Source organism: Macaca nemestrina, chromosome 4 (genome assembly GCF_043159975.1).
Source record: "Macaca nemestrina isolate mMacNem1 chromosome 4, mMacNem.hap1, whole genome shotgun sequence".
Taxonomy (NCBI): domain Eukaryota; kingdom Metazoa; phylum Chordata; class Mammalia; order Primates; family Cercopithecidae; genus Macaca; species Macaca nemestrina.
Window position 1 is genome coordinate 673,773 of NC_092128.1, and position 143,257 is coordinate 817,029.

At 45.2% G+C, this 143,257-nt stretch overlaps 2 protein-coding genes and 2 long non-coding RNA genes across 9 annotated transcripts in view; 2 read left to right on the forward strand and 2 right to left on the reverse strand.

Moving 5' to 3' along the window:
• Positions 1 to 557: 557 nt before the first annotated feature.
• LOC105474984 (non-SMC condensin II complex subunit G2) lies at positions 558 to 74,158 on the forward strand. 2 transcript variants are annotated; one of them, XM_011729934.3, is made up of 29 exons: positions 558 to 681; positions 3,082 to 3,181; positions 3,491 to 3,607; positions 12,557 to 12,745; positions 13,099 to 13,213; positions 15,351 to 15,505; positions 16,100 to 16,234; positions 18,636 to 18,730; positions 20,139 to 20,208; positions 23,338 to 23,424; positions 25,930 to 26,025; positions 26,646 to 26,771; positions 31,062 to 31,241; positions 34,930 to 35,082; positions 41,474 to 41,696; positions 41,928 to 42,040; positions 43,879 to 44,052; positions 47,832 to 47,902; positions 48,875 to 49,028; positions 49,143 to 49,316; positions 50,119 to 50,235; positions 50,316 to 50,456; positions 50,885 to 50,984; positions 53,103 to 53,290; positions 54,594 to 54,734; positions 58,622 to 58,725; positions 59,560 to 59,660; positions 60,787 to 60,886; positions 73,746 to 74,158. In XM_011729934.3, the coding sequence occupies exons 3-29, from the start codon at positions 3,530 to 3,532 to the stop codon at positions 73,795 to 73,797; spliced, it is 3,432 nt and encodes a 1,143-aa protein (XP_011728236.3). In that variant the 5' UTR covers positions 558 to 681; positions 3,082 to 3,181; positions 3,491 to 3,529; the 3' UTR covers positions 73,798 to 74,158. The 2 variants fall into 2 exon arrangements, with proteins under 2 accessions (XP_011728236.3, XP_070950273.1); XM_071094172.1 differs by lacking the exon at positions 3,082 to 3,181 and having other exon boundaries at positions 598 to 681.
• Positions 74,159 to 90,860: 16,702 nt separating this feature from the next.
• On the reverse strand, positions 90,861 to 92,317 carry LOC139362665 (uncharacterized). Its single transcript, XR_011621804.1, has 3 exons — positions 92,179 to 92,317; positions 91,108 to 91,250; positions 90,861 to 90,981 (listed from the first exon to the last, which is right to left on the reverse strand). It is a non-coding gene; the product is annotated as an uncharacterized lncRNA (long non-coding RNA).
• A 13,969-nt stretch (positions 92,318 to 106,286) lies between these two features.
• LOC139362663 (uncharacterized) lies at positions 106,287 to 112,750 on the reverse strand. Of its 5 annotated transcripts, none has more exons than XR_011621798.1 (4): positions 111,949 to 112,750; positions 110,494 to 111,183; positions 108,814 to 109,850; positions 106,287 to 106,412 (listed from the first exon to the last, which is right to left on the reverse strand). It is a non-coding gene; the product is annotated as an uncharacterized lncRNA (long non-coding RNA). The 5 variants fall into 5 exon arrangements; XR_011621800.1 differs by having other exon boundaries at positions 106,338 to 106,471; positions 112,246 to 112,750; XR_011621801.1 differs by having other exon boundaries at positions 106,338 to 106,471; positions 108,814 to 109,768.
• Positions 112,751 to 113,783: 1,033 nt separating this feature from the next.
• Positions 113,784 to 143,257, forward strand: part of PTPRN2 (protein tyrosine phosphatase receptor type N2) — a gene marked incomplete at its 5' end in the record, with an annotated part of 1,004,492 nt that continues 975,018 nt past the window's right edge. Inside the window, 1 exon segment of the mRNA NM_001305920.1 lies at positions 113,784 to 113,885. Coding sequence (NP_001292849.1) covers positions 113,784 to 113,885 — 102 coding nt within the window.

Below are 143,257 nucleotides of genomic sequence, written 5' to 3' on the forward strand. Positions count from 1 at the left end.
TCGAGGGTCCCCGCTAAGGCCTCTCCCTCTCCACCCTATGGGCAGCCTACCTGCCGGGGGTGGGGGGTGGGAGTTCTGCGGGGGAAGCACCTGCCCAGGGCGCACCTACTGGGTGCAGGCCGGACAGGTGACCCCTTGGCAGGGAGGGCGGTCACGGTAGCCGGCCAGGCCGGGGTGGGGTCCTCCCGGGGATCCAGACACGGCCCTGTGGCCTCTCCCCGCCCCAAACCTTTCCTTCCTCTCCCCGTCTCTCCCTTCCTCTCCTTCCTCCTTCCCCCAACACCGCCCGCTCCCAGCGCCCCGCCCTCTCCTGGACCGCGCACTCCCTCCGCGGAGGCCCCAGGACGCGCACAAGCTCGCAGTGGACGTCGGCGCGCGCACCGTGCATGGGTTCCCCAGCTGTGGCGCCGCGCGTGCGCGTTCCGTGGTGCCCGGTAGGGCACTGGGCTAAGCGCCCAAGAGGCGGGGCATAGACAGGAGGAAGACGGGCGGGCATGTGGGCGGGGCATGATCTGGAGGCGGGGCGGAGCGGGCGTGTGGGTGGGGCCCGAGGATCGCGGCGCCCCAGCTCTCGCGAGAGCGGCGCTGGGTGACGACCGGGAGGGCGGGGCCCGTCTGGGGCGCCGGCGGGTGCGTTTGAATCTGGTCCGAGCGCGGGAAACGGCGGGTCCCCGAGCCCAGGTGAGAGCTGCGGTGCGGAGCCGGGATTGGGTTCAGAGCAGAGGCTGGGAGGTAGCAGGGATCGGGCGGAAGCCCCTCCTCGGCTGGTCGGGGTCCCGGCCTCCACTTCCCTAAGTGGGCTGCCGACCAGCGCGCGGGCAGTGCTGCGTCTGACGGGACCGGACGGAAGAGGCGACCCCGGGCCATCCCCCCTTCCCAGCTCAGCGACGCCCGTCCTTCCTGTCCGTGTCGGAGGAAAATCCCAGCCCCGGGCGCGGGCACTGCCCTCAGAGAGCGACCCCCCAGCCCTGAGCATGGGCACTGCCCTCAGAGAGTGTCCCCTCCGTCCTGGGCATGGACACTACCCTCAGAGAGAGTCCCCTCAGTCCTGGGTGTCGGTACTGCCCTCAGAGAGAGTCCCCTCAGCCCCGGGCGTGGGCACGCTCTCAGAGAGTGACCCGCCAGCCCTGAGCATGGGCACTGCCCTCAGAGAGCGACCCCCCAGCCCTGAGCATCGGCACTGCCCTCAAGAGAGTGTCCCCTCAGTCCTGGGCATGGGCACTGCCCTCAGAGAGTGAGCCTCTCCGTCCTGGGCGTGGACACTGCCCTCAGAGTGTCCCTTCATTCCTGGGCCTGGGCGCTGCCCTCAGAGAGTAAATCCCCTCAGTCCTGGGCCTGGGCACTGCCCTCAGAGAGCCACCCCCTCCGTCCTGGGCATGGACACTGCCCTCAGTGTCCCCTCAGTCCTGGGCCTGGGCACTGCCCTCAGAGAGTAGTAAATCCCCTCAGTCCTGGGCCTGGGCACTGCCCTCAGAGAGCCACCCCCTCAGTCCTGGGCATGGGCAGTGCCCTCAGCGACCCCCTCAGTCCTGGGCATGGGCACTGCCCTCAGACAGTGTCCCCTTAGAGAGAGTCTCCCTGAGCCCTGGATGTAGGCACTTCCCTCAGAGAGTATCTCCCCAGCCATGGACATGGGCATTGTCCTCAGAGACATCAGTCTCCTGAACTCTTGTTGCTGGTTTGGTGCCTCTTGTTGTGTCAATGAGGAAGGAGTTTGGGGACAGAGTGGAAAGTCACGGGTAGTGACAAGGTTACAGGGATTTCTTCTTTTTAATGCTCATCTTGATTCAGTACCGGACCTCCTGTGCGAAGAGTAGCCTGCTCTTTGGACTGATAACTGGGTGGTGAGATGACTCCTTACCTTGAAAGTAGCATTCTGGCTGCAGGGCTGAGATCTTATGCACATATACTACAAGAAACATGGAATATTGCCACTTTGGGAGATAGATTGAAAAATTAACCATTAAAAAATTACAGTCACTAATATAAGAGGGAAAATGGGAAATACAGGAATAAGTTTGGTAGTCTGGAGGAAGTATATTACTGTAGGTTGGACTACAATGCCAAAGAGGTACACTTGGAAATAGAGCAAACAAGAAAAGTGACCAGAACTATGAAAAAGTGGAGAGTTCACAGACTTGCCAGGTGAAGATGTATGATTCCATGTGTTTGCTGCACCTTATTGGATTATTTTTCTAAAATCATGAATTTGTCCTAGCCTCCCCATTTTCTTTGTCAGTAAAATGTATGCGAGTCATGCTTCATTTAAAGAGGGAGAAACGTTGTCGTTAGGCAAGTTCATCATTGAATGAACATCACCGAGTGAACTTGCCTACACCTAGAGGGTGTAGCCTAATGCTGCTAGAATGTTACTGTACTGTAGGCAACTGTAACAATGGTAAGTATTTGCATGGCTAAACATATCTAAGTATAGAAAAGGCACAGTAAAAATATGGCATTATAATCTTATGGGACCACGGTCATATATGTGGTCTGTTGTTGACTGAAATGTTATGTGGTCCATGACTGTGGTTCATAGTTCAGCCATTTGAGTTGAGGAATGAGATGACCAGACTTCACTGTTAACTTATTTGGGGAGTCATTAAACTGAGGTTATTTTCTGCTTTGTTCGATTTAGACATTAAAATCTAGTATTACATGTTTAAGATAACTCTCTATCCCCATAATTATTGGCAGTAATTTTCCATATTGCTCTATTTATAATGGTGCAGGTGGTTTTCATTTATTTTTAAAGTCAGGGGGCTCCTACTGCAAATATGTTCCATCATTTGCTATTACCTCATCTTTAGGTTGATGTCTTTTTAGTAGGGCACCAATAGCACCAGGTGTTGTGAATGTGAAATAGAATTTCCTGGAAAAACACAGACAGGATAGAAGGTGTACAAAGTCCCCTGAGCTCTCATTATCCCGAAGGGGTGGGAGGAGAGTGCTGTGGTTACGCATTTCTAAAGGATAGTCTAACAAGATCCCAGGGGTGACCCCCTCCCCGGGGCCACTGTTCTCCATCTCACTTTGAATAACAAGATGACACTAACAGTGGGATTTTTTTTTTTGATGGAGGAATGGCCTTTAGAAAGGGAGCATCTTCAGAATCTGCAGCTGGGATCAGATTGTTCTTTTGTTGAACCAACTCGATCTGCCGAGCCAGCATCTTGCTAAGGTACTAAAAAGGGAGAGATGGTGGTGAGCTTCCTAAGGCTATTTGGATTTCTCCCTCCTTAGTTGGTAATTTTATTAACAGTTGTTGATAAAATATCATTAATATCATGTTATTAACATCCCCAGTAAAGGAAATAAGTAAATTGTTTTTCAGATATTATAACTTGTTTTATGTTAGAATATTTTTATAAACTGTCTGCCATACGTGGTTCAGGAATTTTCTTGCAGTTCTTGGATGTTAATATCAAATTAAATCTTATAGGAAAATATATATTTGCAAGTGTTTCAGTATGATTGTGTTTTCCACTAGGGTTGCAAAATAAATGCCATTTGAACAGTTCCATCTGTCATGGAAAAACGTGAGACATTTGTACAAGCCGTATCTAAGGAGCTGGTTGGAGAGTTTTTGCAATTTGTTCAACTTGATGTAAGTTTCAAGTTTTAGTTTTGTTGTGATTTTTGACTGTGAATAAGAAATATGTTCTAAAATCATTATGTCCCCAAACGAAACATAGTTATCTCAGTGAATCCTTAGTGACCAATGTTTATTTGAAAGAAGAAAACAAAACCCTTTATACACAAATCTACCTGCTGGTGGGCTAAGCTAAGATGTAAAAGATAAACAGAAGTTAACCAATCAAAGAGGGATGTTGGGGGAAAGGACCCATCTAACCAAGAAGGTCACTCTGAAGACTAGAGAAGGTTTGTTGTGTTTGAACTTGAAGTTCAGCAGGAAGGCAGAAGATGAGACTGGGGGCTAGGCTAGGTGGGTCTTTACTATTTTAAGGAATTCAGACTTTATCTTGAGAATGGTAGGTGCTTGAAGCAGGGAGTGAGCTGTAGGCAAGGGAGGAAGAGAACAAAAGAGAAGGAGAGAGAACTAGTGGACAAAATAGAGGTAAGGATAAAAATATGGTTTGCTTTTTGGAAATATTCCTCTGGCTGCAAGTGAGAAATATGTCAAAGGGACATATTTAAGGCTAAGGTAGTGCCCTTCATAATGATGGTTGAATTAGGAACTGGAAATGGGAAGCTGCTTGATAGTGGAGTGATGGCACTATTGGACTGATTGGATATGGGTATGGTGGGGAAGGGCCCAGACATCTGACTGTATAGTACCATTCAGCAAGCTCATGAGCATGGGAAGAGGGCAGGTTCAAGGGAGAAGGTGGTTCCATTTTGGAGGTGCCAGATGACTGCTGGTGGGATGTGCACCAGCAGATGGCCAGTAGTCAGACATGCACATCTGGATACCAGGGGAAAGGGCTGGGCTAGCGACAAGTTGGGCATGGAAGCCTAAGTTGTGGGAATGCCTGCAGTTATCTCTGTAGTGTTTCAGAGAAAAGGGCCTAGGACACATCTCTGAGGAAGCCAGCATTGGAGGCACTGACTCTGAAATATGAAAGTATCTTTGGGGCAGGAGACCCTTAGCACACTTGTCTCACTTGTTCTTATGTGGTGAAAATCAAATTAGTGACAACAAAGAATTAGGAATCTAATAATGAATTTGTTACTAGCAACATTTAAGAAATCGGTTTTCTTTATAAGAGAAATGAGCTTAAAACATGTTTTTGTATTATAAAATGATATCCTGTAAACTTAAAAATGATCACAAACAGGCATCTCATCACCATAGAAGTGTTTATAAGAGCAAGCTAGTTAGATAATATATCAGTGTCTGCTTTAGCAGTAGCAGTGTATATGGGTTGTATTGGAAATGCAATACCTACACATTTTAAAGTCTAAAAGATTGTTGTTGCAAAGTGCATACCATAATGTTAACAAAATCACAGCCAACTAAATTGAAAATCAAAGGTAAAAATAGCAACTAAAAATCACACTGGTGGCCACAATGACAGGTACCCTGCTGGGGTGCATTGTTTCCAGCCACCCGTTGTGTGCCAACCAGCCTTTGCAGTGTTGCTGGGCAGCCAGCAGACATCTCAGGAGAATACTGAATTAGTCCTTATACTAATGAGGCATTAACTCTAGTTTATCAATAATAAGCTTTATTAACACTTAACAATTCAGTTTAGTACCTAGTCACCATGTAGCTCTTAAATGTAAAAATGAAAATTTGTAGGATTGTGCATCACGTGGTTTCATCAAGTTGAATGACATAAATGCCATTTTATATAACAGTGATGGTTTCCCATAGTTCAATTTGGTAAGAACTTAAATCAGTTTGAGGCCTATCAGGTAGATCTTTCCAAGCACAATTAGTTCTGCTATAATCCCACACGTGCGTTGCCAACAGTCACTGCACTCTGCAGAATTGGTTAAAAAATAAAGTAAAATAAAAAACCCAGAGAGATTATGGGGAGAATGGAGTTAGGGGGACAACACTAAAAAATTTTGCCAGTGACATGTCAAAAACAGGAACCTAATAAAACACTAGCATAATTTTATATGTTAAATCACTAAGAAATGCATAAATACCATAGTAAGCATGGCATTTTACCTTGAAAAATATTTAAATTCTATAGTTGGAAGTGGGTGCCTGTGCTCACAGGGTACACCTGCTGCTCTGTGTGTAACAGGAAGAAAATGAGGTAGAACAGAGGAGAAAAAGGCAAGCTAGGCAGAGGGGAATAGGGAGCATTAGAGAGCACAGTGGGCCTGGGGAGGGCACAGTGAAGTGGGGTTGAGGCCTTTGGGTCATAGCAGGTGAGGGGCACAATGTGTGGCCCAGGGGTGAATGGACTGAGCTGCTAGGTGTCTGAGATGTGTTTCATGGGATCCTGCTGGCTCCAGTCAGTGGCTGCAGTTTTCTGCATTCACCTGGTATTTCTTGCCTATGAAATCCCACATAAGAAAATGAGAAATTTGGCCGGGCGCGGTGGCTCAAGCCTGTAGTCCCAGCACTTTGGGAGGCCGAGACGGGCGGATCACGAGGTCAGGAGATCGAGACCATCCTGGCTAACATGGTGAAACCCCGTCTCTACTAAAAATACAAAAAAATAAGCCAGGCGAGGTGGCGGGCGCCTGTAGTCCCAGCTGCTCGGAAGGCTGAGGCAGGAGAATTGCGCGAACCCGGGAGGCGGAGCTTGCAGTGAGCGGAGATCTGGCCACTGCACTCCAGCCTGGGCGACAGAGCGAGACTCCGTCTCAAAAAAAAAAAAAAAAAAAAAAAAAAAAATTTGCCTTTGGTCAAATTGTTCCTTGATGTAGTGACAATGTTGGAGCAAATTTTCATTTTCAAAGTGTTCTAGAGCAGAGCTGATGACACCGTATGCCCTTGTCCTTCTTGCAGAATCAGTGATGGGGAGGAGGACACAGCACTGAGAATTCCATCATTTAACAAACATGTCCTAAGTGCCTTCTGTATGCCAGACACTGCACTGAGAGTTGGGGTTATAATAAGCATAAAGCAAAGTTTCTGCACAAATGGGGGTTTATGTCCTAGTGGAGGAAGAAAAACAAGACACATATGTAAATAATAAAGCAGGTGGAGGCTGAACACAGTGACTCACCTCTGTAATTCCAGAGCTTTGGGAGGCTGAGGCAGGAGGATCGTTTGAGGCCAGGATAACACCAGCCTGGGATGTAACATAGTGAGACCCCATCTCTACAGTAATGTTAAAAAATTGGCCAAGTGTAGTGGCTTGTACCTGTGGTCCCAACTACTCAGGAGGCTGAGGCAGTAGAATTACTTGAGCCCAGGAGTTTGAGGCTATGATTGTGCAACTGTAGTCCAGCCTGGGTGACAAAGTGAGACCCTGTCTCAAACAAACAAACAAACAAACGAAAAAACTACTACTACTGATAAAGCAGGTGGAAGTGGAAGTTGGGAATGATGGAGTGACTAAAGAAACCCTCAGAGGAGGTGATATTTTAACAGAGTTGATACAGTCACATGACTCTTGATGAAGATAGGTTCTGAGAAATGCATCATTAGGTAATTTCATTGTTGTGTGAACATCCTAAAGTGTGCTTACATACACCCAAATGGAGCAGCGCAGTACACACCTGGGCTAGATGGTACAGTCTACTGTCCTAGGCTACAAACCTGTGTGGCATGTTACTGTACTGAATACTGTAGGTACAGTGTTGTAACACAATGGTAAGTGTGTATCTCAACATTGAAAAGGTACAGTAAAAATACAGTATAAAACATAAAAAAATGGTACACCTGAATAGGGCACTTACTGTAGCTGGAGCTTGCACAACTGGAAGTTGTTCTGGGTGAATGAGTGGTGAGTAAATGTGAAGGTCTAATATGTCATTGTACACTACCGTAAACTATAAACACATTACACTTGGGCTACAGTAAATTTATAAAAACATTTTTCTTCAATAATAAATTAACCTTAGCTTACTGTAACTGTTTTACTTGATAAACTTTAAAAAAATTTTAAACTTTTAAAATCCTTTATAATAACACTTAGCTTAAAACACAAACTCATTTTACTTTACAAAAAATCTTTCTTCATTTTATTTTATTTTAACTTTTATATTCGGGGATACATGTGCAGGTTTGTTACATAGGTCAGCTTGTGTCACGGGGGTTTATTGTACAGATTATTTCATCACTGAGGTATTAAGCCTAGTTATTAGTTATTTTTAGTTATTTAATTAGTTATTTTTCCTGATCCTCTCCCTCCTCCCACCCTCTACCCTCCAATAGGTGAGTGTGTGTTGTTCCCCCTGTGTCCAAGTGTTCTCATCATTTAGCTCCTACTTATAAGTGAGAACATGCTGTATTTGGTTTTCTGTTCGTGTGTTAGTTTGCTATGGATAATGGCCTCTAGCTCCATCCATGTCCCTGCAAAGGACTTGATCTCATTCTTTTTTTATGACTGCATAGTATTCCATGGTGTATATGTACCACATTTTCTTTATCCAGTCTATCATTGATGGGCATTTAGGTTTATTTCATGTCTTTGCTAAAAATACTTTCTTTATACCCCTATTTGATAAGCTTTTCTCTATTTTTACTTTCTTTTTTTTTTTTTTTTTTTGAGTTGGAGTCTTGCTCTGTTGCCCAGGCTGGAGTGCAGTGGTACCATCTCGGCTCACTGCAGCCTCCGCCTCCTGGGTTCAAGCGATTCTACCTCAGCCTCCTGAGTAGCTGGAATTACAGGCACACGCCACCACACCAGCTAATTTTTGTATTTTTAGTAGACAGGGTTTCTCCATGTTGGCCAGGCTGGTCTTGAACTCCTGACCTCAGGTGATCCACCGGCCTTGGCCTCCCAAAGAGCTGGGATTACAGGTGTGAGCCACTGCGCCCAGCCGTCTATTTTTACTTTTTAAACTTTTTTGTTAAAAACTAAGACACAAATACACATGTTAGCCTGGGCCTATACCAAGTCAGGATCATCAGTATCACTGTCTTCCACCTTAACATCTTGTCCCGGTGGAAGGTCTTCAGGGGCAATAACAGACATGCAGCTGTCATCTCATCTTCTATGATAACATTGCCTTCTCCTGGAATTTCTCTTGATGCACCTGCGTAAGGCTAGTTTACAATTAACTTAAAAAAAATGTAGAAGGAATATACTCTAAAACAATGATAAAAAGTAAGTTTGTTTACACCAACATTACCACAAATGTGATTAATCTGTTATACTGTGATGTTTTGACAGCCATGACATCACTAGGTGATAGGAATTTTTCAGCTCCATTATAATCATATGGGACCACTCTCATATATGTGGTTTGTCATTGACTGAACTATTACTATGCATTGCATGACTATTTGATCAGAGATCCAAATGGGCCATGTAGAGATTTGGGAAAAGAAGATTCTAGACAAAAGGAATGGAAAAGGCCGAGACTCTGAGGCAGGGCACATTTGGGAAGGTAAGGGTATGGACTTACTGAGGAGGAGGAGGGTGGCAGGGTTAGGGTGGAGAAGTAATTTCTTTCCTGTTGAAATAATTGCTAAGTTAAAAGAAAAGTTGCAAGAGGAATTCAAAGGAATCCTGAATACCCTACATGCAGATTTACCAGTTGTTACCACTTGCCACATTTTCTTTATCATTCTTTGTATTTACATTTTTTCTGAATCATTTGAGTCAGTTGTAGGCATTGTACCTCTTTATCTCTAAACATTTCAGTTCATATTTTTCTAAAATAAAGATATTCTGTTATATAACCACATTAAAATTCTCAAAATCAGGAAATTTAACATTGTGGATAGTCCTGTGAAATAACCCTCTGCAGCCTATGTCCTCTCCTCTTGAATCTGGATTGGACATGTGTCTGCTTTGACGGACGGAATATTGAGGAAGTGGCCTTCAGAAAGTTTGGCAGCTTCCACTTCCTCTCGGAGCCCCTGGCTGTCATGTAAGAAGTGCAGGATCGCCCTCTGCTGGAGAGAGAGACCACACACAAAGGCTGGAGGATGAGACTGCAGAGGGAGACCTCACTAGTGGGCACCAAAGTGCCAGACATCCAACCCCCAGCCGCCACCTTAAGCACAGGCGACCCCAAGAGTGAGCATCTGATTCATGAGACGCAGTAAAACTGCTGCTTTATGCTACCAAGTTTTTTGTTACGCAACAAGACTTCCCCTGCTTCATACACATCGTGCCAATCACAAGAGAATACCTCCCGCTGGGCATATAGACTACAAAAAGGCACCCTTGCTGGGGCACAGGTGGCCAGGGCACTCACACAGGGAGGAGAGGGCCTGCAGGATGTCCACCCCGCGGGCCCCTCAGCCTGGTACGCTCTGTACAGCATGGTTGCACAGCTTCTGCATCCTGGGGCTGGAGGAGGTTGTGGAGGGATGCCCACAGGCAGCTCGCCAGTCTGCACATGTGCTTCCTAACTGCTGGGCTTTTGTGTTGCCCTGCCTTTGCCCAGTGTCTCATGGCCCTAGAGGCCTGGGCTGTCACTGCTAATGTTGTGGCAATGCCAGGCAATGACCACCCCAAGACCATGCTGGGGAGAGGTAGAACATTTTGATATTTGAACAGTTTTTGTCCCTCATCCTTTCCTTGCCCTTCCAGTCAGCTCTCCTCTGCCCTAGGCAACAGGCACTCATTTCTCACATCCCCAGCTCCAAACAGCCCTCAGTGAAGCTGGGTGTGTGTCTCATTTTGTTGCTGTAGTTTGTTACTGGAATCTGTCTCACTCATTTCTTCAGGGTTCATTTTTCAGGAAGGAGTTAACAGCCCATCCTAGTTTGTCACATAGGTGGATGGGCGCTGTTTCTTTTCCTTCAGGCTATATCCTTCAGCATACACCTCTAATAGATTTTAATAATCTGGAGGATGTTATTCTTGCCCCTAGACTGTGAACTTAACTCAGGACACGATGGGACCTGATTCATCTCTGTGCCCTAACCATCAGTCAACTAATATTTCCTGATGTAAGCATCATGAATCAGCCCAGTCATTTCTCTGGTCACCTTCAGTCACCAGAGTTTGCCCTGAATAGAACATCTTAATCTTTGAACACAGTGGCTATGGTCCATTACCCAGACTAGGGACCCCAGCACCAAAACTGTCCGTTAATGTACTGGAAAATTACCATTAATGGACCTAAAGGGGCCATTAACTTATTTTTTCTGCATAATTGAGGTATAAAGAATTACTCAGCTGTTCACGATTGACTGTCTTGTATATAGGCAGATCATGATGCTGTCTGAGGTCAGAAATTGGAGAGCTGGTCTGTGTACGTGATTGACAGGCAAAGGCCTAAGGAAAATGGAGAGCAGAAATGAAGGGGAGGAGGGTCAAGGAAACGAGGAAAGAGAGGAGATAAAAATGAACAAGCAGAGGTGGAAAAAGCTAGATGGAAAATAGAGGAGCACTAAGAAGAGGAGAAAACAAACGCCAGGGCAGGAGAGGAGTTAGGAGAGCAGGAAGAGAGGAGAGGGAGGGATGGAGGGCTTATGAGGTATCTTTACTCTCCATCTTACTGTGTTTTATGACCCTGACAGTTTTGAAGACTGCAAGTGGCTCTTTTGTGGCATAGCCTTCAATTTGCATCTGTTGAGGATCTGATTAAATTTTAGTGTGCGTTTTGGCAGGAAGTGCTTAGCAGTGTTAGGTCCTCGGTGCTGTCAAGACAGGAAGTGCATGGCGTGGTCTTTCCGTCCCTGTGTGGGTGGGTGTCCTCCAGGTCTCTTCCAGGAGCCTGCCTCTGTGGAAAAGTGGTGACACTGTAATGTCCTGCTACTCACCAGGCTTCCACCCACTTGTTTAGCATCTTCTGATAATTCCTGCCAGAGTCCGTAATTACTGTGACGGCTATAAAATAGTGATTTTTTAACCCTGTATTGCATCTGTATTTACTCACTGATATTCTAGAGCATGCAGGTGCTATTAATTAATGATTTGATATTTATTATCAGTATGCTGTCATTGATTTCTTCTTTTTAGAGGCAGGCTCTTGCTATGTTGCCCAGGCTGTAGTGCAATGGTACAATCACAGCTCATTGCAGCCCTCCCTCCGAGAGTGGCTGGCTTGGCCTCGTTGATGCTTATTTTATTCAGTTGGTTATAATTAATCACTGTCACTGTTTTGGTGCTCACATTGTCCCAAATTTGGCTAGAGGGAGTCCCTTTAACTGGATTCTATGCCCTTTTGATGAGGGCCTCTATTTGCCCCATCAAAGAGTAGGTGAGGTCGGCCAGGCGCGGTGGCTCAAGCCTGTAATCCCAGCACTTTGGGAGGCCGAGACGGGCGGATCACGAGGTCAGGAGATCGAGACCATCCTGGCTAACACGGTGAAACCCCGTCTCTACTAAAAAATACAAAAAACTAGCCGGGCGAGGTGGCGGGCGCCTGTAGTCCCAGCTACTCAGGAGGCTGAGACAGGAGAATGGCCCGAACCCGGGAGGCGGAGCTTGCAGTGAGCTGAGATCCGGCCACTGCACTCCAGCCTGGGCGACAGAGCGAGACTCCGTCTCAAAAAAAAAAAAAAAAAAAAAAAAAAAAAGAGTAGGTGAGGTCATCTCAGATAAGAGGAAATGGGTTTAGAGGGTTGTTGGGGGAGATCTGAAATCATCTCATTGGCTGGTGGGAGAGAATGATATTGAGGGATGAGTAGAAGGTGGTGTTGAGGGCCCATGGGGGGCTGGAGTCTGTGGCCACAGTATGATTATCACCATTGTTATTGAACTTTAGCCTACTTTTGTAACCTAATTCAGGTATGGAGATGGTAGACATTCGGGTCCCTTTTAGGGAGGGTTTTGCTAAGTGGGTGAAATTTTTAAAACTCTGAAGATTAGGATACTAGGAAAGAATAGGTGGAGAATCCCCCTGCTTCTTCCCTTTTAGGAATGGATTTTGAATACTGCAACCAAATTCTTGAACTTGTAATGAAGTTAACACTTAAACTTTTCTTCTGATGACATTATGAAAAGGATATGGTTAATTTTTTGTATTTGAAATGTGACACTTGCTATTTATGTTACAGAAAGAGGCCTCTGATCCTTTCAGCCTAAATGAATTACTAGATGAATTATCAAGGAAACAGAAAGAAGAATTATGGCAAAGGCTGAAGAATTTATTGACAGATGTGTTGTTAGAAAGCCCGGTGGATGGGTGGCAGGTAGTGGAAGCCCAGGGTGAAGATGATATGGAAACAGAACATGGCTCAAAAATGGTAGTATTTGTTTTTCAAAAATAAGAAACATTTTTCTCTTTTTTTGTTAAAAAATAACTGTTCATTGTGTATCATTAAATTTTACATTAAGACAAATTTTGAAGTTAGAAGTCAAGAATTTTAGAAGTTTAGTCTGTTGTAGTTTTATTCACTTTTCAACCCTACTGTTATTAATCTAATACTAGATACTGCTGTCCTTTTAGGATGATTAACTTTTATTCAACTTTAATTCTTTTTAGAGTAAGCTAGAATTGTGGCTTGATTTTTAGAAAATTTGTAAGTGAAATTTCTGCTAAAAACTGATTTTAAGTTGATGATTTTAATTCACTCATGCTTTGATTTTTCATTTATAGAGAAAAAGCATAGACATAATTTATGCAATTACATCTGTGGTTCTTGCTTCTGTATCTGTAATAAATGAAAGTGAAAACTACGAAGCTCTACTGGAGTGTGTCATTATATTAAATGGTGAGTCGGTTTTGTTATAAATGGCATATTTAGAAGTGGACATTGAAATACTTGTTTTTGTTTCTGTTTTTGTTTTTTATTTTGTGAGACGGAGTTTCACTCTTCTGCCTAGGCAAGAGTGCAGTGGCGTGATCTCAGCTCACCACAACCTCCGCCCCCCGGGTTCAAGCGATTCTCCTGCCTCAGCCTCCCTAGTAGCTGGGATTATAGGCATTCGCCACCACACCTGGCTAATTTTGTATTTTTAGTAGAGACCGGATTTCTCCATGTTGGTCAGGCTAGTCTTGAACTCCCGATCTCAGGTGATCTGCCCGCCTCCCAAAGTGCTGGGATTACAGGCATGAGCCACTGCTGCTGGCCTGAAATGATACTTTGTAAAAGGAAACTAGTTGTTTTCATGAGCATTGTTGAATTTAGTAGCAGAAGTGGTATAAAGGAATAGCTTTGCAGTCCGGTTCTTTTTCTTCAGTTAGAATAGGAGCATACTTACCTAAGGGCTGTCTTGAATACTTAGTTTGTTTATTTTATATTTATCATTTTTTTTTTAGAGACAGAATCTCTCTGTTGCCTATGCTGGAGTGCAGTGACATGATCCCAGCTCACTGTAGCCTTGACCTCCAGGGCTGTAGCTATCCTCTCACCTCCGCCTCCTTCGTAGCTGGTACCGCAAGTCCGTGCTTTTTGTTTTGTTTTGTTTTGCTTTTTGGTAGAGACAAGATCTAACTGTATTGCCCAGGCTGGTCTCAAACTCCTGGGCTCAAGTGATCCTCCCACCTTGCCCTGGCAAAGTGCTGGTCTTACAGGCATTAGCCATTGCATCTGGCCTAATTAGTTTAAGCTCCATTCAGATGTTATAGATGGTGAGATGGGCAGTACTCAGCAAATAACTGCTATTGTTTACAGGTTTTTCAGGGAAGTCTGACTTACTGGACCGGTGATCAAGAACTTCTTTCTAGGAAAATGCCTGATTATGTGATTACCACTGCTAGATAGTGTCAACTTAACTAAGAATTTGTGACATTGAATTTTTTCTTTAAGTATGTTGTGAACATAAGCTGAGGAGTAATTGTTGACTCCTAGGGAAGTTTTACTGTATTGAAATTTGAATGATGGTACTTTTCAAGTTTTAACAAAACGGTAAAACTGGTTATTAATTTAGGAGGTACACTAGTCTAAGTTAATGAAAATATTTGATTATGAAATATATAAAATTTTAGTTACAAAAGATGTAAAAATATCTTAATGATATTTAAGAAAACTTTTCACATACCCTCATCCCTCACTGTGCAAGTGTAGTTTCATGTGATAAAGTATCTCATCAAGCTTCTTATTCTTAGCATCACTTGGATTTATGTATCTGTTTTATAGTACATTGTTTTATTCTGAATTCTTAAGTTAAAATACAGTGTCTTATTAAAAAGTCACCCCTAATCATAATGAAAATAGCTCCCAAATGCTTTGTGAATTTTACTATCAGTTTATTTGTATGGTCTGCAAATAACTAGTAAAATGATTAGTGCTAACACTGTAGTTGCTATCAACTTCCCAGTTAATTCAGGAGTGTTATATTAGTGTAATGACATTCAGATACCTACAGATTATAATTATGAGCATTAGTATTATTAATTTAATTATTGAGCTTTTCTGTTAATAAAAGCACTGTAGTTTTTGTATTCATTATGGTAATTGCTTTGACTATTTTTCACCTCTGAGCCAAAATTTGAGGCTGGCACATTGAGGGACAATAGTGGATTATTGATTGGTCAGTAGACCGGTCTTGGCTCTGGTGTTAACAGAGATACCATTGTTGTTGTTACACTGAGGTTTGGTTAACCTCAGTGTCTGCCTTTCTAAAATTGGTGATGTGATTTCTCTGAGACTTCCAGTTCCAAAAATCTCTTTTCTATTATGTCTGTTGAGGGTCTTTTTATAACAATTGTCAAACAGTTTTTTAATTAACATTATTTGCATTTTATAATTAATGTATATAAATCTTTGGCAAGTTTTAAACATAAACTAATATTATTTGCTTAGCAAAGCTTTAAATAATATATAAAGTCATAATACTCTAAACTGTTGAATCTGAAGTAATAAGAATTTGCCTTACTAATTGGAAAATTTCTGTGCTGTATTTTAGGTATTTTATATGCATTACCTGAGTCTGAACGAAAACTACAGAGTTCTATTCAGGATTTGTGTGTTACCTGGTGGGAGAAAGGCCTGCCTGCCAAGGAAGACACAGGAAAGACAGCCTTTGTCATGTTGCTTAGGAGGAGTCTGGAGACTAAGACAGTGTGTTCACTTTTTATTTTTTAAAGACTGGGTCTCTCTCTTGCCCAGGCTGGAGTGCAGTGGCAGGATCATAGCTCACTGCAGCCTCAAACTCCTGGGCTCGAGCAGTCCTCCTGCCTCAGCTTCTCGAGTAGCTGGGACTGCAGGAGTGCACCACCTAGACATTTATTTTTAAATGTCTTCCTAACATTCTAAACCTGTGCTAGTCAATGTAGTAGCCACTTGCCACAGAAAGCTATTTAAATTTAAAGTTAAAAATAATGAAAAATTCAGTTCCTCAGTTGCATTAGTTGCATTTTAGTAGCTCTGCAGTGAAATGTGGCTAGTGTCTCCTGCACTGGACAGTTTAATCTTCATCGAGGAAGTTCTTGAACTTGCTAGATTTTTTATTATTTTCCCTGTGTTTAAAAACACGTTCTGTAGAGCTACAGGTGGCATTTGCAAATTTTAAAATCTGTTTTTATTTGTCATTATTTTTTAATCTTTGGTTAATCAACTAGAATTACCATTATTTCTGATATAAAATATACTTGATTTGAAATATGACTTTACTGTTCATTAAAAAAAGTATAACATTTTTTGTGTCATTCCCAGGGTGCAGACATATGTCGGCTTTGGCGTATCCATCAAGCTTTATATTGCTTTGATTATGATTTGGAGGAAAGTGGAGAAATTAAAGATATGTTACTTGAGTGCTTCATAAGTATTAATTATATCAAGAAAGAAGAGGTAAATAGGCGTTTGTTTTTTGATCTGTTTGTGAGCTGCTTCTTAATAGATGTTTCTCCTGTGTTCACATGGTTCCTGTCTGTACCATGTGTGGTGTTGCCATGAAGGTCAGCTTAGCTACCAGGAGCTTTTTACCGCACATCATTTTTACTGCATGGCAGTACTAGAGAAAACATTTTACAAGTCCTTGCTTATTTCAGCATTAAATTGGATGGTAACAGGTGGCTGTGTGAATCCTAGGGGAGCCATACTTGCATTTTAAATTAAGAATGATTAAAAATAAGGTTGAGAAAGCACTTCTCTATGATTGAGATCTGGCCTTCTGCCCTAATTCCATTTTCATTGCCATGTACTCAAAACTATCATCACATAATATCCTCCATTTCTTTTTTCTACCCATCCTGTGAATGCAGAGAGGCTTCTGGCCTGTTGCTGCACTGCCCGTCCTGGGGTCAACTCCCAAACGAGGCTACTGAGCACCTGAAACGGGACCCATCTGAACTGAGATTGGCCATAAGTATAAAATACACATGGATTTGAAGATTTCGTGTGAAAGAAATGAATATAAAATAGCTCATTAATAGTTTTTGTTATATGCTTAATATAATAGACACTAGTTTAGATATATTGCTTTACATGAAATATATTATTAAAATTAATCTACTTTTGCGAATATGGCTACTAGAGAATTAAGAATTGCAGAGAGGCTCGCATAGTTCTTCTGTGTTAGGGTCTTCTGCATTTGTTTACTGAGCGTCGACTACATGCTCAGGCGGGGTCAGTGGAGACTAGAACAAGCCTTTGCTTTTGGATGCTCATGGCACAGCAGGCACATCTCTGAGGCGGACGGAGGAAGTCATTCCTTCTCCTTGAAGGAGGTGGAGAAGGGCTTCAGAGGAGGAGGAGGACCAGCTCTGAGGTACAGAGTAAGTTTCCTCCAGGTCTCACAGCTGCCTAGCGGAAGAGACAGAACCGGACCCTGGTGAGCCATCTGCGGTCTGCTAGACAAAGGCCATGTGATTAGGACTGAGACTTTCAGCTCCCAGGGTCCTTGTTCACTGTATAGGTGGTGACTTTGGTCAGGCCTTTCAGCCTCAGTGTTTTCTTCTGTAAAATAGGAGCAACAGTTACTCTTTCACAGGATTGTTGTGAGGAACAGATGAGGTGATATGTATCAAACTGCAGCCCAGACTCCGGTGGGAAAGAAACCTTGGGGAGGGTAGGAACCCTTGGGGAGGGCTGCCCTGTGCCGTCCTTGCTGTGTCAGCACCGTCATTATCACAAAGATGTTGGACACAGCCTGTGCCCCATACCCGTCTCTAGGATTGTCCCGAAATGTGGGAAGAGTGAAGAAATGAATGATGGATTCAAACAATAAACTACTTTATGTTGACTTATACATAAGGAGTTGATGAATCATACTTGTTAACTTATATATGTGTGCAGATATATAACAGGCATAAATGTATGTATGTGTTATAACCCCTACCCTTTTTAAAAAATTGATGTCTCCTTTGAATTTAAGATATCTAAACGTAGTTTCCTAATCAATCATTAATTTGGTCAGGTCAGTTTCCAGTCATTCTGGGTAAACCATAAACATCTTGTACTGTACTGGCAGATTACTTCTAGTGAATATTGCTGTTTTTTCTTTTTTTTTTTTTAACTTGCCTGTTGTAAGCATGGTTACCCTGCATTTGAATCAAAATGTATTGCATTTCTGTAGGATTCCAGTTCTGTGCAGTGGTGTGCTGATAAGAGGGAAAGGTGGTATTCACTGAGAGAATTATTGATAGATGTATTTTGTGCATTCTATAATAGAGTATACATATTGTATGCATTTTAGGTTCGGGTATATAATCTAGTAGCATACATATAAATTATCATCACATGATGTATTTATGACTTGAAGACTGTATATTTGGAAATTCTGACTTGACAGACACTTAACCTTTTAACTATATGAGTCCTCAGTTTTCTCATTTACAAATGAGAAGGTGAAATGAACTGGGTTATTCAATTCCATTCCCACCCACTTATGCTAGACTTAAAGCTTTCTTTCATTTGAGACTATGTAGCCATCCATGACAGAGCTAGAATGAGATGTTTATGCACCCATGGTTACTGTCTGTGGTCTCCATCTCTGCACCTGTGGTCCTTGAGGACAGAGGCGCTCAGTGTAGTGGCTGCTCGGCCCTGGGGAAGGAGGCTTGTGTGGCTCCTGGCTGTGCAGGCCCCACAGACAGCTCAACTCCTGCGTGTGCTCTTAGTTATAATTACACGTGCCTCCTTTTTAGCGATAGCAATGTTTAGCTTACTAGACGTTCAAAGAATTGTTTGTTATTTGGAACTTTTTATTTGGTTGCAATTTAAACATTATATCCTCTTTTTTTATTTATAGGGAAGAAGATTTCTTAGTTCTCTCTTCAACTGGAATATAAACTTTGTCAGAATGATCCATGGGACCATTAAAAACCAATTACAGGGATTACAAAAGTAAGTGTTAAAAGTACTTAAGATTTCGTGCTGCTTAATCTGGCTTTGAAAGATTCTATTTGGTCTGACTTCTTAAAGTTATAGTAATGGATTAGAAGCTTTAGAAATATGTCATTTATTATATACCATTGTATCACTGGGCAGCTTTTTCCTTTTATGGGAAATCATTCTTTTCCAGTATTGACCACTGACATTGAGGTTTTAATTTGTGGTCATTCTTTAAATAGTTAAAATAGTTTCCAGTTGAACTTTAGTCTTGCTCATAATAAAGCCACGTCCATGGTACTTTGAATACAGTGTGTGCTTTTTGGTTGAACGTGGCCTGGCCGGTGTGGCTTCTCGGAAGAGCCTGTGGAATCTGCAGGAGCAGCAGGGAATGTTGCAGTCATGCTCTGCCACTCCCTGCATGATGGAGATGTCAAGCGTATGCTTGTTTGCCAGGCACAAGGCAGAGTACTTCATTTGCTCCAGTGCTGACTACTTAGTCTGCATTTTAAAATTTAATCCTCACAACTCTTTTTTGAGGTAGGTTTTGGTTTCTAAATTTCCCAGTGTCAGGCAAGTGTGTAAGTACCAAGTTGGGGTCTGATTCTGGATCTCTGATTGCAAAGCTCCTATTGTATACTAGATTGCTTTTTCATATTTCCTCATCTTCAGAATATCTGAGTTGAACTAATAGTTTTTTTTTTTTTTTTGAGGCGGAGTCTCGCTCTGTCACCCAGGCTAAAGTGCAGTGGCGCGATCTAGGCTCACTGCAAGCTCCGCCTCCCGGGTTCATGCCATTCTCCTGCCTCAGCCTCTTGAGTAGCTGGGACTACAGGTGCCTGCCACTGCACCTGGCTAATTTTTTGTATTTTTAGTAGAGACGGGGTTTCACCGTGTTAGCCAGGATGGTCTTGATCTCCTGACCTCGTGATCCGCCGACCTCAGCCTCCCAAAGTGCTGGGATTACAGGCGTGAGCCACTGCATCCAGTGAACTAATAGATTTCTAAGCTTACGATTCTTAAGTTGGTACTGGTATTTTAGGGCTTCTTGTACCTGAGGAATTGGTAGCATGGAAAGTCCAACATGACTCCAAGTCGACAATTTATTTATATTTAAATATTTTTGACTTTAGAATTTGGTTCTGGGCTTATGCACTCATAGTTTCACAGAAAATAGTAAAGTTTTGGGTAAGCCTTGACTGAGGAGGAGGAAATAGTTTGTCATTTCAGTTTCCTTTCCCAAAACCTTCTCCATTTTCTACTTTTTGCTACAGGTAGATAACCTATTTCTATAGATAATTTGCAAAGCACTCATTTAAACTGAGTTTCTTCTTCACTATGGTTGGAAAGTAACTGAAATGATACATGTTGAAAGTATAATTCTTTAAATTTGCATTATAACTATTTTGATCTTTTTATATAGGTCTTTGATGGTATACATTGCAGAAATTTATTTCAGAGCTTGGAAAAAGGCTTCAGGGAAAATACTGGAGGTATTTTCATTTTTTTAAATGTTAACACTTATTTTTATTATATTTTAGTTACTAAATAAGTAGTCAAAGAAGGGTTATTTAAGATCCATGTTTATGCACTCTGTCAAAATAAAGCCAAATAATCAAAATTTGTTTGATGGGCAATCCAGTCACTTGCTAAGATGTGTGGTTTGTGGGAGGTAGGACTATGCCCTTTCAGGTGGGAGGGAGCTCTGACCCTGGTCTTTCTAGCCACATGTGCTCACTGGGCATTTGGAATATGGCCAGTCTGAATCGAGATGTGTTGTAAGTTTAAGAAACATACCAGATTTCAAAGACTTCATATGGAAAAAGGAGAATATAAAATATCTTGGTACTTTTTAAAAATGTCGAGTGAATGTTGAAATGATAGTGGTTTGGATGTATTAGGCTAAATGTGGTAGTTGGCTCTTCGTGGGTTTCACATCCATGGATTCAGTCAACCAAGGATCAAAAATATTTGGGGAAAAAATCCATCTGTACTTAACATGTACAGACTTTTTCTTTCTTGTCATCAGTCCCTAAACATACAGTGTCACAGCTATTTATATAACATTTTGTATTAAGTATTGTAAGTAATCTGGAGATGATTTAAAGGGTACAGGGTGTGTAGGTTATATGCAGATACTACTCCACTTTATATGAGGAGTTTGAGCATCCGCAGACTCTGGTATCTGAGGGAGGTCCTAGAACCAACCCCCTATGGATACCAAGGGATGACTGTGTAATATTAAAGTAATTTTACCTGTTTCTTTTGTCTGTTTTTAATGCAGCCACTAGAAAATTTAAAATTGCATCCGTGGCTTGCATTCAATTTCTGTTGGATAGTGCCATTCAGAACTTCAAGTCACCTCTTTTAGTTACATTATTTTTGAGAATTTGAAGATACTTTCTTTGATTATGGGTAATTCTGGTGAATACATAGTATTTATGTTATGAAGATAGGGCTATGTAATCCACAATCCCAACTCAACATCCAGACACCCTTTTGGACAAAAAAAGTATCTTTGTTTTCACTTATATTTTTCTTATACTAGGTTCTCAATCATTTTGTTTTTCTCTGCGAATAAAATTTTTACTCCAGGTCAGAAAGGAGCCTCCCACAAGCCTGTGTTCTATCCAGACTTTTCATTCCTCTTTGGAGAGCAGGCCCTGCACTGAGGGGCAGAGGGAGAAACCTGCAGGATGCACAGAGGCTGCCCCATGTCTGGAGTTACTTCCATCCTCTCTGCTCCTCTGCACAACTTACACTTGATTTGAATTGCCAAGGTTTATCACTGACTTCTAGAAAACCAAAAGTAGGCTGGGCGCGGTAGCTCACGCCTGTAATCCCAGTACTTTGGGAGGCTGAGGCGGGTGGGTCACCTGAGGTCGGGAGTTTGAGACCAGCCTGGCCAACATGGCGAGACCCTGTCTCTACAAAACAATAAACAAAATAAAAACTATTTGACTAGATGTATACAAAATTGATACCAACAATGTGTATTTCTCAGTCTCACTCCATTCTTCTCTGCCCTCCCTCTCTTTAAGTTTTTCAGACAAATTCCAGACATGAGATTTCATTTCTTTTTTTTTTTTTTTTTTTTGAGACGGAGTCTCACGCTGTTGCCCAGGCTGGAGTGCAGTGGCGCGATCTCGGCTCACTGCAAGCTCCGCCTCCCGGGTTCCCGCCATTCTCCTGCCTCAGCCTCCTGAGTAGCTGGGACTACAGGCGCCCGCCACCGCGCCCGGCTAATTTTTTGTATTTTTAGTAGAGACGGGGTTTCACTGTGGTCTCGATCTCCTGACCTTGTGATCCGCCCGCCTCGGCCTCCCAAAGTGCTGGGATTACAGGCTTGAGCCACCGCGCCCGGCCAGAGATTTCATTTCTTTATATTTCATTTCTATACTACTTTATTCATCTCTCAAAAATGTGCTTATGGAATGCCATTGTAAGACCTAAAAATGTGACAGTAAATCCTTGGTATTTTTAAAAATAATCAAGCCACACTGAAATTTTTCCAGTGATCTCAAAATGTCTCCTTAGAGTTTTTTTGAATTAGGACTCAAGAAGTTGCCCACATGGCATTTGCTTGTTATGCCATTAAAATCGCTTATTCTAGAGCCTTCCTCCCTCCTTTCTTTTTTTTTTAAATCTATGCCATTGGCATGTGAGGAAACTGAATGAGTTGTCCTGTAGAATGTCAGCATTCTGGTAGTTAGCGCTAAAGATTTGGATTCAACTTTTATGGCACAAATAACTTCCCAGGTAGTGCTGTGTATCTCATCTTTCATTGCAAGTCAGACAATGTGTGGTTGTCCCATATTAAGTGATGCTAAGTGACTTCAGGTGAAGGAAATATTTTCAAATATAATGGAGAAGAGGAACTTGAGCATCTGCAGATGCTCAAGTATTGTATACTAATACAAACTCTGGTTTGTATTAGTATTAACCCTAGGAGCGTTTCCTTAGGTCCTTCCCCAAAGCCATAGAAATCCCACTCGTGTGAGGGCGGGCACAGAGTACAGGTACAGACCATAGGGTCCACTGGGGTTTTTTGCTACTGTGAGAGGCTAGGCCTTTCCCCAGTTGCTGCACTCTGAGTACCATGAGTGCATGGGGCTGATGAAGGGCTTCCCACACCTTCCTTGCTCAGCCCTTCTCAGTAGTGGCCCTGAAATATCTTATTTACAGTTTCCACCATAGAGGTAGTTCTGTTTTTGTTCTGTGGAGGCTGTTGGAACAAATCCAGTCTTCTGAAGGTTGTCCAGGTCAGTGATGAGTCAGAAGAGGGGACTCCACACTCACCATGCACTCGGTCTCTGAAATTTGTCTGATTTGAACTACCCTTGAGTGGTAGGTGGAAGCTTACCTTGCCATTTGGCACAGATTTGATATTTCATCAAATAAAAGAGAAATGAAGCGTTCTCCTTAATATATAAAAACCAAAGGAATTCTAAGAAGCATGGACTTAAAATAAGAAAGCTTGGACAAAATGATCCAGGTTTTTTTCTCATGAAATGTAAGATGGACAGATTAGACTTTTTTTGTACTCGAATGCTGCACTGCTTGTCAGGTCGTCAGTAGGACACACACACCCCAGGTGCTTTGCATTGCATTTGTTATTTCAGACGATTGAAAATGATTGCATCCAGGACTTCATGTTCCATGGGATACACCTTCCGAGGAGGTCTCCAGTGCATTCCAAAGTGCGGGAGGTAAGATTGTGAACAGTTTTTGAAATATTGTTTCCTCTGTTTTGTTTTCAGATAATTGTTTTGGTTACATTTTAAAATTAAGCTTTCACAGACATCAATTAGGGGGATTTCTCAGAACCTTGATATTTGATGTCTGGCAGTTTTATTCTTGCCACCAAAGTTTTAATGAGGAAAGCAAAGGTGTATTGTTGAGATGGTCAGTGTTATATTTGAATGACTAAATTAAATTCTGTCTTGAGATTTTCCAGAATTATTAGTTTCTAATGGCCACTATCATTTTTTCCAAGGATCTTAGAGGGTATTTGAAATTTTTTTTATTATTTTACTTATTAAATTCCAATTTTGCTGTTCTGCAAACCAAATGAATAAATGTTTTGATTGTTTATTTGATACTTTGTTCTGTAAAGGTAATCTCAGAATTCAGATATTAACTTTACCTTTATATTAATAATTGTAAATGGACTGACTAGGTAAGGTTCTATCATCAGTGTCATTACTACACTGATAGGTGTTTGATGGATCATAAGGATCCTGGCAGGAGGAATGGGAAAATCTGGTCTGCTGTGTTTGGTTAAATTAAGCAGCTGCTGTTGATCAGTGTTGTAACCCATGGGATGCCTTGTTTGCTTGCTGTTAGTTTTGGCAACCATATGTCAAGAAAACAAGTGAATAAAGACTACCCATTTCTTTGTTTTGTTGTATAGTGAAACTACTTCTATTTATAGAATGTAAATATACTAATTATATTAATTTTGAGTGGATAAGAAAACGTTTCTTTGCATTATTGGTGATTTAATTTCGGTTACACAAGGATAAAGAACCCAGAGATTTATCTAGACTACTGAGTTTTCCAGAGGATTTAAAAATCGTGATTGCATATATTTAGGATAAATACATTCATTCAGTGACCTCCCTGTCCTACCCACCTGCCACACCCATCCCAATGTGGCTTTATTTAGTTGTAGTCAGTTTGGGTTATTTATTTCACATAAATGATTTGGTGTTTCAAATTTTATTTAGTAGATTTGCATCATAATAAACTACATGTATTTATGCAAACTATATTTATGTTTATGTAAACTATATGTGTAGTTTATATGTAAACCATGTGTATTTTCATATATTACTTTCTGCTGTGGTAGTCTGAGTAATTAAGATATTGTAAGTATAGATATCACTATTTGATAAATTTATGGAAAAATGCACAAAAAGAATTTAAAGGGAGAATATTAGATTTCACTCAAGTGAAATGTGTTACTCAACTCCAAGTAATTGTTTTTGTCACAACTTACCCAACACATTATAGTTTTTTCCTCAAATTGTTTTTTTGATAACTATTAAATTTATATGATAAGTCATTTTATTGATATTGAAAGAGGCTTCAGGCAGTGCTTCAGATGTCATTTGAAATTAAAAATCTCAATATTGTTGATGAAAATGTTCTAGAATTAGATATAGTAACAATGGTAGCATAGCTCTAAATATAACTGAATTGTATACTTTAAAAGAGTGGATTTTGTGGCATGTGAATTAATTCTAAAGCTGTTTAGAAAATTTTTCTATGAAGCAAGTATACTGTTGATATCAAAATTTGATAGTGTTATACACAAAAAGCAAACTATAGACTAATGTCACTTATCACCATCAATAAAAACTCCAAAATAATAATCAGAAAAAAGTAATCCCCATACTGTAGCTCTTCTAGGGTAAAGTTGATACAAGCTCACTTAAAGTGTAGGCTATTCTTTTAGAGCCCGTTTAATCTTTCAAAATTTTCTTGTTTCACTAATAAAGTTTAGCCCCAAAAGGTGTGACTAGAGAAGTAAGGCAAAATTGATTGTTTTTAGGGACATGAGTCTACAAAGAATTTTGGGAAGATTCTGACTGGAAAAGAAGTGGGTAGGAAAAGAAGAATGAAAGCTACAAGAATGATCATTTTCTGATTTTTTCATAAGTTTATGATTTTTTCATAAGATTAACTTGATACCTAAATTAATCTTGTACAGTGAGAGGTCACTAAGTATGACACCTCCTTGTTACAAAGTTATGAAACAGTTACCAGGTGTTGATAATAAAGAGGTTTAGTTAGTGTTTTGGAACAAGCATGAGTTCTTAGAACCATTCAGGAATCTCCTTTACGTGCTCCCCTTTTCCATTTTATCCTGAAAGTCAGAGGTTTAAACGAGTCTTTTTTTGAGGTTATGCAGCTGTTGGCAGAATAGCAGAAACTAGAACCCAAACCATTTTATCGCCCAAGCCATTAATCTTTTTATTTCAGCCATAGATTTCTTTCTTGTGATTGACTGCATTTACTGCTCTCCTACATCTATCGAAGTTACTCCTGCTAAAGAATTGTCATGACATGTGGGTGCCAGCCAGAACCTACTTGTGGTGGAGAGAACGATTCTCCCTGTTGCTCTTTCCAAATGCCATTTAATTTAGTTTAATTTAATTAATGTATTTTTTTGTTAACGCTTTTTCCTTTTCCTTTTTTTTGGTCCTTAGGTTCTGAGTTACTTTCACCATCAGAAGAAAGTTCGGCAGGGAGTAGAGCAGATGCTTTATAGATTATATAAACCCATCCTTTGGAGAGGATTAAAGGTATACATTTTAAATAGTTTGTCCGTGTTTAGAATGTATTACTTGTGCTTTTGAATTTAGCAAACTCCAATTCAAAATTACAATAAAATAGTAAAGATAAAGCTGGAGACTGAATGCTTTGTGAAATTTTTGAACAAATGTTTTTTTCTTTTATTAAAAGCATTTCTTGGTTTCATTTAACTGGAAACCTGGATTGGTTTAGTGCTAACTACACAGTTATTTTTAAGTAACCATGTTTAGGGAAGGAGATTAGAGACATGCCGTAAAGCAAACCAGCTTAGGCTGTGGGTGGTCTGCCGTGCTGTCCTGGGCTGTCCAAGTCCTTGAGATCTAACAAACACACAATGACTTTTAGTGCAGACAACCTGGTATCTTTAGTGAGGATGTGGGGTGACCACTTAGTGACATGCAATGGACTCTGAAGTGAGGAAGCTTGATCTTTTCATAGTATCTGTTGACGTTGAACTGAGTAATGTTTGGTCAATTTAAATGTTATGATTGTCTGTAATTTGAAAATAAATCTGTATCAAGATAATTAAGTTGTTACTTTGGGAACACGGTACTTAAGCCTTCGCATGTTAACTCTGGGATTCTGAGATACTCTTCTTTTATTATTATAGGCCAGAAACTCTGAAGTTCGATCAAATGCTGCATTGTTGTTTGTTGAAGCATTTCCTATTAGGGATCCAAACCTTCACGCTATTGAAATGGATAGTGAAATTCAGAAACAGTTTGAAGAGCTCTATGTACGTACTTCCGGTGGTCAAGCTTCTTACAGATACCAGCTTTGTCTAGGCTGTGGCATGTACTGCTTGTGTGTGTCCCCACCTCCCCTGTAACAGCCAGAGCTCTGCTCCCACATGACATGGTTTCTAAACCTGGACTATTCTTCAGAGAGATGCCACTTCTCCCTGGGGCCTTCTGCAACAGCGTGGACCCATGGTGTCTTTTTCTACTTTGGGGATGTTTAATTATTTATTACTGCGTGTGGTTTTAAACATTTTATGCATGTGCCTGTTGTTTCCCCAGTGGAGAGGTGGCGTCATACAGTGGGTAAAGCACATGCTGTGGTGTCAGCCCCCTGCTCTCTGGGGTCAGATTCCACCACTCTCCCTTAATAGGAATGTGGCTTTGGGCAGGCCACTTAACTTCTCTGTGTCTTTCTCTGTAAGTGTGTTTGTGACATCGCCTATCATAAAGGTGTCGGGTAGCATAATGAGCAAACACTGGTTATATTTCAGGGCAAGCCTACAAATAATGCCTGTGGCAGTTGACTTTTCAGGTGAGGTGTTAAGATGTTAAGATGCGTCATTTATTTCCGAGGAGTATTGTGGATTCTTTTCATCTACTTAGTCTGTATTTCCTAACACAGCTTACTTAAGCAGTGCGTATTATCTACTGTCCTGAGTCGTACAGTTTTAGGAAACAGTGACAGCAAACTGCTATTGTAATGCTGTCGCCTGTGGTGCTTCTGAAATGCTCCCTTTTGTTTTTCTTTTTATTTTCTAACTTATGGAAAACCTGACATGCAGAAAGTTGAAGTAATAGTATAATAGGCCTGCACAGTGGCTTACACCTGTAATCCCAACACTGGGAGGGCGAGGTGGGAGGACTATTTGAGGCCAGGAATTTGAGACCAGCCTGGGCAACAGAGTGAGACCTCGTCTCTACAAAAAGTTAAAATAGCAACAACAACAAAAAAAACCAGCCCCGTGTGGTGGCACACACCTGTGGTCCCAGCTATTTGGGAGGCTTCAGCCCAGGAGGTCAAGTCTACAGTGAGCCATGATCACACAGCTACACCCCAGCCTGGGCGACAGAGTGAGACCCTGTCTCAAAAAAAAGAAAAAAAAGTGTAATAAGTATCTGTATACTTCTTCATGCACACACACACATCCCTAAATGAAGTCATTAGTATTTTGCTGTGTACATTACGTATATTTATCTACAATTTTTTTTTTAAGATTCCTTATTTTTAAGTTTTATTTTATTTTATTTTATTTTTAGAGACAGAGTTGTGCTCTGTCTCCCAGGCTGGAGTCTAGTGGTGTGATCGTCACTCACTGCCGCCTCAAACGGGAAGATCACTTGAACTCAGGAGGTCAAGGCTACAGTGAACCATGATTATACTACCGCACTCCAGCCTGGGCGATAGAGCGAGACCCTGACTCTTATTTTAAAAAAAGAAAAAAACTTTGTGGAAAACAAAATTTTAATCTCATGTAATTTTCACATGCCATAAAATGATAATTTGTTCATTTTTTCCGACCATTAAGAAATATGAACCATTCTTAGCACTGTGGGCTGTGTAGGAGCAGGTACCAGCTGGGTCTGGCCTGCGGCATTGTTCGCCAAAGCTGGCTGAGAGCTCCTGTCCCTGGTGCTGCACCTCTTGAGGCTTTAACTCAACCTTTAGATGGAAATTAGGCTCTTTCATGAGGGGACAAAGGAGGTGATCTGATAGATAAGTAAGAGCAGTGGTTATTTCCTGTATCCTCTGTGTACCTTAACTGTTCTCTCATGCTTTTTGCTCTATTGGAATTTCTTAAACCTGAGTAATATGGAGAACCTTTTTTTTTTTAAATAAAAAAGGGCCTAGGTGCAGTGGCTCATGCCTGTAATCCCAACACTTTGAGAGGCCGAGGAAGAAGGATTGCTTGAGCAGTCCTGGGCAACATGGTGAAACCCCATCTCTACCAATTAAAGAAAAAAAAATCAGCTGGGCACTGTGGTGCGTGCCTATAGTCTCAGCTACTCGGGAGGCTGAGATGGGAGGATCGCTTGAGGCTGGAAGGTCAAGGCTGCAGAGAGCTGAGATTGCACCACTATACTCCAGCCTAGGTGACAGAGCAAGACCCTGTTTCAAAAAAGAAAAGGACTCTTTGAATGTTTTTAAATGAAGAGATGCGACAGAAACAGCATTGCAAGTCATGTGCTATCATTTTGAGTGCTTATCTGGTGATGGTGTAATTGCAAACAGGTCTGGACACTGAGCCGGGAGAGGATGTGGTTGTAAGGTGATTGTCCAGAATATATTTTTATTATTTTTAAAGATTATTATTGAAAGTAATTCATAGACAACAAAATGTATAAAAACTTCTGAATCCCAAGAACAGGCCCTCAGATTCCTAAAGTTCTTTTCTATTTTTTTTTTTAATCATCTTTTTTTCTTCCTGTTTGCTTTTTCTTAAAAGACTAGTCATCTTTTCCATTCTTAAGTTTGGATAAAGGATTGGGTTGGTAAGGTAGTTAGCAAGTGTTCTTCTCTAGTTGTGTAGGGTTGTGTCTCAGGTTTGCTAAATGGGCTGAGTGCAACAGCAGGTGGGCTTCCCTTAGTTTCTGTGGAGGAAGAGCAGGCAGGCAGGTGACCCCTCGGTACCCAAGTACAAAGGGCCCTTTCCTTCTGGGTGGCATTGCTTTTCCTTCTTTTGCCTTTCTGGAGGCTTAGAGTTATTGCTGGTTCTTTTTTTGTTGTTGTTCTTTGTCTGTTGCCCAGTATCGCTTTCAGGAACTCTTCCTGGCAGATGACACACTTGGTTTAGAAACCATTTTTAAGACTTTATCCTGGGGGCACATCCTGGCTCCTGAGCTGCTGCCGGCCTGTGTGCCTCACCAGGGGTTGTTTGCCGCCCATGTCACAAACTCTCTTTTCTGTAACCTGGGCTCTGGGTTCGGGGCTGATGTGGGCTCTCTGAGGTCACAGCCTCCTGTCTTTAGAGCACCCTTACCTAGGAATGTCTAGGTTACAACCTTTTATGCTCTTTTCTCCGTCAATCTGTTCCTTATTCCCTTTCTTACAGAAATTTCTCAGTCTTTTTGTTTCTATTATTGCTAATAGAAATTGAACATTTTGGTCAAATTTGGGGGAGGAGATGGGGTAAATGCTTAATATTAACTTGAAGTCTTTTTTTTCTAATTAAAGTAGTAAGAATTCTGTTGTGTTTTTCAACGTTCCTAATAGAAAATGTCATGCATAATAAAAAAGAGACTGGAGTAATAACCCCTGTGTGCCCACAACACAGTTTTACTCATTGCTGACTAATCCCAATCCGATTTCTTCTTCCCCTGTCTTGAAACATATTTGGGACATCATACCATTTCAGCTCTAAATGGGTCAGAAAGTATTGGTAAAAGATAATCTTTTTTTTTTTTTAAATCATGCCATGATCACAGCTAAAGATAAATTAACGATGATTCCTTAGTGTCTTTGGGTACCCATTCGTTGCTGCCATTTTCTCATTTTGTTTGAATGTTTCCCTAACTAAGGCCCATGTGCTGTGACTAACTGACATGTTGCTTAAGTCTCCTGGACCATGAGCTCTCTTGCTATAATCTTTCTGTGTTTTGTTTTCTTAAAACTTGCTATTTTTGTTGTCATTGAAGAAAGCAAATTATTCTATGACGTTCCCAGCAGTCTGGATTTTATAGAACCCATTCCTGTGATGCCATTAGTGTGTCCCTCTGCCCTTTGTGTTTCCTATAAATTGGTGGTTAAATGAGAGAGTTGATCCGAATCATGTATTTGGGATTTTGTTTCGTGAGATTATTTCCCTGGTGATGTTGAGTACTCCCATCAAGGTACTTATTGCCTCATTGTCTCCTTTTGAATTTTTAGTACCACTGATGATCATGGCCTGGATTAGTTCATTACAGGTAGAATTATTTTATTCCTGGCTCTAAAATGCATTACAGCATTTTAGAATTCAAAAGCGTGGTGTACATGGGCCATGCCTTATCTGAACGCCTGCCGTGCTCAGCTGAGTGTGCAGATCTCACTGGATGACAGAGCTGGTTTTGAGGCACTGCTGTCAGGGGATGTGGCAAATAAGGCACCACATGTTTCTGGCTTGATCTTAAATACTCTGCTTTAGAAGTGATAGCAAGTAATCTCAGGTCTAGGAATCCATATGTGTCCAGTGTTTCTATGCTCAAAGTTTCTCTAAGTTACGAATTCCTGAAGTGCTCATGTGTGAAGCAGATGTTGATTTCGGGAATTAAGTCAAGGTTTTTAAGCCTTTCTCCCCTCCTACTTATAGAGCCTTTTAGAAGATCCTTATCCGATGGTCCGTTCCACAGGGATCCTTGGTGTTTGTAAAATAACCTCTAAGTACTGGGAAATGATGCCCCCGACCATCCTGATTGACCTCCTGAAGAAGGTGACTGGGGAACTGGCGTTTGACACGAGCTCAGCTGATGTTCGTTGTTCTGTCTTTAAGGTAAGATGTTTTAAATTATGTAAGTAATGTTTATTTCTTGTGGAATAATTAGAAAAACAGAAAAAGAAGAAGATTAAAATAATACCTGTAATCCTACTCCACAGAGATAACATTTTTGACTTGTCATATATCCAGAATAAGCTTTTTAAAATCCGAATTAGAAGTGTTTTCTACAAAAAATGACTACTTGAACTAATAGTTGTTTTTAGTGTAAGGGGAGAAGGGGTCCCAGTACTGTTGAATTTATTCTCTTTTGTCTCTTTGTGTGATGTCTTGGAGAAATATACTTTGCATAGAATCTGGTACATAGAATATATTTGGATTCACTTAAGTAATTTTTCAGTATCTCCCACCTATCACCAACACCAATCATAGCTCAAACCTTGCAAGAGAAGCTCACATTTTATTTTCTAAGCAACCTGAACTGTCTTAGGTTTACAGAAATTGTAATGTGTATGTTGGATGGTAGTGGGGTGGCCACTGATCTTTTCTCCCCCTGGCTTTGGTGGGAAAATGTGGAATGAACCAGAGGGAGGGAGGTACCCAGTCTGCAATAACAAATGCTCTCCGAGAGAGGGTTTGTAAATCTGTAAAGCACTCAGAGAGGCCAATTCAGAGAATTTCTTCAGGGCCTGTGAGATGGCCTAAGAAGAACTGATCTCACTTTCCTGCTACTGGAATCAACTGTTGAGAAGCTCTGACTCCCCTGAGCACAGCAGGTGACTTCCTCTTCCCTCATGTGCAAAACAGACATTTTCAGAGCAGCTCTTGGGCCTCACGGCCATGCCCCTGTGGGGGCCCCTGTGGATCTTCCTCCCCACTTCTCAGGAACCTGCTTGCTTATTTTCTCTATTTGAAAAGTTTTCTGGACTAGGTGCAATGGCTCACACCTGTAATCCCAGCAAGTTGGGAGGCCAAGACGGGTGGATTGCTTGAGTTTCATGAGCTCAAGACCAGCCTGAGCAGAGTGGTGAAACCTGGTCTCTACAAAAAGTATAAAAAAAATTAGCCGGGCATGGTGGTGTGCACCTGTAAGTCCCAGCTACTTGAGAGGCTGAGGTGGGAGGATGGCTTGAGCCTGGGAAGCAGAGGTTGCAGTGAGCCAAGATTGTGCCACTGCACTCCAGTTGGGTGATAAGCCAGACCTTGTCTCAAAAAAAAAATTTTTTTTCTCTGCATGTTCAACCTCTCCCTCTCAGCAGTATCCTTCCTATAGGTTTGTAAGCATGTTCACATCTCCATCTGAGGCAGAGGCTCCCCCATCTCTCCTCATTGCAGAAAGATATTCTGAGGAGCATGTCTGTGTTTGTGGAGTGATCAGACTTTTGGGCTCATGCCTGTTGCTCTGCAGTAATTGTTAGGAACAACCTTCTTACTCTCAAAAGAGTCTTAGTTTAGTGGTCACCTAAACAGTCTATCTCCATTTCCTGCCATTCCCCAGTCCACTGTAAAGCATCTTCTATGTCCACTACTCCAGTAAAGCATTTCTAGCCAAGGTTAGTTTCACATGACCACTTCACTAGACTTTTTTGATCTCTGAGCAGAATTCATCCCCACACCATTCCCTTGTCCTTCTGGATGTTGTACAACGTCAGTCCCTCTTCTTCCTCTTTGTCTGTGGTTGAATGCTCTTACTCTTTAAGTGTTGGCTGAGGAGTCAGGGACCCATGTGCTTCTTGCACTGTGATGGGCTCACCCTGGCGATCTGGTTTCCAACCTTGCTCTGATTGCAGTTTGCTTGCAGCTGGTCCCAGTTTACAGACAAGCGTCTTCTTGAGAGCTCTGCTCAGGTGACCAACAGGTAGCTCTGCGATTAAGATTATCCACAGCTTGCAGATAGGAAGTGCTCCTGGGGTGCACAACCTCTGGAGGGGAAGGGACATTAAGCCACGACACAGCCTGGGAAAGCCTCGTGCAGACCCACAGGCAGCTCTAGAGCCAGCAGAGCCCTTCAGACTGGGCCCATACTGATCCACCATTGCACACTGGCTGCCCAGGAGGAAGGCATTTTCTTCAGGAGGCCGTCCCCACGCATGCTGATGGTGAGGGCAGCTCAGCGGCCCCGGGACAGCTGGGGTGAGTGCCTCATTTCTGACAGGGCCTTGGCAGCATGTTACAGCAGCCACCCTGTCTCCACTGCTGAGTCATTACCATCTTTTCCAAACCTGCTGCCATCCAAGAGTTTTCTTTGTTTTCCTCTCTCCCCCTTGCTCCTCTTTTTCTCCTTGAAGTGGTGATGTCATCTGCTGAGTCACTCACTTGTGTGCTCTTCTTGCTTCTTCCTCCTTTACCCAAGTCCTGTCTTTCCCTTCCTGGAGTTCTCTGAGGGTCACCTGCTCCTTCCTGTTGCTGTCACCCAAAGTGGCCACAGCTCCCTGGCCAGTCTTCTCTCGGTCCTGACCTTCTGAGCACAGTCTGGTGCTTTCATGCTTCTGAGGAAACCCTTGCAGGGCCACTCTGAGATGCCTCCCAGGCCCAGATGAGTCATCTGTGAGGAGGGATGGGTGGGCTCTGGAGTAGAGGAAGAGTCAGCAGAGAATCTACAGAAGAAAGACCAGAAAAGCTGAAGGAGAATTAGGAGAACACAGTGTTGTAGGAGGGGCTACAGGGGCTGTGGGATGGGGGGAACTGGCGAGGTAGGTGGTGGCCGGTGGCCAGTGTCCAGTGGGAGGGCAGGATCAAGGGGCGGCTGTGGACACAGGTGGAGCAGATGATTCAAATCAGACTGCCCTTTAGTGCTTTGGAAGAAGAACTGTATATATCTGAAATTTTTTGAAAAAATGATCGTCGTTAAAATATATGTGGCCAGGGGTGGTGGCTCATGCCTATAATCCCAGCTCTTTGGGAGGCCGAGGCGGGTGGATCATGAAGTCAGGAGATCGAGACCATCCTGGCTAACAAGGTGAAACCCTGTCTCTACTAAAAATACAAAATTTAGCCAGGTGTGGTGGCAGGTGCCTGTAGTCCCAGCTACTCCAGAGGCTGAGGCAGGAGAATGGCGTGAACCCGGGAGGCAGAGGTTGCAGTGAGCCGAGATCGTGCCCCTGGACTCCAGCCTGGGCAACAGAGTGAGACTCTGTCTCAAAAAAAAAAAAAAAAAATATATATATATATATATATATAGTGTTTCTCCTGAAACTAGATGGAGAAGGCCGTAGAGCTTAAGCAGTGCTGGAGCTTGGGGGCCCAGGCTGAGCCTTGGCCTGTGGAGGAGCACCACCTGCTACATGGGCGCTGTAGTCAGCCGAGAGTGTGTTTGAGTCACACACACTGGCTCTGTTCCCTCCAATCCTCATGCAGTATCGAGTCAGGAAATGCAGAGTTCTTGGACTTGGTGCCTTTGGAGACCACATGACCAGTAGTTATTCTGTGTTTCTTTCAACTAAAAAATCCTCTAAAATTTAGCTAAGAGAGAGCATTAAAGATTTCTTTTATAATTGCTTTAATCTTATTTGAACAAAACAATGAATGGATCAAATAGCAGTGGTTGGGCCTATACTAGTTCTTTAAAAGTATGCCTTTTATATGAAATAGTTCTAGAAAAAGTGTTATTTTCCGTAGGTATATTTATTTCACTAGTAGTTCTAGTAAAGATGGAACCGAATGTTTTCTTTAATGAAGTTTTCCTACCTGAACCTTTCATTGGCATGTTCTGATTTTGAACTGTTTATCTTTCTCTGTGTTGCAGTGTCTGCCAATGATTTTGGACAACAAACTGAGCCACCCATTGTTAGAGCAGCTCCTGCCAGCTCTCAGATACAGTCTCCACGACAATTCGGAGAAAGTGAGGGTGGCTTTTGTGGACATGCTGTTGAAGATCAAAGCTGTGAGGGCTGCTAAGGTACGATGAATAGGGCTTCTTTACCTAAGACATGAAATAGAGACTTGTGTTCATCAAACAGAAAGAAAGTAGTTTTAATTCCACATTTTAAACTGATAACATATTATTTGACCAGTTATCTCTGTCATCAAATGTTGTTTTGTGTTTTTTATCAAAGATTCTAGAAATATTATCAATGTGTTTTCTTTTTGAAAGACTTTAATGTAAGCACCCCCTGCCTTCCGTTATATTTTTATCATGTGTGAAGGTTTTCACTGAGATATTTGGTGTAATATTTGGATACTTGGCACCCGGTGAGCACTTCTGGAGAGTGTCGAGTATGAGGCACCCACCACCCCTCACCCCCCGCCCCCACACAGAATGAAGGAAGGAGACACCCACTTTATGAGAGATGTGCGTTTTGACGTTTTATAAACTACTGAAGTGATTATTCTCTTTCAGCTCTGGTTCTATTCTGCTTTTGGCTTTTGGCTAAGAATGTTGCTTATAATGTTCTTGACTTCATTATTATTTTGGTACCATTGTGAGCTTTCTTTTTTTTTTTTTTTTTTTTTTTTTTTTTTTTTTTTTTTTGAGACGGAGTCTTGCTCTGTAGCCCGGGCTGGAGTGCAGTGGCCGGATCTCAGCTCACTGCAAGCTCCGCCTCCCGGGTTTACGCCATTCTCCTGCCTCAGCCTCCGGAGTAGCTGGGACTACAGGCGCCCGCCACCTCGCCCGGCTAGTTTTTTGTATTTTTAGTAGAGACGGGGTTTCACGGTGTTAGCCAGGATGGTCTCGATCTCCTGACCTCGTGATCCGCCCGTCTCGGCCTCCCAAAGTGCTGGGATTACAGGCTTGAGCCACCGCGCCCGGCCTATTGTGAGCTTTCTTTCTCCACACAGTAGTTCTCAGAAATTTACGTTGAGTGCTGTTCTGTTATGGCACGGGATCCAGAAACAGCCTGACATGCCAGAGTGCGGGGTCAGCCAGACAGATTTGTGTGTTCTTAAGAGAGGTGGTGCTATGTGGCCATGAAAAGAACAAGGAGGAACTTTCTGTGGGGCTTCCTTGGAAAGGCCTCTAAGATATAGAAGTATAAAAGTATAGTGTAGATGTGGTTCTGGTGTGCTACCAGCTGAGTAAAGCGGAGACAAACGTGTATGTAAATATTGCTCAGATATGGGTAAAATATCCTTTGAAGAGAACAAGAATTTAGTGCCAGTTGCTTGGGGTGATGAGGTGAGGGGGAGACAGGGTCCCACTCTGATGCCCGGGCTAGAGTGCAGTGGTGTGATCTCGGTTCACTGCAACCTCACGTCATCATCCCTCCTCAGCCTCCCAAGTGACTGGGACTGCAGGAGTGTGCCGCCGTGTCTGGGACTGCAGGAGTGGCCGCAGTGTCTGGGACTGAAGGAGTGGCCGCCGTGTCTGGGACTGAAGGAGTGGCCGCCGTGTCTGGGACTGCAGGAGTGGCCACCGTGTCTGTGACTGAAGGAGTGGCCACAGTGTCTGGGACTGCAGGAGTGGCCGCCGTGTCTGGCTAATTTTTCTAGATGGTGTTTCCCCATGTTGCCCAGGCTGGTTTCAAACTCCTGGGCTCAAGCAATCTGCCCACCTTGGCCTCCCAAAGTGCTGGGATTACAGGTGTGAGCCACCGTGCCCAGCCAATGATGGGGATCTTGTCACTGCATTTAGTACCTATTACTTTGTGTGTTATGAGTTTTGATCTGTGAATTTTTTATGTTAGAAGAAAACAAAGGATATTTTGAGTGACCAATGTGGTATTAACACCCAGTGTCATATCCAGTTGAGTTAATTTGATGCTTTTGTTGAAAATCATTGACCATATGTGTGGTCCTTTTCTGGACTCTGTCCTGTTTTGTTGATCCATTTGTTCTGTGTGGATCTTATGGTAAGTCTTGCAGTGTACATTCTCAAGCTTTGTTGTTCTTTCAAAATTCTTTGGCTACTTTAGGTCCTTTGCATTTCATGTAAATTTTAGAGTAATAGCCAGGTGTGGTGGCTCATGCCTGTAATCCTAGCACTTTGAGAGGCTGAGGTAGGAGGATCACTTAAACTCAGAAGTGTGAGACCAGCTTGGGCAACATAGTGAGACCTTATCTCTTAAAAGAATGTAGAGTAAGCATGTCAATTTTTTTTTTTTTTTTTTTTTTTTTTTTTTTTGAGGCAGAGTCTTACTCTGTCACCCAGGCTGGGGTGCAGTGACACAGTCTTGCCTTACTGCAACCTCTGCCTCCCAGGTTCAAGTGACTCTCTTGACTCAGCCTCCTGAGTAGCTGGGACTACAGGTGTGTGCCACCATGCCTGGTGATTTTTAAAAAAATTTTAGTAGAGATGGGGTTTCACCATGTTGGCCAGGCTAGTCTCAAACTCCTGACCTCAGGTGATCCATCTGCCTTGGCCTCCCAAAGTGCTGGGATTATAGGCGTGAGCCACTGCACCTGGCCAAGCATGTCAATTTTAATAAAAATACTGGCTGCAATTTTGATGGCGTTTTTTGAAACAGCCTGTTAAAACTGTAGTTCTGTGCTTTTACACTGTTGGTGGGAGTGTAAATTAGTTCAACCATTGTGGAATACAGTGTGGCAATTCTTCAAAGACCTAGAGACAGAAATACCATTTGACCCAGCAATCCCATTACTGGGTATATACCTAAAGGAATATAAATCATTTTATTATAAAGATACGTGTTTGTGGGCCGGGCGCGGTGGCTCAAGCCTGTAATCCCAGCACTTTGGGAGGCCGAGACGGGCGGATCATGAGGTCAGGAGATCGAAACCATCCTGGCTAACACGGTGAAACCCCGTCTCTACTAAAAAATACAAAAAACTAGCCGGGCGAGGTGGCGGGCGCCTGTAGTCCCAGCTACTTGGGAGGCTGAGGCAGGAGAATGGTCTAAACCCGGGAGGCGGAGCTTGCAGTGAGCTGAGATCCGGCCACTGCACCCCAGCCTGGGCGACAGAGCAAGACTCTGTCTCAAAAAAAAAAAAAAAAAAAAAAAAAAGATATGTGTTTGCCTATGTTCATTGCAGCACTATTCACAATAGCAAAGACATGGAACCAATCTAAATGCCCTTCAATGATAGACTGGATAAAGAAAATGTGGTACATATATACTATGGAATATTATACCGCCATAAAAAGGAACGAGATCATGTTCTTTGCAGGGAATGGATGGAGCTGGAAGCTATTATCCTCAGCAAACTAATGCAGCAACAGAAAACCAAATACCACATGTTCTCACTTACAAGTGAGAGCTAAATGATGAGAACACATGGACACATGGTGGGGAACAACACATACTGGGGCCTGTTGGAGGGTGGAGGGTAGGAGGAGGGACAGCATCAGGAATAATCACTAATGGATGCTGGGCTTGATATGTAGGTAATGGGATGATCTGTGCAGCAAACTACCATGGCACACGTTTACGAATTTAACAAACCTGCACATCCTGCATGTGTACCCCTGAACTTAAAATAAAAGTTGGACCAAAAAACCCAGAAAACAAAGTAGACTTTAAGGCAATTATTGGACAAAAACAACTTTTTATGAATATTTTTAATTTTTTTGTTTTAATGTTTTATTTTGAATTTTCAAACATATCTAAAAGCAGAGAGACTAATACAGTGAATTAGACATACCCATCACCCAGCTTTAACAATTATTGCTGTGGCCAATCTTGCTTTATCTAAACCGTATCCAGGCACACTGCCAGACTATGTTGAACTAAATTCCAGACATCATATTGTTTTCTTTGTGTTTCAGAATGTATCTCTAACAGATAAGCACTTAAAAACCACTGTACCATTATTTTATAAACAATGAAAGAATAACTCTTCAGTAAAACAAAACAAAAAACTGTAGTAGGTAAGGAAGGCAGAGGGACACAGGGTCTCTGGCCCACCAGGGAGTTTGGGTGTCAGAGCAGAGAAAGAAGGCATCATGTTTGCATTTTAGTCCTTACCTCTGCAAGTGCAAGGCAGAGAGCCATTTGGTTGTGAGGTCTCTGGAAAGGTTTGTGGCAGGCATGCAAGCTAATTTCCCTTGAAAGTTAAGGTTACAGAATGACATGCGTACAAGAGGCAGTCTGACTGGCCAGAGGGCAGCTGTTGGAGCTGACTGGAGGGCATTGTCTATGGGCAGGAACGACCTGGCAGCATGAGATCAGGCTGCCGGGCCTGGCGTGCACACCTCAGTAATGGGCGCGCTGGCCCAGTGGAGGGTCTTGTACATGCAGCTCTAGAAGGAATGAGAGTTATACCTTCTCTTTGTTTCCTTTGTTAGCTGTGGTAGGCCTGGGCTGCTGGGCTGAGTCCAGCGGGCCAGGAGGTGTCAACACTCTCCCTACAATGCATCGTCCTCTTTTTAATTTTTTTTTTTTTGAGACAGGGTCTCACTGTGTTGCCCAGGGTGGCCTCAAACTCCTGGCCTCAAGCGATCCTCCTGCCTTGGTCTCCTGAGTTGCTGGGACTACAGGCAGGAGCCACTGTGCCCAGCCAATGAGTCTACTTCTATTTCTACAGCAGTGTGTGGGCCGTGCAGCTCTGATCCGTGCTTTTGTGTGATGTTGAAAGGCAGCGTGGCAGACTAGATGAAAGTGCTATGATCTTGTGCTTAATTGCTCTAAGCCTGCTTCTTACCTGTTAAGTGGGGATACTAATATCTATGCTGGGGGTGGTTGCAAAAATACAAGTAAATTGTGGCTCAGGCACTTGGTTCTGTGCTTGACGTCCTCCGGCATTTCCAGACAGGTTGGTTGCCAATAGCACTGTCACCTGCAGGCCTGCTGGTGTATCCTGCTGGTGCAGTGTTCAGGGCTTGATGCCTCACTCTTAGAAGTAACCACCTGTTGGGGCTGGAGCCTGTGGCCAGGAGGCTTTAGTGTGTTGGGACGGGCAGAAGGGGTTCAGGATGGAGGTGGACAGAGTTGTTCTCTGGTCAGAATATCAGTCCTAGTATTTTTCTCTTTCTTGTTCTCTTAAACCGTGACAGCACAACCTCTCACTCTTAGGTAAGAAGTCTCCAGTCCCTTAATTTCCAAGACTTCAGTCAGGTTTGGCAGAAGATTCTTGTCCCTGTGGCTGTAGGTGAGAACTGGGAACCTTGGCCCTGTCCACTGTCCTGTGCGGGGTAATGCTCTGTCTTTCCAACACTAGAATGTGAGTAAACTGCCCAGTGTGGGATTTGGGATTATTGTCTTTACTACAGTAACTTTTTCAGAAATACCAAGAAGTGCCTGAGTGGAAGTATCCCAGGGGCGCTTCAGGAGGTAGTAATAACAGTGTCGGATGCTGCAGATTTTGTCTGAGTTGAGGGCGTACGTATGTCTATTTGAATTTGCCGTATGAGATCATGACCTTGGCAAGAACAACTTCAGTGAGGGTGGACTGCAGTGTCGACGGGGTTGGGAAGTGGGGTTTGGAGGTGGAGGTGGGATGCAGGCACGCTTAGGAGCAGGTCGACTGACAAGGGAGAGGGAAGGTGGCATCCAGGAGATGGGAACCTCAGGTTGAGTTTTGTGCGTGGGTTTTTGTTCTAAGAGTTGGGATGATGTGAAGAAGAAAGATCCAATTGAAAATACTGGAAAGAAGGATTGGTCCTTGGAGCAAGGTCCTTGAGAAAAATGCAAGGTCGAGGGTTTTGCCCACCATGCAGGTGAGGAGCCCGAGGCAGGGCTTGATGTGGTGCCATTCAATTTTGCTTTGTCTTGTTCTGCGTTTTTCTTTGTCATGAATTTCTTGTGCAGACGATTGGTGCTTGCTTTCTGTAGGTGCTTCGGGTGCTTTTGAGAAGAGGGACGCTATCACTATGATCAGTTCTGATTTTTGCAGGTTGTCTGGATGCTGTGTGTGAGATGGGTTGGGGGAGATGAGACTAGGCTGTGGGGGTCCATGATGATCTGGCGGGCTTATGTCAGAGAAGGAGTCACTGGATGGGACAGACAGCCCCAGGAGTTCAGGAGTGATGCCTCTGCCTCTTAGATAGGAGACGGAGTGTCCATGTCAAAAACGTTATATATGTTTTTACTCACTTTTCACATTAATGGGCCAAAAGTTAAGGTACTTTAAGAAATTAAAAAAATATTAATTGACAATCATAGCTATCATTGGAGAGTTTCCTGTGTGTTAATCATGGTGTTAAGTAATTTTAATTAAGCCTTTCAGCAACCTTATACTTGGGTGCCTTATATAACAGTACCTTTTAAAATACAGATTTATTTATTCTAATTTCTCTACAGAAAGTCACAGATTCTGGTATAGTCATTTGAAGTGAATTTTCTTGAATATAAAAATATTTCCTTTTTTGGTTATGCTTGAAAATTTTTTTAAGCTGTTTCCAGGGTTACAGGCACAATTGATTATTTCCTTCTGCCTATGTGGTTTTTGCACAGTTTTGGAAAATATGCCCCATGGAGCACATTCTGGTTCGTCTGGAAACTGATTCTCGACCTGTGTCTCGGCGCCTGGTGAGCCTCATCTTTAATTCTTTCCTGCCTGTGAATCAGCCGGAGGAGGTCTGGTGCGAGCGCTGTGTCACCCTGGTGCAGATGAACCACGCTGCTGCCAGGAGGTTCTATCAGTACGCCCACGAACACACCGCCTGCACCAACATAGGTAGGGAGTGCTGTTGTGTCTCAGTTCTTGTTATGTTTTCCCCCAAAAGCATAATACAAATTACAGAGTTCAGTATTTGTCAATTTAATAAGCTTCATACTTTAATGCATTTCTGAATAATTTCCCTTAAAATAGTACTTTTAACTAATTGGGATTATAATTTCACTATCAGATAGTTAATTTTGTAGAAGAAACACATCCATTAATTCTTGTTTATCCTAAACATTTCAGCAAAGCTGATTCACGTTATTCGTCATTGCTTAAATGCCTGTATCCAGAGGGCAGTGAGAGAGCCTCCAGAGGAGGAGGAGGAAGAGGACGGCAGGGAGAAGGAGAACGTGACTGTGAGTAGAGCAGGGCCAGGCCGGGCAGATAGTGCATCAATGGCATCACTCCCACAGGCCATTTTGTTAGGAATATTCCTATTTTTTCTTTGTTCCTTTAGTATTGTTAATTAAACAAGTTATTTTGGAAGGTCATAATGTTTTTGAAAGAACTGCTTTGTATCCTTTGTAGTTTATTTTGGAGCTCAGGTAGGACTTAATACAGAAGAAAAATTCCTACCAGTCACATCTTGTCCCAGATTTTCCTTACCTTAAATGTCTCTGTGTGTTTTAATGCAACTCTGGGTGTAGCATAGCTGGATTGGATTCTGGGTACTCTCATATTTTTCAAAGTATAATTTATTAAAGGGACAGTTTCTTCAGTATCCAAAGTAACCAATTATATTAGAAGAAAATAATGTTTAAGACTTAGACACACTTGTTACTTATAAGCATTATCTTAAGCTTCTAAACTTCTATGCTTGTGGACATCTAAAGTAAGATTTTGGGGTCATTTTGCAATGCCCACTATATTAAGAAACTGGACTTTAAAAGAAAATCACAAAACAGTTTGCCCTGTGCTGAGGCACAGTGCTGGTGTGCTCCCCTAACAGCTGGTCCTGAGCCAAGTGCTTCTGGGTCTGACCCCATTGTGGCCTTCCTAGCAGGGGCAGCAGATGGCTCACCCAGGCTCTGCTCGTGCCCCACGGTGCTTTCTCCTCCATCTCCCACCACACCCTGATGGGCCACCAGCCCAGCCCCTCAGTCAGTTATGCTGGGTTGAAATTGTTCAGAAGGAACTTACCAAAAACATACAGAAAATAGATGTGGAATAGAGAGAAGAGTTCAGCGAGAGTGAGGGCAGCTTCCGTCTTCACAGCCATTGGGCAGGCCACCTCCCTGGGCTCACTGCAGCCTCACTGCCAGTGTTCAGAGCTTCAGAGCTGGTTCTGCTCTTGGTGTTGGTGGAGTTTGAGTTTCTTCTCTCAGGGCTTTTCCCTCAGTATACGTTAGAGTTGCGTGACAGGCCTCCGCAGCAGGGATGGTTGGCAGGTCTGGCTGTGTGTCTGTGCTGGTGAGTGGGCATGTCCACTTGCTGGCATGCAGCCACAATGCACTTGTGTGTGGCTTGCAGTGTTGACAGCGTGGGACTGCTGGCTCTGGGTAGAAGAGGAATTTGTTAGAGTGCGTTTGTGGTTTAAAGTGAACATTCAGGTGATTACTGCACACTACCAGCATATGTTCAGGAAAATGTAAGTAGGTCTATTTTTTAAAAACGAACTAAAGAAGCCCGTGATCTAGTGGTAGTCGATCATAGTCAGTCATTATTCCAGCCTCTCAGGCTGTGTTCTGCCTGCCTGTAGGGTGGGGTTGGCCAACCAGAGACTGTGTCCTTTCTGTGACGTGATAGGCTGGGTTTTGGCGGCTGAGTTTCAGTAGCAGTCACCTTGGAGGAAGGTAGGCTTTACCATTCCCCTCCCCCTGCATCGAGATTTGTGGTGAAAAGTGATGTCTTGTAATAAAGCAGAAGATACAGTGAAAGAAAAGGCATGTTTTTTAATGGGGTGTTATGTTCCTAGATGGAGACAATAGTTCATACATTTTCATTTTTAGAGGAGTTTTCTTCATATAACTGTTTCTTTAAAGGATATAGGGTTAGTTTGGAATTTATATCCTGGGTGGGCATTCAAAAATAAGTTTACCTCCCTAGGAGATTCTCTAAAGTAGAGAGTAAAAGACATGAAAGTAAGACTGATATTCTTTACATTTCTGCTTTAGAGCTCTAATTCTGAGATGCTGTTATCTTTTAGTAGTTGTTATGATTAGATTATCTCACAATACAATTATTTTTATCTTAGGTTCTGGACAAAACACTGTCAGTAAACGATGTTGCGTGCATGGCAGGTTTACTAGAAATCATTGTGATTCTCTGGAAAAGTATTGACAGAAGTATGGAAAATAATAAAGAGGCCAAACTTTACACCATTAACAAGTTTGCCTCTGTGCTTCCAGAGTATTTGAAAGTATTTAAGGTAAGTCTTGATTGAACTGTGCTTGTAAGTAAGGTATATTAAGGTTATGTTTGTTTAGAATTTAGCAAAAGTTCTCAAACACGTTTACCTCCCTGGATCTGTTTTCTTACCTGTAAAATGAGAGGGGTGGACTAGTGTTTACCTTGCAGTTTAGTTTCTTTCTCTCGCCCCTCTTGAGGGTGGAGACCTTGTGTCTCTGTCTGCTTCCATATCCTAAGCACCCAGAGAAATGTCTTGGGTAAGCACTTGATTCTTCTGCCTCCAATTGTCAGTGACATTATTTTAGAATCTAATTTGATTTGCAGGGGTTTAAGAAAGAATTTTGTGAACATGGAGGTACAGTAGTACTGAAGTTCTGTGGGCAGTTTTAATTAGGTACCTGAAGCCACCCAGTAAACAAATATGTCCCTGAAGTATTTGAGTTGTGTGTGTTGGGGCAAACAGTTGTGTGTGTGATTTCTTTTTTAAAAAAATTTATTTTGAGGCCGGACGCGGTGGCTCACGCCTGTAATCCCAGCACTTTGGGAGGCCAAGGCGGGCGGATCACAAGGTCAGGAGATCGAGACCACGGTGAAACCCCGTCTCTACTAAAAATACAAAAAATTAGCCGGGCGCGGTTGTGGGCGCCTGTAGTCCCAGCTACTCGGGAGGCTGAGGCAGGAGAATGGCGTGAACCCGGGAGGCGGAGCTTGCAGTGAGCCGAGATCGCTCCACTGCACTCCAGCCTGGGCGACAGAGCGAGACTCCGTCTCAAAAAAAAAAAAAAAAAAAAAAAAAATTTATTTTGAATTGACAAAAATTGTGTATACTTTATTGTGTTCAACATGATGTTTTGAAATATGTGCACATTGTGGACTGGCCAAATCGAGCCAATCAGTATCACCTCACGTACTTACCATTTCTGTGGGGAGAACGCTTAAAATCTGCTCTCAGTGATTTTCAAGAATATATTATATCGTTATTAATTGTAGTCACCATGTTATAGGATAGATCTTTTGAACTTATTCCTCTGATCTAACTGCAATTTTGAATACTTTAGCTAACCCTTCCCACCCCCACCACTCTTCTTTGTGTGTGATTTCTATTTGCATGCAGGACCGTCTCATTCTTTGACTTTTTATTTCTGAAGGAAGTTTATATTTCAAAACTAAATTTAAAAATAGATTAACAACATGTAAAAATGCGAATATATTCTTAACTCTGAAGAAAGTGTAGTTTAAATATAGAAAGATCATAGGTCTTAGGAACCACATTTCTCTTCCTAAATGTTACTCTTGCCTCTTCTTCTACCAACTTATGTAACTTTGGACCACGTAGTTTTTCTAACCCTTTCAAGGCTCTGAGCTTCATTCTGCCTCTGACGTGAAAGCATGGCCTGTCCATGAAAGCAAATTGTATTCGTTGCCAAATTGTATTAGTCTGTTTTCATGCTGCTGATAAAGACATACCTGAGACTGGGTAATTTATAAAGAAAAAGAGATTTAATGGACTCACAGTTCCGTATGGCTAGGGAGGCCTCACAATCGTGACAGAAGGCAAAAGGCATGGCTTACCTGGCGGCGTAGAGAAAATGAGAGCCAAGCAGAAAGGGAAACCCCTTACAGAACCATTGGATCTCTTGAGACTCACTGCCATAAGAACAGTGTGGGAGAAACCACCCCTGTGATTCCGTGATCAACCACCGGATCCCTCCCATAACACGTGGGAATTATGGGAGCTGCAATTCAGGAGGAGATTTGGGTGTGGACACAGCCAACCATCATTTACCAGTAAATGGTAAAGTAGCTGTGCGTGGTGGCTCACGCATCTAATCCCAGCACTTTGCGAGGCCAAAGCAGGAGGATTGCTTTAGGCTAGGAGTTTGAGACTAGCCTGGGCAGCATAGTGAGACCTCATCTCTACAAAAATTTAAAAATTAGTTGGGCCTGATGACCTGCGCCTTTTGGTCCCAGCTATGCAGGAGGCTGAGGCAGGATTGCTTGAGCCCAGAATTTGAGACTACAGTGAACCATGATCATACTACTGCACTCACTCCAGCTCTGGCAACAGAGTGAGACCCTGTCTCTTAAAAAAAAAAGAAAAAAAAAAGAAAGAAAGAAAGCTGAAATAATGACCTGGGGCTGAGAAGCCAGCATTATTTCAGAATATGAACAGAAGCCCATATAGGATACCAGGTGGGTTGGCGGACAGGGCAGTTGTGGCCTTGGGGTATTGGAAACCCTTAGAGGGTCTTGGCATTCAGTTAATTCTTAGTATGTCTATAGGAGGTCTCTCCACCACTAGGGAAAATTGCTTCCTTCTCTAAGTAAAGAGATGATGGGTGAGCCACACAGATAGAATTGGCCATCATTATCAGTATACTTGTAACATTAACGAGATATTTTCCTCCCTTATTGTTAGTTGGGGGTAAGGATGGGGTCACTGTGAATGCAGATTAATTACTAACCAAATTTTGATTTTGGTCTGTTTCTGTTTCATATATATTTTCAGGAAAATTATTATTATTTTTTAGGATTCACCATGTCCTCATTCTCCCAGCCAAGAGTATCTCTTATTGAGTGTTCTTGATGAAGGGTAGATGGACCCCCTTTTACTTATTGTTTCAGTAATAATAATATAGCTGCAGTTTACTAAGCGCTGAGGACACTCTAAGTATTATATTGTGGTTCTGTGTGGTGTAGTTCACTTTGATTCTTCCAACAGTCCTGTGTTCGTTTTGCAGAGGAAGAAACTGACTCTGAGAGCTTAACTCCTCTCCTCTGTGCTATGTCGGCTGTTGGGCTACAGAATCTGATTGGGTCTGGATTTGGCTCAGTAGCCTTAAAGCTTCCTTTTTTTTTTTTTTTTTTTTTTGAGATGGAGTCTTACTCTTGTTGCCCAGGCTGGAGTGCAGTGGTGCAATCTTGGCTCACTGCAACCTCTGCCTCGTGGGTTCAGGCTATTCTCCTACCCCAGCCTTCCGAGTAGCTGGGATTACAGGCGCCTGCCACCATGCCCGGCTAATTTTGAATTTTCAGTAGAGATGGGGTTTCACCGTGTTAGCCAGGCTGGTCTCGAACTCCTAACCTCCGGTGATCCAGCCGCCTCAGCCTCCCAAAGTGCTGGGATTACAGGGTGAGCAACTGTGTCTGGACATTTTTTTTTTTTTTTTTTAATATATGTAATCTTGCCCTGTTGCCCAGGCTGGAGTGAATGCTTGCTGTAGCCTGTAACTTGGCCTCACACAGTCCTCCCACCTCAGCCTCCCAAAGGGTTGGGATTACAGGCATGAGCAACCACGCCCTGCCGCATTTTCCATTGAACTATACTGTCTTCCTCAAGATATTCTGATTTTGTTTTATAACATTTTCTCTGAATAGTTTCCTTCTCTTGAGATTTATGTTCAGGATACCAAGTGCATAGAGTTAATTTTTTTTTTTTTTTGTTTCATCAGTGTTGTTTTTTAAAGTAGATTCAATTTGTGACAGCATATGATTTTGTTTATCCTGCTTACTGGCATATTCCCAGGGTCTAGATTGGCACTGGGTACATAGCAAGTGCTTAATAAATATTTGCAAAGTAGTAAAATGTTATATAAAACTTTTGTAACACTTATCAAGTAATTTTCTGTGCCCCTCAAACATGAGGCTGGTTTAAGTTTTCCCTTTGAACATGGAAAGAACTACCATGGTTCTTCTTGAGCAGCTTTGATAGTAAGTTATTAGAGTTTACGTAGAGACACTTTCAGAATTTACAGTGTTCACATGTGCTTTGGTTTGTTTTTCTCCTTTTGCTCTTAGGATGATCGCTGCAAGATCCCTTTATTCATGCTAATGTCCTTTATGCCGGCCTCTGCTGTCCCTCCATTCAGGTATTTGCTCTGTTCTTCCGTGCGGTAGTGAAGTAGCAATCCTATCCATTGTTGTGCTGAGTTACTACTTCATGTCAGCAGACCAAAACATTTAGCTTTCAGCTCATTGTGGCTTCTTCCTTCTGCCCTTCCCTCTCCCTGTGGTAGGGGAAATATCAGGATGTGATTTTCAGTGGCCCCTAAGTTGGTACTGATGAAAGCAGAGACTACATATGGAACTGAAACTGTTACTCCACTTTAAGTCTGGGGTTATTCTTAGCACCTGGTGTGGGAGGTTCTGGAGCACAAGGCCACCGTTGGTCACATGTGACCCTGAGCACCTGGGCTTTGGCCATCTGAGCTGAGATATGCTGTGAGTACAAAATACACATGGAGTCAGCCTTGGTGCAAAAAGAAGAGTGTGAAATATTGATTACATGTTAAAATGATTTTGGATAGATTGGATTACATAAGATTATGTTATTGAAATTAGTTTCACCTGTTTTTCTTTGTGTTTTAAAATGTGGGTAGTAGAACATTTTTAATTACATTTGTGGCTTGCATTTGTGTCTCACATAATTTATTAGAGCTCTACAATGTTGGTGATTATCTCAGTAAAAATTATGTTTATTCATATTTATGGAAGAAAAAGGAGTATTTTGATGCTAAACAAAAATTATTCTTCAAGAGTAGAAACTCTTGCTCTAGAACGTGACAGATGGCACAGAAACAGAAGGATGAGGGCTTTGTGTGGCTGCTGTGCCCTGCTCCTTCAGCGTCCAGAGCTGATCTCAGGTCTTGTGGTGGGATGCAGCTGTGTAGCAACTGTGGGAAACTGTATTTATTCCCGCCTTGGAGAGCATGAAAGTGCTAATATAATAACAAGGGCTTATGCACCATCAGATTTTAGCTTCTTGGTTTTCCTCACCTTTTGACAAAGTGGGGGAGTTTCTGTTGAAATACTCAACCTGATTTTCCATCTGACCTTGTCAGCTGTGGTGTGATTTCCACGCTAAGAAGCCAGGAGGAGGGCGCTGTGGACAAGAGCTACTGCACTTTGTTGGATTGCCTCTGCTCCTGGGGGCAAGTGGGGCACATTCTGGAGCTTGTGGACAACTGGCTGCCCACAGAGCATGCCCAGGCCAAGGTAGGTTAACATCATGCTTCTTTAAAATTAGGTGAGTGAGGATAACTGTGTATTAGAAATGATATGCTTTTCTAGGGACATGCGTTTTCATTATCAGTGTCTCTCTTCTTTCAGAGCAACACAGCTTCTAAACGTAGGGTGCAGATCCACGACACACGCCCAGTCAAACCTGAATTGGCTTTGGTCTACATTGAGTATCTGCTGACTCATCCAAAGAATCGCGAGTGCTTGCTCTCTGCTCCTCGAAAGAAACTTAATCATCTTTTGAAAGCCCTTGAAACGTCAAAGGTAACTCTGTGCCCTGAGAGTTGAGTGGTCTTCTATGATAGTGGTGGTGGCAAATCAAGATGTGAAGGTTTCATATTTCCAGTGCTATACAAGTGTTCTGGCTGCAACAGAATTGAGAGTGATCATGTCACCTCATTCAGTTGGTACAAGGCATGGAACCTGGCTGGGGCAAGGTTGGGAGTCAAGTCCCAGTTGACATGTGTTCAGAAATCTTGCATTTCTGTTGCACCTGCTAGGGCGCTAGGACTCAGGAGGATGGCCCGAGTTTCTCAGAACACACCCTCTGCTGGAGATATGTCACACACCCTTTCATGTGGACACTCAGTCCCTGCAGTCCTTGGCAGTTTTTTCTGGGAATGTTTGGAGAACATTTTTTGGGAACCCATCATGTTCCCAGCTGTCCCACGGAGGCCGTCATCTCTTCCTCTCCTCCAGAAGCCAGCCCTCTGAACACCCTGTTACATTGCCCTCAAGTGTGACTGTACCAGAAGCAAAGCCTCAGCAGAACAGAGCCAGGCAGATGGGGAGGACGGGCCTGGTCACGAGGCAGGGAGGGGACGGGTGGTGCTGTGTGCAGGGCAGGGGCTGTGGACGGTGAGCTGAGCCCGCTCACCTGGCTGTACATTTTCCTACGCCACCCAGCACCTCACGTCCAGGCACAGAGTCCTCGGAGACTGGGCTTCTCCAGAGTGGGGGTCTTTCCAGCTCGCCTGAGATCAGGTGCTTCCCATTGTTCTTGCTCTCTGGGGTGTGGTGATGCCTTGTCAGTCAGCATGTGGCCCTTGGGTTTTTTCTGTTGCAGGCAGATTTGGAGTCACTTCTGCAGACACCGGGTGGGAAGCCTCGTGGCTTCGGTGAAGCGGCTGCCCTGCGAGCCTTTGGCCTCCACTGTCGGCTGAGCATCCATCTTCAACACAAGGTGCGCCTGTTCCTGGCCCTCTGCTAGGATGAGATGCAGCGATCTTTTTGTTACTGATTTATCTTCTTGTTTTTGGACAGTTCTGCTCAGAAGGAAAAGTGTATTTGTCCATTTTGGAAGACACTGGCTTTTGGTTAGAAAGCAAAATTTTATCTTTTATTCAAGATCAAGAAGAAGACTATCTGAAGCTTCATAGGGTCATTTATCAGCAAATTATCCAGGTTAGAGGTCTGAAGACACAGAAACCTTTCTCTTTACCAAGTTTGTTATGTTTCAGTGTTTCATTTTCTACTTTAGAGTGGTGATTTTAGACATGAGTATTATTCTTAAAAACTTACAGTAACATTTATCTAGCTTTCTAGAGTTTATCTTTTCGCAAAGCATAAACTTCATACTTCTAGTGTAATTTTACACATTACATGTAACAGCTGTTCAGTTATGTTTGTGGAATTACATAAAATATGTCTCTAGATTTATTATGAAAACAGCAAGAATTAATGTATCTTTATGAAAATTCCTTTATAAAACATCTTTGTAAAAATCTGCTTTGTAAGATAACTAGCACATGGATAGGAGAAGCTTTGTGAGGCTGGATTTACTCCCTTTTTTTAAATGGCCTTTGTTGCTAAGTTGTGTCTGTCTCTTACAGACCTACCTGACTGTGTGTAAAGATGTTGTTATGGTAGGCCTTGGTGACCATCAGTTTCAGATGCAACTTTTACAGCGGAGTCTTGGAATCATGCAAACAGGTACAGTCAGGGCTGTTTTAGAGCAATAAATACTCAGAACCAGTCCTTCCCTCCCTCCCTCCTTTACTGTGTTAACTCAGAACTCTCACTTTTAAGTGACTGATTATAATGCAACCTAGTGTATACCAAAAAAGGGATTTTTTTGGGTGATGCAGCCAGGAAATTCAAAGGTGTTTTTGGGTCAGATATAACTGCATCCAGAGTTTGTGACAGGGTCCTTGGGATTCTGCCTCTCCTTGTGGTCAGCTTCGTTGCCAGGCCGACTTTCCCTGTGGATTGGGCTAGTGGCTATTTCCTGGCATCTGTGTGGGAAACCATCACCTTTTGGCTCTGCTCTGGCCATGTGCTCCGTGGGTGGGGGGGTGAGTCAGGAATTGTTAAGTGGTACCCCACCAGGACCCCTGGAAGTTGCTGTTACCCCAAGGAAAGGATTAGCACAGGGTAACCCATGGCAACAGTGAGTGAGAGGACAGCCTTCGAGTCACATCAGATGATGACGGGAAAGGGTGTGGGGCCAACCCAGGGGGAGTGTACCTGGGGCCATTCCATATCTCCTTGGCCTTCTGATCACAGTCTGGTAAAGAAGAGTACTGCTGAGCTGGGATCCTGGTCCCTGGCCCCTGACCCCTAGCCCCTAGCTCTTAGCCCCTACTACTTAACCCCTACTCCTTAACCCCTAACGGCCAGCCTCCCACCCCACTGCTTCTGTGGTGTAGCCGACTGCTGTGTAAACCTGTTTCTGGATGGTTTTTAAGTGAGTATCCCAATATCCCAGTGTTGCATTTGATTCTTACTGAGATCTGTAAAAGCCTCAACATTTGATGTAGACATTTCTTTAAGCCTAGTTATTTTGCTAGAAGAGATTGAAAATGATAACATTTAGTAAATTCAACATTAAGTTTTGAGAATTAGATTAAGTTGGTAGTCCAATTTCTAGTGGATCCATCTGTAGTCTCTTTCCCATAGCCTTAAATATCTTCATGGCAGATTCTAGAGGGGTCTGTGTGTGTGGATCCCCCCAGTGTATCTCTCTTTATGACGTTACAACTGAAAGTAGATGCTAGGAGAACACTGGAGCCAGGGTACTGGGCAGTGTCTTAGTTAATCTTTAATTATAAGCAAAATCATCCATCATTTGTTTAACAGCTCCAAAGCTTAATAGTAAATATCAAATAGACCAATATTATTTGCTTTAGCTTTTTTGTTTAATGTTTTTTTTTTTTTTTCGAGACCAAGTCTTGCTCTGTCGCCCAGGCTACAGTGGAGTGCACTGGTGTGACCTCGGCTCACTGCAACCTCCACCTCTAGGTTCAAGCAATTCTCATGCCTCAGCCTCCCGAGTAGCTCGGATTGCAGGCACCCACCACCGCGGCCAACTAATTTTTGTATTTTTAGTAGAGGTGAGGTTTCACCATCTTGGCCAGGCTTGTCTCAAACTCCCGACCTCAAGTGATCCGCCCACCTTGGCCTTTCAAAGTGCTGGGATTACAGACGTGAGCCACCATACCCAGCCTGTTTAATTCTTTATAATTCACTTCTATTGTGAAAACAGCATTTTATACTTAAGCTTAATGATTGAAACAGTCAAAATTATTTATTTTTTAAACTTCACTTATCATTTAGGAATTACTTTCCCATGAGGACCGAATCTACTTTTATTATTTATAAAATTTACTTTTTGGAGGAACTAATTATACATAGAATTCTAGATCTCCAGTGTAGCCAGTTTCATTATATAGGTATATCTGTTCTCTAAAAATAGAACAGAACAAACAACTGTTCTCTAATTCCAGTATTGAAGGAGCCACACTGCTGAACTTCTGTGTGTTCACGTGTGCAAGGAACACGATTTTTAGTTTAGTGACTAAGTCTAATAACTATTACTGTTACTGAAGGTATCAGTTTTATAAATTGGACAAATGTCATACTTACTTATTTATTTTGATTAGAATTTAGGTTAACCTGATCAGCCTGGCTTTTGGTATTGGCTCACCAAATACCAAAGTGTAATAATCTCTTTTTTGTTATCATTGTATACATGTGTTAAGTGAGAAATGTGTAATGATTTCAACAAACTTGTGTGATTAGAAAACTGATATATTCCAATTTTCTTTCTAGTGAAGGGATTTTTTTATGTTTCATTACTTCTTGACATTCTGAAAGAGATAACTGGAAGTTCCTTGATTCAGAAAACAGATTCAGATGAAGAAGTTGCAATGCTGTTGGACACAGTCCAGAAAGTATTTCAGAAAATGTTGGAATGTATTGCACGGAGCTTCAGGAAGCAACCGGAAGAAGGCCTTCGGGTACTCAGGCCTCCCCAGGACGGGTTCGCTAGATGGACTTTTCAGGGCTGGGTACACCCACACAGATGCATGAGCCCTGGCTGTGCTGTTCACGCTCGGGTGACGTGCAGTGGTGTGTGGGAGGTCCCTGGTGGCGAGGTGCGCTGAGAGAGATGGAGTCGGCGTGGGAGTCCCCCGTGGCGGATACACTGAGAGAGAGATGGTGACCCCTGTGCATGGGCTGGAGGCAGGAAGGGCGGGAGCTCCAGCTGTTGAATTCTACTCAGTGGTCTTAGAACAGGATCCCATGAGTTCAGGTTGACCAGACGGCAGGACAGGAAGCAGAGGACTGATTGCTCTAGGTTCTGAGTGTATAATTGTTATATCACAGAGTTTTCCAAATAAAATATACCTTTCTTTTGAAAAAGAATTTTGATACTTGTAGAGTGACAGACATCTTGCCAGGTGAAATGCTAATTTCTATCATGAGTTACCTCCCCGTCCTATGTTAACCTTCTCTAGGTTGGAAACGAGAGTCACAGACCTTGAAGGGGCCCGTGGCTTCCCTTTGCTGGTTGAAAGCTGATGTGAAGTGAGATTATTGTATAAGCACTTCATATAAAAAACCTGTATGCCAGATTTGCTTCATCCTAAAAATAATGTCATGTCAGTTTCAGTTCTCGTACCACATGATGTTGTTATCAGAGAGAGCCATTACTTTTTCTAAGTAGCAGCTTAAAAATATCAATGAACTATTATTTTTTAATGAAGACTTTTAAAAATGCTTAAATGGGAGGCTATTTATGAAATATTGAAGACTCAGTGTCCTTTGCTGATAAAGGTCATTGAAGGTTGTTGGCCATACTTTTTCTAGTCTAGTTCAATTTGAATTAATTTGAAATGTTCCTGTGTTTGATGAATTCGTTTCAAGTGTCTGTGATCTTTTAGGTAATGTAATTTGTGCCAAAACCTTTAGTTTTCCCATCAAACCTGTGTAGCTGTAGTTAGCATATGTTGCCTCATAGCTGATGCCTTATTTTAATGTCATTGATGTTTTGCCTCCTTATTCCTGAGTGGTGGTCTTGGCTTTAGGGGAAGTTCCCAGTGGGCTTTGGTCCCGTCTATCATCTTCTGGCCGTGGTGCGTGGGAGGTTTGAGTCAGCCTGGGAATGGAATGTCTTGGGCATTGGTAGCAGGCAAACAACATCAGTGACTCCTCGAGTCCTGGGGGAGGATAGTAAGATACTTATTTTAAAGTGTCGTTTTGTTTTTTTCAAAACCATGGTTTTTAGTCATTAAAAGTGATGTATGTGTTTTCTTGTAGCTGCTTTATTCTGTTCAGAGGCCTCTTCATGAGTTCATCACTGCTGTTCAGTCTTGGCACACGGACACCCCTGTGCACCGGGGTGTACTTTCTACTCTGATCGCTGGACCTGTGGTTGAGATAAGTCACCAGCTACGGAAGGTGAAGTGCTTTAATCCTGAAACTGCTGTGCCTCTTATTGATGACACAAGATGGTGTTTCTACTAGCAGCACATTCTCTACGTTTCTCAAAGTATTTTTTAAGAATTTTCAAACTTGAGTGAGTGGTGTACTTTCCTAGCAGCTACACCTCAGAGTTTGATAGTTAGTATTTTAGACTCATGTGACTATTGTGAAACATGTACCAAGGATGTTATCACTCTTGATTAAAACAGAAATGTAGTCCTTACATTTGAACATGCTTTTATGCTACATTCAGGAGATTGAAATGAATTGATAAATTTCTTTTTTTTTTTTTTTTTTTTTTTGAGACGGAGTCTCACTCTGTCGCCCGGGCTGGAGTACAGTGGCCGGATCTCAGCTCACTGCAAGCTCCGCCTCCCGGGTTTACGTCATTCTCCTGCCTCAGCCTCCCGAGTAGCTGGGACTATAGGCGCCCGCCACCTCGCCCGGCTAGTTTTTTGTATTTTTTTAGTAGAGACGGGGTTTCACTGTGTTAGCCAGGATGGTCTCGATCTCCTGGCCTCGTGATCCGCCCGTCTCGGCCTCCCAAAGTGCTGGGATTACAGGCTTGAGCCACCGCGCCCGGCCGAATTGATAAATTTCTTAAGATTATTCTCCCTCCTAAAAGGATAGAAGTAGTTGTAATCAGTGGTGAGTAGAATACAAGAGTACTCTGGGACTGCTTTTGTGGAATAGTTTACATATCTTTGCATGTTATATTATTAGCCTCCCCCACCTGTTTTTCATTTCTAAGCTAGGATAGTCAACCTTCTAATGTCAGTTTAGGCTGGGCGCAGTGGCTCATGGCTGTAATCCCAGCACTTTGGGAGGCCGAGGCAGGTGGATCATGAGGTCAGGAGTTTGAAACCAGCCTGGCCAACATGGTGAAACCCTGTCTCCACTAAAGATACAAAAAATTAGCCGGGCATGGTGGCACGCACCTGTAACCCCAGCTGCTCGGGACACTGAGGCAGGAGAATTGCTTGAACCCGGGAGGCGGAGGCTGCAGTGAGCTGAGATCATGCCATTGGACTCCAGCCTGGGCAACAGGGCAGGACTCCGTCTCAAAGAAAAAAAAAATGTAGCTAGTATCAGTTTAAACAGACAATTTATTCATTATTACTATCTTATTTTCCTACCAGTAGCTGTAGATGAATTGAAGATCATTATTAATACAGAAGATATTAGCCTATTTGGTTAAAGAGTGATATAATCAGGATGATAATTCAAGGCAAAACAAAAAGTGGTGTTTTCCCACATGGAATATTCAGGGCGTTCTTTTCCTCTTCACCTCTTAAGAAAAGTAAAAAATCACGTTTTCATATAGAGAAAAGACCTTCTCTGTATGAAAAGATAAAATATGACAGGGAAGGTCATTGAATTATATGCATTTTTAATATTTACATGAATCATAAATTTTGTAATATAAAATCATGACTAATAAAAAGATGTTAACTAAATTCTAAAACATCAAATAGAATTTAAAGCCTTCCTTAAAGCTTGAAGGGAGATCATTTTGGTTTGGAAAGTAATTACTAGATTACACAAGAGAATAAAAACTAGGATTTGTTTATTCCAGAGAGCTATGTAGCTAAAAATGATTAAAAAAAATGTTTGGCATATGGGTCATGCCTGGCTCACCATCTGTTTTTTATCAATAAAGTCTTATTGGAACATAGCTGTGCCCATTTGCCGAGCTTTTTCTTTTTGATGAATTGACTCCTATTATTGTGAAATATCTCTGGCTCTGACTCCTCATGAAGTCTACTTTGATATTTTCATAGCCAAAGCAGCTTTCTTGTGCTTTGTGTTTGCATAGCATATCTTTTAAAACCCCACCTGGGTGGGGTTTTAAAAAAATCTGGTCCAACAACCTCTGACTTCTATTTGGCGTGGTTATAGTCCCTTCTTTTTTTTTTTTTTTTTTTTAGTCCATTTGACTTTAATGAATTTATTGATAGGTTTGGGTTTAAGTTAATGTTAATTGTTTCTTTTCTATCAGTCTGTCTGTTCTGTTAGTCTTTCTGGTTTTTTTTCTTTCCTGTCACTTTTTTGATGAATCAAGTGTTTTTACTACACCATTTTATCTCTGTTGACTTTATATTATCTTTTGTGTAATTTTTTTTTTAGTGGTTTCTCTAGAGATCTCAGCATGCATGTTTAACTTGTCTCAATACCTTCAGAAATTATGCTTGTCTATTGCATGGTAGGAATCTCCAGTTGTGTTCTCCCATCCCTTATGCTGTTGTTATTTTTATTTTAATCTGTCAATAGTCTTTTGTCTCACTGTTTAAGAAATGCATTTACAGCAATCACTTTAAGATGTAAAACATTTTCATGAGAAACAGTGCTATTTGATATATAGTGATGATTGACTTAAATTTTCAAATTTGTATTATGATACTAGCAGAGGAAGTGTGGGAAGACTTACTGGAAGTGCTGTCTAGGCCAGGCACGGTAGCTCACACCATAATCCCAACACTTTGGGAGGCCTAGGCAGCAGGATGGCTTGAGGCCAGGAGTTCGAGGCCACCCTAGGCAACATGGTGAGACCCTGCCTCTATTAAAAAATGTTTAAAAATTAGCTGGGCATGGTTGTACATGCCTGTAGTTTCGGCTGCTCAGGAGACTGAAGCAGGAGTTCAAGGCTGCAGCGAGCTATGATTTGTGATTGCGCCACTGCACTGCAGCCTGGGCAACAGAGTGAGACTGTGCCTCTTAAAAAAAAAAAAGCAGTGTTGTCTAGTCATCCCTAAATGAAATCTCCTAAGATAGCCAAGAATCGAGCCAAACACAGTGGTGGAGAGATACAGGGGTGGGATAGGCATATTCATGCCTCAGCTATTACAGGTGGAAAACAAAGGCATAGGTTTCCACCTGGAGCAGGAATTCTGGACTTTCTGAGGAGCTTGTGGAATTCATGCCTCCATGGTGAAAGGCTCATCGAAGCTCACAAGGCTGATAATTAAGAGCACAGGTCCAGGCAGGTGGCCTTGTGGCTCTAAACTTACAGTACTTCACTGTGGGGTTCTGCCCTGCAGGGGACACTACAGTGTATAGGAACATTTTTGTTTGGCACAACTGGGTGAGGGGGTGGGCAACGTGCCCCTGGCATGGAGTGGGTGGAGGCCAGGGATACTGCTCAGCCTCCAACAGCACCTAGCACAGCCCCCCAATCCCCCAAAGAACGAGCTGGTCAGGTCGGTAGTGCCGAGATTGAGAAACACCAGTTTAGACAGGAGTAAAATGTTAAATTTATTTAGCATAAAAGCACATTATTTACAGTAGACGATAACAAGATAAAGACTTTTTGATGAAAGGCTCATTGAGTAGCATGTCTGTTTTTCTTTATTTTTGTCTCACTGAATAAGCACCTTCGCTTATCTTTTTTTTTTTTTTTTGTCATATTGAGATAGGATCTCTGTCATCCAGGCTGGACTGCCATGATACATGGCTCACTACAGCCTCAAATTCCTGGGCTGAAGTGATCCTCCTGCCTCAGTCTCCCAAGTAGCTGGGACTACAGGTATGCACCACCATGCCTGGCTAATTTTAAAATTTTATTATAGAGTCAGGGTCTTGTCATGTTGACTAGTCTGATCTTGAACTCCTGGCCTCAAGCAATCCTCTTGCCTCAGCCTTCCAGAGCGCTGGGATTACAGGTGTGAACCACCATGCCCAGCACACTTATGTTTATAATAATAGATTATTCATAATTATTGTAGACATTCCAACAGTTAATAAAAATAATTCTTTTGAATTTCTGGCAAGTTTTTCTTGGGTGTTGAAAAAAACCCAAAGCAGGGTAATTTACAAGTGAGTAGCCTAGTCTCTGTTTACAACTTGCTGATTTGGAACTTTTTTAGGTTTCTGACACAGAAGAGCTTACTCCTCCAGAGCATCTTTCTGATCTTCCACCATTTTCAAGGTGTTTAATAGGAATAATAATAAAGTCTTCGAATGTGGTCAGGTAATCACTTTCTCTTTACTGTCCTGAAACTCTCATCGTGGCTGTAACCCTCAGCAGCTTTTGTTCTATTCCTTTTACTCTCAAGTTTTTCAAAGCTACACTCTTTTCTATGAGAAAAATGTCTTATATAATTTTCTCTCCATTTTATCAGTAATTAGAAATATTTACATTAAACTTACACAGAAAAATTCTAACTTTCTGTAAAGAATATTCGTCTAAATAGTCTCTGGTTAGTTATGCTTCTCATAACTGAAATTCAGTTAAGGGAGAACATAGAATGTTAATGTTTAGTAAAATACTTCTTACCAAGTGTGCTTTCAGAACACTTGACAAGGTAAATACCGGTGCCATGTTCGTTGAACACGCAGCTGCTACTCATTTTCTAGTCCATATGTCACTTGATCAGAATTGCAGGGTTTGCTGTGGTGCATGCAGGGCTAACAGGTTACAGAGGGAGTTGCTTTACAGATGTCTGGTACCTGTCGAATTTTAATAGCAGATACATTCAGTGAAAACTTTTAAAAGCACCATCTTTAGCAGCTATGAGTCATCTTTCAACAACATACTAAATCTTTTCTGTGTGCATTGAGGGTATACAGAGTAACCTTTTTCACTCAGCACAGCATCCCTGTTCCCAGCAGCATCCTCTGGTTTTAATGTCTCACTGTACAATCTGGCACGCTCTCCATGAAAAGCGTGGGGTGAGTTCAGTCAGCTTCCCATGTCCCCTGCAAACTGGGGTTTGTGGTTGTGGTTGAACCTTGGTGGTACTTATTTTGCTATAATAGGTTCTATACGATACAGTAATTTTGATGTTTGTTGATTGTTTTGCAGGTCATTTTTGGATGAATTAAAGGCGTGTGTGGCCTCTGACGATATTGAAGGCATTGTGTGCCTCACGGCTGCTGTGCATATTATCCTGGTTATTAATGCAGGTTGGTTACATTCCCCCCCGTCATCTGGAAGGTGGCTGGTGTACCTCACAGGTGCTGTCATGGGCTGCTGGGGATCAGCCCCTGCACTCGGCTACTCCTGGCCAGCTCAGGTGTCCCCCAGCCTTTCCACTCCCTGCCTTCTCATGTGCTGGACATAGTGCTGTCCACTTGGCTTCCTCTCCTTAGCCCACCCTGCATCTGTTTTTGTATCGGCTTGCTCACTCTTCGGTGGTGGAGGTCCTGTTCATTTTCACCTTTTGCCACTGGACCCATTTAAGTATTCCTCTCTGTGCCTCACCATTGAATTTCTATTGATTTGATGTGTTACCTGTATCTTAAAATCTGAATTTATTTTGGTTGATGGATATTTTGGTGTTTATATTTGATCTATCTACTATTTCTCGTAAGCCTTAGTCTTGCCTATTCTGAATATCCCTAGCAGTTCAAAGAGTACTGGAAAAATAATTGGAGACATGTATAAGATGCTTAGCTCAGTATAAAATGTAGTAACATCCCTGCAGGCTGACTGCCTTTACCTTTCTGTGTGATTTGCTCAGTTTTACTAATGTTGAAATCATTTTCAAAGATGGCACATTGTAGCTAGGGAGTGCTCCTATTGAAACAAACTCTCCCTGTAAGCCTAAATGGACAGAATATCTGCAGATTGGTAAGAATACTCCTTGACTAGTCTGACCCAGGTTGGCCATAAGCAAAGACTTCCCTCAGGGACTCCCCCTGCATTGAGATCACCACCAGGAGGACGTTGAGGACGGATGTTGGATGCTCCCAGGTGCCTTGCCCTTAATACATCCTTAACTACCTACGATGGTTAAACAGGGGAAGGACTCTGAAACAGGATTGGTTTGCTGGCATGGACATAATCTTTCCTCTAATGGCTTCATGGGGTGAGGTCCATTTGAACTCTTCTTCCCAGTAAATGTTTGTTTGATCTTTACAACATCCGTTTAGAAGGGAGAATTACTATTCCGCAGGTCAGTATGTAGGTTACCTCAAAGGGAAGACAGGGAGGCCCAGCTTAGGGAAGTTGTACCACGTGTGTAGCGGAGTGCTTGTCTTTGTGTAGTGATGTTAAAATCTTTTCTGTCTTTTAATATAATTTTTCCAGGTAAACATAAAAGTTCAAAAGTGAGGGAGGTTGCAGCCACTGTTCACAGAAAACTAAAGACATTCATGGAAATTACTTTGGAAGAGGATAGCATTGAAAGGTAAAGCAGAGATATTCACCAGATGTGATCATCTAGAACTGCTCATTATTCTTTGGGTCTGCATGAGATTGTGTTTTCATTTCTGCTGCTTACACCAGGTGGTTAGGAGACTAGGGACTATAAGGAGAAAAACGTTTCTGTTGGCAAAGACCTTTAGCTTATGTTTAATTTACTTGCTAATTCTGTCTTCAAAAACAACACGAAATTGTCATTTGCAAAATTCTGCTGTAGAAAAGTGAGGGCATACAAACGTATTTTATATGGTTTTAAAATCAGACATTATTTTTGGTGGTTGCTGCATTATGGAAACCACGGGCATTTCCCAAGGATAGATACCTCGCGGACAAATACCTACATGGTGATGGGCGGTCCCTCCAGAGCCTCTGAATGTGTGTAATTTCCGCCTTGCTGGACAGCCCGTTGCTGCGCAGAGCCTGCAGGCTACCAGTGTACTCGCAGGGCTGATTCCGGCTGGGTGTTTCTGCTGCTGTGTGCTGTTTGGTGTGCTCTGCATTTTACTGTAGGCTCTGTTTTGGATTGTGTTTGACTTTTAGATCAACCACAAATAATTTTTTCTCGCTATTTTATGAGCTAAGTAGGTGAAGCGTTGTAAAGCTCTGCACTAGGAAATTCACCTTTGCCTGGGAAATAAACCACTCTCCATAGTTGCTTCCTCTGGAGAAAGGTTTTCCAAATCAGAAACTGCTAATTTGTGAATAAACTTCCAAAGTGTGGCTTTTTATAAACTGTCGGCTTGTACTATAGACACAATACACTTAATGCTCACTTTACTAGAAAGTTTGGTTTGTAGGCTGGGCGCAGTAACTCACGCCTATAATCCAGGAGTTCAAGACCAGCCTGGCCAACATGGTAAAACCCCATCTCTACTGAAAATACAAAAATTAGGCTGGACACGGTGACTCATTCCTATAATCCCAGCACTTTGGGAGGCCAAGGCAGGTGGATCTCACGAGGCTAGGAGTTTGAGACCAACCTGGCCAACATGGTAAAACCTCTACTGAAAACAAAAACATTAGGCCTATAATCGCAGCACTTTGGGAGGCCGAGGTGGGTGGATCACCTGAGGTCGAGAGTTCAAGACCAGCCTGGCCAACATGGTGAAACTTGTCTCTACTAAAAATACAAAAATTAGCTGGGCGTGGTGGCAGGTGCCTGTAATTCCATCTACTTCAGAGGCTGAAGCAGAAGAATTGCTTGAACCTGGGAGGTGGAGGTTGCAGGTGAGCTGAGATTGCGCCACTGCACTCTAGCCTGGGCAACAGAGTAAGAGTTCGTCTTGAAATAAATAAATAAAAATAAAAATAAAATAATTAGCCAGGTGTGGTGGCACGCTTCTGTAATCCCAGCTACTCTGGAAGCTGAAGAGCTTAGTTAGCCTGGCTAGAGGTTTATCGATTTTTATTGATATTTTCAGAGAACTAGCTTTTGGTTTTGTTAATTTTTTTCTGTTGATTTCTTATTTTCAAGTATATTGATTTATGCTCTAGGTTTTACTGTTTCTGTTTTTCTTACTTAGGATTTAATGTGCTTTTCTTTTTCTGTTTTCCTAAAGTGGAAGTTTAGATGATGGATTTTAGATTTTTCTTCTTTTCTAATATGTACTTTCAATGCTATAAATTTTCCTCTAAGCACTGCTTCATCCCACATTAAAATTTTTTTTTTTCTATTTCTCTTTTTGTCCTTTTTCTTCCCATCAGTTTTTGTTTTGTTTTGTTTTTTTTTGTTTTGAGATGGAGTCTTGCTCTGTCACCCAGGCTGGAGTATAGTGGCACGATCACAGCTTTAACCTCCCAGGCTCAAGCGATCCTTCCATCTCAGCCTCCCAAGTAGCTAGAGAAGCGTGCCTGGCTGGCACGGCTAATGAAAAAAAATTTTTTGCAGAGGTGGGGTCTCACTATGTTTGCCCAAGCTGTTCTTGAACTCCTGGGCTCAAACAATCCTCCTGTGGCCTAAAGTTCTGAGATTACCAGTGTGGGCCACCATGTTTGGCCTTTCTATCATTCTTGCTTTCATTTTATTCATCCCACAAATTTTTGATAAACTGTGCTGTCATTTTTATTTAGTTCAAAATATTTTTAAATTTCTCTTGTGATTTCCTCTTTGATCTATTTAGTTGCGTTGTTTAATCTTCAAGTGTTTGGGGATTTTTCCAGCTTTCCGTTACTGATTTCTGTTTTAATTCTTGTAGCCTGAGAGCAGACATTGTATTATTTCTAATCTTTTAAATGCGTGGAGGTGTGTCTTATGGCTCAGAATGTGTTCTGTCTTGGTGAGTGTTCCGTGTGAGCATGAGGAGAATGTGTATTCTACTGTTGTTGGATGAAGTAGTCTGCAGATGTCCATTATAACCAGTTGACAATGTTGTTGGGTTGAACTGTGTCCTTCCTAATTTTCTACCTGTTGGATCTGACAGAGGGTGTTAGAGTCTCCAGCTATAATAATTGGCTCCTCTGTTGCTCTTTGCAGTTCTGTCAGTTTTTGCCTCACATAGTTTGATGCTCTGTTGTTGGGTCCACACATTGATGATTGTTACTATCTTTTCTTTATGTAATGCTCTTCTTTATCTCTGATAATTCTTCTTACTGTGAATTCTGTTTTGCCTGAAATTAATACTACTACTCCTGCTTTGTTTTGATTAGAGTAAGCATGGTATATCTTTTTCCATTCATTTCCTTTTTTTTCAAGATATGAAGACTCGCTATGTTGCCCAGCCTGGGCTCTAACTCCTGGACTCCTGGGCTCAATCTGTCCTTCTGCCTCAGTCTCCCAACTGGCTGGGACTGCAGGCACACACCACCAGACCCAGCTAATTTAATTTTAATCTATATGTGTCTTTATTTTTAAAGTGTTTTTTTTTATAGACAGTATATAAATGGGTCATGTTTTTTGATCTTCTCTGACAATCTGTCTTAAAATTGGTGCATATATACCATATTCAAAGTGATTAATGATATAGTTGGATTAATATCCACTAGATTTGTTATTGTCTTCTATTTGTTCCCCTTGTTGTTTGTTCCTGTCTCTGTTTTCCACTCCTTTGTTGTCTTTTGTGGTTTTAACTGAACATTTTATGATGCCATTTTCTTTACTAGCATATCAATTATACTTTTTTTTTTAACCTTTCTTAGTAGTTGCTTTAGAGTTGGAGTTTTATTTATAACTAATCCACGTTTGCCTTCAGATGACACTATACCACTTTGCAGGTAGGGTGAGTACCCTATAATAACAAAATAATCCTAATCCTTGCCTCTCATTCCTTGTATCATTGCTGTCATTCATTTTGCTTAGGTATAAGCAGACAAGCATATATAATTGAATATATTCTTGCTATTATTATTTCGAACAAACTACATGTTAGGTCATTTAAGAATAAAAAAAAAAGTATTTACCTTCACTTACTCCTTCTTTGATGCTTTTCTTTTCTTTGTGTTGATCCAAATATCCTGACACCTATATTCTTTTCCTTCCCTCCAGAGAACTTCTTTTAATGCTTCTTTCAAGGCATGTCTACTGGCAACGAATTCCCTTAATTTTGGTTTGTCAGGGAGTCTTTTATTCTTTATTTCTTTGCAGGGATAATGTTGTGTAGTTTATAATTCTAGTTGGTGAATTTTTTTCTCTCTGTACTTTATTTAATTTATTATTATTTTTTGAGACAGAGTCTTGCTCTGTTGCCTAGGGTGGAACGCAGTAGTGTGATCTCAGCTCACTGCAACCTCCACCTCCTGGGTTCAAATGATTCTCGTGCGTCAGCCTGCCAAGTAGCTGGTATTACAGGCATGTCGCCACCACACCCAATGCTAATTTTTGTACTTTTTAGTGGAGACAGTTTGCCCAGGCTGGTCTCGAATTCTTGATCTCAAGTGATGTACTCGCCTCAGCCTCCCAAACTGCTGGGATTACAGGGGTGAGCCCCCGTGCCCGGCCACTCTCCCAAATTGCTGGGATTACAGGGGTGAGCCCCCATGCCCAGCCACTCTCTGTACTTTAAACATTTCCCTGTACTCTTCTTGGCTCGTGTGGTATCTGAGAAATAGGATATAATTCTTTTTTGTTCCTCAGTAGATAAGGTGTATTTTTCCCTGTCTGGTTTCTTTCAGTACTTTTTCTTTGATTTTCTGTAGGTTTAATATGATATGCCTAGGGGTCATTTTCTTTCTCTTTTTTTTTTTTTTTTTTTAAGCATTTATTCTATTCAGTATTCTCTGAGCTTCCTGGATAAATTCTCAGTTATTATTGTCTCAAATATTTCTTCTCTTCCTTTCTCCCTTCTGAAATTCCTATTATACATGTTAACACCTTTTACAGTTGTCTCACAGTTCTTGGATATTTCGTTCTATCAAAACAGCCTCATTTTTGAATTCTGTTTGCTAATATCTTATTTGAGAATGTTTGCATTAGGTTTCAGATAAGATTCTATGGTTGTTGGTTGTTCTGTAGTTTTGGTTTTGTTATTTTTAGTAGGACCTCTGCCAGTTTTGCTTTCAGTGTGAGTTGCTGTCAGCATTAAAAGGTAACTTTTCCCTTTTCAGTGTTGTGGAACCCTTTAAATCACATCCGATGCTGTGGAACAACATGTCCCCCAGAATTCTGGGATGACTTTTCCCTATTTCTTTTATGTTATTAGTCAGGCCTGATTTTCTATTACTGCCTGAATAAATTTTGGTAATTTACAATTTCTTGCATTAATCTAGTTTTTTAAATGTATTAACAAAATGGCTTGTGATTTTTCATTCATTGTTTATTAATTTTAATGGAATAGAATTTACTCGTTGAGACATACATATGGAAAAGGATGTAAATAATACGTGTATCACTGAATTAATTGTCATAAAATGCAGTCACAGGCCAGGTGCAGTGGCTTACGTCTATAATCCCAGCACTTTGAGAGGCCAAGGCGGGTGAATTGCTTGAGTCTAGGAGTTCGCAACCAGCCTGGGCAATGTGGCGAAACCTTATCTCTACAAAAAATACAGAAATTAGCTGGGCATGGTGGCATGTGCCTGTGGTCCCAGCTACTCAAGAGACTGAGGTGGGAGGATCACTTGAGCCCAGGAGGTTGAGGCTGCAGTGAACTGAGATTACGTCACTGCATTCCAGCCTGGGTGACAGAGTGAGATCCTGTCTTAAAAAAAAAATGCAGTCACTACCTAAATCAAAGAATACATCTCCTGAACATGGCCCCTCTCTCCCTGTGTGAAGGTATCAGCCCACCCCAACCCTCAGTCTAATTTTGGGTGTTGTCCAGATGAAGACCAAAGTGTGTGTGGTTTTATACCTGATATGATGTTTATGTTTACTGTGGCTTTTAACACCATTTCTTTTTTGTCTTTTTTTATTGTACGTTTGAGACTGGCTCTGTGGTCACATACAGCATTTGTGAGTGCTTGTGCATAGGAGTGTGTGTTTTAGAGAGGTGGAGTGCCACCTGATCAATTTACATTTGTTAATTGTGTTACCCCAACTTTTCTATGTATTTACTGATTTTTTGTTGCTTATTCTACAGAGACTTGGGTTAAATTTCTCATTATGCTTGTGGATTTGTCCAAGTATCCTGTTTAGGACTGCTTTTGCATTATATATTTTATGGTCCTGTTATTAGGTGCATGTAAGTTTAGAACTGCTATATGTTCTTGATTAATTGACCCTTTTATTTTAATAAAGGGTCTGTCTTTAGTCCACTTTGTCAGGCACTGAGATAACAATGTTGGCTGGGCATGGTGGCTCGCGTCTGTAATCCCAACACTGTGGGAGGCTAAGGTGGGCAGATGGCTTGAGCTCAGGGGTTCAAGACCGGTTTGAGCAACACAGCAAGACCTCATCTCTACAAAAATTACAAATATTTGACAGGTGTGGTGGCATGTGCCTATAATCCCAGCTACATGGGCAGCTGAGGTGGGAGGATCGCTTGAGGCGGAGGTTGCGGTGAGTTGAGATTGTGCCACTGCACTCCAGTCTTGCAACAGAGCAAGACTTGTCTCAAAAACAAACAAAAAACAATGTTTTTCTGTGTGTTTGTCAGGTTCCAGGAAGTGACCAAAACCCCGCAGTGATTCGGATAGGGAAAGCTCAGTGTCAGGGATTTTTTTGTTTGTTTTTGAGACAGAGTCTCCCTCCATTATCCAGGCTGTAGTGCAGTGGAGCGATCTTGGCTCACTGCAGCCTTTGCCTCCCAGCTTCAAGTAATTCTTGTGCGTCAGCCTCCTGAGTAGCTGGGATTACAGGCATGCGCCACCATGCCCGGCTAATTTTTGTATTTTTAGTAGAGTCGGAGTTTCACCATGTTGGCCAGGCTGGTCTTGAACTCCTGACCTCAAGTGATCTGCCCGCCTCGGCCTACCAAAGTGCTGGGATTATAGGCGTGAGCCACCGTGCCCGGCTGAGTGTCAGGGATTTTTATAGGGAGTTGGCACGATGGGTTATTGGCTAGTGAGAGTTAAAGAGAACTCTAGAGAATACTGGAGTAGCAGATGAAGAGAACACCTCCAACCCTAGGTGAGCGCCCTCAAGGAAGGAGCCCCCACCCCCAGAGGGAGACCTGGCTTCCTACATGGAAGAAATTGCTACTGGCCTTCGATGGGACCTGAGGACATCCACTCATGTGGGTGGGTGGCGGGCCGGGGGGATGTGGAGCCATCCCAGGGGAGGTGCTGGGGGAGCTGCTGGAGCCAGAGCTGGAAAGCCTACTCGAGTGCTGCAGGCTCCTGTGTATGGCTCGGATCAGGTGGGGGCTTGTGGGGATAGTTGTCTGGTGTGCTACTTGTGCTGTCAGAGTCCTCTGGAGAAAGGGGGGCCTTACAGAAACCTGGAGAAAGTCCCCTCCTTCCCCAGTGGTTTTCCAGCACCCCATGGTGATGGGACGTTGAACTGGGCACTAAAGCAGGTGGGTAGGTTTGGGCTTCTAGTGACTGAGTGAATGAAATGCATTCAATTATGGACTTTATTCTAAAAATGATTGAGTGTCCACTATGCTAGTTTTAATCAGGTTAGACTTTGCAACTATATATTTTAAGAAGAAACCCTCCCAGCACTTTGGGAGGCTGAGGTGGGTGGATCACGAGGTCAGGAGATGGAGACCATCCTGGCTAATGCAGTGAAACCCCGTCTCTACTAAAAATACAAAAAAGTAGCCGGGCGTGGTGGCAGGCACCTGTAGTCCCAGCTACTCGGGAGGCTGAGGCAGGAGAATGGCGTGAACCCGGGGGGCGGAGCTTGCAGTGAGCCAAGATTGTGCCACTACACTCCAGCCTGGGTGACAGAGCAAGGCTCTGTATCAAAAAAAAAAAGAAGAAGAAGAAGAAGAAGAAAACAAACTATTGGTCTTAGGAGCTTGTTTTTAGGGCAGTGGTCTGATTTGGGGATGACAAGGAGCACTTGTGCATTTCAGAAAATAAGTGACAATGTAAATGGTTCATTAGACACAAAGATTAAACAAGATGACCAGAATTACCAACTGTAAGAATGTTACATTGTTTTCATAGGATGTAGTAACAACCTCAAAAGTCCAAGCATTTTTCTTTATTAGAAATAATGTTGGCCGGGCACAGTGGCTTATGCCTGTAATCCCAGCACTTTGGGAGGCTGAGGCGGGCGGATCATCTGAGGTCGGGAGTTCAAGACCAGCCTGACCAACCTGGAGAAACCCCGTCTCTACTAAAAATACAAAAATTAGCTGGGTATGGTGGCACATGTCTGTAATCTCAGCTACTCGGGAAGCTGAGGCAGGAGAATCACTTGAACGTGGGAGGCAGAGGTTGCGGTGAGCCGAGATGGAGTCATTGCACTCCAGCCTGGGCAATAAGAGTGAAACTCCGTCTCAAAAAAAAAAAAAAAAAAAGAAAAAAAAAAGAAATAATGTTGCCAAGCAAGGCTTATTTGGATATAGAATAGTGTACACTATTCTGAAGATGAAAGGGAAGAGGAACGTTGGTTTCTTGTTAGGAATGCCTTCCATTTCCACTTATACTTAGTTTCAGGCTACTTGAATTGTGTTAGTTACATTGAGAGAAGAGAAGACCTGAGAAATTCAGAACTTACAATGTGGAAAAGGACATGAACAGAACACTGGGGACAGAGTGTTTTGTTTCTCTGTTATTCCTTTTTCTTTTTTCTTTTTTTTTCTTTTTGAGACAGAGTCTCGCTCTGTCGCCCAGGCTGGAGAGCAGTGGCCAGATCTCAGCTCACTGCAAGCTCCGCCTCCCGGGTTCACACCATTCTCCTGGCTCAGCCTCCCGAGTAGCTGGGACTACAGGCGCCGCCACCACGACCGGCTAGTTTTTTGTATTTTTTAGTAGAGACGGGGTTTCACCAGGTTAGCCAGGATGGTCTCGACCTTCTGACCTCGTGATCCTCCCGTCTCGGCCTCCCAAAGTGCTGGGATTACAGGCTTGAGCCACCGCGCCCGGCTGTTTCTCCGTTATTTCTTCACCTGCATGCCATCCTCTCTACTAAGCTGATACACAGATGAAAAAAAGAGCTCCTCCCTTTAAGAAGGAAACATCCTAGAAAATAAATAGGTTGGGACTGTGAAATATTGGCTTCTTACTTAAATATGCAAGAAGCAAACTATAGAGAAACCAGTGTCTAAAAAAATCAATCTGACAAATTGATGAAACAAGAAAAATCAATCTAATGGAAGATAAACAATTAAGATTTACGACTGTATTTTAAAATATTATTGATTTAATGTTGCACTAGAGACATTAAAGCAAGTAAACATCTTTAAGAGTCTGGGAACCCCTTGCTCCAATTAATATTTTAGGCAGTGGAGCTTGATTTAAAAGTGCACATTTTCTTAACAACTAATCTAGTTTTCAGGGTTAGTATTCTGTTGACTGGTCTGTTGGGTGCTAAATAAAAATTGGCATCTCGTTGCATTTTCATTGCCTCGTCCCGTATAGCGTCCTGTAAACTGGACATTTTCCGAGGAGAAACAATGTGCATTTGCCAGTGCACTGGTGCATTTAAATGTCAAGTATGTTAAGTTTATTGCTTTCATAAATAGTATCAAGATAGTAATAAATTTATAATTTGAAATAAATTACAAATATAAATAATATGTTTCTTAAGGTTTGTGTTACCTCATGAATTTTCCCCACTAATCATATTACAAGCAAATTACTTGCCAATATTAATTGTGCCTGTACTTGCAGGCAACTTTAATAGTACAGTAATGTAAGTGCCAACATTAAACCTTGAAGGAAAAGAGTACTCCCTGAAAAAGTGGCCTCACTTTTGTTATCAGGTATTGATAAATGAATACCAGTTAATTTTATTCTGCTTTAATTTTAACAGTCCTTTTTTTAAAACGAATTTGGGGCTGGATGCTTTTTATAGCTTATTTAATGGTATGCTTCTATCATCCATACCCAGTGAACTTGGTGTGGGTAATTTAAAACTATTTATATATAAAACCACCCTTTAATAAATACATACATTGTCTTTTTATCTTACTGTTTTTCTCAGAAAATTGATTCTGCCTGTATTTCTTGTGGCTGTGATCACCAACATGTGACCCTAACCTGACATAGACGGAAGGAAAGGTGGCAAAGTTTCGAGTCCTCGTATTTGACACATTTGACAGACGTTAGTGCTGAGGGGACTTGCACATCGTCTGGTCTGTGTGTGCAAGGAGAAACCTGGCCCAGGGAGCTTTTTGTCTAAGCTTTTGTCACTGTCCCTTCCAACTTTAAAATTCCTTCCTTTTGTTCTTTAGTAGGTCTTATTATTTCTCTGGTCTTCATAGTGTGTTCAGTTCTTCAGGTAGCAGAAGAATGAGTACATTTGAAGTATAGTGGAATATCTTTTTAGTGTTGCAGTAGTGTACCAGTAGCAGGAGAAAAATGACCTGGGTTTAAACCCAAACTGCCCTTCCCAGCTGAGTAGTCATGGGCAGTTTGCTTTAGCACTTCTGCCTCAGTTAGCTTATCTATTAAAGGAGAACGATAAAGAGTCATTCTTGTTGCCAGTCTAGACTTAGGTCAGTGTGAGTAGCTATTTACTACCTGGTAAATGAGAACACTTGACCTTCTGTATCCATGGGTTCCACATTCGGAAATTCAGCCAACCATAGTTTGACAATATTTGGGACAAAAATGGATGGTTGTGCCTGTACTGAATATGAACAGACTTTTCCTTGTCATTATTCCCTAATATAGCATAACAATATAGTATAAACAATATAGTATATAGTATAACAACTATTAGTATCGTATAATAATATAGACAATATAGTATATAGACAATATAGTATAACAATTATTACCATAGCATTTACCTTGTATTAGGTGTTGTAAGTAGTCTAGAGATTATTTAAAGCTTCCAGGAGGATGTGGGTAGACTATATGCAAACAGTACACCAGGGACTTGAGCATCTGTGGATTTTAGTATCTGGGGGGTCCTGGAACACATCTCCCACAGATAGTGAGGGTTAACTGTACTTTTAACTTAACATTTTTCTCTAAAGTATTTTTAAAATTCATGCTCACTTAAGGAGACAATATTATTTTTGAGTAATTAAAAATTAATTTTAGGCCAGGTATGGTGTCTGTAATCCCAACACTTTGGGAGGCTGAGGCAGGCAGACTGCTTGAACTGAGTTCAAGACCAGACTGGGTAACATGGTGAAACCCCATCTCTACAAAAAAATCAGCTGGGTGTGGTGGTGTGCACCATAGTTCCAGCTACTTGGGAGGGTGAGCTGGGAGGATTGCTTGAGCCTGAGAGGTCAAGGCTGCAGTGAGCCGTGGTCTCACTGTTGCACTTCAGCCTGGGTGACAGAGCACGACCCTCTCTCAAAAAAAAAAAATTAATTTTAGATTTTGGAGGGTTCATGGCTTCCTGGGCCCTGTTCCTCTCTGTCTGGACTCTGGCTGCATTGTTGCTGAGCCAAGCAGTTGCTGAGCTGACAGGTGGGCAGAACCTGGACTGTGGACAGAGAGCACTCTCTTCTCCTGGGGGACTCAGGGAATGGGCAGGAGACTCTGAGGCAGCAGGTCTAGAAGAGGCCCAGCAAGGCTGGGAGAGTGAAGGAGCTATGGGGCACCCAGAGTCTCCTGTGTCACTGTGTGGTGGCCTCCACATAGCTGTGCCCTCGCCCCTAGTTCAACACAGGCAGAAACAACCACACCGAGGGTGGCCCAGGCACTTCCAGAGTGATAGTGGTGGGAGAGTAATAAGAGTCTTTGAAGAAGAGTCGACTGTAACCCCAAAAGGACAGTCTAGAGCTAATGTGTCACAGACACACTGCTGTTGATAGTCAAATTCCAGAAAGGTCAATTTGGAGAGATGTCTCAGAACATAGAACATAAGTACTCATGAGGAGAGGTCACGAGGATGGTGACCTCTCCTCATGAGAGGGGGAAAAGGCCTGAGAGACCTAGTATCAAGGAGAAACAGTGATTCAACAGTGATAGGAAAAAATTCCCCAGAGCTAAAGAAAGATATACAGATTCCCTTTTTTCTTTACTAAATTCTGGATTGACGAAAAAAAATCACAGTTAAATAATTATGGATAAAATTCCTAAATTCCAGGAATAAAGAGAAAATCTCAAAATTTTTCTAGATTCATGCAGGCCAATACAGTGGCTGCTGAACATCTGAAACCTGGTGAGTCTAAGCTGAGTGTGGCCCTCACAGAAAGTGCATGCAGGTTTTGAAGACAGTATGGAAAAGAGAATGTGAACTATGTCACAAGTAATTTTATATGGATTACAAGTTGAAGCATTTTGGATATATTGGGTTAAATAAAATATATTAAGATGAATTTTGCTTAAAAAAATAAGTAAAAACAAGGTCTTGATCCATTGTACTCTTTGATCTCTTTCAATGTGATTACTGGAAAATGTAAAATGACGCATGTGACTTGCATTGACATTACAGGGCGCTGTGGTAGACAGCAGTCTGTCTGCAAAGGGGAAGACCAGGTAGACGTGAGTCTCACTTGCAGTGCTGGACACAGGAAGACAATAGGATTGTAAGAGTTTTAAATCTCGCTGAGATATCATTTGGAGTGGAGGGTAGATATATTCGTGTCTAGGAGGAATTCGGAGATGAGCTTTTCTGTATTCCTTCTCTGAGGAGACTACTTCGGAGTGCACTGTAATCAAACAAGCATGCATTGGAACCAAGTAGGAGTTGTGGCACAATAAAAAATGGAAGTCATGGTGAGCCACACACTTTGTAAATACGTGTATTTAAGGAACAGTGATATGCTACCTGTCTAATAGTGATTCTTAAAATAGGCACACTGCCAGGGAAGTGAGGACAGCGTCTGGCAGGGAAAGTACTCAGTGATCTCAGCCAAAGCCGCGGCCTAGGTGGGGCTGGGGAGGACATGAGGAGAAAGTCTCGCCTTGAGGGACAGGGATGCAGGGGAGTGGGAAAGTGAGGTTTTTCTAAAGGCCTCAGGTTATTAGAGGTAGTAGGTACATGTCATGGTAGTAGAGTGTCTTAGTAGGTCACATAGTTTTTGTCTTCTTTTCTTGTATAATAGAGAAATAGGCTCAGAACTGTGGGTGCTGGAAAGGAAGAGCCTATGTCCTCTTTGCCCACCAGCATGGCACACTGCCCAGTGCGCACGTTTCATTGCCTGGCAGTGCGTGGTGTCCACCGTCAACCCAAGCCTGTGGTCCAGTGCCGTGTGTCCTGACTCCTGTGGGGATTCTGACTCCATTTTACATAAGAGAAACAATTAATGAAACATTTATAGATTATTTCAACTTTGTTTTTAAATGCATCTAGCTGCAAACCATATTTAGATTATAGTTTTGAAAATGTACATTTGGATAATTTGGTCACTTTTTTTCTGTAGCTAAATATTTCTTTATTTGTGTTTCAGATTTCTCTATGAATCATCATCAAGAACTCTGGGAGAACTTTTGAATTCATAACCAAGCCAACATCTCCAGACACGTAAAATAGGGAAAAGGGATTCCAAATGAAATTCCTGTGTATTTTCCTATTGTTTTTAATGTTAATAACCCATATAATAGCAAAAGGGTGGGATTTTTTTGTTTTGTGGGAGTGTGGGAAGGTGAAGGTTATGGAGTAGAGAACTCAAAACTTCTTCAATTTTTGCTAGTGCCTGCGTAAATAATATATTTAATATAAAGGACTCCAGGTATGAATGATGTGGAAATCCATGATTTGAAGAAAAAACACTTTTCTAGCAAACCTGGTTGTTTTTAAAATGACTTTTATATATGTAATATTGCTTGGAAACTATGAGTAATAAAGCAATGACAACATCCATTTGTTTATTTGAAAGTATTAGGGGCTGGGCGCGGTGGCACACACCTGTAATCCCAGCACTTTGGGAGGCTGAGGCAGGTGGATCACTTGAGGTCAGGAGTTCAAGACCAGCCTAGACAACATGGTGAAACGCCATCTCTACTGAAAATACAAAATTAGCTAGGTGTGGTGGTGAATGCCTGTAATCCCAGCTACTCAGGAAGGAGAAGTTGCAGTGAGCTGACATCGCGTCACTGCACTCCAGCCTGGGTGACAAAGCAAGACTCTGTCTCAAAAAGAAAAAGAAAAGAAAATATTAAAGCCCACCTTTATGGCCAGGAGTGAGGTGCGGTGTCCCAGGGAGGGACTCCCAGCATGCTCCCTGAGTGGAGAGCACGGGGCAGGGCCCACAGCAGTCTCTGTGTGCAACCTTCATGTTGGCTGTGTGGGGTATTGAGATGGGTCCTGTGGCTGTGAACGTGAGCAGCACAGACACCAAGTAGCTTAGCCTAAAGGCAAACCACGGTTACTCGGGTCTTTTCTTTCTGAGAGCTGTTCTGGTAGCAGTGGTGCTGACAGCCTCCTATGCTGCCCTGACCTCTCGCCCACCGTGTGGATGCCAATTGTTTCATGGCCCCATGCTCCTGGCCCTCTCAGTCCAAGATTCTGTGTCACGGTTAATCCTGTGGGCCCTTGTGGACCACCTCATAGTTGGTTGGAAATTAATGCAGCTTAAATTTCATGCTTGTTCTGTCCTCAGCCCCTGAGCAAAAAAGTAAAGAAATACCAGTGTTTCTGTGCCTGTATTTCTCTAAGACGGTACAAGAAGTGGACGACTTACTGTAGTTATGAGCATTCAGGGTAAGGTTTTGCCAAGGGATCTGAGAAATGGAAGGTGGGGAGTGGAATAATACTACAGCTTAATTCAGATAATTTTGAAAATGACTTTTTAGACATCTTGGCTGACTAAACCATATTCCGAATTAGTGAATGACATTGATAACGGAAATACAGTTCTATCAGTGTTGATAAAGTCATTTATTTGGAAGAATTTGTGCAAATTTAAGACTGGCAATTGAGTATGTGAGGGAGAGATTGCTGGTCTTTCCCCTGTTATTCATTCTCCTCTTTTTCCACAGAAATACTATCTCTGATTTTGTCACTGGGTACATGCCCTTCCAGAATAAAGACCGCATTCACCAGCATTGCTTGCACCTACATGTGGGCATGTGTCCAGGTGCTTCCAATAAGATAATAGTGAAGTTGTCATGGGCACCTTGAAAGTTATCTGTGTATCTTTACCTTTCCTACATTCTGCCTGGAATGGGGTTGTGATGGATGGAGCTGTCACTGCCTTGTTGGACTGTGAGGATCTACGGTTTTGAGCTACATTCTTGAGCCTACATTGTTTAAGCCCCCAGTGTATTTGGGAGAACTAGAGAGCCAGTCTTGACAGTTGAAAGCCATAACTCTCAGCTAGTCTGAGGATGAATCCCTGTGATTGACACCAGGCACTTGACATTTTAATTAGCACTTCTGCTCTCAGAATTCGCCTGCAGTGTTCCAACACCAGTGTCACTTCTGCACCCAGCTAGAGAGGTAGGGAGACACCATTTTAGAAAATTAAAATAGGGCCGGGGGGCCCCACCCCTGCTGTGGCACTCACTCCTCAGCCAAAGACTGGCAGAATCCTGGCCGCAAATACCACTTTAAACATTTAAATATTCCCTGCATCAGGAGACATTCTTCACCACTCACCAAGACTCAAGGGGAGAGATCCCAGAACAAAAAAATAAATAGATGTTGGGTGGCCAAAGACAGCAATAATTGTAATTTTAAATTATTCTGAAGGCCGGGCACGGTGGCTCAAGCCTGTAAACCCAGCACTTTGGGAGGCCGAGACGGGTGGATCACGAGGTCAGGAGATCGAGACCATCCTGGCTAACACGGTGAAACCCCGTCTCTACTATAAAAATACAAAAAACTAGCCGGGCGAGGTGGCGGGCACCTGTAATCCCAGCTACTCGGGAGGCTGAGGCAGGAGAATGGCGTAAACCCGGGAGGTGGAGCTTGCAGTGAGCTGAGATCCGGCCACTGCACTCCAGCCCAGGCTACAGAGCAAAACTCCGTCTCAAAAAAAAAAAAAAAAAAAAAAATTACTCTGATTGTCTAGATCAGTGGTTTTCGGCTTTAATATGCATCACAAACCTCTGAAGTTTGTTACGGCTGCTGGGACCTGGCCCCACAGTGTCACAGTCTTGAGATTTATCCGCACTGTGGTGACTTAGCCATTCACCTAGTGAGGGTCATTCGGCTGTTCACCTGTTGGTGGTGGTTTGGCTATTTACCCTTCACCTATTGATTCCCCTTTGGCTGTTTATCCCTATTGATGGTCGTTTGGCTATTGCAGATAAAGTTTCTGGGAACCTTCGTGTATACAAGTCTGTGTGGGCTTGTTTCACTGGGTCAGTTTCTTGGCGTGGAAGTTCTGGTTAATATGTTAAATCTACATTTAACTTTTTAACAAATGTCACAAACTATTTTCCATAGCTGTAACATTTTATATTCCCATCAGTTCCTCCACATCCTCCCTTACAGTGGTTATTTCAGTGTTTCTATCTTCATTCTGTTGGGTGTGTAGTGGTAACTCATGGTGTCTTTACTTTGCGTTGCCTGAGGACTGATGCTGCACACTTCACTCACGTATCTGCGTTGGCGAAATACCAACTCAAGTCTCTCATCTGTTTTTGTTGTATTATTGCATTGTTTGTCTTGTTGCGTTTTAAGCCTTCTTTAGTTGTTCTGGATACAAGTCTTTTATTAGGGTTAGGTATTATAGTATGTGGTTCCTATTTTTATTTTATTTTATTTTATATTTTATTTTTGAGACTGCGTCTCGCTCTGTCACCCAGGCTGGAGTGCAATGGCGCGATCTTGGCTTACTGCAACTTCTGCCTCCTGGGTTCATTCAGTTCTCCTGCCTCAGCCTCCCGAGTCCCTGGGATTACAGGTGCGTGTCACCACGCCTGGCTAATTTCATTCAGTTCTCCTGCCTCCACCTCCCAAGTCGCTGGGATTACAGGTGCGTGTCACCATGCCTGGCTAATTTCATTCAGTTCTCCTGCCTCCGCCTCCCGAGTGACTAGGATTACAGGTGCATGTCACCACACCTGGCTAATTTTTTTTGTGTGTGTTTTTAGTAGAGATGGGGTTTCACCACGTTGACCAGGCTGGTCTCAAACTGCTGACCTCAGTGCTGGGATTACAGGGGTGAGCCATTGCACCCAGACCTATTTTGATTTTTTTAAATGGTGTCTTAAATAGGAAATTTTAATTTTGAAGAAGTCCTGTTTATCAATTATACTCTGTAGTTTGTGCTTTTTGTGTTCTATATAGAAAGACATGTAAAAAACCATGTTTATTTGTTGTCCTGTGTGAAATAACATGTTTTATTTTGGCTTGCATAGTTAACTGATGAGAATCTTACAGTCGTTTCTACCTTGGTGTCTCTGACTGCTTTTATTATCTCCTTATCGAAACTAAAAGCTCTGCTCTTATGTTTAGGTCTGTGGTCCATTTTGAATTAATGTTTATGTATGGTATGAGGTAAATATTTATTTCTTTCTTCATGCCATATGGATATCTAGTAGTCCCTGCACCATTAGAAAGTGATATTTTTATCAAGGAACTCCATGACACATCTCTGGACCTGCCCTTCATCTAGACCAGCAGGGCTCAGCTGGGCATGAGTTTGCCCCCCTTTCTGTCAGTGGCACAGGTGTCTTGGTGGGCCAGGTTTCCACAAAATGCCTCAGATAGGAGGCACAGGACAGCCCTTGCAACAATGAGTCATTCCAGCCCAGTGGTCAATGGTGTGATGTTGAGAAGCTCTGCTGTGTAAGTTTATGTTTTAGCTGTTATGGTTAGATCTGTAATCCATTTTAAGTGAATCTTGGATGTGGAGTCCAAGCTCAGTTTGTCGTTTTTGTTTTTCCCCACATGATTATCCAGTTGTTCCTTTCTTTCTCCGTGAAATCACCTTGCATCTTCGTCAAGATGCAGTTGGCTGTGCGTGTGTGGGCTCTTTCTGGAGTCTGTTCTGTGCACCGAGCTATGGCCGTCCTCACGCCAATTCCCAGGGTCCTTTTTATTTGAGCTGTACCTGTGTCTTAAAATTGTGAGTTGCAAGTCCCCAATTGGCTGGCTGTTTTTTGGTGTGGTTTTGGCTTTTCTAGCTTCTTTGCCTTTTCGTATACATTGTAGAATCAATTTGTCAATTTCTACAGAAGAAGCCATGCAGTACAATTTTGACTGTGATTACACTAAATTTACAGATCAAGTTGGGGATTAACTCGCAAAGAGAGTCCGGCCACTTATGGAAAGAAGGCAAAATAATAAGTGATGATGACAGTGATATTCCTTTATTATTTGTGCAGGCAAGGGGAAGAGCAGTTCCACTCTTCAGTTTGGAGGGAACGCAGGGGTTTTTACAGAAAGGGTTTGGAATGCAGAAGAGGCAGGGGGGACTAAGAGGTGCCAGGTGGCGTGACTTGCTTCAGTGGACCTTCTTGAATTATTGTCCCATTTGGTGAAGGGGCTGGCGCCGTTGTGGATCCTACTGGGTTATAAATTAATCACAGTCAATCTTGTAGTCGCTCTTCAGCCAGGAGAGGGTTCTGGCCTCGAAGTAATCTTTTGTTGGAGGTGCCTAGTCCCTTCTAGGACCTGCCTCCTGAAGCTTCTAAGCAAATAAATGGCCTAAGAGAGCATGGTGTGTGCTTACCTAGCATCTGGGTAAATAAATGTGCGTACAGCATGGGAGCATAGAATGGAAAAGAAAGAGTGGAGGGCCCGGGGTCAGTGGCTCACGCCGTAATCCCAGCTGCTTGGGAGTCTGAGGCAGGAGAATCACTGGAACCCAGGGGCTGAGGGTTGCAGTGAGCAGAGATTGCACCACTGTACTCCAGCCTGGACGACAGAGTGAGACTGTTTCACAAAATAAAAATGAAAGGGAGTGGAGGTTCACAGCACATTCCAAGGCTGTATTTCAAGATGGAAGGTAACACATACGCAGTTTATCTCAGTTGTATCTTGAGACTGGGAAGGGGGAGAGAAAAGGGAAAAGAAAAAACAAGTTTAAAACACGGTTTGAGGCTGGGCTGCTAAGCTGCTCGGACAGAGGGAGACTTGACATTCAACAGTGTTGAGTGGTCTGATCCATGACCATGGTCTAGTTTTTCAGATGTTTAGTTTCTCTCAATATTTTGTCATTTTCATGATATAGGTCTTCCATATGTTTTATTAAATTTATCCCTACGTATTTTGTGTTTTATGGAGCTGATGTAAATGGTAGTATTTTAAAATTTTCAACTTCTAATTGTTCATACTAGAATAGAGGAAGGCAGTTTCTTTTTGTATGTTGACTTTGTATTCTGCTTTTCCAAGCTCATTTATGACTTGTGGTAGTTTATTTATAGACTCCGTCATATTTCTACTCAGATGATCAGGTTATCTAAAAATAAATGCCATTTACATCTTCCTTTCCAGTCTGGATGCTTTTATTGCTTTTCTTTTTGGTGCCGGCGAGAACCTCCAGTAAAACGTAGACTGAAAGTGGTGTGAGCAGGCACTCTTGCCTTGTTCTGGTCTCCATAGCAAAGCATTCAGTCTTCCACAACTCAATGAACTGTAGGTTGTTTATAGACACATTTTATCAGGATGACCAAGTGCCTTTTCCATTCCTCAGAAAAAAATTTCTGAGAATTTTTTTTTCCGTGAGTTGGTGTTAAAATTTTGTCAAATTGTTTCTATGGTTTTTTGTTTTGTTTTTTTTTTTTTTTGAGATGGAGTCCCGCACTGTTGCCCGGGCTGGAGTACAATGGTGTGATCTCGGCTCACTGCAACCTCCGCCTCCTGGGTTCAAGCAATTCTCCTGCCTCAGCCTCCTGAGTAGCTGGGATTACAGGTGCCCGCCACCATGCCTGGCTAATTTTTTTGTATTTTTAGTAGAGATGGGGTTTCACTATTTTGGCCAGGCTGGTCTCGAACTCCTGACTTCACGATTCGCCCACCTCGGCCTCCCAAGGTGCTGGGATTACAGGAATGAGCCACCGCGCCTGGCCTGCATCTATTAACTAATTCATCTACCTTCAAAATATATTGTATCCCTTTATGAGTTGCACACAAACTTAGCAGGTTACCTCCATTTCTCCTTCTGTTCACTGTGCTATCATTGTCATAAATTTTACATCTACATATGTTATTCCCAAAATTCATTGTCATTATTTTTGTTTTAAACTGTTATTTAACTTTTTAAAAGATTTAAACATAAGAGAAAATTGTCTTTTAAGTTTATCCACATATTCACTATTTCTGGCAATGTTCTTTCCTTTGTACAGTTTCAGATTTCCATATGGTATCATTTTCTTTCTTCTAAAGAGCTTTCTTTAATAATCTCTTGTCGCATATATCTGCTCGTTATGAGTTTTCTCAGTTTTTGATTATCTGGAAGAGTATTTTGCCTTCATTTTTGAAGGTTTAAAAAATTTTTTTAGAGACAGTGTCTTGCTCTGTCACCCAGGCGCAATCGTGGCTCACTGCAGCCTTGACCTCCTGGGCTCAAGTAGTCCTCCTGCCTCAGCCTCCCAAGCAGCTGGAACTACTGGCATGTACCACCACATCTGGCTTTTTTTTGTTTTTTCTTTTTTTTTGTAAAGCCAGGGGTTTTGGCCGGGCCTGGTGGCTCATGCCTGTAATCCCAGCACTTCGGGAGGCCGAGGCAGGTGGATTACCCGAGGTCAGGAGTTCAAGACCAGCCTGGTCAACATGGTGAAACCCCGTCTCTGCTAAAATACAAAAATTAGCTGGGCGTGGTGGCGGGCACCTGTAATCCCAGCTACTCAGGAGGCTGAGGCAGGAGAATCGCTTGAACCCAGGAGGCGGAGGTTGCAGTGAGCCGAGATTGCCCTGTTGCGCTCCAGCCTGAGTGACAAGAGCGAAACTTTGTCTCAAAAAAAAGGACGGGTTTGCCGTCTTGCCTAGGTTGGTTTCTGAGGTATTTTTGCTAGAAAGAGAATCCTGGGTTGATATTTTTCTCCCAGGAGTTTAAGCATGTTTTACTGTTGCTTGTTTGATTACTGATGAGCATCCTACTGCCAGTCCCACCTTCGTGTCTCTGGCTGCCTTCATGATCTCTTTATCACTTTTTGTTTGTTCGTTTGTTTCTTTTTTTTTTTTTTTTTTTTTGAGATGGAGTTTTGCTCTGTCATCCCAGGCTGGAGTGCTGTGGTGTGATCTTGACTCACTGCAACCTCTGCCTTCCGGGTTCAAGCGATTCTTCTGCCTCAGCCTCCTGAGTAGTTGGGATTACAGGCATGTACCACCAAGCCCAGCTAATTTTTGTATTTTTAGTAGAGATGGGGTTTCACCATATTGTCCAGGCTGGTCTTGAACTCCTGACCTCAAGTGATCCACCTCCCTCGGTCTCCCAAAGTGCTGACATTATAGGCGTGAGCTAACGCTCCCGGCCTATCACTGGTTTTTAGCAATTTGATTATGATGTATTTGGGTGTGGTTCTCCTCATGTTTCTTCTGCTTAGGTTTCATTAGAATTCTTGAATGTGTTGGGTTTTAGTTATTAAATTTGAAAAATCTACAACCATTCTTTCTTCAACAACCTTTCTCTTACCTTCCCCCTTTCCTAGCTCCAATTACACGTGTGTTATCCTGCTTGGTATTTTCCGTGGCTTCTTTGTGCTCTTTTTTTTCTTTCCAGTTTTTTTCCTCTTTGTGTATTTTTCATTCCCAGGAGCTACTTTTGAGTCATTTTAAGAGCACCTCATTGAGTTCATTTTTTTCCTCTACCTTTTAAAACCATATATTACATATTTATAATAGCTGTTTTAATGTCCTTGTCTATTCATTCAATCATTTCTGGTCTGTATCTTTTCTGGTTTCTCCTAGCTATTGGTTACTTTGTGTGTGTGTGTGTGTGTGTGTGTGTGTGTGTGTGTGTTTTTCTAGTAATTTTTGAATTAGTAGACATTTTTGAATAGGTTTTTGAATAGTTGATGGACAGCATACATTTTATATCGTTTGCTGGCTTTTGTTGTATACCTTTAAACAGTGTTAGAGTTTGTTCTGGCATATGGTTAAGTTACCTGGAATCAGTTGGATCCTTCTGAGGATTACTTTTAAGCTTTGTTAGTCTCGGTGTAGAGCAACCTTTACTCTAAGACTAGCTTATTCCTACTACTAAAGCAATACCTTCTGGGTACTAAAGAAATACCCTTCTTGGTACTAAGGACTGGCCAACTCTCCCATACATTGCAAGGTCCTTCTAGTCTTGCTAGTGAGTATGTAAACTGTTCTTAGCCCTGTATGGTCTCCAGGAACTTTTCTGTCTACACCAGCCTGGAGAGTCTTTCCCTAGTCTTGAGTTCTTTCTCTCCTGTTTGCACAGTTCATAACTCAGCCAAAGACTCAAGTGAACCCCTCTGCAGACCTTTAAATGGTTCTCTTCTTAGCTGTCTTTCTTGGGTATCCTACCCTGTAGATTTTAGCTTTCTTGACCTTCCCAAACTCCATTCTGTCTCTCTCTTAACATAATGAGGCCACCAGACTCTGTGTTTCTCCTCCCTGCCTAGAAACTGCTTCCAGAGAGTACCTGATGTGGCTGTAGGACCTACCTCATTTGTTTCATCCCCTCAGGAACCTGAGTCCTGCTGCCTGTTATCCAATGTCAGAAAACTCATTTGTGTGGTTTATTGTTTGGTAAAGCTGGAGGGTAAATTCAGTCCCTTGCTACTTCACCATGATGTGAAGAGGAAAAATCTTGAAAGTAGATAATTCTAGTAATTTTTTATTAGAACATTATGAATGTTACATTGTTGAACAGCTCTGGGCTTTGTTTTGGGAGGTCGTTACATATGAATCAATTTGGTTCATTTGAGGCCCTTTTTTCATATTAATAAAAAGTATTGATTTTTAAAATGTGGTAGAATATATATAACAATTTACTATTTTACACTTTCAGCTCAGTGGCATTAAGTACATTCACATTATTGTACCACCACCACCACCATCCATCTCCAGAACTTTTTCGTCTTCAGAACTTTTTCGTCTTCTGAAACGGAAACTGTCGCCCTAAACACTAGCTCCCATCCTCCCTCCCCCAGCCCCTGGCAGCCACCATTCTACTTTCTGTCTTCATGAATTTGACTACCCCAGGCACCTTGTATAAGGGGAATCATAAAATATCTGTTCTTTTGTGGCTGGCTTATTTCTCTCAGTGTAACATCCTCAAGGTTCATCTACTGTAGCATGTGTCAGCATTTTCCTTTTTAGGGCTGAATAATATTTCATTGTATGGCTAATCCACATTTTGTTAATCCAGTCATCCATCCATGGACACTTGATTTGTTTCCACCCCCTGGCTATTGTGAATAATGTGGCAGTGAACATGGGTGGACAGATGTCTCTTTGAGGTGTGCTTTAAATTTGGGGGGGCATGTATCCAGAGGTAGAATTACTGGATCATACGGTATTTCTATTTTTAATTTTTCAAGGATCTGCCATACTCTTCCACAGTGGCTGTACCATTTTACATTCCCACTAGCAGTGCACAAGGGTTTAAAGTTCTCCATATTCTTGCTAACACTTGTTATCTTGGGGATTTTGTTTTATGTTTTTGATAACAGTTATCCCAGTGTTTGTGAAGTGGTATTGAGGCCTATTTTTAAACATAATCGTCAGGTCTAGAGCAGCTGTTATTCCACCAGAAGTTCAGCTCTACTACTGAGGTGAGAGCCCTCTGTGATCCTGGCTGAATGACCTGCGGAATGACTAAGGACATTACTCTGGCTGATTAGAGTCTCTCACGTTTCTGTGAATTCTTTATTTTTATTTTTTGAGTTGGACTCTCGCTCTGTCACCCAGGCTGGAGTGCAGTGATGCGATGTCGGCTCACCACAACCCCCACCCACTGAGTTCGAGCAATTTTCCTGCCTCAACCTCCCGAGTAGCTGGGATTACAGGCGTGTGCCACTACGCCCTGCTAATTTTTTGTATTTTTGGTAGAGACAGGGTTTCACCATGTTGGCCAGGCTGGTCTTGAACTCCTGACCTCAGGTGATCCACCTGCCTTGGCCTCCCAAAGTGCTGGGATTACAGCCACGAGCCACTGCATATTTCTGTGAGTTCTCAGAACTGTTTGTCTTACAACTTCCTGATAGTTTTGTTTTATTTTTCTAAAATCTAGCTTTTACACAATAATGGCCTCTTACCCCTTTTCAGATTCTTCAGCCCTTTTTCTCCCCAGCTTTCTCCTTTCTGGGACTCTGCCCTGCAGCTCCAGCTACCTCAGCATCCCACAAATTTGGGTCGCCATCTCCTCAAGTTAATGAGACCTCTAGGCTTTGTTTGTGGTCCCTCTCGCTGTGTTCATGGCCCACAAATGCCTCTGGTTGAAAGCCAGGGTGACCACAGGGCTCACAATCTTGCATGCTTGCACCCGGTGTCTGAAAGCAGCTATTTAATTGTTTTGTGCATTTTTCTTTTTTCTTTCTTTTTTGAGTTGGAGTCTTGCTCTGTCACCCAGGCTGGAGGGCAGTGGCATAATCTCATCTCACTGCCACCTCCACCTCCTGGGTTCAAGCAATTCTCCTGCCCTAGCCTCCCGAGCAGCTGGGATTATAGGCGCCCGCCACCACGCCCGTCTAATTTTTGTATTTTTAGTAGAGACGGGATTTCACCATATTGGCCAGGCTGGTCTCAAACTCCTGATCTTGTGATCCGCCCACCTCGGCCTCCCAAAGTGCTGGGATTACAGGCATGAGCCACTGCGCCAGGCCCTGTTTGTTCATTTTTCTAGTTGGTTACAGTGGTAAGTTAAATACTATCCTTGTTACTCCATCTTGAACAGAAGTGGAAGTTGCTTTTCTCTTAGTTTATCTTTCTTGGATGCATCTCTTTTTCCTTCTTGATTTACTCCTTTGTTTTGGTGGCGCACATGGTCCAGTTGCTTCCTGAGAAATGGGTTGTATGGAAAGTTAATTTTGGGAAATCTTTAATATGAAAAAATGCTATTATTATACTTGCTTGCTAGTTTATCTGGGTATAGAATTCTAGGTTGGAAATAATTTTTCCTCTTACTTATGATGACATTGTTTTATTATCTGTTATCTTTCAACAGCTGAGAAGTTTAATGCCATTTTGATCTTTAATCTTTTCCCCACCTCTTTATCTGGAACTTTCAGAATCTTTTTCTTGTACCCACTGATGTGAATTTCCCTGGGAGGTGCCCTGAGGTGATTCTGTTTTTCAACATTGTGCACTTTGTGTTACTCATTGCCCTTTGTCACATCTTTGCATTCTAGGAAATTTTAAAAAATTACTTCTCTGATTTCCTTACCACTATCTTGCTTTCTATTTTTTCTCTCCATCTGGAACTTCTCTTGTAGTCTTATTGCTTCCATGTTCTCTTTTCCCAGCTTGTATTATCTGATCTCTCTGTTTCATATTAGAGGCGTTCCTTGAATATCTGGTCATCTTTGCTCATTTTTAAGATCAGGGCACTAAAAAGCAGAATGAAACTCTTGACCATGTCAACTATATGGTCATAATAGGGTAGCCTGGTTAGATCTTTTAATCAGAAAATGCTTCATTTTGGTAGTTTTAGGTCTTTTCTCTTGGGCTAGCCAGATTGTTTTTGTTCCAGTCTCCTCCCTGACGAAGTGTCGGCCTAGCAGCCAATATTCTGGCTGCCAGAGTGAGGGGAAAGAGGTACGGGCTGTTCTTATTCAACATTGTCAATGTTTACTAACCCCCTGTTTTCAGTATGGTACTGCACCCTCAGTTCAGAGAGCCTCTATCTCATATGCCCTGGAAAATAAATCTCTGGTTGCCTACCAGAGAGGGCATGGGGATCTGAGGCTCTGTTTACATCTTTACTTTCTCTTAATTTTATTATGGTGGAACATTTATCGGCTTCATGACAGATTTATTTTTACCCTCATCCACTGTCCCATCCCTGGCTGATTTTGAAGCAAGTCTCAGATATCAAATAAAAACACAGCCACAGTACTGTTATTACATCTAAAAACAGTTATGTAAATAAGATGTTAACTGTGTTAATAAGCAATTATGATAAAAATTGTGTAATATCATCCCATATCTCAAATTCGTCAATAGATATCTGTTTTTACAGTTTACTAGCTTGAATGAGATCCAAATAAGGTTTATATACTGTCTTATGTTTCTTGTGGATTCCACTCCGTCGTTCTAAAACATTGCTGGTACTTATTTTGTACACTTTTGTGTTTGTCCTGTGGGCTTGCAGCGATGCTGGTTGCATCCTTGCAGCATCATTTAACACATTACTCTGTCTCTGTTTTTCCTGAGGGTTGTTGTTAAATCTTTATCGTAGTTTGTAGTTCTCGATTTGATTAAATTCAGGTTGGTTTTGTTTGACAGGGTTCCTCATCGGGAATATTGGCTCCTCCCTTAGGATGTGCCTGCCATCCAATAGCCTCTCTTTTTGTGATGTTATTAGCTATCGATGATAATTACCTAGATCTATTAATTCATAAAGGTTTGCAAAAAGTCATACTCTGAGTATTATATTTCTCTGTTATCAGCTGGAATATTTGGTTTGATTGCTCCTTTGTATAGATTCTATAGGAAACAAGGGGAATTATTTACCAGTATTCAAAAATAGTGAGCATCTTCAAAAAGCTACGAATGAGAATTGTTAAAATTAGTGTCATTTGATGAGTTTCAGTCCATCGTAGTTATTGTCCTTATTGGAGCCCGTATTTTCTGGCCAGTGAGAGCTCATTCAGTTTGGGCTGTAGGCCTGATAATACGACCCAAGCAGTTTTTGGAAGCCTCCCTGCTTCCTGGTGTGTTGAGTAGCCCCAGGCTCCTCTTGTACATTTCGTGCACTAGGCCTAGAATCAACTCTTTCTCCGAGGACTTATGGTTTGTTTGAGTGGAAAATGGCAGTTGGAGACCATGATCTGACCTCTAGGAGTGTTATTGCTAACAGGTTGGTCGCTGACCATTGTTTCTAGGCCTTTTCAGTAATCAGAGCTAGAAGATTATATAAGTGTACTTTAAAAAAGTATACATATATACAATTATACATATAATTGTATACATAGAATTATTTTTATGATAATTATAGTTATATGAAAATTTTTTAGGATAAACGTGAGTTCATACTGATCATTCCAGTTCAAATTTAGGACTTGAGAATTTTAACTTAACTTCATTGGTCTTAGCTGTTTGTATCCTTTTAACTGAGCCAAAAGTCTGAGTTCTCAGTGACACCCAAGTGATTACTCATTCGATTCAGCAATACACTCACTGTAGTCTAAGAGTAACATTGCAGACACTGCCACCATCAATGTGATTCTTGAAACAGTTTAAGATTTTGTTGCAGTTCTTTTGGCCTTAGGGGTGTATCCCCTGAGGGAGTGCAAACACAGCTCTTCTGTATGGCTGTTCTGCCCCCAGCTGGATACATAATCAGATATATTTGTTTAGTTTTACCACCAATTTGTAGGCATTGTTTTAAAAATGGCTATATTTTTATATTTACATAGTACCAAACATCAAGTTTTAATAAAGGTATATTCAAATAATACATATTTCTGAATTTCCAAAATAGGTAATGTTTTTTAAAAATGTATGGTCTATTATTCTATTAAAAAATAAGCAGGCTGGCCAGGTGCAGTGGCTCAGGCGTGTAATCCCAGCACTATGGGAGGCCAAGGTGGGTGGATCACCTGAGGTCAGGAATTCAAGACCAGCCTGGCCAACATGGTGAAACCCCATCTCTACTAAAAATACGAAATTAGCCAGGCATGGTGGTACATGCCTATAATCCCAGTTACTCTGGAGGCTGAGGCAGGAGAATCACTTAGAACCTGGGAGGCGGAGGTTGCAGTGAGCTGAGATTGTGCCACTGTACTCTAGCCAGGCACAGTGGCTGACAGCTATAATCCTGCACTTTGGGAGACCGAGGTGAGTGGATCGCTTAAGCCAGGAGTTCAAGACCAGCCTGGGCAGCGTGGCAAAACCCATCTCTACAAAAAGATACAAAAATGCAAAAATTAGCCAGGTGTGGTGGTACGCACCTATAATCGCAGCTACTTCGGAGGCTGAGGTGGGAGGATCAGTTGGTCCCGGGAGGTCGAGGCTGCAGCAAACCATGATGGTGCCACTGTATTCCAGCCTGGGCGACAGAGTGAGGCCTATTATACTAACATCCTTTCTTAGACAAATGGAAACATAACATACATTTTATTTTACCTTTTTAGTTTTTAGCTTAATATATTCTGGAAACCTCTTCAACCTGTAATATAACATGGAGCTCTCATTTCTTCACAGCAGCCCGGTGCTCCCTTTTGTGCATGAAGTAATTTATCTAACCGGTGCCTTGCAGCGACTTTGGGTGTTTTCACTTTTGCTCTTGCCATAGCGCCACAGTGAACAGCTTGTGCGTATTTCTTCTCAGGCCTTCACTGGTGTATAATTGGGTAGAGTCATGAAAGAGATTGCTAGAGGAAAGGGAGTGGATTTGTGATTTTTTTGCCTAATTGCCTAGTTCCTGTCTCTAGAGGTTGCACTATTTTGCCTGTCATCAGCCATGCATGAGAAGCCTGTTTCCCTCAGCTTGGCCAACGGAGTATGTCATTGAGATTTTGGATTTTTGCCAATCTGATAGGTGAGAAATGGTATCTCAGTGTAGTTTTAATTTGCATTTCATTATGAGTGAGTCAAACTGCTTCTTCAACAGACTCTCAGTGATTGTCCCTTATTTACCACTGTTCTCAGCATAGCTGGTGCTGCTCCCTTCTGTCCCCGGGTCCTGGGGACAGGTGGATGTGTTTTTCCCTGTGGGATTGCTCCCCCTCTCAGGGTCTGGCTTTCCTTGAGTATGCAGAGACAGAGGCTGCTCTTTCTCATTTCCCCTTTTATAATATGGGTACTAGTATCTTTTCTCCCACTTTGTTCTTGTGGGTCTATGCCTTTTTAAAAAAGCATTTCGTGTGTTACTGGGTTTTGCAGGTAGCAGAGGTAAATGCTTATGTTCAATCTACCCATCTTTAATAAGAATCCAAAAGGAACTTCTGTGCTGAAAGCCACCACAAATGTCATCTATTTTCATGATTCAGGGGGAAAAAACCCACTTCCAGGTCCTCCACAGCACACTTTAGAACTTGGAATAACTGTTGTGGTGGGCACTGCTGTTTGAAAGGGGCACTGCTTTTATTTTTGTCCTCTGCTTCAAGTTGTGAATCAATTTTACTTGAATCAATTGTGGCAGTCAACACAAATCAATTCCAGAGCACCTGGCTTCAGCATGAGCAAAGTTCCTGGTTTGTGTGGATTCTTCCACTTGGGACTGGGATGAGTACATTTTGGGGGTGCTTCAGGGTGTTTTTTGTGCTGGGAGACATCAACTTCATGTTGCCCTGGACTTTCCCAGGCAGTAGCCTCCCGTGCAGGCCCCCATAGCCTAGTGCGTTGTCACGTCCCAGGTGAGCCTCATCCTTTGGGAGTCACTGCAGCGTTGCCCTTTCCTTGAGTCAGAAAAGTAACATGAAGAAGTTTTAAAATCTCACCATATCCATTTTTCTTTATTTTCCTATTTGAGATGTGTGCTTTGTAGAGATAAATTACCTTAATCATAATGGCAATATTTTAACTTAGCCTCATTGATCTTATGTGTGTATATCCTTTTGAGATTATGTAACATGGCATAGTGATATTTTTATGCTACCTTATCTGATATCGTCACATGTACCCTTCACTTTTTTTTTTTTTTTTTTTTGAGACGGAGTCTCACGCTGTTGCCCAGGCTGGAGTGCAGTGGCGCGATCTCGGCTCACTGCAAGCTCCGCCTCCCGGGTTCCCGCCATTCTCCTGCCTCAGCCTCCTGAGTAGCTGGGACTACAGGCGCCCGCCACCGCGCCCGGCTAATTTTTTGTATTTTTAGTAGAGACGGGGTTTCACTGTGGTCTCGATCTCCTGACCTTGTGATCCGCCCGCCTCGGCCTCCCAAAGTGCTGGGATTACAGGCTTGAGCCACCGCGCCCGGCCCCCTTCACTTTTTTTGAATCAGTAACATCTCAGTAATGTATTCCGCCCAAGTTTTTTTCCCTGAAGAGACCATTTTTCCACAGGGAAACTAGCCTTCAAGAATGGATTTAGCTAATTCCATAGTGTCCCACATGAGGATGAAGCTTAAAGTGTTTAAGTATAGTCAACGTATTCTATACTGGTGTATCATGGGATTTATTTTCTAACGAAAAGTATTCTCATGGACTCTGATTTTAAGGGGCTTATGTCCGTGTATGCTGTAGGAGATGCTTAGTAAATGAGTGGGTTGTCAGGAAGGCCCCAGGTTCAGTCTTTCTCTCGGAACCTTTTAGCTGACAATCAGCATCCCTAATTCGGTTCTGTGCTCCGCTGTTGTTAGGAGTAGGTGTGGTTTTGCTGCCGCCTTTGAAATGAGATTGACCTAGTATGACAGAAAGCCTGGAGTCCTCGACAGAACCTTGTCAACACGTGTGGGGTTCTTATTTAACTGACTTCTCTAGCTTTCCGAAGTTGAATATGAAGTGGCTGGTATACCCCTCCTCCCACAAGTACCTTTGAGAACTCCAAAGTCTTGAAGACAGCGATGCAGATGCTTAGGTGTAGCCACTGTCGTCACGTTTGGGAGGAAACAGTGTCTGTGGTGAGCGTCAGCAGGTGCATCCTGGGAAGGGGCTGAGTCTTGGCAGCAATGCTGGTAAGGGACCAACCAGGTCCCTTACCAGGGCCATACAAAGAAGCTGTGAGTAAAATAACTTTTTTGGATCGAATTGGAATTAGTTTTCCCTGAAAATATTTTTTATACACATTTTTTAGTACATATTTTTTATAGAGAGAGAAAGAGAAAAGAGGTACCTCTGACTTACATTTAATGGCTTCTTGCATGTCAGGAGCCCTTTAACTTTTTAAAAGCCTCCTTGGGTCTGCTTTAAGTGACTGCTGATGAAGCGCTGTGTTTTCATGTGATGTGGTCAGCAAGGGTGTCCGTGTTGGTGCAGAGGGTTGCTTCCTATTGAATAAGGAAAGTGAAAAGTCTCAATGTAGCTCCCTAAGGCCATAACCCCAGCCTTCCTGTTTCCTCAACTTGAGACTGAAGAACACTGACATCCTATTGAGCTACAGTGTTAACAAATTTATTGTTGGTGCACGGGAGGGAAAACAGCAACTCAACTTTTACTCCTGCCTTCCAGCCCCTGGAATAAGATTACTTTTTCCACCCCATCCCCATCTTTCTGAAAACCAGCCATTGGAAGTATCTGTGCACACAGGGGACATGTGCTCGTCTGTGGGTCTCAGCAAAGGGGGTACACTTGCTGTTTCTGTTACAGCTGTCAGGCTAATGCTGGGCATGCTTCCTAACTGCTCAGTGGCTGAGTTTCTTACTCTGTAAAGGGAATAGATTGAAAAGGTATGAATCTAAGAAAAATCAGAATTCAGTATTCATGAAGCAGTGATTCCCAAAAGTTTTGGTCTCATATCCTGTATTAGGGTTCTGCAGAGAAACCAGAAGGAAGAGAGTGTGTGTGTGTGTGTGTGTGTGTGTGTGTGTGTATCTGTGTGTAAAATGAACTGGGCTGGGTGTGGTAGCTCATGCCTGTAATCCCAGCACTTTGGGAGGCCGAGGCAGATGGATCACCTGAGGTCAGGAGTTCGAAACCAGCCTGGCCAACATGGTGAAACCCCGTCTCTACTAAAAATACAAAAAATTAGCCAGGCATGGTGCTGCGCGCCTGAATCCCAGCTACTCTGGAGACTGAGGCAGGAGAATTGCTTGAATTCGAGAGGCGGAGGTTGCAGTGAGCGGAGTCGCACCACTGCACTCCAACTTGGGCAACAAGAGCGAAAATCCGTCTCAAACAAAACAAAACAAAAAGAGGAACTGGTCCCTGCAGTTATGGAGGCTGAATTGCATGGTCTTCTTTCTACAAATTACAGACCTAGGGAAAGTTGCTGGTGTAGATTTCACTCTGAGCCTGAAGGCTTGAATCCAGATGCAACCAATAGCAGAAGACCACAGATGTCCCAGGTCAGCAGTTAGACAGAGAGGTAGAATTGAACCTTCTGCTGCCTTTTTTTCTATTTGGGCCTTCAAGTATTGGATGAGAGGCACCAATATTGGGCAGGGCATCTGCTTTTCTGAGTCTCCCAGTTCAAATGCTGATCCCTTATGGAAATTACCTCAAAGACAAACCATTCCCTGATACTTGCCCCTAAGACACACTCCCCACTAAAAACACTCCCCCTTCACATGCACTGTCCCCTCACAGACACTCTCCCATCACACATTACCCTTTCACACACCCCCACTCACCGACAGCGCCCCCTCACATTCCCCACAAACACTCCCTCCTCACACACCCTCCCCCTCAACACACTCCCTCCTCACACTCCGCCTCACATACACTCCCCCTCACAAACACTCCCTCCTCACACACCCTCCCCCTCACACACACTCTCCCTCACACACTCCCTCCTCACACTCCATCTCACACACATTCCCCCTCACATTCCCCCCCACACACGTACTCCCCCTCAGACTCCCTCACACTCCCTCACATTCACACTCCCCCCTCACACACTCCCCCTCACCCACACTCCCTCCTCACACTCCGCCTCACACTCCCTCTCACAAACACTCCCTCCTCACACACCCTCCCCCTCACACACACTCCCTCCTCACACTCCGCCTCACAAACACTCCCTCCTCACACACCCTCCCCCTCACACACACTCCCTCCTCACACACCCTCCCCCTCACACACACTCCCCCTCACACACTCCCTCCTCACACTCCATCTCACACTCCCCCTCACACACTCCCCCTCACATTCCCCCCTCACACACACACTCCCCTTCACAGACACTCCCTCACACTCACACTCCCCCCCACACACTCCCCCTCACCCACACTCCCTCCTCACAGACACTCCCCCTCAACACACTACCTCCTCACACTCCGCCTCACATACACTCTCCCTCACAAACACTCCCTCCTCACACACTCCCCCTCACACACACTCCCCCTCACACACTCCCTCCTCACACTCCATCTCACACACACTCCCCCTCACATTCCTCCCTCGCACACATACTCCCCCTCACAGACTCCCTCACACTCCCTCACTCACACCCCTCACACCCCCCCACACCCTCACACACACTCCGTCACACACTCCCTCCTCACACTTCCTCCTCACACATACTCCCCCTCACCCACACTCCTCACACTCTGCCTCACATTCCCTCTCACAAACACTCCTCACACTCCCCACTCACACTCCCCCTCATACACACTCCCCACTCACATACACCCCCTCACCCACACTCCCTCCTCACACACACTCCCCCTCACACACTCCCCCTCCCACATTCCCTCCTCACACTTCATCTCACACACACTACCCCTCATACACTCCCCCTCACATTCCCCCCTCACACATACTTCCCCTCACACTCCCTCACACTCACACTTCCCCCTCACACACTCCCCCTCACACACACTCCCTCCTCACACACACTCCCCCCCCACACACTCCCCCTCCCACATTCCCTCCTCGCACTGCATCTCACACACACTCCCCCTCATACACTCCCCCTCACATTCCCCCCTCACACATACTCCCCCTCACAGACACTCCCTCACACTCACACTTCCCCCTCACACACTCCCCCTCACCCACACACCCCCCTCACACACACTCCCCCTCACACTCCTCCCCACACACCCTCTCACACTCTCTGTCACACACTCCCTCCTCACACTTCCTCCTCACACACACACTCCCCCTCACCCACACTCCCTCCTCACACTCCACCTCACACTCCCTCTCACAAACACTCCCTCCTCACACTCCTCACACACACACTCCCCCTCATACACACTCCCCCCTCACCCACACTTCCTCCTCACACTCTGCCTCACACACACTCCTCCCTTATACATACTCCCCCATATAAACTCCTGCTCACACACCTCCTCACATATTCTCTCCTCACACTTCCTCCTCACAAACACTTCCCCCTCACATACACTTCCCCCTCACATACACTTCCCCCTCACATACACTTCCTCCTAATACACATTCTCCCCTCACACTCCCTCATCAGAAATACTTCCCCCACACACTTCCTTCACACGAACTCTCTCCTCACACAAAATCCCTCCTCACACTACCTCACACACACTCCCTCTCACAAACACTCCTTCCTCACACACACTCCCTCTCACAAACACTCCTTCCTCACACACACTCCCCCTCACACACACTCCCTCCTCACACTCCCCCTCACCCACTCCCCCTCACCCACTCCCCCTCACACACACTCCCTCTCACAAATACTCCTTCCTCACACACACTCCCCCTCACACTCCCCCTCACCCACTCCCCCTCACACACACTACTCACACACACTTCCGCCTCAACACATCCTCACACTCCCGCCTCACACTCCCCCTCACACACACTCCCTCTCACAAATACTCCTTCCTCACACACACTCCCTCCTCACACTCCCCCTCACCCACTCCCCCTCACACACACTACTCACACACACTTCCGCCTCAACACATCCTCACACTCCCGCCTCACACTCCCCCTTACACACACTCCCTCTCACAAACACTCCTTCGTCACACACACTCCCTCCTCACACTCCCCCTCACCCACTCCCCCTCACACACACTACTCACACACACTTCCGCCTCAACACATCCTCACACTCCTGCCTCACACTCCCCCTCACACACACTCCCTCCTCACATTCTACCTTACACACACTCCCACACACTCACACTCCCCCTCACCCACACTACTCACACACTTCCACCTCAACACATTCTCACACTCCCGCCTCACACTTCCCCTCACACACACTCCCTCCTCACAGATACTCCCCACATGCACTCCCCACTCACAGATACTCGCCCTCACAGACACTCCCCCCTCACATGCACTTCCCACTCACAGACACATGCGTCTCACAGAGATATTTCCCCAACGCTCAGACACATGCCTGTCACAAACACTCCCAGAATCATGTTTGATCTGAGTAGCCTGTGGACCAGTCATGTTCACAAAAAAGTAACCATTGCACACCCCTTTGTAGTCTAGAAGCATTGAAAACCCCAAAGAAAGTTTGTTTCTGTGGTTTGCATCAATCAATATTTATTAGAAATTAAAGCTGAGAAATTAAAAACATATTTATTAAAAAACAATACATCTATTACCTAATATTCTTTTTTGTTTATGGACAGGGTCTTGTTGTGTGGCTTAGCGTGGAGTGCCTGGTGCCTCACCCTCCTAAGTATCCGGAACTATAGGTGTGAGCCACTGCGCCCAGCCCTTGCTAACATTCTTTATGAATATATGTTATTCTTCATAATTGTACTTTCCCAACAAAAGTGGCTAGTGAGCAGGGTGGTATTGTCTTACATATTTTCAAATTTCAGCTTAATTCTCACATCTATTTCTATATTCACTCTATTGTGATTTATTGTTTTGGTTGAAGTTTATGAAGAAAATCCCGCCTCACACAGATGTATATTTGCAGAATGCAGAAGTATTTATTAGCCTTTTAGATAATTGTGGATATTCTTCTTTGATGCTACATTATGTGTTGGCATTGGGGATTCCTTAAAGTTACTTCAGTGTGGAATGTGAAACCATCAATAAAATTGTCGCTGTCTGTGCTCCTGAGACCTGTCAGTGGACCTGCACTTCGAATAGACGTTTTACTGTTCGTGGTTCTGTAACTGTTCATTGGGAAAGTATTGGTTGCCTGAGTTATGCAGCTCTTCCAAATGTTGACACATTTTGTTATAAAATATTTTAAAATTACGTTTGTTAATATCACCACTGATCTCAGAAAAGTCTTTAAGTTTTAGAAATCTATCAAGTTCACATCATCAATACATGTTTTCCAAAATTCCGATTTTTGCTGGAAAGCTCAGTGTTATCATTAGCAACAGATACTGTCACTTCACTTGTTCAACTGAAGGACTTGTTTTTTGTGTGTGTGTTTTGAGACAGAGTCTCGCTCTGTTGCACAGGCTGGAGTGCAGTGGTGCGATCAAGGCTACTTACTGCGGCCTGGACCTCCTGAGCTCAAGCGATCCTCCTGCCTCAGCCTCCAGAGTAGCTGGGACTACAGGCACGTGCCGCAACACCTGGCTAAAGTTTGTATTTTTTGCAGACATGGGTTTTTGCCATGTTGCCCAGGCTGGTCTTGAACTCCTGGGCTCAAGTGATCTGCCGACCTTGGCTTCCCAAAGTAGTGGGATTACAGGTGTGAGCCACTGTGCCCAGACCTGATTTTTTTAAGCGCCAAATGCCCCCTATGAATAGCTGCAGATTACCTTCCAGCCACCCTTGCAGGGAACATGGCAGCCCATGAAAAGTGGCAGGTTCAGCCACAACGCAGATCATCCAGATTATGGTAGGAATCTTCTCCGTGGGACAAATTTCTTCTTTCAGTTACAGCAGAGGAATTTCATACATCCTTCCTTGATAACCAAAAAGACATGCACTCAGGGTCAAGCTTTAATAAGCTGATAATCTTATTTCTTCATCAAAGATATGCTTAAGCCAAACTGACCTTGTGTTTTCTGTGGCAAGGGCCATGGGGAACAGGATGCCTGTGGGTGCAGTTGCTGCTGCTCCCAGCTCTCACTCAGGCTCCTGCTGGCTCCCTCCATTGGCACAAATGCAACCCAGTAAAGAGCAGACAATGCATTACAATAATTGTGAAGGCAGTTTTGACTTTGGGAACCCCTGAAGCTGTTGTGGAGACCCCCAGGGGTCTGTGAGCCACTTTTGGAAGATCATGGGTGATTCTTCCTATCCCAGGAACTCATCTGAGGGTGGAAGGGTGGAGCGTGAGGGTCGGCATCTGGAAGATCCTACAACTCTGCAAGTCAACACTTTCCCCATGAGCAGTGGGAGGTTTGCCGCAAGTTTTGAGCGTCTGGGGCAGATGCATCAAGGCTGTGCATCTCATGCCTGCTGCACCATCCAGAGGGACGAAGCCAATGATACTTTCCTCCCACCGGCCTGGGCTGATGAGCAGTACTTCAGCTTGGCGTTCATCTCCGGGTGGAGCTGGAGGCCACTGGTGCTAGCAGGCTGGCCTGGTCCACTTTCCTCCCACCTGGCTTCTAAGCGGGAAGCCAGCACTGGGTGTCTTGGGCCCGTGTGTCCTCACTCAGTCTCATTCTACGTCCCTGCTGCCTCTCCCCTTTCCTGCTGCGTGCTCCATTGCCTTACATTCCTGACCTGCTCTGTAGACCAGAACCTTGATTGCTGACTCTCAGAACTTCATGGATGCCAACCCAGCTGGGGCCTGGGAGCCCAAGGGGGATCTTCAGGGGGGTTCATAGGAGAGAAGGAGCCTCTGACTACATGATGCGGCCTCTGAGGCCAGCCCTGCCTCACAAAAGGGATGCTGTGCAGCAGACAGAGTCTTTGGTCTCACTGCCTGGGGCTGGCCTGCATTCGCTGCTCAGGACTCATGAGAGGCCTGTCCGTGGCCCTCACTTACGTGCCCAGCACCTTTCCCACCAGGGGGACCTCCAGCAGCCCACAGAATCAGTACCGGCCCACCGGCCACCTGGCTAAGCTCAGAGCTGCCACGTGGCCCAAACCAGCCAGGTGTGTGGTTCCTGTCTTTGGAGGAAGGTCATTGTTTTGAAAATCATGATTTTAAAATTAAATGTGGTATTTTCTGCAGGAAAGCCTAGAGGAAGCCTTGTGTTTTCAGGCTGCAGAGGCTATTAAGAGACACCTCCTGGGATCGTCGAGATGTCCACATAAACATCATGGGTGAAGGATGGGCAACACAGTGATGGCCTTTATTCTGTGTCTGTGGAAACTCCAGCCAGGAAAAGGCTCAGAGTGCTAGGCGGCTTCAGGCTGGAGAGAGCGCTATGCAATGTTGCCTCACTGATTATCTGGGTTTACAGCACATTCTGGCCTTAAAGGAGGAGGAGGCAGCATTTTCAAAGACTCAGAAAGACTGCCTGTCCCCCAATTGCTCTCTTGCCAATTCCTGAAATTCTTTGTTAGCAACGTATTGCTGCAATCTAAGCATGGCTGTCTCTCCTAGGTCTCCTTTTACAAGTGCAGTGATTCTGAGAAAACACTTAGTGGCTGGAGCTTCTGCTGAACAGTTTAATCAGCTCCCCATTATTTCTGCACTAGGAGGAACCTGGGTCCCAGCTGGCACTTGGGGTACAACCAGCCAGGTAGGGTGAGTGGGAGTCCCCTACCCTCTGAGGGGCAGACAGTGTGGGCTCCAGATGATGGGCTTATGTTCCAAGAGAAGACAGAAGCCGTAAGTTGTGTTTGAAGTCCTCTGAATTTTATGTATTGGTAACTGATTCTTAACTCAAATTCCAAACTCCCTGCTAGCCCCGATGAGAACTTCCTGGACTGCAGGAAATGCAGGGGGAGCTTTCTGAGAGAGCAGCACCAGGAAAGGCGCCTGACTCACAGCTTGGAGCACTGTGACACGCTGCCACACGCCGCCACACGCCGCCACACGCCGGAACCCGGAACACAGAACCTTTGCGGGTGCAGCCCAGGCTGGTGGATAAGGAGGGCTCATGTGAAAAATTGTTTTCCTCCTGCTGAAGGATGAGGGGCCAGCCAGGGGAAGAGAGTTCCAGAAGCAGGGACAGCGTGTGGGGCCCTTGGCAACTGAAAGCCTGTCCTGCCGGATGGTGTCTCAGAAGCACATCTTAGTGGGGAGCATGGGGAGGCTCTGGTCAGGCTGAGCTCTTCATCCACGGACGATGAAGCCTGCACGGCTCAGGCAGAGGCGAGAGGTCCCCTGGGCTCCTCTGGGTGGGCTGCAAGCTTGGGCCAGACCCCCGGCTGGGCCTTGGAGATTTTCAGGGTGAGCTGGGCTCTGAGCTGCAGGACAGCATCCGTCACGCGGGAACTGGGGTGGGGCGGGGACGGAGCAGGTGGGTGTGGGGCACAGGAGGAGGCAGAGACCTGCCCAAAGAGGGGCAGGCCTGGGGGTGCTGAGGCGGGTCCCTCGGCCACCAGGAGGAGGCTGGGCGGGTGTCACTGGGCAGCGGCCCCTGAGGGCAGGAGAGATGTGCTGCGATTTTGATGCTGGAGAGGAAGATGAGGAGAGGGCAGCCTGCCCAGGCGTCCTGTTTGGTTTGAGTCCTGACAGTAAGCCAGAGCATCATAGCCCAAGACAGAGCTGCAGTCTGCATCACGACCCTGTTGAGAAAGTGAGTAGTTTCTAGTGCTTTCTCTTAATTGGGACAGAAAAAATAACTTGTTAGATTCTTAGGTACAAGCCTCATACCAAGGACTGTACTGTGTTAATTTGTCTGGTAAGAATCCCAGACTGGAGGAATGGTGGCCCCTGTGTCCAACACCTGCTCCCACTGTGCCAGACGAGTCATTCTTAAAGATACACTGGGGCCAGGCCAGTGACAGGAATCCCCACTGGCAGTTCAGTCCCTGGGGTGTGCAAATTTCTGAAATACCAGAAAAATGGACATCACTTGAATAGAAATTTACACTACAAAATACACTGATATTAAGTGCAGTTTGATGAGTTTGAACAACATATTAAACCACATGACCTGTGCTGCAGTCAAGCTAGGGAACATTTCTGCCACGCCAGGAGGCACCTGCCTGCCCCTTCCCACGTGAAGCACAGTATTCAGGTTTCTGTCGCCATGAGGTGGCTCTGTCTGTCTTTGGGCTTCGTGAGGGAAGCACTTAGTAGGCACCCTGGTGTCTGCTTCCCTCACCCAGCACACTGCTGTTAAGATTCACCCATTTGTTGCACGCATTAGTAATTCGTTTCTTTTCATTATAGAGCAATATTCCGTTTTGTTAATACACCACAGATTGCTTATCCATGGTCTTGCTTTTGATTTAATATTTAAGCGAGGGAGAGCTCTAAGACTTCACTTTGCTCTGCCTGAATAGGTGTCTTCCTCCTGGGGAACTGAGAGGTAGTTCTGCACAGTATTGAGGGTTAATATTCCAACAACACATCTGGGTGCCGGAGAAACAATGGGGCATAGGCTTGGAGGCCCACTGTGACTGGAGGACATCGCAGTGTGCTGGCTCGCAGGGGCTAGAATTAGTCTGTGGTCATTGTCCCGGATTCCCTGACACCCTTCACGCCAGCCTTCCCAGGCCCAGGCTCTCTGGCAAATGGCCACAGACCCTTTGGGAATGGGAAGGGAGTTAAAAGAGCATGTGCTGGTGAAATGATCTGTATCCTTCCTGAAGCTCCAGGCTCTGTGTGTTGAGTGATTCCTTAGGAAACGGGTAAGAAGCTGTAACTTCATTGTTAGGCCTAAGTGAGACCTCGCGTACTTGGCTGGAGTTGTTCTGGTTATACTGACCAGGTAGGAATGTGTAGACTGCCTGGCTACTTAGGTCCTTGGCCCTGGGGCTGGTGAGTCACCGGTGGAGGCTCCTGTGGATCCTCTTGGTTGTCAGCTGGCAGTGCTCTCATTGTATCAGTGGTTAGCGGTGATGCCTGATCTCTGTGCTCCGGGGTCTTTCTGTCCTTGAAGCAGGTACCGTTTCTTTAGTGTTGGCAGCACCTGCTGCCCATGGGGAGTGAGCACTGGGGCACCTGCTGGTGATGGCTATCTCCTCACTGCTTTATTTCCCAAAGTTTTACAGCGGGAGCATCTTCTGGGTACCCATGACACATTACCCCGAATGCCAGCTTTCCCTCTGCCATCCCAGCGAGGCCCAGAACTTGTGGGCTAAGAGAGACCTGCTGCCTGAGTCCTGGCAGACTCCTGGCCTAGGGCTTTGTGGGTGTTATCCAGGGGTGGATTGGGGAGAGGTTAGTTGAACACCAGTAAATAATGCCCTTAAGTGAATGTGATTTCCTCCATCTTACACATTTGGCATTAGGAACATGCCTTGGAATATGGTAGCTGCTGTCAATATGACGTTTTCAGTGCAGAACAGGTCTGCGGGACCCGGGCTGTCTGGGCCCCTGTGTTGGCTCTCCCACTCAGTAGTGATGTGACTATGGGCAGGTTTGTGAAGTGGAGATAATAATGGCACATCCTCCTTGGATTGCCACAAATAGTAAGTGAATTAATGCCTGAGTAAACCTTTCAGAACAGTGTCTGCACAGAGGGGTGGGGTACAGATGTCAGCTCCGATTCTCACTTTGTGGTTGTTCATACTGCATTTTCATTAGTAATTCCTGGGGTGCATGAAAGCCACCACTTTTTGCATGTGTGTTTTGTAATTGAACCTTTACGGGATGTGCATACCAAGTTGAGAACCATATTGTCGTCCAGTATGAACACTGGGGACCCTGCTACCTACCGATGGATCGGGAAGCAATTCGGTGTGTTAGCAACTGAAGTGTCCAAGTGTGCGCATGCTGGCTGAGGTTGTTTCTTGTAGATACTGTTTTTCAGGTATCTGAAGAGTTTCTGTTGGAAAGCTAGCTAAATATTCTTCAATAATGGAGTACAGAATTTAAACACAGCCTGTCTGTACTAGGGAATATTATGTAGCCTTTACCTGAAATGAGGCAAGCATACCTATCTCTAAGTCATATGCAAAGTAAAAGTTTTGAAAAAGCAAGTCAAAACAGTACAAAGAGTATGATGTCACTTATTTAAAAAATGACATTTGAGCATAAGTAACATATGTGTTTGGGTAAAACTGCTGATGGTTCTTACTTCTTGGAGAGGACGGTGAAGTGGGGATGCAAGTAAAGGAACTCTTACATTTTCCTCTGTGTATTTCTGTACAGACTGAATATTTTCCAAATGGGAATGCAGTAGTATAATTTGTATAATAAAGAAGAATTGAGCATTTAATTCAAGAAGCAAAAAATAGAAAACTAAAAAGGCAACAAATGAGTAAATATGTGAGGATACATTTATGAATTTAAAAAAACTCCCAAAGATATGATAAAATAAATGAATAAAACAACTAGAAAACTTCTAGAAAGTCTGGCAGAGAAAAGAAAAATAACACAGGTAATTAACATCTGACAGGAGGGAGGGAATGTGCTCCAATACAGAGGAGAGGCCACACGAGAGAATCGCCAGGAAGAATCAGAGGGGGTTTGCGCTAGCCAGTGTTGAAGAGTGTATTAAAAAGCTTCAGTATGGAAGTGGTTAGGAATAGGTAAATAGGCCGACAGAAGAGAACGAGAAGCACAGAGTACACACACTTACGTGAGACATTTTGTATAATGAAGAGCCATCCCAAATAAATGGGGAATGACAGATTTTCACTAAGAAAAGTTAGTTCTCTACCTTATATAATGCATAAAAGAAATATTCCAGATGGAATACAAATCTACATGTAAAACTAAAACCATTTTTTTTTTTTTTTTTTTTTTTTTGAGACGGAGTCTCGCTCTGACGCCCAGGCTGGAGTGCAGTGGCCGGATCTCAGCTCACTGCAAGCTCCGCCTCCCGGGTTCCCGCCATTCTCCTGCCTCAGCCTCCCAAGTAGCTGGGACTACAGGTGCCCACCACCTCGCCCGGCTAGTTTTTTTGTAGTTTTAGTAGAGACGGGGTTTCACTGTGTTCGCCAGGATAGTCTCGATCTCCTGACCTCGTGATCCACCCGTCTCGGCCTCCCAAAGTGCTGGGATTACAGGCTTGAGCCACCGCGCCCGGCCTAAAACTAAAACCATTTAAACATCAAAAGATAATGATTTGAGAAGTAAAGAGCTTGGAAGTTATAACTGTTGTCCCCACAACAAGAAAAAAAACTGAGCAAATGGAAAATCAGCAGCTCTTCTCAGATCCATCAGAGAAATGAGGTCATGGGGCAAACTGCTATCCTGAAAACTGGAGAGACAGGTGAATGCACAGAATCAGAACTTACCTGAGAAGCCGGGAGCAGAAGCTGCTGCTGGAGCCAGTACTGTCAAGGACACTCACAGGCCAACTGACATGTAATTAGCACAGAAATGAGAAGCCAGGCATGGTGTGCACCTGTAGTCCCAGCTACTTGGGAGGCAGGGGCAGAAGGATCTCTTGAGCCCAGGAGTCTGAGGCTGCAGTTACTATTTTCAATTACTAAAGCAGTGTTTTAAAAGTATAATCCCCACTTCTGGAAAATGATGGTGTAATTGGTATACATTGTTTTGGGGCAGCATTAAACTGGTTTACATTAGTACATCATGACACTGAAATATGTATTGATACCTATCCGTTGCCATAAAAATGTTCATTCCTGTTAATTGAAGAATCTCAGTTTAGAGTATTTTGTCTAAAGAAGATAAACATGTTTTATTTATTTTATTTATTTTTTTATTTTTATTTTTTTTTTTTGAGACGGAGTCTCGCTCTGTCGCCCAGACTGGAGTGCAGTGGCGCGATCTCGGCTCACTGCAAGCTCCGCCTCCCGGGTTCACGCCATTCTTCTGCCTCAGCCTCCAGAGTAGCTGGGACTACAGGCGCCCGCCACCACGCCCGGCTAATTTCTTTTTGTATTTTTAGTAGAGACGGGGTTTCACCATGTTAGCCAGGATGGTCTCGATCTCCTGACCTCGTGATCTGCCCGCCTCGGCCTCCCAAAGTGCTGGGATTACAGGCTTGAGCCACCGCGCCCGGCCAAACATGTTTTAATGTTGCGATCACCTGAGTGTAATTTCAGGGTTTGGGATTCTGGGAGCGTTGGCATGGCTTGAAGCCAGGCTGAAGTTCACATGGGGCAGCTTGTCAGGGACTGTTCCACCCCTGCCCTTGAGAGCTCCAGACTCCAACTCCTTCGTTCCCCACATGCAGCCTCTCAGGGTCACCGTCGAGGCCAGGAGATACCACCTTGAACAAAAGTGGCCCCAACATTGACTTCCCTCCCTGGATATTTCATCTTCTCCTGAGTCTTAGAGTGATCTTTAAGTATCTTATAAGCTTTTAAAACTTTTAGGACGATTGGCTTCTCCCCCATATGAATTTTAGTTTACCAAGTTCTAGAAAATCCCATGCAATTTTGATTGAGATTATATTAAATTTATAACTAATGAGGGAGAAGAGGATGGTTTTTACATTAACTTCCCAGCCATAAGCATGGCATCTCTTTAATTAGTTTTTTTAAAAAGATGTGCTTCGGCCGGGTGCGGTGGCTCACACCTGTAATCCCAGCACTTTGGGAGGCCGAGGCGGGTAGATCACGAGGTCAGGAGATAGAGACCGTCCTGGCTAACACAGTGAAACCCCGTCTCTACTAAAAATACAAAAAATTAGGTGGGCGAGGTTGCGGGCGCCTGTAGTCCCAGCTACTGGGGAGGCTGAGGCAGGAGAATGGCGTGAACCTGGGAGGCAGCGCTTGCAGTGAACTGAGATCGCGCCACTGCACTTCAGCCTGGGTGACAGAGTGAGACTCCATCTTGAAAAAGTAAAAAAATAATAAAATAAAACATTTCAACTTAGCAAAAGGTGAAAAATTATCACAACAAATTTCTGTTAAATGCTATATCAAATATAAATAATAGGCCAGTACAGTGGCGCTTGCCTATAATCCCAGCACTGTGGGAGGCCAAGATGGGCAGATTGCTAGAGCTCGGGAGTTACCAGCCTGGGCAACATGGGGAAAACCCATCTCTACAAAAAAATGCAAAAATTAGCTGGATGTGGTAGCACACGCCTGGAGTCCCAGCTACTCGGGAGGCTCTCACATCAGGCCATGTTCCAGCCACAGGTTGTTGCCTCCAACCCACTGAGAGCAGAGCTGTCTGGAGAGCTGATGGGAAGCTCCATGGTGTTCGCCCCTGGGCTAGGGAAGAGCCTGCTTCCAGGCAGGCTGGACGTTCTCCTCCTCAGGCTTAGTGGCTTGTGGGTATAGGAGGCATGGAGTGAACTGGGCAGTGGCTGGCCCCCGGGGAAGCACAGATGTTGGCGTGAATAGCCAGGAGTGGGGTCAGCTTGGTTTTTGTATTGCTTTGCCGGGAGACCTGTGAGTACCATCTTGAACATGCAGAGAAAGTCCCGTAGAATAAGAATGTCTTCCAGCAGATTCATTGACCAGTTTGCCGGGAGAGTCTGACTTTTGCTGCAATGCTGGTGAGGTAGGATTATCACATGTTGCTTCTCCGTCCCTCTGCCTCAGTAAAAGAAGCAACAAAATGCCTCGGATGCCAGACACTTCTGTGCCCACACCCTGAATAATAGCCAGTCACCTCCCTGCTCAGTGGGCTGGCTGCCCTCCCAGCTAGGGTTAGGAGGCCTCACAAGTGCTGGCTTTTCAGGCAATAGAATCCACAAATGGAGAATTCGGTGAATTGGGATGGCAAGAATGGGACCCTGAACTCTGGAGTGAGACCGAGTGGACTTGAACCCTGAACCCACCACTTAACTGGCTGTGGGGGTCTAGGGAAGGTGATTTAGACCTTCTCAGCCTTGGTCTTGTCATGTGTGGAATGCGAATGAGAATGGCACCTAACTATTGTCATAGTCACTGGCACCTAGTCAGTGCTTTATGGAGTTAGATATTTTTGTTATGATCAATGGCTGAATTGCTTATTAATAACAGTAAGACTGAGGCCTGCCGACTTACACAGGTCACCAAGTCTCTCAGTGCAGGTGACTGAAAGGGGCTGGCAACTGGGCCCACGAAAGACTTTACTGGAAGGTAGGGAGCCCCCAGAGTCAGGAAAAGATGCAGATACAGACCTGAGCATGGGACCCAGGCCTTGGCACTCACTGGCAGTGATGCGGTTTGGATCTGCGTCCCCACCCAAATCATGTTGAATTAACAATCCCCACTATTAGGGGTGGGACCTGGTGGGAAGGGACTGGATCGTGGGGGTGGTTTCTGATGGTTTAACACCATCCCCTTGGTGTGGGCGTGGCGGCAGTGAGTTCCTGTGAGATCTGGTTGTTTTAAAGTGCGTGGCACCTCCCCTGTCTCTCTTTTCCTCCTCCTCCAGCCACGTAAGACGTGCCTGCTCCCCCTTCATCTCCCGCCATGATTAAACGTTTCCCGAGGCCTCCCCAGAAGCAGAGGCCACCTTGCTCCCTGTATAGCCTGAGGAACTGTTGGTCAATTAAACCTCTTTTCTTTACAAATTACCCAGTCTCAGGTATTTCTTTATAGCAGTGTGAGAAGGAACTAATACAGGCAGGCTTGGGTGCTGCTGCAGGCCTGAGGCAGCTCTGGTCATCTCCTCCTGTGTCACTCCACGCATTACTCACATCCTAGGGAGAGAGCATCTGCTGGCCTGCGTATGCCATGAGCCTTTACCAGGTGGCCTGTCCTGAGGGACAAGGGTTCAAGGGCAGAAGTCCCACAGATAAAAATGGAAGTGCTGTTTGCCCTCAGTGGGAAAGGGGGTGTGCAGACAGAGGTATCACCACCACTGACACCTCCATCACCACCAGCTCCACCCCTGTCACCACAACTTCACCACTATCACCATAACCACCATCACCACCTCTACCACCTCCGCCACCACCACAGCCACCTCTACCACCACCAGCTTTACCATCACTAACAGCTCTACCTCCACCACCCCCACCACCACCATCACCACCTCCACCACCATCAGCTTTACCACCACTAACACCTCCACCACCACCGTCACTACCACCACCACCACCATAACCATCTCCACCACCACCATCACTACCACCACCACCACCAGCATCACCACCACTAACACCTTCACCTCCATCATCACCAGCTCCACCTCCACCACCATGACCACCACTATCACCATCTCTAACACCACTAGCTTCACCACCACTAACACCTCCACCTCCACCCCCACCACTGTATTAGTCCATTCTTGCACTGCCATAAACCACCACCACCAGCTTTACCATCACTAACAGCTCCAACTCCACCACCACCACCAGCTTCATCACCACTAATAACCCCACCACCACCATAACAATACTCCCCACTTCCCTGAGACTGAGTAATTTATAAAGAAAAGAGGTTTAATTGGCTGATGGTTCTGTAGGCTGTACAGGAAATATGGCTGGAGAGGCCTCAGGAAATTTACAATTGTGGTGGAAGGTGAAGGGAAAGCAAGCACATCTTACATGGCCAGAGCAGGAGAAAGAGAGAGAGAAGCAGGAGGTGCTACACACTTTTAACCAGATCTCGTGAGAACTCTACCATGAGAACAGCACCAAAGGGGGAAATCTAACCCCATGATTCAATTACCTCCCACCAGTCCCCACCTCCAACATGGGATTTCAATTCCACATGAGATTTAGGTGGGGACACACATCCAAACCATATCAACCACCACAACCCCTTCCATCACCACCAGCTCCACCACTGCCACCATGACTATCTCTGTCACCACCAGCTTCACCACCATTACCATCACCACCTTTAACATCATCTCTGCCACCACCCTCCAGCACCACCACAATAACTACTACCATCACCAGATCAATCACCACTTTCCTCAACAACACATCCACTGTCAAAATCACCACCACTTTTCCCATCACCGTCAGTACCACCATCAGGATTACTGTCAATATCAATATCAGTACCAGCACCACAACAATCACCACCTTCATCAACACATCCACCATCGAAATCACCATCGTCTCTACCATCATCACCACCAGCATCACCATCAGCAATACTGCCAATGTCAATACCACCACCATCACAATCACCATTGCCACTATCACTGTCGCCATCTCTGACCACCTTCAGCGGCACCACAATAACCACAACTAACACTGCCAATATCAATACCACCACCACGACCTCCAGCATCACCTTTTCTACCACCACCAATGCCATAGTCACCATGATTACCACCATCACCCCTAACCACCACTATTGCCACCCCCATCACTGCCACCATGATCACCACCATCCCACCACCAACACTGACACCCTCAACATCAACACCACTGTAACAATCACTCCTACCATCACCTCCACTTCCACCACCATCACTACCAACACCAACACTAACACCACCCAAGATGGACAATCCAGACTTCCTCTCCCCTTTTTGTTGTCTGCTGACTGGCAAAATATTGATAATACAGTAACGTGCTAAGGCCAATTCTTCAGACATTTGGGGTCCTGGAGCAATATTTTTAAAACCACCTTTGCAAAGATTATAACTGAGACAATTATTACAGTGAAAGAGATTTGACCTAACTGACTGCATCTTGCTTCTAACCTCCAAGCTGTCCTTGTTCATTCCTGGCCGTAGGCCAGATTAACTCTGGGAGGAACTTAGTTTATGGTTTAGCTTTGAAACAGAGATGATAACAGTCCTTTCCCAAAACAAACCCCCTTCCTGCCTGGGGACTAACACATTAGCCACAAGATTAGAATTATGATTTAGGAACCATGCAGCTGGAGGCTGCAAGATTCTACACCTCCCCACATTGCTCCTGGGAATAACATCACTGCTGTAAAACCTAGGATCAGTGCTTGAGATATTGCAGACCCTGCATTCTGATGTACCAGCTGACCGACCAGACTGGTATTTGGCTCAGCCAGTTCTGCGATCCCCCCAGGAACAGAAGATAGCAAGAAAAACCCACTTCAACCCCCTCTGATTCCATCTCCAACCCGACCAATCAACACTCCACTTCCCGAGCCCCTGCTCACCAAATTATCCTTACAATCTCTGATCCTCGAGTTTTCAGGGAGACCGATTTGAGTAATAAAACTCCAGTCTTCGCACAGCCAGCTCTGCATAAATTACTCTTTCTCGACTGCAATTATCCGTCTTGATAATTTGGCAGTGGGCAAGGTGAACCCGTTGGGCTGTTCCATTTTGGGGGGTGCAGCTTCCTGTTTCCCACCCTGCAACTGCACGCTGGAGTCAGTGATACTTGGTACTTAACAGAAGTGTCACCCTTTTGGGGCAGGACGTTTCCTGCAGGGAGGAGGTGTCCACACCAGGACAAGACACCAAGGAGTGACGGGCCATTTCCTGACTCCCCTCCCTAAGCAGAGGGAAGCTTTGTGGGGCCCTCTTCTCAGAAGGGGCAGGGGTGGGCACGACTTGCTCTTCCCCTGTAGACTGGGTGCAGTCAACATCATAAGCAGAAAACTGAGCTACTGTCTCCACGGGCTGACATCCACTTTCCATCACACAGACTGGGATTAGGTGACTCACCACATTTGCCATTGGACTAGACCTGGGTGTGTTTAAATGGTGAAAAATGGCCAATTAAAAGTGGCCAATCTGGCAGTTTTGACTAGTCTAATAAATCATTCAAATTTCATCATGGTTGGCCAGAATTACTATGCCATTTAGCACGATCACGGAGCTGGTGCCGCGTTCAGGATCACGGAAATGGTGCAGGGTTCACGATCACGGGGCTGGTGTCTCGTTCACGATCACAGGGCTGGTGCCGCGTTCAGGATCACGGAGCTCGTGTGGGGTTCACGATCACGGAGCTGGTGCGGGGTTCACGATCACGGGACTGGTGCCGCTTTCACGATCACGGTGCTGGTGCGCCGCAGGACTGGAATTTGAGCCCTGACCTTCTGTGTACTCCCCTGGTACACACCACTGTTGTCCCACTCAACTGGACTCCTCCGGCAGATGGGATGCCTTTGAAGGAATATGTGTAAGTCAGGAACTGTTTGAGACAGGCCTTTCGACTTTGAAAATCTTGGAAGAGTTATTCCTTGACCTATGATTACAAATGTGAGGGATATGTTATTACTGCATGGAAACTACAAGGTTGCACTGTGTACAGACCGTGGCATGCTATGGGCATATAGCATGCATATCAGCAAGTGTGACAATGAGGGGTTAATTTCATAAGTAGGAAGGCACAAAGCATAAATGTATGTAGGAGACATTCCCACTAAAGGGCTTGGAGAATATAAGAGCATGTTTGAAAGCTGTGCATGTGGTACAAGGTTCACGTATGTGTCTTGTACAGCATTCAAACGTGTTCTTAGACAGACACAGACACGCCTCTGCACCTGTTGGGTCAAGCACTAAGAATCTAATGGTGACCACCTGTCTGGCCAGCACGGTCTTCCTTTTGGATTGGAAGTCTGGGCCATATCAGATGGAGTTCCGAAACCAGCCTTGGTTTGCTAAACAACATTTTTATTCCTTTCTCCACCCTTTGCATTTCCTTTCCTTGAGTTTCCTTTTTTTTTTTTTTTTTTTTTTTTTTTTTTGAGATGGAGTCTTGCTCTGTCACCTAGGCTGGAGTGTAGTGGTACAATCTCAGCTCACTGCAACCTCTGCCTCCTGGGTTCAAGCAATTCTCCCGCCTCAGCCTCCCAAGTACCTGGGATTACAGGTGCCCACGACCATACCGGGTTAATTTTCATATTTTAGTAGAGACGGGGTTTCACCATGTTGGCCAGGCTGGTCTTGAACTCCTGACCTCAAGTGATCTGCCCGCCTCGGCCTTCCAAAGTGCTGGGATTACAGGCGTGAGCCACTGTGCCCGGCCTCCTGGAGTTTATTTTATCCAGGGTTGACCTGCCCCCTCTCGGAACCTGGGTTAGCGTGTCTGGTGCTTGAGGCAGGGAGCCGGCCACGCTGCGCTGCTGTCTTGTAGGCGCTGTGTTTCTCAAGGTGCTTTTTGTTGTGATCCCTCCAGTGCCTCTGGTTTTGACTTTCCTTTTCTTGCGGCTTGTTTGTGTTTAACCTTGCTTTGACACAGTCAGTGTCCTAAAGTTTAGGGCCCTTGGGGTGAAACAGGACCTTGTTCAGGAAACTACCATTAAGCATGCAGCAAGTCAAACAATGAAAGTATAAACAAGCCCCGGCCCCTCCCAAGATACACAGTCCTCCAGGATGTAGGCTCCAGACTCTGGGTCCTTCTCCACGCCCACTGTGCACACCAAGGGATGCCGCGGTCCGACGGCCTCTGGGAATCGCAGGGCCTTGGTCTTGGGAGCAGCTCTCCTGCAGTGTAAACTCAGTGACTCTCATTCAGGCGACAGACCTCTCCAGCTCATCCTCGTTCAGGCGGAGCACTTGGTTCCTTAGACCTCCATCTGGACCAGAGAAATGGTGTTAAGGCCTCACAAAGTAGTTTTCACTGAAGAGAATCCCGTGTCCCACCCCTGTGCGTCCGAATCACCTCACGGACCGTCATGAAGAGGCTCTCCCTCTGCGGGCTCACTCTGACCTTTCCTTTCCTCCGTGGCTTCCATCACTGACTCCATAGATGGCTCAGGACCTCCCAGGACGCACCTGACCCTGAGCCATCTGGTGGTGCCACTCTTCCTAGCCTCCCGACACCCCCACACAGACTTCTCTCACCACGTGTGTTAGGCCATTCTCACATGGCTATAAAGAAATACCCAAGGCTGGGTAATTTGTAAGAAAAGAGGCTTAATTGGCTCACGGTTCTGTAGGCTGTACCAGAAGCATGGTGGCATCTGCTTCTGGGGAGGCCTCAGGGAGCTTCTGATCATGGCAGAAGGCAAAGGGAGAGCAGGCATGTCACATAGTGAGGATGGGAGAGATAGGAAGAGAGAGGGGAGAGGGACAGAGGGACAGAGAGGGGGACGGAGAGAGAGAGAGGTAGAGGGGAAGAGACTGAGAGGGAGAGAGAAGGAGAGGCGGAGAGAGGGAGAGGGAAAGAGTTAGGGAGAGTTACGGGGAGAGGGATCACACAGCTTTAAATGACCAGAACAGGAAGTTGGGGAGCTCACTCATCACCAAGGGGGTGGCCCAAGCCATTCATGAGGGATCCTCCATCATGCTGCCATCGCCTCCCACCAGACCCCACCTCCAACTCCAACACTGGGGCTTACAATTCAACAGGAGATTTGGGCAGGACAAATGTCCAAACTGTATCACCACCAAGCCCACATTTGGGGTGTGCCCTGTGGTTTGTGGGTTGCTGTAGTTCAGTGAGGCGGACAGCCTTTTTCCTGGATGGATTTTGCTGCGGGAGTTGCATTTGTTTTGAGGCAAGCGCTGCTGTGTTAAAAATTAGAGTCCAGGCTACTAAAAATAATGAGCCAGAAGCAGCCCCATCTATCCAGTCCCGGCTACTATCCTCCCAACTAGTGGCTGTTTTTGTAGGATCCGCAGGTTGACACACGGACCTGACTTTGCAGGAGGGAAGGGCTGCCTGGGAGCCACTGTGACCTCTGTGCTGCCGCATTCTGCGAGAGGGTGCTTTCTACCGGGAGGTGGTCTCCTGGGCGTCTGGGCGTGAAGGATAAACTGACCACCCACCACCCACTCCGGGCACAGGTGACTGAAGGAGGGCTGTGACAAAGAAAGGAGCTGCTTTCTTGAAGGATGGGAGGGTGAGCGGCCCCAGCAAGGAGATGACGGGGGTCTGAGGACAGAGGTGTCCATGAGGAGGGGACTTAGGACAGTCAGCCCCAATATCCAACTCTGAATTGCAGATGGCTGGGCTACAGTGGAACTCCCTCGCTGCCACCCCAATACCCATTCACAGTCCACAGGTGCCAGCCTTGCCCAGGCTGGTAAGGGACTTGGAAGGCATGGCTGTGGGGACTGGGCAGGGAAGGAGAAAACCCACAGGGCGCTGAGCAGATGTCCTTGGAATGAGAACGTGGTGGGCAGGCACGCGGGAGGGCTCAGGCCTCTCTGTCCAAGGCAGAAGCAGGTGGGGTGGTTGGGGGCCCAGGTGGGGTCACCAGGACAGGGACCTGGCAGGGGGTGACCCTGGGGTAGGGTGTGAGGGAAGTGGGCTGTGGAGAAGCGCAGCCTGCCTCCCACCCAGAGGCCCCTACTGGCCCCCTTTGTCTTAGGACCTCTTGGAAGTGGCGCTGTCTCCTGAGGAGGACCCCGACGTCCCCCAGGACCTCGACCGGGCCTGCAAGAGGCCTCACCCTGCTCTGCCCCAGAGCCCGCCTGGCCCCAGCCCGCACCCCAGACCCTCCGGGAGCTTTCCTGGGACCAGGCGCCGCCTGCGCTGCAGGGGAGGCCGACTGGGTCCACCTCTGCGCGACCCGATGCGCGAGTGGCCCATTACGTTTAAATTCAATAAACGGTTGGAAGGCGTTAATTCGACGCGCGTGGGGCCCCGCGGGTAGAGGCCGCCTGCCCAGGTCACCAGCAGAGTAGGTTCGGGCCTTGCCCTCCGGGCCAAGGGCGCGGCTTAGCCCCAGCCGTCCCCGGGGACAGTGCGACCCCCAGCACCGGGCCGGGAGGGGCGCGGCGGCAGGCGGGGAGGGGATCGGAGGGCCAGGCGGGCGGCAGGAATGCAGCTGGGAGGGGACGCGCGGGGGCGGACGGGGCGTTCCGAGCGGGGAGGGGCGCGAGCCGGAGCTGGGAGGCCAGGCTCCGGGCCGCGGCGCGGGCGAGTGGGGAGGGGAGGCGGCCAGGCGGGAGGGGGCGTGGCCGGGGCTGGCCGGGGGCGTGGACAGGGCGTGGCCTGATGGCGGACGCACGTCCGGGGGCGGGGCCCTGCAGGCGGGGGCGGGGCCGGGGCGGGGCCGGGCGCTGTCCGGTGCTGAAGCTCAGCCCGGCGTCGCCGCAAGAGCGCCAGAGGCGCGGCGGGAGGAGCTGGCGGCGCGCGCCTCGCTGGGCCCGGACTCGGCCGCCTCCCGCCGCCTCCCGCGCGGCCATGGACTGAGAGCCGCCGGCCAGGCCGCAGGGATGGGGCCGCCGCTCCCGCTGCTGTTGCTGCTACTGCTGCTGCTGCCGCCACGCGTCCTGCCTGCCGCCCCCTCGTCCGTCCCCCACGGCCGGCAGCTCCCGGGGCGCCTGGGTGAGTGGGGGGCACGGGGGGAGGGGCGCCTCAATGAATGAGTTGGGGGCGTTGTGAGGGGCGCCTCCGTGAGGGGGTCAGGGGGAGGGGCGTCTCGGTGAGGGGGTCGGGGGGAGGGGCGGCGCCTCAGTGAGGGGGCATGCAGGGAGGGCGCCTCAATAAATGAGTGGGGGCGTTGGGGGAGGGGCGCCTCTAAGTGAGAGGTTCTGGGGGAGGGGCGCCTCAATGAATGAGTGGGGGGCGTGGGGGAGGGGCGCCTCAATGAATGAGTGGGGGGCGTGGGGGGAGGGGCGCCTCAATGAATGAGTGGGGGGCGTGGGGGAGGGGAGCCTCAATGAATGAGTGGGGGGCGTGGGGGGAGGGGAGCCTCAATGAATGAGTGGGGGGTCGGGGGAGGGGCGCCTCGGTGAGTGACGGGGCGGGGGGGAGGGGCGCCTCGGTGAGTGAGTGGGGAGCGCGCCTTGGCGAGCGGGTGGGGGGCTCCGGGGGTCTCGGGGTTCCAGCGCGACACCCTCAGGCTCTGGGTCGCAAGTCCCCGGCCGCGGGTCGCGCGCCTCTCTGTCCTCACTGGCGGCTTGGAGCAGGTCTCGCGCCCCTGCCTCAGTTTCCTCCCCGGCGCGGCCTTCTGCCCCTCCGCCGGCTCCTGGGCCTCACGCCCCCAGCCCGGCCACTCGGCACCCCCCTGGCCCTGGAGCGCGCGGCCCTGGTCCGGCGTGGGTGCGCCCCCCGCTCGTGTTCGCGCCGCGTGTGCCGCGAGGGCTGGGCCTCGGAGGTCCCGCTGCGCTCGCTTGTACCTGCGTCCCCCGCACGCCCCGCGGGCAGCGCCGCCGAAATCAGAGGACATTTTTCCTCCGTGGCAGCCGCGGGAGGAAAGGGAGGGCGGCAGCTTCACGGCAGCGAGGGAGTGGAAGCCGCTCCTTTCCCAGGCGGACGCCCCTGTTTTAAACACATAAAACCTCCAGTCCCCGGCACCTCCTTTCCTGCTCATCTTGTTTATTAAGAAGATTTACCATAAAGCCAATGTTTCCAGGCGGCTTCAGGGCCAGAATTACACATGACAGGTTAGGATAATCGGTGTCCACGGGGCGCAGAAGCAAACGCAGGCGGGGACGGAGGGGGGTACTTCGCCGCTGCCCAGCGCCGCCTGCACCCACCTCAGCGCGGCTGGGCTCCGGCACCTTCCTCCCGGCCTCTAGGCCCTTCTGGTCTCCAGTAGGCTTTATTGTCAAAATCCCAAACAAACAAAAACTGCAGAGAACCAGGTATCTTGACACAGTCTCCCTGGGCTCCTGAGTTGACGCTTCCCTCCGTCAAGCCAGAGTCCCCTGAATTCCTCCCTTGCCTTGAGGTCTCCTCACACTCCCTAACCTGCTTATCTCTGTTAGATGGAACACATGTGCTGGGAAAGGAGGTCCTTGCCCACCTGCCTTGGCGTCCTGGGAGGGAGTGCCTGTGCTGGTCCTGCACCTCTGGGATGCTGCCCAGTCACTGTGCCCCCAGGGCCCGCGTGAAGCCCTCACCCTTCCATGCTGGAGCACAGGTGAGGCCTGCACGGGAGGCTTGGGGGCCGTGCTCGCTCTGCCTCCTCCTGGTGCCTTGCCCCCTGTCAGCAAAGAAGGTCCAGCTGTGCCCCAGTCGCCTCTTGCTGGGGTTGTATTCCTTCCTCCATCTGGCTTGACCTGGCCAGTCACCTCATGGGAGAGTTGTTTGCTCTGACGCCAAGTGCCGCCCTTTACCTACACATGAAGCACACGTGGGCGTGGAGTGTCCCGGGCAAGGCAGGTCATTGTGGTGTGAGCTGGAGGCTGGTCCTTGACTGCTTTCCTTGCCATTGCAATGGCCAGTTCACAGCATTCTTCCAAAATTACAGAGAAAGTCAGAAAGGTGGGGGGTAGCTGATAAAGAGAGCAAGGGAAAACCCAAAGATGGAAGTGCAGGAAGAGAGGAAAGCTGCTAAACTGAATGATAATGGCCAATGCAGCAGTGTTATTTTGGCTAAGAGCAAAGTTGACTCATAATTAAAACTGGTTCCATGTTTCCCTCGGCTCCGATCACGGTGTCACTGGTAACAGAAGGCTGTGTCATAAGGAGACTTATGGACACACTCATTTTGTGGGAAAACATTAAGGATGCAGACATCGTGCGAATTGTTTTGAGGACTCCAGGTGAAAGGCATCGCCTACATTCTCATGTAATTGGAAACTGCCCCAGCGATACAGACAAACAGTGAGATGTATGTGTTGTCTTCCCATTGCAGGAGCCACCTTGGGGCAGAATGTGGCCATGTGTCAGCTACCTCTGTCCCCTCCACCTTGTACCCTCCTCACTCAGTGTTGCTGCCATTTTGTCAGAACACAATCCGCAGAGAATGCAAGGAGAAGCTTGCTTACTTGTGCCAGGCAGGTGCTGCCATTTTTCTTTCTCTCCTGTCTGCATCTTGTTTGGCAATGGTCACGCCAACTACGTTGTTCCAAATAATGAGGCTCGATTAAAGATGCACAGAACGGCCTTAAATCTGGCCCAGCTGTGCCATTTGTAATCTATTTATTTATTTACCTATTAACATTCAACTTCAGGTTGAGGCCTCCAGAACACATGTGGTTCAAGGAGATCCAAGTTTTTGCTCCTCTGTTACATCAAAAAGCCTTGTAGGTTAGAACTAGTGGTTGATGTTAACAAGACCTAAAGACCAATTCTTTTTATATAGGATGCCTTGTCTTGAGCAAGAGGCAGGGGCCCTTCTCATGTAGACAGTGAAGGAGCTCTTGATGAAACCCAGGGTCGATACCTACCGTCTCTGAGTTTATTCTCATGGCCTTGAGCTGCACTCCTCGCTGCTGACTTATTTCCAGAACAGCTGTTGGCAGCACCCTGTGGTAGTGGAAGTCTCACTGCTTCCTCTCTTAAAGGACACTCTTTTCCCCTGATTTATTTAGTTTCCTGCCCTCCCATCACCCACTCTGCCTGTTCCTTTCTGGTCGGAAGGGCTCCCTTATGGCATTAATTAATTATCTGTGAGACCATTATCGAAGCTGAACACAGGGGAACATGGCATCCTTTCTAGTGACACGATTCAGCTTTGCTTGTAGCCAAAGTAACATTGCTGTGTTATGCAGGGCTGCTCAGACAGCCTAATGGTCTTTTCTTCGTATGCTTCAGTCTTTGAGTTTTCCTCCCCACCGGCCCGCCTTTCTGTGATTTCCGGGCATCCTTTGTGCAGGTCTCAGTGCTTTTTCCTTAAGTTTAACTTGAACATAAGCCCTTTGTTAAGGGCTTTACGCTGTTCTTCAGTTACATGGAGCCTGACTTGTGAACCTGCTCAGGTAGCCCCTATGTTTAGGGGGGCAGTTTTCTAAAGGCCCCCACTTCCTTTTGCTAAAGAAGTACAGCTTTCATTTGCCAATGATAGAGTCAGCCTTTCATGCAGAATTTTGCTTGGAGAATCCAGATTCAGAACCAGTGGGCGCACCTGGCTGTGAAGACAGGAGATTGTTCATTTTGCTCCTTTGTTTTGGCCTTCCGATTTGCCTACACAGACTTTTCATTCACCAGGGAGCCCACACAGAGCTGAGAGGCAGAGCCATCAGAGCAGGACTCTGCTGGCTTTGTGAAGGAGATGGCATGATTGTTTATTTTTAAATCAAAGGATCCTTACTGCCGCAAAAGCACAAATCTATCTTTACTTCTTGGGGTCCGGAGCCTTTGATTCCGTTTGGTTGGATGGTAATGAGCAACCTGCCTCTTCCCCCAAGAAGAGCCTGCTCCTTGCACGTCTGTGAGCTTCTCTGCTTGTTGTTCCCCGTCTCTCCCACTCGGTCTCCATCAGCCTAAGGGCTGATGTTCTGGGCAGAAGGAATGGGGTATGTTGTAAACCCCAGACTTCTGGAAGAAGGAGGTGCCAGACAATGGGCTCACTCATGAAGCTAGATTCAGGAAGCGGGATATGGGGTGTCAGGCTCAGAAGGGATGGGCAGGGAATGGAAGAGCTTTTAAAATGACTTATCAGTGCTGAGCTTAGCTGTGTGTTTCAGCGTCTGGCAGCTCTTCTTCCAAGCTGATTTGTTTTTGTACCTGGTGATCAAGATCAGTGGTGTCCGCCAGGGAGGTGAGGGTGGGCAATCACTTTGTCATGGTCCTCTCTCTGCTTTGCTCCGAGATGGTGTTGGGCCCCATCCTGGCGCACAGCGGGGATCTCTGTGTGCCATGAAACGCCCGCATGTCGGGTGTCCAGCTTCCTGTGAAGAATAGGGCTGTCGACACAGGGTGCACGGGACCAAGTTTAGGTGGTGCAGCCCGAGGCCCCATCTTCTGATGAGATCTGTGGTAACGCTGATGCTTTTATGTGACCATCATTTCTGCATTCTGGGTTTGTTTTGTCCCAGCGTTCATGCAGTATTACTTAACTTTTGGATGCAGTTACACATCGACTTTTCTTTAGATTTTGAAAGTGAGGAATATGGGACTAGGAAGGGAAGTGAAGCCTCAAGGAGACACAGGGGTCAGCTAAGCTGTCATCAGACATGGTCTCATTAAGAAAGTTCCACTCAATGCACCTGGCTTTGTGGGTGAGCCATGACCACTGCCTCTTGGAGGGTTACTTTAGAATTTCAAATTCCTTATGAAAAAGTGTTTGCAGCCAAATGTGGCCCAAACTAATAATAGCTCCCTGGCACTGGGTGACAGATTCCTTAAGATATGCCTGGGTATGTACAAATATTACTAGTTTTAGGACTTTTTTTTTTTTTGAGACGGAGTCTCGCTCTGTCGCCCAGGCTGGAGTGCAGTGGCGCTATCTCGGCTCACTGCAAGCTCCGCCTCCCGGGTTCCTGCCATTCTCCTGCCTCAGCCTCCTGAGTGGCTGGGACTACAGGCGCCCGCCACCTCGCCCGGCTAATTTTTTTGTATTTTTAGTAGAGACGGAGTTTCACCGTGTTAGCCAGGATGGTCTCGATCTCCTGACCTCGTGATCCGCCCGTCTCGGCCTCCCAAAGTGCTGGGATTACAGGCTTGAGCCACCGCGCCCGGCCTTTTTTTTTTTTTTTTTTTTAAGATGGAGTCTCACTTTGTCACCCAGGGTGGAGTACAATGGTGCAATCACGGCTCACTGCAGCCTGGAATTCCTGCACTCAAGCAATCCACCCGTCTTAGCCTCCTGAATAGCTGGGACTACAGGCACACACCTCTGCACCAGCCTAATTAAAAAAAAGTTTGGGTTCACGAATAAATATAATAACTAAAAAATGAGCAAAAAAGTTAAAAAATGATTAATTTCTTTTAAGAGATGGGGGTCTCGCTGTGTTGCCCAGGCCTTGAACTCCTGACCTCAAGTGATCCTCCTGCCTTGGCCTCCCAAAGTGCTGGGATTACATGCGTAGCCACTGTGCACGACCAGGTTTAAGGATGCTTTGTGTGTGGAGAGGTGAAGAAAAAGCTTAAGAACTGGCAGAAAGGGTTTTCATCCAGCCGAATCCCAAGAGACGAAGGCCAGATGAGCCTCGGCTGACTCAGAACCTCTCTTATCTTTCCTGACATGATGTTCCACTTCTCAGAGAAAGCAAACAGCTAAACTCATGGCAGATAACCCTCCACACCACATAAAAGCACCTGGCAGCACTTTCCACATTAGTTTAAGTTGACCTTCATCAATGTAGACCCAGCTGGACTTGTTTTTTAATCGTAGTTGATGGAAGGCCAGAAAACCTGAGAAGCAGAAAACAGTCAATCCACTTTTTCACTGCTTGGAAACAGTGTGGAAACAGAGTATGTTGAAGGAAGGGCATTTTTTTCTCTTAATTCCTGTTATCTCTAAGAACTCTGCCACAGTCACTATTTAAATACCTAGAACAGGAAGTAAAAATGGGTGAGGCTCCCTTGGAAACACCTGCTTCTGCACATTTTAAATACCTTTTTTGTTTGCCACTCTGCCTCACGAGGCTGGTAAGTGGGTGACTCTTGCAGGCGACTGGAAAACTGGACCTCGGACTATCGAGCTGCATTTGTCTTGAATGGCTTCTGTGTGTGTAACATAAAGAAACGAGAGATGATGAGTGTTTAGTGACAGTTACTCAGTGCTAACTCTCATCTCTGGAGGTGGTAAGAGGGCATTTCACTTCCTTTGTTTTTGTCTGTTCCCTCCAATAGTCCTAACTGGGATTCGGAAAACCAAGGATGTTCCCGTGTAGTGCCAGGACTAGGACTGTCTCTTGTGAGAGTCATTCGAGGCCATGGCAGGTGGCAGGGGATGAACTAATAGTTACAAAACCGATTCTGGAGCTTTCTTTTTAAATTTTAATTTTAACTTACCATAAAGTAAAATGGACTTTTCTTTTTTGGTCTACTGTGTTACATATAGATTCAGGGGGCCATCTCCTCTGTCAGGGTACCGATCATTCCATCACCCCCAAAACTTCCCAGTGTGCTCCCTTCACAGTGACAGCCTCTCCCATCCCTGTACCTCTGGGTACCCCCAAATCTTGAACCCCTGAGCCTTCCATGTGCACTGACATGTATTCCCCAGAATAACCCGTATAGATATTTCCGTCTTCAATTTACAGATAGAAAGACTGAGGCTTGGAGTGGTTGAGGAATGTACACAGGACACCAGGTGGGTAGTCCTGGGATGGGGTCCTAGGTCTCTGGAGCCTCCTTTCTCTCCCAGTGGTCATCCCAGGATGGGCCGAAGATTCTATGTACTGTCAGAACACGTCTCTCTGGCTGCACAGAACAAGGACGTCTGTCTCGTTCTCACAGGAGTGGGGACCATTTCACGTGTCAAACTGCCTTTCTCTGAGGAGTTTCTCAACCTTAGGCCATGGAGATTCTAAAATGCTCTTTGGCATCAGCAGGAGATTGATTTTCTGAGTTGGGTTTTGTTTTGGGTGTCAGATTCAAATATTTGGTGTGCCTCTCTGAGGGAATTTTGATGTTTGGAAATGGACAACTTATTTTTGGAGACTTTTGGCCTTCCCATAATGGCAGGGAATGAAATACCACCCGTAGGATTCACTACTTGATATGTCCATAAAAATTGTATGTTCAGAATGCTTTCTGGGCTTCCGTCAGGTTTTTAAAAATGTGGTGACACAAACACCAAAGAAGCGAGCTCTCATCTCACACTTGTCATAACAAAAACCCACTTCAGAATAAGGGATGAGAGAGGGATTACTTTCCTAAGAACATTTATTTAAGAATAGGTTCTGTTTAGGTTTGATGTTTAGAGTGGCAAGCAGGCAGGGGGGTGGTTCAGGGACTCCCTATTCTTTTCTGAACTATGCTGGTGGAAGGAAAGAGTAGAAATTTCTATCATGTGACGTGGGCGTGCTGTCGCCACGTGGTTCTGAAAGCGCATTTGGAAAAGGCTTCTGATGCAGTGTTCGGTATACAGCACAAAGGATGTGTTTGGAATGGTTTGGTGGAAGGAATTTTCAGAAGGAAGGCTGACCTGGTTTCCGAAGGAAAGGACTTCATATTAATTGTGCAAGTGAATTCTGATTCCAAATGTGAAATACATTCAACTTGTAAATGGATGGAGCCGCTAATAAAATTGGCAATCAGAGGCCGTGATTTTAATCCAGCTCAAAGCAGAAGTTAATCTGTGGTACAATTTGAGGCTGACCCCACAATGTGTACATTCTCTGAAACAGGCGCTCTTCTCGCGGACTGCACACACCAGCGCAAGCTCCATTTCTTAGCCTGAGGCAGGGGATGGAATGTGGGTGAAGCAGTGGCAGGAACTGCTGTCTGATGACTTCCCACCTCAGGTCCATTTTGTCCCTCAAAGGACATCTCTTTTACCAGTAGTTTTTGAATCTCTTGCTCTGCTTTGCCTGAAAACAGGCCAAGGTTGAGATCATTGGACTTCCATCTGATCTGAGTGTTGTATGCTGAGATACAGCTGTGGTTAGAGCTGCTGTAGAAGGCACAGCCATCAGTTCCTATGGAGCGGCACCCATTCTTGTGGTGGAAGCCTTGTGGCATCTATATGCCTGCTTTGTTATGCTGTTATGGTCCTTGATTCTATGAAATAGCCAACATGAAATTATGATCAGTTAAGGTAACAGAAATTGGGCTTTTTCACTGAAATGGAAAGAGGATTCTAGCAGAGTCAGAAACTGCAGGTGATTTCTGCAAATATGATAGGGAATATGTGGATATGTTTCAAGAGCACAAATTAAATGACAGTACTGCTTCCATGCAGTGTGTTGACAGATTGATAGGTCACCTTATCTTTCCAATCAGATAATCTTTACAGTTTGCACTTGCACTCATATTAGAAGTCAAGAGAAATGGAAGGACTTCACCTATAATCTCTCTGGATTTATACCTTGAGCAAAATACCTGATTCTTCATGTTTTTGAGAGGATTAGCTGAGATGAGTGGGAGAGTCCGTGGTAACCACAGAGTTTCTGATAAGTCCTAGTGGTTGTTATTTTTGGATGCTCCAGGTTTCTACAGTTAATGTTGGAGGTGGTGGCTGACAGGATGGAATATTGTTATTGTTAGAAACAATATTACTTTAGAAAATCCAAGTCTCAGGTGAACTGACAATAGAGATTATTGCAAAAGCATTGCCATTATCTTTTAAAGAGTAATATCATTTATATTTCTTAATAGGCGTATCCAAACAGGTCACATCAATGAGGATGAGGCCTGATTTTGTTGTGATGATGAGAGTAACTAATGGTGAGAGCCCTTTGGAGTTTATTTCACATCATCCCTTTGATGACTGTAAAGCCCTTGAATAAAAGAAGTGGGACTTGGCCAGGTGTAGTGACTCATGACTGTGATCCCAGCACTTTGGGAGGCTGAGGCAGGCAGATCATCTGAGGTCAGGATTTCAAGACCAGCCTGGCCAACATGGCAAAACCCCGTCTCTACTAGAAATACAAAAATTAGCTGGATGTAGTGGCAGGTGCCTATAATCCCAGCTACTTGGGAGGCTGAGGCAGGAGAATCACTTGAACCTGGAAGATGGAGGATGCAGTGAAATGAGATTGAGCCAGTGCACTCCAGCCTGGGCGACAGAGGGAGACTGTGTCTCAACAACAACAACAACAGCAACAACAACAACAACAACAACAACAAAAGGAATGGGACTTAAGGGAATAGTAGACACTGGGAATGCTTAAACAGGGGAGGGAGGAAGGAGCCAAGGGTCAAAAAACTACTTATGAAGTACTGTATCCTCATTTGGGTGACAGGACCATTATAAACCCAACAGTTGGCATCACTCAATACACCCACGTAACAAACCTGCACATACATGTACCCTTTGAATCTATGATTTTTTTTATTATTGTTATTTTATTTTTAAAAATTTTTTAATTTAAATTGTTTTTTTTTTTTTACAGAGACAGGGTGTGGCTCTGTAGCTCAGACTGGAGTGCAGTGGCATAGTCATAGTTTACTGTAGCCCCGAACTCCTGGGCTCAAGTGTTTCTCCCTACTCAGCCTCCTGAGTAGCTGATACTACAGGTATGTGCCATCATGCCTGGCTTGAACTCCTGGACTCAAGTGATCCTCCTTTCTTGTCCTCCCAAAGTGCTGAGATTATAGGCATGAGCCACTATGTCCAGGCCCTGGAATCTAAAAAAAAAAAAAGGTGACTTAAATAATATTCATACAAATTTCTTACAAGTTTGAGTAGAAAGTATAATAAAAAGAGATAGTACATACACTTTTCTAAGATATGCTAAAAACTTTCTTTTAAAATGTTTTCTTGTGTAATATTTGATAAATGCAAAATTCAGAGCACGTTTTTTAGTACACTTGGCATGTCTAGGTTGCACTGTTTTTAAGTGCCTGAATTTTGGTCTTGTCAATGAGCTTGCCGGGTGGGGGTTGTTCCGTTTGCTCTTCTGAAGCGAGGTGAGTATCTGGCTGGCTTGCTTTGCCCTCTGGCCTGCAGGGTAAGGGTTGGCAGTTTTGCTGTGCTCATCTTCCTGGTCTGTGGGGATGGCAAGGGGAGAGGGAGGCAGCCGGGCAGTGCAGGGTCTATGTTAGGGCCCAGTGCAGTCTTCAGAGTTTGACAGGGCCCTTTCCCTTACTCCATCCACTTAGGGTTGTGTCAGATTCCCAAGGGGAGACCTGTGGGCTCTGGATGGGCCCTGTCCCTGTCATCACATCCCATACTTGGGGATCGGTTGCTCTGGTGCACCCCATTCCTGTGGTCACGTCCTATCCTTTATCTGTCTGTTTTATCAGGTTACAACAGTCTTCCTCTTAGAGGAAATGAAGACAAGGTGAGTGCTCACTTTGCTGTTTGGACTTTCTTAGGAGCCCTCAGTGTTGTGCAGGCCCCATGCTGTTTGTGATATCAGGCAGGGTGGGGAGCCCTCAGTGTTTTGTAGGCCCCATGTTGTTTGTGGCATTTGAGAGGGTTGGGAGCCCTCGGTGTTGTGCAGGCCCCATGCTGTTTGTGGCGTTTTAGAGGGTTGGGAGCCCTCAGTGTTGTGTAGGCCCCATGCTGTTTGTGGCGTTTGGGAGGGTTGGGAGCCCTCAGTGTTGTGCAGGCTCCATGCTGTTTGTGGCATTTTAGAGGGTTGGGAGCCCACAGTGTTGTGCAGGCCCCATGCTGTTTGTGGCGTTTGGGAGGGTTGGGAGCCCTCAGTGTTGTGTAGGCCCAATGCTGTTTGTGGCGTTTGGGAGGGTTGGGAGCCCTCAGTGTTGTGTAGGCCCAATGCTGTTTGTGGCGTTTGGGAGGGTTGGGAGCCCACAGTGTTGTGTAGGCCCCATGCTGTTTGTGGTGTTTGGGAGGGTTGGGAGCCCTCAGTGTTGTGTAGGCCCAATGCTGTTTGTGGCATAGGGCAGGGTGGGGAGCCAGATACCCTGTGCATTTCCATCTTGCTCCAGAACCTCTGTCTTGACCACTGGCTGTCAGCCATGGCTCCCCATGCTGTGCTTCTGTGGGACCTCTGTGGTGTGTTCCTGTTCCTTATGTTCACTCAGATCAGCAGCATGTTACTCCCCAGAGGCCTCTGTGGGAAAGGTAGGCAGAGGTGCTGGTGGGAGGCTCTTTAGCGGCCCCTGTGTCCCATGGAAAGCGCTGGTGGTGCAGGCTGTGGGCTCTGGGGCTTGTCCCGAGAGGGCCCCTCATGTTTTCAGCCCTTTTTCTAGCTCACATTTGTCCCTGGAATGTGCTTTAAAAACGCTTTGAGGCAGAGTTGTGTGGAATAGAGAAACTGTGACTTCAGAAGCAGAGCTTTACAGAGATGTTCGTTCTTGCAGAACCAGTGTGGCCTGAAAACGGCTTCTTCTGCATGAGCCTGGCAGGGTCGCTGTGCAGGCAGCTGGGCTGGCAGTGCCTGGCTGTGAGTGACTTGGGGTGTTTGCAGACACACAGCTCTGTCTGAGTGACCACACCAGGGGACACACCTCACCCAGGCCTGGGAGTTCCTGCTTGCTGCTTGTTTGGGGTAAGAGGCAGGCTCTTCCAGCGGGAAAAGTATTGACAACACATGGACTGGGGATGTTGCAAACTCAGAGAACATTTTTTGTATGAGTTTTTCATTGCTGTGAGCTTAAGAAGAAGGAAGCATTTTGATCACTTGAAAATGAAATGTTTTTAAGTGGAAAATATTTTTAAAAATAAAGATTAGATTCTTGGTTTAGTTTTCTATAAAACAATCTACTTGTTTTTAAATTTTTATTACAATTTCTAGTAATACTGAAATTATTATTGGTTATATCTATTTTGTCTCTTTGGGAAGTAAGAGGTAGTTCTCAAGAGATGTGTTGATTTAGTGCCCTTCTGAGAAAATAAAAGGGTGCAATTGTGCGAAAAATTTGGATACTTATGTAGATATGCCTCTTGTATCCTCCACAGGTTCTGAGGGGGTGAAATATAGATGTAAAACCTGGCCGGGTACATTGGCTCATGCCTGTAAACCAAGCACTTTGGGAGGCTGAGGCGGGAGGATCAATTGAGGCCAGGATTTTGAGACCAGCCTGGGCAACACAGTGAGACTCTGTCTCTACAAAAAAATGTAAAAAATTAGCTGGGCCTGGTGGCACACACCTGTGGTCTCACTTACTCGGGAGGCTGAGACAGGAGGATCACTTGAGTCCAGGAGTTTGAGGCTACAGTGAGCGGTGATAAAAAGTAAAACCCATCTTATGGGGCTAGCCAACTACATTATTGACGATATCAGTGAATAGTAAATGTTAAAAAGTGACATGTTTGGTTTATTGGTACTTTTAAAGAATATGTAACATTTGTTTAATGATTTAATATTGGCCGGGCGCGGTGGCTCAAGCCTGTAATCCCAGCACTTTGGGAGGCCGAGACGGGCGGATCACGAGGCCAGGAGATCGAGAGACGATCCCGGCTAACACGGTGAAACCCCGTCTCTACTAAAAAAAATACAAAAAAACTAGCCGGGCGAGGTGGCGGGCGCCTGTAGTCCCAGCTACTCGGGAGGCTGAGGCAGGAGAATGGCGTAAACCCGGGAGGCGGAGCTTGCAGTGAGCTGAGATCCGGCCACTGCACTCCAGCCTGGGTGACAGAGCAAGACTCCGTCTCAAAAAAAAAAAAAAAAAAAAAAAAAAAAAAAAAAGATTTAATATTTTTCATAGCGCTCTGAAAGAACGTGAGATATTCAGGGTAAGTTTAAAGTCAAGCACTATGAAAAAAAAGAATGTCCCAGATTGTTACAGGTGATTTCACATAAGATAACATGTTTGACAAAGACTGTAGATAAAATGAGTACTAACTCCAAAATCAAAGCCTCATTTTGAAAGATTCTACCATGTGTGGGTATATTGTTAGCATGTTCCAAATGTTGAAATAGTTCTTCTAGACTATTAAAAGATGCGACTTTCCTGTGTAAAATAAATGACAAAAGGGAAGAAAAATATGTCCTTTGAAGAAAGGATGGAAGTCTGTTTTAGTTTGCAGCCTGAAGGAGAAGAGGATGAGTAGTCTGGTGGTAGCCACTTCTGCCGCGTAAATCAGTGGCTCTCACCTGGTGCCTCTGCTGCTTGGACTAGGTGGATGGCGGACAGCGACACTGTTCGACATCCTGCAGTAGGCAGGACACTCCATGGAGCCACCCACCCCGTGTGCCAGTGAGGCCCGTCCAGCAGCCTGATGCATGTGGAGGAAGCTGCCGGGCATGCAGTCCTCACATGTAGGAGAGGAAGAATTTGGCTTAAATTATGGCAGAACAAACTTTATAAGAAAGAAAGAAGTATTGGCCCCTTCCATGCCACCTTCCAGTTCTGGCTAGAGTAACTGCCACTACTGGAAATCTGATCCTATCACTCTTCTGCCAGAGCTGCCCCTCACATAACCTTATGAACAAAGCCCAAGCCCTGGGCAGGGCTCTTGGGCCCTCACTGGCAGGAGGCTTCTGCCTCATCCCCCTTGTGGCCCCTCCTCTCTAAGGCTCACCAAGTGGTGTCTCAGTGTCTGATGGCGCCACCAACAGAAATGTGCATTTATTTACCAGATACATATTCTTACTTACAAGTTATATATGTGCTCTACTGAACTCATTGTATGTTTATTATAAAAAATTCAACACAAATTTAAGAGAATGAGAAGTAAACATCACTAATGATTAAAATATTTTGCTGAAGAGACAAAAACTTCTTTGTATTCACTAAAATTTTTATTAATGTGATTAATAACATTTTAGATACTTAGTTGTTAAATGTATTTAATCTGGAGAGCTTCAATCTATGGTTATTTGCTGTCTCGATGCACAATATGTGTTGAGAACAGTGCTCATCACTACTGAAAATATGCATAAGTCTATAATTGAGAAAGTCCAAAGGATGATTTTTAATCTTTCTGGTTGCCTTCCTGTGGGTCTAATTGTGATGCTTTCCACTTCAAAATGTGTCTAAAGAAGAGCTCCCATTGGAAGTACAGATTTTCTTGTATTCATGTTATTAACAATCCACAATTCCTTTCTAAGAATCTTTTCAAATCTCTGATTACGTTTAGTTAAAATGGGTCACCTAATCCATAAATCTCTTCACAGGCCCATGGAAACTACAGCATAGTTTGAGAATGGCACAAGGGGGCCCACTCTTCTGGCACCAGACCCCAAAAAGCCATTTGCTGTGGGGTCTCGTGGGGCTCCAGCATTAGCCATATGTCAAACTTAATATTCAGGAACGTCTAAGGGTGGGCATATCTCAATATATGTGTTCAGTAATTTTTGCTGAATAAATGAATATATCAGTTACAGATTCTCAGAGCTGGAAGAGTCCCTGGTCCAGTTTCATCGATTCATAAGTAACTTCTACATAAGGACATTCAGACCCAGGCATGGGGAGTGACTTGCTGTTGACACCTTCCTGGACAGAGACCCGGGCTCTTGATTGGTTGGTCTTCAAGGAAAGAACCCCAGAGACATGAAGCTGTGGTGAGCACTGGCAGTCAGAAAGGAGAAGTGGCCATTCCTCCAGACCACTTCTAGCTCTGTTACTCTAGGATTGGATTGAAGATCCCTATGCTCACTCTTTACTTTTTAAAATTGGTACCAACGAATGACTTTTCACAAGTAACATAATCTTTTTCTGAAAATTGCTTAACTTTATCTAAAATTCTATTCTGGCCTCCTCAGCATCCAAAGTTGATGTTTTCTGCATTTCTAGGAAGCAGATTCCCTTTCCCATCACCCCTCCATTTCTCTGAACATCTTGAGTTGTTTAGCTGGGTATAAAGTGTTAGTGACATACAAAGAAATGTTGATGTTCAGATGAGGCATCTGTACCAGAGGATGATCATTAATTCCCATTAAGTATTTTTATAAAAGTAAAATGAAGGAAGAAAATACATTACTGTGTGCCTCAGAAGACTCTTGTCCATTCATCATGCATCATGCTAATTACTCTTTTAAATTTAGATTCTTAGTCTAAGAACATTTCAAAATGAATTAACAACTATTCTTCAGCTTAGAAAATGTCATGGAGTGAGATTTATTTATTTAGTTGGAATAAAATGTAAATCATTCAGAAAGTGTAAACTCATACTTGCAAGCTTACTATACTGGCAAAATCAGTGGGCTGATAATATGTACTATGGTCTCATCTTTATTTAGAAACTGCTGTTCCTATATCAGCTTAATCATTTTCCACTGAAGAACAAAGTGTAAAGCAATTTCAGTGGCAAAGATCTCTGAGTGCTGTGTCCAGTAGTGGTGGACAAAGGGAGTCAATGACCCTGGCACTGAGAACAGATCTGGACAAAATGTATGAAATATATGAAGGATCACAGTGATGAGTCAGACGGCAGAGACCCAGGAGAAGGGCAGGGATGTGGCACTTAGGGTCACTGTTTTCCAGGGTGTTAGCCAGTCCTGATCAGGAGCCTCGGAGAGTTATTGAGCAGGGGTCCCTGGTATGCCTCAGAGACTTAACTTAGGACCCAGCAGGCTGCACCCAGAAAGGATTCAGCAGACAGCTGTCTTCGTAGGCACAGAGCTGGCTCAGTGCCCTGGTGGGTCAGGGCTGTCAGGGCTGCTGGAATCCTCAGCCGCCAGATGGGGCAAAGTGGATATTCTCTGGAGGAGGTAGCATAACTAGAGCCTCAAGTTAACCCCACAGTTGTTCACATCACTACCTAGTACCAAACTAAACAACATTCTGAGGGGAATTCATATGTTTATCCTTTTCAGGTTCCTCTATCTCACTGTGAATGAAGAGGATCAGGTTTCCACCCAACTAGACAATTAGCCAGACAGAGAAACCTCTTTTCAGAACATTGTACTGAATACCTACTATGTGCTAGTTGTTGGACTTGCAAGCACGAGCAAGACAGAGTCCCTGCCCTCCAGAACCTTCCCTGCTTTCCAGAAGCTCCTGAACCTTTTCTGCCTTCTAGAACCTTTCCTGCCTTTCAGAACCTTCTGTGCCTCCAGAAGCTCACTAGGACTTTTCTGTTTCCAGTGCATTCCTAGTGCTTGTCTTATAGTAGAATTTCATTAGGTTAATTCACTTAATAACTCTAGAGAATTTTCCATGTCGTCTATACTGTTCTTGGCTTGGAAAATTATTCATCTCCATGTGTGGTAAGACTTTGGTGAATAAATGCACCATTTTTATTCCATGGATATTTACTTTGTTGTGTTTCCTAATTTTTGCCAAGAAATGGAAACAGCAGCAATGAAATTGGCTCTTATCTTTTTGGACCCTTAAGAATTAGGTGCTTTTTTTTTTTTTTTGAGTTGGAGTCTCACTCTGTTACCCAGGCTGGAGTGCAGTGGTGTGATCTCAGCTCACTGCAACCTCTGCCTTCTAGGTTCAAGCGATTCTCCTGCCTCAGCCTCCCAAGTAGCTGGGATTACAGGTGCCCACTACCACGCTTGGCTAATTTTTGTATTTTTTAAGTAGAGATGGGGTTTCGCCAGGCTGGTCTCGAACTCCTGACCTCAGGTGATCCACTCACCTCAGCCTCCCAAAGTGCTGGGATTACAAGCGTGAGCCACTGTGCGGGCCAGAAATAGGTGCTTTTCATCAAGTGTGCCAACAAACGGCATAATTAAAAAAAAAAAAAAATAAGCAAAAACAAAACCAAAAAAATTCCAAGTCCTGCCACAGGGCTTGGAAATAAAATGAAATAAAATAAAATGAGATAAAACAGAATGGATTAAAAACTGAAGAGGCACTAGGTGGAGTGTTGGGTGCGGCTCCAGCCAGTGCGTCAGCCATGGCGGCGGCTGCTGGGAAGGCTCCCGTGCGTGCCTTCGCCATCCGGGCCCCGGGCTTTGCTCCGCAGGGGTGGGCTTCTGAGCGGTGGAAGGCCAAAGATAACCAGGTCCACGCACGTTTGTGTCTTTCCACAATGTCGGGCTTTTGTGGATGCTTTTAGTCTCAGTCACAGAAGCCGTGAGCTCCACGGAGTTCCTGAGGGGGCGGGTCTCCTTGGTGCTTCCTGGTCAGTCCGTGGTGGGAGACGGTGGCTCCCAGGCTCAAGCCTCTCCGCGGGCTCTCAGTGTTGCGAACCGTTTCCAGCCGTGTGCGTCGCCAGCGTACACGTTACAGCGGAAACAGTCCACAGCGGGCCAGGTAACATTTCGTGTCAAGGAGACGGTGCGGGAGAGCGGGCTGGCAGGCCCCTCGGGGGCACGGAGGACACGGGGAGTCTTCAGTGGCAGAGCCGGCCGGGGGTCAGGACCCACCACGGGCAGACGCGTCAGTTGAGGGGTCGGAGCTGCCGAAGCCGCTTTCTCCTGGTGCAGAGTCCGCCTGTGAGGACGATGGTGGGAGAGGGTGCTCGAGGGCGCTCGGTTCTGGCCTCATCTGGTTGGACGCAGCTTTTATCATGTATTTATTTATTTATTCAGCAAAACACCTGGTCCCGGTTGGCAGCGCGCGGTGGAGTGTGGGGTGGAGGCCTCTGAGGGCGTCCCTCACACCGGGCGCGCTGCTCAGGGCGAGGCCCCGGGCCCCAGGCCAAGGAGCGGCCTCCAGAAGGACACGGAGCCCGGAACCGCGGGCTCTGGCTGCCCGGGTCCGCCTGCGGGGCCTGGAGTCGGCTCCGCCTAGAGCCTGGGGCCCGGCCTCCGCCCGGCGCGGCGGCTCTGAGGGAGCCCGGAGGCGGCTTCTCGGGGATTCCCCCTGCCTGGGGGAAACGGGGGGAGGACGCGCCGGAGGAAAGGCCTGGTGGCCTCGGCGCGTGGGCTCTGGGCTCCCCTGCCTGCGAGCCGCACCCGCTGGCCAGGGCGCGGGGCTGAGGGAGGGCGGGAGAGCGCCGCCCCGCGTTCCTGTCAGGCGGCCTCGCGCCCCGCGTTCCTGTCCGGTCGCCTCGTGCCCCGCGTTCCTGTCAGGCGGCCTCGCGCCCCGCGTTCCTGTCAGGCGGCCTCGCGCCCCCCGTTCCTGTCCGGTCGCCTCGTGCCCCCCGTTCCTGTCAGGCGGCCTCGCGCCCCGCGTTCCTGTCAGGCGGCCTCGCGCCCCGCGTTCCTGTCAGGCGGCCTCGCGCCCCGCGTTCCTGTCCGGTCGCCTCGTGCCCCCCGTTCCTGTCAGGCGGCCTCGTGCCCCGCGTTCCTGTCCGGTCGCCTCGTGCCCCCCCGTTCCTGTCAGGCGGCCTCGCGCCCCCCGTTCCTGTCAGGCGGCCTCGTGCCCCCCGTTCCTGTCAGGCGGCCTCGCGCCCCCTGTTCCTGTCAGGCGGCCTCGCGCCCCCCGTTCCTGTCCGGTCGCCTCGCGCCCCGCGTTCCTGTCAGGCGCCCTTGCGCCCCGAGTTCTTTCTGAGCAGCCTTGTGCCCCGCGCTCCTGTCAGTGGCGCCCACGAGGCCGCTGGGAGCTGCTGCCTCCCCGTCCCCTCTTCCTGGTGAGGGGCCCAGCAGGACCCTGAGAGCAGGACCCCGAGAACGGGACCCCTTGGCCCCACAGCCTGGCTTGCGCGAGCTCCTCGGCCTCCTCCGCTGTGACGCCCCCGGGGAGGGTCTCTGGGAGTCTCGTCAGCCCAGGCAGGCGCTTCTGGGTCTGGCCCTCGTCCTGTGAAGCCCACGCCTGATCTTTTTCGAGGTCGCTCAGTGGTGATCGAGTTCTGGGAATTCAGTCCACACTACCTGGTTTACAACTCAAAGCCGGTGCGTTCGCTCAGGGACCCAGGGGCCTCCACGGTCACGGCCAGCGCCGGCCAACCCGTGCAAACGCTGCAGAGACGCATTCCCACTGTCAGATGTATTCCCCTTAAAATACCTAAATTCCTGAGATTTCAGATACATACAGTTATATGTGTTTGGAAACACAGTCTTGCTCTGTCGCCCAGGCTGGAGTGCAGCCAAATGGTCACAGCTCACTGTAGCCTCCCACGTCTGGGCTCCAGCGATTCTCCTGTCTCAGCCTCCCCAGGAGCGGGAACCACAGGCCTACTCCCTCACACCTCCTTAATTTTCGTATTTTTTGTATAGATGGGGTCTCATTATGTTGACCAGACTGTCCTCAAACTCCTGGGCTCAAGTGTTCCTCCCACCTTGACCTCCTGAAGTGTTGGGACTACAGGTGTGAACTCGGGTGCCTGGAGGAATATTTTTTAATGTTAGTTATTTTTAAAAGAAGTGTGATAGGAAAGTTTTTTTTTTTTTTTTTTTTTAATTTAAACATTTTTAGTTACACACAAAGATTTGGCAACTTTACATATAGGTTACCCCAAGTTTTTAAAAAAGATTATTAGTCTGTGAAATTAAAAAGAGAAAAAAATAGAAACCACTATTTTAAAGAATATTTCTGTAAAGTGTGGTAGGTGAAAGCTGCTTGGTCCAGGAGTACTTGTTTAGAGTATTTGTTATAAATCTCAGCTTTGTGTAATACAAGTCAGTCATATGATTTGCCCCAGTATTTGAAGACCCTCCTTTCCTGCAGATTTCCTCAGTAGTTCCAAAAAAAGGAAATCTAGTCCAAGAACTGTTTTTTTTTTTTCTTCTTCTCCAAACCAAGGACTCCAGAAGGAAGCATGTGATGTTCCTACCGTCTCTGGGAGTGACGTATAAGTTTGGCTTCGCTATATTGTGTGTGAATCTCCTTTCTCTGCATCTCAGTTTCTCCATCCTTGAAATGAGGAGGTTGAGCTAGATACTGTTTGCAGGTATACAATTTAAAACATTATTATTATTACTATTAGACAGAGTCTCACTCTTGCCCAGGCTGGAGTGCAGTGGCATGATCTTGGCTCACTGCAACCTTTGCCTCCCAGGCTCAAGCGATTCTCCTGCCCCAGCCTCCTGAGTAGCTGGGACTACAGGCATGTACCACCACACCCAGCTAATTTTTATATTTTTAGTAGAGACAGGGTTTCACCATGTTGGCCAGGCTGGTCTTGAACTCCTGACCTCAAGCGATCTGCCTGCCTCAGCCTCCCAAAGTGTTGGGATTACAGATGTGAGCCACTGCGCCTGAGCAAAACAGTTTTTAATAAAGGAAAGAGTCTCAACATCAGCTTCTGACTGTCCTTAGCCCATTGGTCATTTCTGTGTCCAGGCCAGACTTGGAGTCAGGATGGCCCGTGCCCTGTCTTGCACACCTGGGCAGCAAGGAAGGGTGGGATGAGGTCAGATGGGGGTGCCCCATTTGGTTTTCTCTGCCCCTCATCAGGTGTGGGGAGGTGCAGTCCCCAGTGCTCACTGGGCTTGACATTCTCTCCTGTTGCAGAACCCCTGACCATGCTGTCTGTACTCCTTTCTGCACGATGCCTGTACACCTTCAGCCTGCGTGCTCCTTGAGGGCCATGTCCCTGCCCAAGACAGCTTTCCCCTGTGTTTCCAATCAGTTAATTAACTTGGCTGTTAATTGGGGACCTACTTGTGTTGTCCAGGGCCCAGCCTGGGCTCAGCACGTGGCAGGAACTTAATGAGTGGGAGCCGGAGGTCTGCATAGAGCCTGCCGAGTCTCAGCCTTGACATTTCACATCACTGTAATGAAAAGCCTTCCTAAAAATAAACTCTGATTGCATCATGTCTAATAGATTCTGTTTGGAGAGTGGAAAATGCAATCGCAGGCATGGCTGGCCTCATCAGGCCTGTTTGTCACAGTGACAGAATGGCCAGTTCTCCAGCCCAGCAAACACGGGGATAAACACCATAAATAGATGGGAAGTGCACGCAGGTGTGTGCCAGGCAGGTGGCCCGTGAGGGCAACAGGGCTTCCTCTAATGTTTGATAATTCCCACGTTCTAGCCTTTGTTAAGGATCGGCTATGTTAACAGGGACTTGTGAAAATGTAGATACTTAAATTAGAAGCACAGGGAGCTGCTCTCCTTACCTTCCTCCGCTTAAGAAAAAATGATGAAGAAAATGAAAAATCTTTTCTCCTTTGGAGACTTTTATTTATTTATTTATTAAACTTTAATAATCTTTTCGCTGGGCATGGTGGCTCGTGCCTATAATCTTAGCACTTTGGGAGGCCGAAGTGGGTGGATCACAAGGTCAGGAGTCTGAGACCAGCCAGGTCAACATGGTGAAACCATCTCTACTAAAAATACAAAAATTTGCTGGGCGTGGTGGTGGCTGTCTATAATCCCAGCTACTTGGGAGACTGAGGCAGAAGAGTTGCTTGAACTCAGCAGGTGGAGGTTGCAGTGAGCAGAGATTGTGCCACTGCACTCCACCCTGGGCGACAGAGTGAGACTCTGTCTCAAACAAACAAAACAAAACAAAACAAACCCACTTTAACTATCTTTTATTACCAAACCCTGCGAAGAGTGGCTAATAGCAAAAACAGCATCTCTAACAAGATCCAGGATGGAGGTGCAGACTCACTTTGGAAACCTTTAAAGGAGGGAATTCAGAAATTCAGAAAGGACTCCAGTTTCAATTGTCCAGGGCTCCCTAGCTCTTTAAACGCCCAGTCACATGCAGAAAACCTTTTGTGCGGTGCTTGTGGTGGGATGCCTGCCTAAGGGCTGCCAAGTGCCCTCCATGGGGCCTGTTTGCCAAAGCTTGTCCTCGGGAGGCTACAGTCAGCTCTATGGCTGAGTCTCTCTGTAATTGCTCAGGAGCTAAAGCTTGGCCACTTCTTCTTCTTTTTTTTTTTTTTTTAGACAAAGTTTTGCTTTTGTTGCCTAGGATGGAGTGCAATGGCGCGATCTCGGCTCACTGCAACTTCCACCTTCTAGGTTCAAGCAATTCTCCTGCCTCTGTCTCCTGAGTACCTGGGATAACAGGTAGCCACCACCATGCCCGGTTAGTTTTTTGTATTTTTTAGTAAAGACAGGGCTTCACCATGTTGGTGAGGCTGGTCTTGAACTCCTAACCTCAGGTGATCCACCCACCTTGGCCTCCCAAAATGCTGGGATTATAGGCGTGAGCCACTGCGTCTGACCAGGCTTGGCCACTTCTGATGTCAGTGGATAAAACAAGTAATTTTATTGATACTTAGTTATCAAAATTATCCATAATCTCAGGGAGAGATTTTTAAAGGCAGAGAAATGGCTGACACAAAGGAAAATATAGATGTCCTAAATATTTAGAGGACAGTGTTGTGGGCTTAGTGTCAGGTGACCTGCGGAAAGTTCCTGAGAAGCTCCATGCCTCAGTTTCCTCATCGGAATATCTTGCATCTGGCAGAGACAATAGGTGGATCTGTGTGTGGAGATGTGGGACAGTCTCTAGACGTGCGAGTAACTACGGGAACAGTGCCTGCCTCCAGGGTTCCCGGGGGCTTGCATGAGATGGTTTCTGCGTCTTGTGTGTAGAAAGTAAGTTGGAGTCATGAAGTAACAGGGGGCGACTCCTGGCCCCTTGGCGTCTGCCGTGCCTTTGCTCTTACTTTCTTCCTGGGGGTTTTCCGGTGCTTTGACAGTTGTTGAGGCCTGCAGATCCCAGACTGGAAGTTTGCCGTCCGAGTTAAGAGTTCTCACCATTGAGCTGAGACCCTGTTTGGAATTCTGAGCAAAGTTGCTATTTTGGAGACACGTCCACCTTTGTGCTCAGCAGAGGTGGTGTCCAGATGGCCTATGGCACCCGGGTTGAGATGACCAGCCACAGCCCAGAGCTGGCTCTGTCTCACCTCTCAGGATGAGAGGTAATTTGCAAAATTCCTTTTGGTGTGGTTGTATTTAAAAGCTGCATATTTAGTTCCATTCTGATAATCTGTGTTTATGTAGCCACAAATATGCCTGTATAGATTGCAGCTCTAAAAGTCAAATACAGCTGGATCCTGATACTCAGATCCAATGCAGTGTGGACTGTGTCATGTTCCTGGGAACCTCATAGTTTGATAGAGCAGAAGCCCCCATGCCTTGTTTGTTTCATCCTTGCCTCCCTCCACAATACAATTTTCTGAAAGGTGGCAGCAACCCTGGGCCCATGCATGGCTGGGATGACTTTTTAGAGTTTGTGTAAAGGTGTTACGTAGGACAGGGCCTGCGCAGGGTCTCCCTCAGGAGAATGCAACTCTCATTAAAGAGCAGGCGCACACCAAAGGGAAGGCACAGGCCTTGCACATTTCTCCTTAGATTTGCACACATTTCTCTGTAGCTCCCAGCAGGGCGTCTGTGACCCTTCATATTCCTGGCTGATGTGGGCCACAGAGCCATTTCCTAGGCTGAGAAGGGATCTGTGGTGTGCTGCGCTGAACTGCCTGCCCTCTGGCCTTACCACTGGCATTCCTTGCCTGTGCTTTAAATAAACACGTGTGGATGAAGCTGCCATGCTGAGGGAAAGGGTCTAGATGGAGCTGGAGGGTGCAGTGGAAGGTGAGGAGTCAAGCCAGGTATTCCTGGGGCATGAAGGGTGGGCAGGGGGCTTGGGAGCAGGTGGCTTGGGGGCTGAGGCCAGGGCCTGGCATGCACCCGCCTCCTCGCTTCCTGGCAACTGCCCAGCCCCGTGCTGCTTCGTGTTGGTGCTGTGCTTCAGGAGCACTGGGATGGCAGCTGCACAGCTGGCCTTGCTGGTGTTGGTGAGGGGGGTGGTGCCTGGCAGCCTCATGTCCTGGTGGTGGAGGTGGGAATCAGCTCAGCTGCTCACAGGTCGGTTGGCTGTATCCATCACTAAATGTACAATTCTATTTCCCCCAAATCCCACTTCTAGGAATTTTCCTTACAAACATACTTGCACACATGTGCAAAGATGTTTGCATAAGCATGTTCATTGCTGCCTTTTTTGTCATAAAATAATACTTGTTTGAAACAACTTGATTTTTCGTAAACAAGAGGCTAGTTAAATTTATCATATTCACACCACAGAATATCCTGCAGCTGTTGGAAAGAATGAGGTGGGTCTTCCTGTGGAGATGGGGCAGTCTGTAGACCTGTGATTAACAAGACGTACCGCAACAGTTATCCAGAGCTCACTGTGCCCCCGGCAAGCAAGCCAAGCGCTGCCTTGGCCATTTCTTTGTATCATCTTTGTATCATTTTGTTTAATCATCCCAGCAGCCCCCTGATGCAGGAGCTGTCATGATGTGTGTTTCGTAGACATCCCAGGCACTGTGGCATCAGAGCCCAAGTTCTAATCACTTACTGGAGAACAAATCCAGGTGTAAGGAGTGACGCCAATCTTAGAAATATACGCTATGCGTAGATCCTGTAAACAGAAAAGACTATTCACTAAAAAACAGGCATCTCATCAAAGACCTCACTCGTTTCTTCACAAGTTGAGAGATAAGGGGAAGGGAGGGGAGACTGTGCCCCTAAATGGAAGGCCCCCTCTTCTCCCCTCACACACCTGTGCTCATGTACTGCCATGCCACATGCCTGTGAGGCTCTGCAGAGGGTGTGCCCTGAGCTAACAAGGATGCTTGGATGTCCCCGGCGAGGGTTGCAGGATTCTTCATCCAGCACCCCCATCAGAGTGGGCTGGGAGCATCTGAATGCTGTGTGATTAGCTCCGCTAAGTGTTTGTTGTAATCAAGTTGCATTTCCATGGCCTCATAGCTTGGTCATTTTTTTTAGCTTGCACCAGCTGGGTTTTGGCACCGCCTCACCCAAACTTCAGATTATGAGACATCACGGCCAACTTGCAAACTGCTGCAGGAATAAGACTTGCATTTCGTGATGCTTTTGTTCTCACTGACGTGCTGTACCTGTGTTCCACTTGGGTACTTCTTGCTCTGAACGAGAAGCACAAGGCTGTTGGCAAAGTTGATGCTGGGGATCGGTCAGTAATTTCATATTTTTCAAGAAGCCACTTTAGGAGCCTGGACAATGTCTCGAGCTGTGAACTTGAGGTCCTGCCTTGAGAGAAAGAACAAATCTCCCCATGAGGTTTCAGGTGGGACCTCTCTTTTTCGGTGGCACCACACCAGCAGATGCCTTCTTTGCCTGTGCAAGGCTTCGAGGGGCTCTATGTGGAGGAGGCTGTGGCCGTGGTTGATTTCTCTGAAACCAGGAGGACCACACCCTGCCCCCTCAACGCAGGTTTTCCTGGGCCAGGAAACATTTGCCGTGGGAAACACTCTGTTCTCGGCCTCTGCCATGCACTAATGCTGGAACGGATGGGGACACATTCTGGTCTTTAAAGGCTCGCACTCAGCATCGTGAAGGCTTTGGTGTTTAGTTAATTCACATTGTCCATACATGAGATTGTTGAGCCGTGTCCCATTCTGTTGAGGCATGTGCCGCTGGGAGCATCACTGATCCTGACGCAGCAAGGCTTCACGTATGATTCAGGCCAGTGGTCATCCAACAGCTTTGCCTTCACGCCGTATCACTCAACACACTCTCCTTCAGGCTCCCGAGCAAGCACACAGTGCTTCACGCACAATCAGCCTTGCTGCTTTCAAGTGCTAAATGGACTATTAATAATAGGAAACTTTAACATAACACTGGGTTTATTTGTGGGAGATGGAGTGGGTGTCTTAATGCTGACAGGCCCTGGGTTTCACTGCATTGATTTGCATTTCCTCTGCTGCTGTTGCCGCAGTTGATTCCATGATTATATTTTTCATGTAAAGGGCAGATGGAGGAGTAAGGCTATTTGCCCTCTTCCTGTGCTGGTCTGGGTGTTTGTCCCCACAAGTGCATGTGTTGAAACCTAGCTCCTGACATGCTGGTGTTAGGAGGTGGGGGCTTTGGAAGGTGACCAGGTCTCGAGGGTGGATGCTCCTGATGGGATTCGTGCTCATCAGCTCACTAATAAGGCAGCTTCAGGGAGCTTCCTCGCCCGCTTCGCGGAGTGAGGCCATGGTGAGAAGGCGTCATCTACCATCCAGGAAGCAGGACCTTGGAATGCCGAGTCTCCCGGTGCCCGGCTCTCCGACTTCACAGCCCTCAGAGCTGTGAGAAATCAATGTCTGTTGTTTCCAGGCCACCCGACCTATGGCATTCTGTTACAGTTTCAGCCAAGACAGCTCCTAACACAGAGACTTCTCTTGGATCAATGTCTGTTTCCAGGCCACCCGACCTATGGCATTCTGTTACAGTTTCAGCCAAGACAGCTCCTAACACAGAGACTTCTCTTGGAGGCCATGAGATCTCAAAAGACATGCGTTCGTTGGCCCCTTTGCGAACCTGTTCACACCAGAGAGAGGCAGGTCTGCAGCGCAGTGTCTCACCCGTCAGTGAGCTTCCTCTCAGTGTTCCTCTTCTTGGGGACCACGCTTGCTGGGCTGCAATGCTCCACCCAAATTGTGGTGTTCCAGTTGGCCACGGGCAGTGGGGATGGGAGGTAGGGAGAGCTGCTGTGACTGTGGGGGATGGCACGGTCCCCCCCAGTGAGAGTTTGGTCCTGGTGTTGACCCGGGCCATCTTCCCTGTCAGAAGTGTCTTGTCTTGCACGGGGACCTTGCATAGACCTGTGCTGTGCTTTTGAGTCATTCAGGATTGTTAGATGTCAAAGTGCACTTTCTGAGGTATGTTAGACCCAATATTCTGCATTTCTGACCAGCCCTGGGGAGGCCAAAGCTGCCAGTCTGGGACCACAATTAGAGCATCAAGGTTTGAGTCAGTGTGGAGGCCAATGAATTATCAGAAAAAGTTTCTACTTGCTTTAAAATAAAAAATGAAATATCACCCAAACCTTCTGGTGTGTAACACCATTTGGTCTTTTCTTTTCTTTTTCTTTTTTTTTGAGACGGAGTCTCGCTATGTCGCCCAGGGAGTGAGTGGCGCGATCTCGGCTCACTGCAAGGTCCGCCTCCCGGGTTCACACCATTCTCCTGCCTCAGCCTCCCGAGTAGCTGGGACCACAGGTGCCCGCCACCTCGCTCGGCTAATTTTTTGTATTTTTAGTAGAGATAGGGTTTCCCCGTGGTCTCGATCTCCTGCATTTGGTCTTTTCTTTAAAAAATTCCTTGTATTTGGTGAGAAAACGTGCAGTTGCTCAAGGTCACCCATGTCCTGCAGAAGCAGCATTTTCCTCTTTACAGAAGGAGCCCCACACCCCCAAAGAGCTGTTGGGGGAGTTTTCCCAGGCAGGGGGTTATCTCTTAGACCTGGGGAGATTTTACTTCTAAAGCAATGGATGTTACAAAATTATAATTTTCACAATACCTTGAAGTAGTAATGAGAATTATTGGGGTTATTACTTCTAGAATCATTGGAAATTCTGGCTTCAAGAAACTATGAGAGTTATGTAATCTAATGTCCCAATCTACATAATCTTTCTGAATCTTTGCTATTTATTGACTTGATCAAGTATTCATCAAGATCCAGGGTGGAAGACTTCACTAAAATTAGAAACAGGACTCCCGATTCCCAGGCCCCGCCCTTCTTGCCACGCTAACGGAATGACCCTGTGCACATTCTGACATGTGAATGAGCCTTATTGACATACATGGACTACAAAAATCAGATTAATCAACCAATGCCCAGTCACACATGAAGGAACAACATATGGACAAGATTTCTCTTCGAGGTGAGGCTGCATTGCTTTAGGTTTTTTAACCTGTACCCTGCTGGGAGGATGCAGGTTAGGACAGCTGCCTTCTTTTAAAGCTGTTCAGGATGCAGCGTTCTAGTCATGTGTTTCTAGCAAACTAAGTATCTTTGGCTCTAACTTAAGGAGTAACATTCACATTGTTGATGTCTGTTCTCAAAGGGCTTCGTGAAAAGTGCAGCCCGTGTGCCCCTGCTCGTGGTGGGTTTCTGCTGAAGGTGAGGCGATGGCCACGCCTGCCTTGCGAGGCTGCCTGGGGACACAGTGAGGAACTGCCACATGGTCCCATCACAGTCCTGCGCGCAGAGCGCAAGTGGTCACCGTTCTTACACGTCGTGTTCTCTGCAACATCGACGCTTAGTAGGGTCTCAAAGAATATCAGTTCCACTTTCACCTAGCAATCCAGCAATTCATGTAAAATAAGCAATCCCCCCATTTGTCCCCTACCTCGGCCAAAACATTTGCCTGTTACTCTGTTTGTGTACGTGATCAGAAACCATATGAGGTAAGCATTAAAACACGCCCACCTCTGGGTACATACATACCTAAAACAACCAGAAGCAGGGACCTGGACAGATATTTGCACATCCATGTTCATAGCAGCATTATTCACAATAACCGAAAGTTAGAAGCCACTCAAGTGTCCATTGACAGATGAGTGGTGAGCAAGATGTGGTCCATCTGTCCACACGGTGGACTTACTACCCAGCCTTAAACGTGCCACACCACGGGTGGTCTTTGAATACGTTATGCCAAGTGAAAGAAGCCCGTCCTAAAAGGACAAATGCTGTTTGATATGAGGTAGTTAGAATCATCAAATTTGCAGGAACAGAAAGTGGAACGGGGGTGCCAGGGAATGGGGCAGGGGGAAGAGGGGTCAGTGGTTAATTGGGACAGAGTTTCAGTTTGGGAAGGTGAGAAAGTTCTGGGGCTCTGTTGGAGAACAATGTGCATAGTTAGCACTACTGAACTGAACATCTAGAAATGATTAAGATGGTATATTTTATTCTATATTTTTTTACCACCATAAAAAATATGTAAGTGGGGAGACAACAGCTGGGAGGATTTTGTTTTCTGACATCGCCCGACCTCTCAGATGACCTTCTTTCCTCCAGGCCTTCCAGGGTCCCTGGGACCTAGGACCCCAGTCATGAGGGAGGCAGCCTGTGTCCATTCTTTACTGACATCAGTTCTGTGAGAGGGAGTGGCGGGGAAGGGGCTGAAAGGTGATGCAGAGGTGACTGCAGCCCCAGAGGGGGCCCTGAAAAGCTGGCTGGGTGAGGTGTCCCCATGGTCACCTGCTGTGGTCACATCTCAGAAAGAGGAACTGCTCAGACTGAGTAAACAGCCTGTCTCCTCTGCACGCTGTGATGGGACAGTCGTTATTTTCACTGGGAACGAATATTCGTTAAAAGGGAGGCGGGTGAACAAGTGGATGTGCCTCATGGTGGAGTTCTGCCGGGCCGGGTATTGGCCTGGAAAGATGGAACTGTGTCGTTCTGAGAAGGAAAAAGGTATCAAAAAAGTACACACGGTATGACCTCATATGGATTGTTAAAATCTTACAGTGTTGAGAAGTATGAGTAGGATGTGGTGAATGCATTTTATTTTCTTCTTTTTTGCTTCTCTTTAAGAAAACATTGTGTAATGAGAGCAATAGAAATTCATTTTTATGGCCGGGCGCGGTGGCTCAAGCCTGTAATCCCAGCACTTTGGGAGGCCGAGGCAGGCGGATCACGAGGTCAGGAGATCGAGACCATCCTGGCTGACACGGTGAAACCCCGTCTCTACTAAAAAATACAAAAAACTAGCCGGGCGAGGTGGCGGGCGCCTGTAGTCCCAGCTACTGGGGAGGCTGAGGCAGGAGAATTGCTTGAACCCGGGAGGCGGAGCCTGCAGTGAGCTGAGATCCGGCCACTGCACTCCAGCCTGGGCGGCAGAGCGAGACTCCGTCTCAAAAAAAAAAAAAAAAAAAAAAAAAAGAAATTCATTTTTATACAAAATATTTTTCTTACTATTCCTTTTTAAATGGGATGATGAAGAACAAAGAAAATATGAGAGAAAAATCTCCTCCAAGCACGGGAAGAATTCCTGCTGGCAGCTCCGGGA

Coding starts and splice junctions, on each gene's coding strand:
- LOC105474984 (XM_011729934.3), top strand. CDS start 3,530: ATGGAAAAACGTGAGACATTTGTACAAGCCGTATCTAAGGAGCTGGTT. Junction 41,697..41,927: donor CACCGCCTGCACCAACATAG/GTAGGGAGTGCT, acceptor TAAACATTTCAG/CAAAGCTGATTCACGTTATT. Junction 50,985..53,102: donor TCTTGGAATCATGCAAACAG/GTACAGTCAGGG, acceptor TTTTCTTTCTAG/TGAAGGGATTTTTTTATGTT.